The sequence below is a fragment of the Pan troglodytes genome, chromosome 3 (assembly GCF_028858775.2).
Source record: "Pan troglodytes isolate AG18354 chromosome 3, NHGRI_mPanTro3-v2.0_pri, whole genome shotgun sequence".
Classification (NCBI taxonomy): Eukaryota; Metazoa; Chordata; class Mammalia; order Primates; family Hominidae; genus Pan; species Pan troglodytes.
This window is the reverse complement of record NC_072401.2, coordinates 118,847,567-118,991,745: the sequence shown is the minus strand read 5'-3', so window position 1 is coordinate 118,991,745 and position 144,179 is coordinate 118,847,567. Positions and strand designations below refer to the sequence as shown.

General features: G+C 34.6%; 1 protein-coding gene and 1 long non-coding RNA gene across 2 annotated transcripts in view; one reads left to right on the top strand and one right to left on the bottom strand.

The window, feature by feature from the left end:
• LOC739661 (cytosolic 5'-nucleotidase 3A-like) overlaps positions 1-749 on the top strand; it is a 1,192-nt gene extending 443 nt beyond the window's left edge. Inside the window, 2 exon segments of the mRNA XM_054683349.2 lie at positions 1-115; positions 117-749. The exon segment at positions 1-115 is cut by the window's left edge and continues 443 nt beyond it. Of these exon segments, the coding sequence (XP_054539324.1) occupies positions 1-115; positions 117-569 (568 nt within the window). The 3' untranslated portion in view covers positions 570-749.
• Positions 750-34,773: 34,024 nt separating this feature from the next.
• Positions 34,774-135,675, bottom strand: LOC107974382 (uncharacterized). The gene is made up of 4 exons (XR_001717095.4): positions 135,377-135,675; positions 112,909-112,975; positions 109,213-109,296; positions 34,774-35,416 (listed from the first exon to the last, which is right to left on the bottom strand). It is a non-coding gene; the product is annotated as an uncharacterized LOC107974382 (long non-coding RNA).
• Between the last annotated feature and the right edge of the window lie 8,504 nt (positions 135,676-144,179).

The following is a 144,179-nucleotide window of genomic DNA, read 5'->3' as shown; positions in this document are numbered from 1 at the left end:
TATGGTGGAATGGTATACTAAATCACATGGTTTGCTTGTTCAACAAGCTTTACCAAAAGCTAAACTTAAAGAAATTGTGGCAGAATCTGACGTTATGCTCAAAGAAAGATATGAAGAATTTCTTTGATAAGCTCCAACAACATAGTATCCCCGTGTTCATATTTTCGGCTGGAATCAGCGATGTACTAGAGGAGGTTATTCGTCAAGCTGGTGTTTATCATCCAAATGTCAAAGTTGTGTCCAATTTTATGGATTTTGATGAAACTGGGGTGCTCAAAGGATTTAAAGGAGTTCTAATTCATATATTTAACAAACATGATGGTGCCTTGAGGAATACAGAATATTTCAATCAACTAAAAGACAATAGTAACATAATTCTTCTGGGAGACTCCCAAGGAGACTTAAGAATGGCAGATGGAGTGGCCAATGTTGAGCACATTCTGAAAATTGGATATCTAAATGACAGAGTGGATGAGCTTTTAGAAAAGTACATGGACTCTTATGATATTGTTTTAGTACAAGATGAATCATTAGAAGTAGCCAACTCTATTTTACAGAAGATTCTATAAACAAGCATTCTCCAAGAAGACCTCTCTCCTGTGGGTGCAATTGAACTGTTCATCTGTTCATCTTGCTGAGAGACTTATTTATAATATATCCTTACTCTTGAAGTGTTCCCTTTGTATAACTGAAGTATTTTCAGACATGGTTAATGCATCGACTGGAAGCTCCTTTTTCTCCACTTCTCTCAACACATTCCTCACCGTATCTTCTAACCCATTAAAAAAAAAATCTTAAAGCCAAAATTAGAAAAATAACTCCCTGCTTTTCCAAAGTGAATTTTGTAGTTTCATGTTATCATGCAGTTTTTGAGGAGTCTTTTACACTGGGAAAGTTTGTGGAAATTTTAAAATAAGTTTTATGAAATGGTGAAATAATATGCATGATTTTAAGTATTGCCATTTTTGTAATTTGGGTTATTATGCTGATGGTATCACCATCTCTTGAAATTGTGTTAGGTTTGGTTATTTTGTCTAAGGAAAAAATATTTACCGGAAAAGACTAGCACTTAGTGTTGGAAAAACCTGGTGGTGTTTACAACGTCACTAATCATTACAAAACATTCTATATTGAAGCACTGATAATAAATATGAAATGCAAAGCCTTTTTAATTCTATAAAAAAAGACAATTTTATCTTGACACAGAATTCAAATGAAATACTTTGTCATTTAAAATAGTCATAGTAATCACTGGCTTTTAAAATGTACTTTTTTATACCCTTGAAACGTAAATGACAAAGATTAGAAAAATACCAAATTTACTTCATGATTGACAGTTCTATGGTTCAGACTTCATGACTGACAGTTCTATGGTTCAGAGTCATGCATCACCAGTCCTACTTTTATTAATCTTATTCAATTCATCAGGGACCGAAAATGGAAGGAAAAAAAAAAACTAGCAAATGCCTAAGAATAGCCTATCTGGTTGATTATAACTAGAAATATATTGAGAGTTAGCATTATTTTCATTTTGGTTCTCAGTTGGCATACTTTTATTTGTACCAGTAGAATGAAATAATAGGGCTCCTGTGAAGCAGTATAGTCCCCTGACAAGAAGATGTGACATTTTGTCAAAGTAAAGGGAGAACTAAAAAGAAATGGAACGATCCCATGTAGAGTGACTAGGTTTAGCTCTTTATTTATTCTCGTTTTCTTAACATTTTTTTGGAAAGTTGGTATAGCTAAAATCTACATTTTTCAGTTATTTATTTATTTTTTTCTGACCATACTTGTAGTGAGTAGAGGTTAGTTCACTTCAACTTTAACCAACTTATTACCTCTGATATAGGAACCAAATGGTAAATCTTTTCCCTTTTTAATGTATCCCTAGTGTGATGGTGAATATTGTTAAACAATTTTATGAGTTGCAGATCACTTATTAATAACAAAAGATAATTTCAAAGTTCAAGATTAAAATGTTTTATTTTGGTGTTACACACACACACACACACACTCACACAGACACCATATTTTAAGCGTTTTTCTAAGTATACATTTTTAGATGGAGCCTTGCTCTGTCGCCCAGGCTGGAGTGCAGTGGTGTGATCTTGGCTCCCTGCAACCTCTGCCTCCCATGTTCAAGCAATTCTCCTGCCCCAGCCTTCTGAGTAGCTGGGATTACAGGCACCCGCCACCATGCCGGGCTAATTTTTGCAAGTATACATATTTTTATTGTGTACTAATACTCAATCAGGAGGAATTAAGTTTAGAAAAAACAAAACAAAATTAAAAAAAATTTATTGTATCTAGGGGAAATTTAGTCCCTGAAAAGAAAAGGGAGAATACAGCTGATTGTCACAATTCACCTCATTTGGGGTACCAATAGATAATGAGGTTATTGTTGCCATTGTTTCTTCTCAATCTCCAGTCTCCTTTTGGTTTTCTTCCTTCCTGCTAATTCTTTCTCCTTATCTTCTCTTTTACATTTTCTTTCTCTTCATCTTTCCTTTCCTAACCCCTTTCCCCTCTTCTTGCTTCTTTTCTTCCTTCTTCTGCCCTTTATCTTCCTCTTTCCCTGTCTCCCTCTGCTCCCAGTTGACTTTCTTTCCCTGCCACTTCCCTTTCCTTCTCCCTGCTGTTTTATCATTTCCATCATTCCTTCTTTTCCCAACCTCTCCCAATTGCTTCTTTCTTTATTTCTAAGAAGGGTAAAAGCATTCTAAGATTAGGACAATCTAATTAATGACACATTGGCTTTGATATTTTCTGTGAATCTACAGTACATGATTCTGACAACTGGCTTTGTGCCTTATTTTTTTTCTCTCCCTTAGAAATAAACGTTGCATGATTATTGCTATAAAATATCACAGACAGAGCACTGAGAGATGGAAATTAGAAAATAAAAAGAAATAGGCATACAGGTTGTCCCAATACCCAAATCTGTTCATGGTGTTTTCTACAATATTTTTTTTATTGTGTCCTTAAATATATATTTTGGCCCAAAATCTTTGCGTTTGAAATTATTTTATAAAGCTTGTCCCTTGTGTCTAGATGTGTTTTTCCCCCTTAGCTTCAGGCAACTGTTTGCTTCATTTTATGAGGCATAACAAAACTTTCTATTTCCTGCTTTTTTTCCTTGTAGATTTTTATGAGTTTATAAGTCTGATGTTTATTCTACTCTTGCTGAATCTTAATAAAGTTAACATTTTCTTACTAGTACACACACATATTCTCTAATCTTCCTCCATGGGCTAAAACAAATCCATTGTAAAGAACAGAAAACCTCTAAATCCCACAACACTTTTTTTTCAACAGTTGTTCTAAAATGATAGAATATGTGAAAATACGTATTAGAAACTTTAGAAGTTGCCTTATCTAAATTGTTAATACTAATATAAAAACAAAGCAATGGATTAAAAAGAGGATGGGACAAATTATTAGTGTGCAGAAATCACAAGCCTTAAACACAGATTTTGGAACTCGTCATTGGTACTCACCATCATTCAATTTTCAGTCACTTCTATTCTATTAAGTGTCAGGGTCTTGTCTTCAGCTGAATCTTAGAATGCTGATGATTGTGGTAGATTCAGTAGACTGGCCTATTCAAAATATGGTACAAGATCCTGCTGGTGTATCTTCCTTTAATATAGACACTGGGAAACTAAACGTTTCATGTTCCTGGCTTATAGCAGAGATTCTGGTTATAATTTTAGTTCTAAAATTCTGATTTACCCACATAGTTGGTTTTGAAGATGAGTTAAGTGGGGAACACACAGTAGTTCATGAGATCCATTTTGCCAGTTCAGATCTTGCAGCAAACTGGAGCTGACGGTTCTGATAGTAACCCTCTGATCTTGTCAGCACAGCTTGCCTATTCTGGGAGCTCAACCTTTGATAATGTCTTGATGAAATTCCCACTCCCTGGCCTTGAAAAAAGTTAGTTTCTTTGTAAGCAAAGTTCAGTAATGTTATCCTGGGAGTTAATTGTAGGGACAGAAGCTAGGGCATATTCTTCCAGTCCTTATAACAACTTTGTAGGCAGCTCATTCTTAAAATAACTTGAGATATTTTTCTCTCGGTAACTTAGATCCACTTGACATTGTTTGGTATTAGAATTTTTTGTAAGCTATCAATCTTCAAGATTTAGAATCTGGAAAATCAAGATGTTAATTGTGTTTCAATGAGTTAAAGATTATTTAACATTGAAAGGTGGAACACAGTAGTCTGTGGTATGCTGTGGCAAAAGTTACTGATTACTGAAATTCTCATTTGTGTTCATTTGACATAAAGTGCTTATTTAATGCATGAATTTGATAGAACAAGTGGCAGTTGCCAGAGGACAATAAATATTTCTGGGCAAAGTGTGTTTTTCTCATTGCACTGGAGTACTGAAGAAATAAAGCAATAGATTTAGAGTTAACTTGACTCAGGACATGTCAGAGAATGAGAATTTCTATGATTTATTTAAAAGCATTTTGTTGAAGCCTGATGGCTCATGTATCTTAAAGCAGATGTGTGACTTTGTTGATTCCTAAAGCAATTCATAGAAATGTAAAGTTTTTAAAATAAGGATTAAGGGATTGATTAGCAAAGACTGGAAAAGTTTGGGAAATTCTAAAAGCTCTGAACTCTAGAATGCTACTGTGTATCTCCAATGCTAGCAGAAACAGAATCCTCCCCGTCATATAAAGAAGGTCCTGTTTTCTATAGAGTTACTGTTACAGTCACACAAGAGGTCATTACCTTGCAAGAAAATTCCAATTGCCATGGCCCACCTTTCCCACAGTCATTATTTCTTGATCTATTACTAGATGCAGATTGTTGCATGCCCCATGAGGTTAATAAAAAATTAAACCCAGGAGACGAAGGATTACAATGCCAATAGAATTTCAAGATTTGATTAATGTGTATTAGGGATCCTGATCCTGGGAAATATGTATGGCAATTAAGTCTTGTGGTGCTAGATGAGGAAGGGAGAACATAAGTTAGGTGGGACTTACTTTTAATGAAATAGACTTACCAATGATTCTGGGTCCAATGTGAGAAGTTGAACATCTAGTAATATCATTTGTGTGGTTACTAAATAGAATCTTCGACTCAGTGATGGCTTACTGAGAATGAGTTGAAAAGACAAATCATTCTTAGATAGAATGGATATTAAAGCATTCAATAAATTAGACAGATAAATTTGGTGCAGTAGATCCATCAAGATCTGCTTGCACAACCATTTCCTAAATACGTCTACTAGGACAGTTCTCAAAGAAGACTTCCTTCACCAAGGCATTGAGAGCACATGAGAAAGGAAGCAATTGCACCCTTGAAAAAAGATAACAAAAAAGGGTGGTATCAATAAAGTTTGGGATGTCACTGTTGAAATAAGTTCCCTAAATTTAATATAGATATTAGAATGTTGGTGAAGAAAAATCCAGGCAATAGTATTTAATTTTTCTTTTAATAGAGACAGGGTCTCACTATTCACAAAGGCAATCATATTTAATTGGTAAAAGAAAAGCAGAAATAATTGCCTTTCAATGCAGCAGAGCAAAAGCAGTAATTAAAATGGCCAACCAAAATTGGAGTTCCTGGAGCATAAGTTGTTGGATCTTCTAAGGTCTTTTTTTCTGTATAACAACATATCTCTAAATCTTGTGAATCTAGCCTGATAGGAGTCACAGTGATGGAAAGTCTCTGCCTCTCACTTAATCCTCAACTTCAATCAGGTTATGAATCCCAAGTCCACTGGGAAGGACTTGAAATATTTCAGGAAGGCCCTAAAATAATCTCACAAGTACACACCATAACTCTTTTTCTTGATTGTTACTGTAAGCACCAGAGTCTTCTTCAGAAAACGAGTACTTACTTGGGAAAGGAAAATATGTAGAACTTTTTGGGAGAATAATATAGACACTGGCTTTAGTTAATAACAGTTCTTGGTAATTTAGGGGACCAACGAGGATCAATAGTATGAATTGGTTTGGGGGTTTAGGTGATAAATAAAGTTCTGCCTAAAATGATTTAAAAATTAGTATGACATTTATATGAATCCATTAATTTTTTAATTTTCCAAGCTCATGGGTATGGTGTTATTTTTCAGAAGTTGGTAGACTCATATATTTTTTTTTCTTTTGGCTTTCACATGCCTGGGACTAGGGTTATATGAGAAAGAATGTAATTCCCTGAATTAATACTCTGACAAAATTTAAACTATATTCAATAATACATGTTTTGGGAAAAGCAGAAATTAACGTCATGTCCAAAACTTGGAAGATGAAATGTTGATTTCTACTGTGTTCATATTTTACTTGTCTGTTTTCTTGGGATAGAACATGAAAAATGGCAACAATTTATTTTAGGTTTAATCAGGTGATGTTTCCTTGCTTGCTACTATCTCATATGTGTTCTTTGTATTAATGTAAATCAATATAACCTCTGTCATCTGGCACGTGGCAATAATATTTAATTTTTTTATACCAGTATACAGAAAGAATTAGAAAACTAAGGGCAGAAGTATAAATTCAGCATCTTTCTTTGACTCTTAGTCTTGATGCCCTATTTTGGTCTTCTGGGATATGGATTATCTCTCCATCTCATAGGATTTTACCACCGGTTTATGGCAGTGAAGACATCATGATGTCAGAATCTGGGGGTAGGAAGTAGCAGACTTAGAAAGACACATGCTAGAGCATAGGAGATAAGCCCCATAGAAATGTAAGGGTCTGTCAACTTAGTGAATGTTGTGAGTGCAGGGTTTTGCATATATTTGGAATATCCCCTAAATGTGTAAAAGTTTTTGTACCTCTCATTCATTTTTCAATTTTAGGAAGGATATAATAAAATTAATTGCGAGAACTCAAATGACTGGATCTTTTTTTCATGTTGCTTTAATACCTTGCTTTTCAGTGGGTGGCATAAAAATGGGTTTCTTATGTTGCTACTCTTTTCATTTTTACTGAAATTTTATTTACCTTATATTTATTTGTTTAGGTAATTTCTTACCAAGTGTTGATGAAGCTAATAGATTTACCAATAGTAGACCCTAACCAAAACTTCTGAATATTATTCTATAATTTTGGCAAATGTCCATTACTTTAGAAAATTGTTACTTCTATGATAAAAAACACATTCACTTTTAAAATCATGCTTTAAAAATCCACCATTAGCTGGCTTATTTACACAATTAATTGTATTAAAATAAAAAGATAGTTTGTCACTCTGTATAGTGTGATTCCTATATTTAAATATAATTGTTTAGTATAACAGTGCTTTTACATGTATCAGCTTTAATTTTCTTGTGGATTACAGACCTGTGAAGTTTACAGCATATATAAATATAATGTGTATTCTACAAAAGAAAAATAATGATGTTTCAAGAATTTCTGTTCAACATCCAGGTTATAAAACTTAGGTTGAGAGTCTCAAAATTAAGTATTTTATTACTTTAACAAATATTTTCATATTCTTATTAAGCAACCTCCCGTTTCTCACAATTTAGAAGTCCATAAAAAAAACTTGTGTATATGTAGTAAGCAGAAGTGATTAAAAGTTCATGATTTATTTTTCTGAAGTTGTGTGATAGGAAGAGTTGTTATTTTAAATAAAATTATTTTTATATTCAATATTTAGATAGGTAATAACTTTTTAGCTTGACTCTAAGTACATCATTAGGTGGAGCAAAAAATGATTTTGCTTTGCAGTAGACGATTGAAAATTAAGTGACTTTTTAATGCCATATTGATGACTATTTTTAAATGATCTAATCTTAGATTTTTATTGAAATACTCAGAAACTGCATACTCAATTAGATGGACCACTGACCTATTCTGGTTTGAAACCTTCTATACATTTTTTATTCTCACAGGTAATTTTGTTACTTCCTCTAGAGCTCTTTTTGTAGATACTCAGCAGTCATGGTCTCTATGAATGAAGTAAATCTAGACGAGTTGCCAGTACTCAGATTACTCACACATATTTGTGTAAAATATATTACACTGAAAACTTACTTATGCGATAAACGTTTTTCACCTATCAGGAAAACATATTAGAATAGAACCTAACACCAACACTGTGCTAGAATAGAACTTGACACTCACACTGTGCTGGAAAATATAAATAATCATCAAGATTCATATATGCTCCTGTAATGTCTTCATAGGGCCTCTTACAAAGTAGATGTTCAATAAGTATTTACTGAAAGTTTGTAAAAGCTCTCTTTGCAAATTATGGTCCCTTCCTTAATGCTTATGATCACCGCATGAATAAAGAAAACCACTGATGAATGTGATAATTTCTTGAGTCTTTCAAGCAGTTCCTTTCATGAAGTAAGCACACAGTGATTTCTTGTTGACAACAAATTGCAATAATATACACAACTTTCACTTATCTTTGTCTCAATGTCAACAGACTATTTCAGTTTGCTATATAATCCAATTACTTTTCTAAAATAGCCACATGAGCATCTCTTAAGCCTTTGCAGAATCTAAAGATAAAATGTGAAAATATACTAGCCTAAAATAGCAATCTTATATTTACAAAATGATGGCATATATTTATGCCATGCTGTCTCTTACATATATATGTACACAAACACATACAGATACATCTATGTGTTATAGAAGTGTGTGTTAGTAAGCACATACACATTCACAGATTCATATATATAAAATATATACACACTAGTTATAAAAATATGTTAATATTTTATTCCAAAAATTAGCAGCTCTCGGGTGAAATAATTTAATGATATAAGGATCAAAAGTATTTACACTGGCTTTCCTGTCATATGTAGCAATGCCTTAATAAGCATAAAATGTTATATATAACAAAATTTATATAGCAATATAGAGTATACATAAATTACATATTAAAATTACATATAAATGGACATAAAATATTAAGGCAGAAAAATATGAGTAAAAGAGGACACTAGAAAATAATATTGGCGTAAAAAGTCTCATGCCTGTAATCCCAACACTTTAGGAGACCAAGGCAGGTGGATCAGTTGAGGTCAGGAGTTCAAGACCAGCCTGGACAACATGTCAAAACCCCGTCTCCATAAAAATACAAAATTAGCTGGGTGTGGTGGTGGGCACCTGTAGTTCCAGCTACTTGGGAGGCTGAGGCAGGAGAATCGCTTGAACCTGGGAGGCAGAGGTTGCAGTGAGCCGAAATTGTGCCAGTGCACTCCAGCCTGGGCAACAGAACAAGACTGTCTCAAAATAAATAAATCATAAAAATATGAAATATATTAGTAATGTCATATACAGAATAAATGTTACATATACAGAATAAATGTAATATTATTTGCTTTCTATAAATTGAAAAGTTTAATCATGCATAATTATTAGTATGGAGTTGCAGATAAAAATGCTTATGTTAATGCAAAACTTTGGAAATAATGAGGATTTACACCAGTAAAATTAAAATGTACCATGAAATTTCTGTTTTTTTTGGTTTTAATTATTCAGAATTGGCTATGGAGAATACACAAATTTTGATAAATGTTCTTTTATAAAAGTATGTAAGTCTTGGTAAATATTGTGAGACAATAAACAGTTTGGTGAATTATTTTTTGGTTTTGGTTACCATATCAGAAAGTTGAAAATTATATATCATATGCTAAAAGAACTTTTACTGAGGCAGGTCTTAAGGGATTAAAACGGTTTAATTATGGTATTCCATCACTGGAATATTTGTTCTTTCCAAAACCTTCCCACAATGAGAAAACAAATGATCCCATCAATAAACCCAGTCTGTAAAGAACTCTTCAGTTGAGTATATATTTAAATCACATAAACAATGCAAGTGGACAATTATCTACACTTTCCATTGATCAATTTATACTTGAACGGTGAACAATCAAAATAAATTAGGCAAATATTCTAATAAATTAAAATATTTTACTCTGTTTACAATTGAATTTTGGTTCAGAGGAAATATTCCTGCCACCTAATACCTTTTGGCAAATTCCTCATTTTAGATAAATCTTGATGCTTAAATTTAAAACAAATAAATGGAAGGTGAAGGAGAACTTCACAACTTGATAATCTGTTTGAATTTTCTTTTGAACAACTAAAAACTACATTTTTCTCTGCATTTTTAAATTTTTTAAAAAGAAAATCCTTTCATATATGACAATATACCTGAAACTCTAGGACATTAAGAGAAATAAGCCAGTCGCAGAAGGACAAATACTGCAAGATTCTACTTATTAGAGATATCTAAAGTAGTCAAACTTATAGAAACAGAGGGTCGAATGCTGGTTATGAGGGGCCAGTGGAAGGGGGAAATGGAGAGGTGCTGATCAATGGGTCTAAAGATTCAGTTGTGCAAGATGAATAAGTTCCAGAGATCTGCTGTCCATCATTGTGTCCATAATTAACAATACGGTATTGTGTAACTAAAAAATGATTAAGAGGGTGATCTCATGTGTTTTACCACAATTAAAATAAAGTAAAATCATTTAAAAGTTTTAAAAATAAAAATAAATTTTAAAAAGGGAAAGCAGTGTGAAGTAAGCTGGTACATATAATGTTAAGAGTTTAAATAAAAGAAAATATTAATATCCTTAAATAGGATAGCTGTCTGTTGGTCAAGCTGCTTTTTATTTTTATTTTTATTTATTTATTTTATTTTTATTTTTTTGAGACAGAGTCTCGCTCCGTTGCCCAGGCTGGAGTGCAGTGGTGCATTCTCGGCTTACTGCAACCTCCACCTCCCGGGTTTAAGCGATTCTCGTGTCTTAACCTCCCAAGTAGCTGGGATTATAGACTCCCACCACTGCACCTGGCTAATTTTTGTATTTTTAGTAATGACAGGGTTTTACCATGTTGGCCAGGCTGGTCTCAAACTCCTAACCTCAACTGATTCGCCTACCTTGGCCTCCCAAAATCCTGGGATTACAGGCGTGAGCCACCAGGCTAGGCACAGCTGCTGTTTAAAACAAAATCTACATATGATCACTTTATCAAGAATAATTCATTTACATTAAGATGAACAAACTATTTTTTATGTTCCTTGTCTTTTGCAGCAACTTGGATGGAACTGGAGGTCATTATTCTAAGTGAAGTAACTCAGGAATCGAAATCCAAATATTGTATGTTCTCACTTAAAAATGGGAGGCAAGCTATGATGATTCAAAGTCATAAAAATGATATAGAGGTAAGCTATTATGATTCAAAGTCATAAAAATGATATAATGGATTTTGGGGACTGGAGGGGGAAGGGTGGGAGAGGGGTGAGGGGATTAAAGACTACATATTGAATACAGTATACACTGCTTCGGTGGCAGGTGCACCAAAATCTAAGAAATCACCATTAAAGAACTTATCCATGTAAGCAAAAACCACCTGTACCCCCAAAACTATTGAAATAAAAATAAATACTAAACATATATTTAAAATATTTCTTGTAATTTTAGATCATAAAATAAAAATATGTCCTAAGAAATGATTCTTTGAAAATGTCTGCATTCTATTCGCCTCTGCAAACTTATCTTAGTGAACAATTTCTTCCTCCTTTTCAAACTGCATCTTCCCTCCTTGTATACATAAACCCTTCTACCAGTGCGCCTGTTAATTTCTAATCACCATATATCATCAAAATATTTTTAAGTAACAGGAAAAAAACAAAGAAATAACTATATTACCTTAAATTAGTTTCTTTAGCTACACTCATATTCAAAATTTTTCAATTCTTTTAGACCAACTATATTTTACCTACAAGGAAAGCTTTATTTGCCTTTATATAAATACATTCTTTTTTTTTACACAGAGTCTATTTCCCATTGTTATGCCTCTTCTTTAAGACTCAACTCACAAGTCAACTTTTCTGAAAAACTTTTCTGAACTGCTCTAAGTAGATTCAAGTGGTTTTGCTTTAATATGTCTTGTTTTATTTTGCTCTTCTTCAAATAATACTTTTGTATGAGACTCCTGTCTGAACTTTAAAATGTACTGGCAGTGGGTTTTTAAAATCTTTGTGTCCACGGCATTTAGCAAGAAAGCTATTATATTGTAATCAATATAAACGTTTATTTTCAAAAATCCTTATTGGTAAGAAACTATAACAAAGAAGGAAAAGAAAATAGTGATGTGAGCTATAGTATTTTATTATGCAGTTGCATAACAGATAACACTGAAACACCATTTATCTGTAAATATTTTTTCTTTGCTGTCTCTGAAGGTATTCATTATGAGGCATAAGGTTTACAACATACAGAATTTTTTCTCATGAAGCCTATACTAGTTATAGTAATGATTTCCATCGATTCCCTATTTCCCTCTTATTTTCAGTCCATATTGAATACCATCCCTAGGTTATTTTACTTACAATGCCAATTTTATATGTTATTTTTCTGCTTTAAAACGTTAAATGTCTCATTTTCTGAGAGATGAAGTGTAAATTTTTATTTAAATCTTTTCAATCTTGAGCAACTTGTATTTCCTCCAGTCTTCATCAATTGCCTGTAGCAATCCTATATGCAAATTAAGGTCCTTACTTTCCCTGACCATTTTCTACACATTGCCATCCCTGAGGCTTAGCTTGTGCCATTTTTCCTACAGGAAACTATTCTTGATCACCAATAACCTACATAAGCCCTTTGATTTTCTACAGCACTTCTTGTTTGCACACTACTTTATCACTCATCATATAATTATGGAAGCAGTTTTCTTTCTAATTCCATGACTTATTTCTTGACTGTATTTCAAATAGATGGGAGAGAGAGATGCTTTTTATGCCCACCGACTTACTATATATTTTGTATAGTCAGTGTCAGTAAATATAAACGTTTTCCATAAGGATCTCCTTTACTGCCTCTTTATACTTTTATTCCAAAATTCTTCTTTCCATATGGAAGTTTGAGTGTGCACCATTAGATTTCGTCTAAAGTCAGGTTGAATTAGATCTCAACCATGGATTTAATTAGAACCTCTGCCACTTTCACTGTTTTGAAAAAAATGCGTGCAAGTCCTTTTGGGAGGAATTTGAAAAAAAGTTTAACATTGAGTGTGATTTAGAGAAGGTTCAAAATACAAGTGAATCATAAGAAGGTGTTTTTAAAGCATATCCTATAATTAGTGGGATCAGCAAGTGAAGAATCTGTAGGGCAAGCTGGCAGGCTGGAGAAGCAGGTAGGAGTTGACATGTAGTCTTGAGTCTGAAGGCTAAAAATTCAGGCAGAATTTCTATTTTGCAGTCGGGAGGCAGAATTATTCTTCTTTGAGAACCTTTCATTTTTTCCCTAATGGCTTTCAAGTGATTGGATGAGGCCCATTCACATTATAGAAGCTAATCTGCTTTTCGTAAATTCAACTGATTCTAAATATTAATGACATCTAAAAAATGCACCAACATTTAGACTAGCATTTGACCAAACAACTAGTGATCATAGACTACTCCAATTCACGCATAAAATTAACCATCACTAGTAGAAAATCAAGAAAAATTCTACAGAGAAGTTGACAACCTAGAAAGTCCTTAAAAGGATGGTTGAAATACGGGAGTAGGAGAATATGGGCAGGTATTTTATTCAAAATAAACAGCAGGAACAAAAATGTGGCAAACACCAAAATATCCAGTCACACAATGAAATTCCTTTGTGCTAATGCTTACAAAGCAATAGTACTCCTTTTCAAGACAAGCTGCCCAGGTAACTGGAAAAAGACAAGGCAAAATAATATACATAATAAAATCATACATACATATACATAATAAAATCATAAAGCCTTGAAAGTTGAAAATACATTGGTAATCATTTATTTAAAAATTTCACTTAGTGCTGAATTTCTAAATTATCCACATGTTATTTGGATATCTAGTTTCTTTTTTTTTTTTTTTTGAGACAGAGTCTCCCTCTGTTACCCGGGCTGGAGTGCAGTGGCGTGATCTCAGCTCACTGCAAGCTCCGCCTTCTGGGTTCATGTCATTCTCCTGCCTCAGCCTCCCGAGTAGCTGGGACTCCAGGCGCCAGCCACCACGCCCAGCTAATTTTTTTGTGTTTTTTTAGTAGAGACGGGGTTTCACCGTTTTAGCCAGGATGGTCTCGATCTCCTGATGTCATGATCCACCTGCCTCGGCCTCCAAAAGTGCTGGGATTACAGGTGTGAGCCACAGAGCCCGGCCTGTATATCTAGTTTCTTCTTATTTCCAGTTTAGACATATAGCTCTCTTGTGGGGCAAATAATTTGAGATTTGTATATGCTTTCCAGAACATTCTCCACTTCTCAGGGTGGCAATGTTGTGGTAATTGGAGCAGGACTCTGTGGTGAACATTTCTTGACTACAATCCAGGTTCTATCACTTATTAGTAGTGTGAGCATGTGTGCATTAGATACCCTGTGTCTCCAGCAATGGCGTGTGTGACATGGGGATAATAATTCCTACCTGCTGAGAATGTATTAGAAATATCTTATACAGTCCAGGCGAAGCCCTATCATCTTGCCTATATAATAATCTAGGTCAGCTATTATAAAAATATAACAAGGAACATTAATATGAACAATATAGCAATTATCCAAAAATAATAGTATAACAATAATACATTCACACAAAATGATGTTCACCCAGTGGGATTGGAAGATTAGATAGAGCTAATTTTGCTACCACAAGAAAAATCTTTTGCTAATTATTTCCTTAAGTATTTCCTTTTTGTCTCTAAAGAATTTTAATTCACTCAATTATTATTCACAAAGTAGTGTGTAAATTTTTATAATTCTGGTCACTAATTCAGGACACCCTACATTTGCTAATATCCTTCTTGGAATGTGTTGCCTAGAAATTAAAGTTTTCCAGATATGCTGATCAGAGCACAGCATTCAGAAGAACTCTATTTTCCTGAGAAAATACTTTTTTCTACTCATGTATCCTAAATTTGCTTTAGATATTTTTTACAGTAAATTGATGGTTCCATTGAATTTATAATCAACTTAAACTCACAGCTCTTTTTCAAATTATCAGTAGTTGCTGTGTGCTTAATGTATTCAAACCCAAACAGGAACTTTTTCTTCATCCATATGCAGTTCTACCATACTTATTACCTATTAGAGACCTTGGTTGTTGAATGTCCGTGTCCTTACCGATTTTGATTCTATTAACTTATTAAACTTTACTCCACTTGGTGGCAGTCACAGTTTGATAAATAAAAAACGTCTACATCTTTAGGCGTTTTAAACCTTTCCATGAGTACAGGGCCAAGTTTAAGTCCTTAAGAACACCATTACAGACATCCTCTCTAGACAGATACTGATATATTTACACCAATTCTGGGTCATGTTGTTAGAGTAGGTATGAATTTATCTAAATCTACTGCAATGTACTTCTCAACTATCTTTCTTGAACAGCAGAATATCCCGAAATGGTTTTTCAAGGTCTCTGACAAATAAGATTTCTAATTTAGAGAACCCCAAAGAAAGAAACTGTGTTAGTTTTACATGATTAGTTCTGAGTGAATTTGTATGTATTACCCATTGATATCCACTACCTTCAATGTTTTCACAATCATGTGGTTAAATATGGAATAGGCTTATAGAGTAGAAGGCAATATCTATAACAATTTAGGGAGTTAAACATTAATGGCTAATCATAAGAGGTTGCTAGATACTCAAGAAAACAATTGCTTTTTCTTTTTTTCTGAGTGACAACTAGCAACTAGCTTCATTTAAATTATGGACTTTGAATGGAAGTAATGTCTGCTCTTGAAGGACCAAGATTTTTGTCTGTTTGTTTGTTTGAGACAGGGGTCTTGCTGTGTTGCCCAGACTGGTCTTGAACTCTGGGGCTCAATGGATTCTCCTGCCTCAGCGTCCCAAATAGCTGGGATTACATGTGCACACCATAATGCTTGGCCAGAACCAATACTTTTAAGAAACAGATGTATCTCCTCCAAGTTCCCTCATACTCTATCTATTCTTAATGCAGAGAATTGCAATGTTTTAGGGAACAGCAGAGATTGAAGCTGTATGAACACTGTTTTCTGAATCAGGATTAGCTAAAAGCAGCTGGTTCTTCAGGAATACCTACTTTAAATTACTATGGGAAGGAGAATTAAACTTATTCTGTTTTCGTCTTCGTATATTTTTGGGTTTATTTAATTTAGCAGTTAAGCCAACCAAATTAACCCAGTTTGAATTCCTTCTGTAATTTACATACAAAAAAGACTTTTAGCTTGTACTTAAAGAGCTTTAATAATGAAAAAAAATTAAATAACACACTTAACCAATGCAGAACTCTTTAAGAAAATTCATCTTTGTTTAGCTGGAATGTTTCTCTGAAGAGACTTTATTAAATCCTGTCCTTTCACAGAATCACTATTTAAATCTTTGCATAATAAATAAGATTATTGTTTGCTTTCTGAATAATGTATGGGTGCCTCACCTTATAACTGCAAAATTAAGGCATCTCTATCTTCTAGGGGAAGCAATCCAGGAACTGTTTTTACATTACAATTATCAAGATTCAGATATGGCAATTGTGATTTTGTATCTCAAGGAAGCGACAATCCACTCAAAATAATCTGCAGCATACTCACTGGAATACCATGAAGCAGAAAAGGGCATATGCTAGCCATCTTTGGGCATTGTTTTGGGCAACTGTGAGGGAATAGCCAAAGTTTGGATATCACAGTAGTAGACACCATCTGGCTCCCTTCCACCCATCTGTCGCAGACACACCGGATAAACCACTCTATTTTTTTTTAATTCAAAGTGATACAAACCATTATTCATTATCTTTCTACTAAGAACATCTAAGAAGCTCTATCACTGTTAATCAAGAGAATCCCAAACCAAACTACCTTGCTAGGGGAAAAGTCTCTGAGGAAGGATGTGCTTCTTATTTGGTTGCCTAGCCTTTTAGCTGAATGACCAACTCATTAAACATGCCTCCCTTTCCTCATTAAGGGAAGATCCAAACACTATTACGTTTTCTTATAAATTGCGCTAAACTTTGTTATACTTTCTTTTCTTTTCTATATTACTCCTAATGTTACTCTCACATTTTCCCCTGACTTTCCGGCCCAAGATTACTGGCCATTTTTTCCTTCATACTTGAGAGGTTCAGGAGGCATCAAGATCACCTTCACTCCTGAAACCAATTGCAAGTTTGGGGGATCCCCAAGACCATTTGCAAGTCTGATAAATCATTAGAAAGATTTGCAGAACTCACTGAAAGCTGCTTTACTTGTGGTTATGGTTTATTACAAGAAAATACTCAGATTAAAATTAGCAGAGAAATAAATTCACAGGGAAGAGTTTCAAACATGAGTTGTTTTCTCCCAGCGGAGTTGTAAAAAGTGGTAACTTCTCCCAGCAATAATGTGTGACAGAGTTTTAATGGGTCGTGGTCAGGTAGATGTAATTGCCCAGGTGGCTGGCCTTAGTATCCAATACCTTTAGGGGTTGACCTGACCAAAGGTATAGCTTTGGTGGCCTAAAGACCCCATAATAAATCATAATGTTAGCCTAGACTATCTGGTGGGTCCAAAGTCCCCATGATATATCCTATTGTTATAGTAGTCCAAGGCCCCCAGTAAACAAAGACTCCAAGGGAAGACGTTTTAAGAATCACCTCCCAGAAGCAAAGGCCAAAAGCCAGAACTCTCTTTGGGTAAGGTTAATCCATTACTCACTCCACAATAATTTATATGGAACTTCTTCTGATATGATTTAATAACAGCACATAAGAAAATATTATAGAAGTACATTTCATCATTTAGTTATTAATTCAACAGGTAATTATTCAGCACTTTCTGTGTACCCTTTCTATTTTCCCTATAAGCTCTCTGTTCTATACCCTTCATGTCCTTTTGACCTCAGCTTTCCTCATGTTTTTTTTTTTTCTTGCCTTGTTGTCTTGGGTATAAAGTTTTCCATTGCCTTAAGTGAGAATACATCACCCATGATCATATTAGAAGGAAGTCTATCCCAGCTGTCAATGCCTAGCTCATGGAATTCTATTGGGTGTTAATTTGCCTGGCACATGACTGACACTGTTTCCAATCACCTATGCAGTGTAGCCTAATGCTCCCCTTCTTATCTGCTATTACTTCCCACCTCTTTCCTCCTCACCCAATCCAATTTCCACCACATTCACTTCCCAATACGCTTGAAACATTTTACAGATGCTGCTGCCTAAGGGATTTTTGCAGGAGCTATTCTCTCTTTTTGAAGTTTTATTTCACATATATCTGTTCTCCACCTTTTCTCAACTCTTTCATGCCTTTACTGGAAAGTCATCTTCTCCAGGAGGCCTATATAATGCTCTATCTGGAATTGAAAAACTCTTCTTTCAATCTTCCTATCTCTTTTCCCGGCCTTATTATTATTATTATTTATTATTATTTTTGAGACGGAGCCTCACTCTGTCGTCTAGGCTGGAGTGCAGTGGCAACATCTCGGCTCACTGCAAGCTCCGCCTTCCGGGTTCATGCCATTCTCCTGCCTCAGCTTCCCGAGTAGCTGGGACTACAGGCGCCCGCCACCACGCCCGGCTAATTTTTTGTATTTTTAGTAGAGACGGGGTCTCACGGTGTTAGCCAGGATGGTCTCCATCTCCTGACCTCGTGATCCGCCTGCCTCGGCCTCCCAAAGTGCTGGGATTACAGGCGTGAGCCACTGCGCCTAGCCTATTATTTTTTTTACTTAACATAAAATTCACCATGTAACATCCCATATAATTTAGTAATTATAATGTTTGTTAACTCCCTCTCCTTTCTAGTAGTAGATATCAAATGTCAGGATATATTGTATATTTTGTTCATCATTTGATCCTGAAAAGTTAAAATAAAACTTGATTAGACAGTAGGTGCTCAATAGGTATTTGTTCAATAAGCATATAAATAAATGGATAAAACAATGTATTTTCACATAAAATGTGCCACTCTTAAACAATATCTTTCTTCTTTTTATTCAATTGGATACTTTAAATGTGTGTCATCAAGTACATGTCTTTTCGTTCATCCCGTTTAGCCACGTTTTTGAACGTTTTAGTTTTCTGAACTGTACTTGAGGCAGAGCAATCTAACCCAGGCTTTGAAGTCAGCAAGATGTAGATTTGTATTTTAGTTTTTCCACTACCAGCTGAATGACCCAGTGCAGGTTAATAATTTCCTCTAAGACTCAATTTTATTAACTTTAAGTATATATACTATCTACTTCACAGACTTGTTGTGAAAGTGCCACACAATATTTTCATAATAAACTTGCTCTTTTTATTTTCTTTCCACTAGTATATTTTAGACACCGATTCCATTATTTAACTTCTTCCTCAATACCTCAGCTACATTTTTTCAACAAACTTAAATCTTGCTTTTAATCCCTGTCTCCAGATGATTACTACAGTTTCTCAACTTGACAATGTTGAGAATATTGAATAGAAAATATTAATGTTTTCCTCATAAGTCCATTTGGTTTTTAGTTGCCAACTCTTCTTTTTCAAATATTAATCTTATATTTCCCATCACGATTCTTTTCCCCTTTCAGAAAAAACAAAAAAAACAAATTTTCCAATTTTTATTGTTTTGATGTATTTTCATTTCCTCGTAATTACTCAAAGATTTATCATCATATTCAAACAATCCCATCTACAATTACTTATAGTCTCCTCAAATGACATTTTTCCCAGCCAGGAGACTTGACCTCATATAGAGCAGTGAGAAGCATTTTAATCATCATTTTTCTAGTCTTAGTTTTCCATTTACCCTTGCAAATTTTCCCTTTTTCCATTTATGGAAAACACAGAAACAATATGGTGTCATGTATTTTTGCAATGTTACCCATTAACTTAATACCATCAACTCCAGGCAGTGAACCTATCCATTTATTGTTAACTTTGTTCTCGTGTATTTAACAAAAACAAACTTTAAATTTTCAAAAATTGTTACAAGCCTCAGCTAATACTATTCTTACAATTCTGTGATACTCACTAACTTTCATATTGGTTTTTGTTTTATTTACATCTTATTACATGTTCTTGTTTTCATATCAATGTAAATATTCTTCCAGAATTTAATTTGCAGGAAGATCAGTGGCAAATGTAATAAATTTTTAAGATAAATCTTATTTTTCTTCCTCACAAATAACTACATAGCCAGAAATACTTTCTCTGAGAGCATTCAATTGCTTGAATAATTGTCCACTCTGAGATATGAATTAGCACATTCTTTCTACCCGAATTTTTAGAAGTCTGTCTTCCCAAAGTTGAGAATAAATTAATCATTATGCCCAGTCTTCAATTTCATGGCTATCAAAATTCTATGATGACAAAATTACTTTCTCTCTCAGTTGCCATTTCTTCCTCATCAAGTTATTCCTTCTTGTTTATCACTGTGAAGTCATTAGAAATGAATCAGTAAATAATTCTTCATTTTTATCACAAAAGCCGTTTTCTCATTGTTTTCCCATTAAAATGCATTGCTCATAATACTTTATTTCCAAACCAAAATAGTAGGTTATATGTAGTTATTCTTAAGTATTCAGTTATTTTCAAGCATTTTAAAATGATAAAAGTGTACCAGGGACCACCATAACTAATTTTAGATGTCTCTGGTGATAATGTTTAAAATTGGACATATTTCCTAAGCTTGGAAAAATAAAACTTTCAACAAAATGGGAATTTCCAACAAATATCTGGAGAGATAGGCTATCATAATAACTATAATAGCTTGCCTCTGAATCTGTATTAGGAAATTATTATGGATACATTCTTGATAGCCGAATTTTTAAATATATATTTCTTCAATAGTAACACTCTGTTTCTCTCTTTGAATCTTTCTTAAACCTTGAATTGACTATGGCAAAGAACGTTGTAACGGATGACGTAGTAAGATTGTGCTCACTTTCAATCAAAACACTCTTCCTCAGATTTCACTCTCTGGGTCCACAATTTCATATTCTTCTACACTTAATTTTCTATGGGCTTTATTTATTTCAAAGTACTTTTTCTATCGATGATTATATTCATGATGTTCTAAAATAAGCCTGTAATAATGATGTTTAATTTTATTTTTACTGAGATGTATTTGTGATCAAAACATTTGGAATTCACTCGTTTAGTTATTGCCATATTGGTGTGATTTCTCTGGGGAGTGTACAAAGAAAGTATTCCTAGTCAAAATTAATCACTCAGCCCTCTATCTACCTCTTGCCTTTATGTCACAATCATATTGGTTTTGCTGAGCTGCCTTGTAAAGTTAATTAGGTGTATGCATACCTTGTACTACATTGAAGTTTCAGCAAAATTTAAACCAGTGGAACACTCCCTTCTTGAAAATTTCTCTTCCTTCTCTTTTTTGTCATCACAGTCTCTTGATTTTCATTTTACTTTCATATGCCCTGTCTTCTTTATACACGTATCCCTTATGTTTTGTTTTCCTGTGATTTGCCTGTGTTCTGCTGCCCTCGTCATTATATGTACTCTTTCTTGGTGGTTTCATAAGCACTACAAGAGTTTCAAACACCTTTTAAATGCCACTGACCCTCAAATGATCTTTTTAATAAAATTTTCTCTTCCTCCTTTTCTCCCTGACTCTGTAAGTTAAACCACCACTGATTACCCAAGCCTTACAAGTGAGAGCCACAGCTAACCTTCTTGCTCTCAATGAATTCTATGTTCAATTTGCCATAAATTGTTACAGATTCTACACTCTGAATACCTCTTGCATTCATTTTCTTATCTAATTTCCAACTGACATCGTATTAATTCAAAATTCATCCATTTTTACCTGGATCACTGATATAACCTTCTAATGGATTTCATCCTTATTCTGTCATGTGAAGCAGATTTATGCTTTCCAATTTCAGCTGGGCCCTCAAAATTATTTGGCAATCCTTTTACTTGTCAGTCAAATGAATCTTGATTTTATAGCCCTGACCTATGTACTAGTATGAACATTGCTCTCTTTTTCACCCTGTCAAGTCATGATTTTTGGGAGTCTGACAATGACACTTTGCAAGTAACCACATGGGAATTTATAAGCTTCTTTCTCCATGCCAAATTGTCCCTGATTCTGCTGTCTTGCTCCTGCTACCATTTGCCCATGGCTGTGAGCAGCTTGTAAGAAGTCTCACCATTGTTCCATCCTAAAATGCTGACATCCCTAGTAAGTAAGTTGTTTTTAGATAATCTGAGAAATTCTCATCTTTGGGATATTGGAATGATTCTGATCTCGCTAGAGGCAGGGAGAAGGCCTTCTCCCAGTCTAATGCTATACTTCATTGTGCCAGCTCCAAAGCACAATATCCAACATCCCTCTAACAGAACCTTGAAAGTTTCTGACCCTCACTCCTTAACCAGAGGTGCGCTCATTCAATCATACTGCCACAAATGAAGTGGACTTCTATGAACTCTTTATTAGAGTTCATTCTTTATTAGATTACTCTTTATTATTTTTTCCCAATATTTTACCCTTCTAATTCTATTGCTTTAGAGAAAATCTCTTCTCTAACAGATATAAAATAAAACGTGGCCTTCATTTTAATGGAATCAGTAGATAGTGGGGAATGTAGAGAGAGATGGAAGGAGGAAGCATACTGTTAACGTTTGAACAGAAGTAGGGAGCAAAAATATTATTTGTCACCATTGTCTGAATTCATCTTCTTTGTGGGCTTTCCTTGGCTTGCACTATGAATGTGAAGTGTTCTATTCTAAGCCTACTTGTCCTTCTTTGATGTCTATTCATCTTTTTTTTCATAACTCTAAGTTGTTGCTATTGCTTTCAACTTCACAGAGAAAAACTAGTTTCTCATTTATGTATTCATTCAACAAGCATCCATTTAGAGCTAGAAATACCTTTTTCTTCAAGAAGTTTACAGTGTAATAGAGGAAACAAAACAAATATTAAGTGATTATGTCACTGTGGTCAAAATCCACATAGAACACAGGGGCTCAGTGAAGGGAGAGTGAAATTCTGTTAGAGATGGAAATCAAGGCTTCATAAAGAAATTGAAATTTCAGAAGTCTGCATTTATTCCTCCCACCAATATAAGATTGTTTTGAGAATTAAAGTTTGCAAAACATATGATGCCAGTTAGTAACATTTTAACCTTAAATGGTTTTATAAGTGTGTGTGTGTGTGTGTGTGAGAGAGAGAGAGAGAGAAAGAGAGAAAGAGAAAGAGAGAGAGAGAGAGGGAGAGATAATAAGAGACCATTTTTGACTTCCTGTTTAAAGGAAGAAATATGTTCTGTTATTATTTTTACCTCGTTGTGGATGAATCCGATAAATTATGTAAATATATAATTTGACTGAAATCTTACTAGTCTTTCCATTAGGGGATACTTTCAAGCTTTCTGTGTTTTCACTTTATTATTATTATTTAAAATTTCATAGAGTATATACTCATGAAAAAACTTTGAGAAGGATGAACAAGTTTTTTGTCAGCCTTTAAGGTTGTTTATAGTAGAGGAGAAAAGGACGAAATAATAGCTGGATGTGAAATAAATGAGTCCAAGTTTTATAAAATTGTAACATCATTATAAAAGCTTCTTTTAAATTCTATCTTAATAGAAAAGTGAATGGTAGTCCTCTTTCTCTGCTTTGGGGAAAATTGTAGCTCAGGTATATGTGTAAGGCCTTAAAACTCATTTTAATGGCATGGTCATGGCTGAGGGTTCTATCTAATGTTTTTCATTTACACTAGCAAGTACATGATTGGTAGCAGCTTAAAGAAGTATCACTTCAGACCTTTATAAGCAATAGAAAATAAAGTATTACCCTCAAAGGCCATCAACGTCTCTTACTGAAGTCATTAACCTTTAAAAGGAGAGACAATTTTAGATGTTTGTTTATTGTTTTTGGAATGTTGTACCAAACCTGCCTTGAGATCGCACTGCTGTAATGTTCTAATACATAGCATCTATTATCTTTTTGGGTAAAGGTGTATTAGTCTCAGTTTGGTTAGGAAACCAGATCTGCTCTAAGAATTGAGAAAAGAAAGTAATTAATGTAGAAGCTGAGGATATGGGAATGTGAGAAGGAGGTGGGGCGTGGGGTAATTAGTGAGTAGAGGGATGGTAATGTAGGTTCAGAGGGTCAAGAACCAGTCACTGCTGACATTAGCCTGAAGTACTGAACAAGAGGACTCCATTGTTGGCTGGGGAATTACTTCAAGTTCTAGTGTTCACAGAGAAACAGGGACATCAGGGAGATATTTGAAGCACTGGCTTGTGTCTATCATGACTTCCTGAGGGAACTATAACTTCTTCTAAATGTGCGCAAGTTCCTTTTATTGTTAAACTCTAACTTGGAATCATATATAAGAAAGGGTATTCTGGGAAACGTAGTTTCTGACTTCTCTGCACTCTAGAGGAGTCCTTAGAAGTGGGCACCAACAGTGCAAAGCAGACAACTGGACAACTAGTAATCCAGCAAGTGTGAACAATGTGTTGTATGCCAGACTTGATATTTGTTACTTCATACTTACTATTTTAATAAAGAGATGGTGAAATTAATTTTATAGTTAAAAAGTGAAAATTTTAACTATACAGTGTTTAAAAAGTGAAATTTTTAGCTACACTTTAAATTTGACATAGTTTCTCATTATATCCTAAATATTTTGAAATGAAATGGTTAATAAAGAATATTATGTTTTCTTCACCCTGCAAGAAATCAAACACAAACAAATAAGCCAAATATACTGAACAGCATGAGACTGAAAAATATTATTTCTCTAACAAAATTTTTGTGTTTTTTTAATTCTTGTTGACATGCTTAACTATATTAACCTTTCATTTAGTTAGTTTGATAATATGATGAAACTATATTGATTCTGCTTATCACTAAATATATTATAAGAACGCATGTATATGTGTTCTGCAAAATATGATCAAAGTATTATTATTTCCGAAAATCTTTTTATGAGCACATATATGTGTATGTGTATGTGTGTGTATGTGAATGTGTGTCTATATACAGTGACACATACATATGTGTATATAGACCCATGTATGTATGTATGTATAAATATATTTTTTGTATGAAGCTGATTATTCTTTTGTACGAATCACAAGCTAATTATAGCAATGGATTCTTTTATTTATAGCAGCTCAACTTGTTTAATAAACAGTTATTATATGCAGTCCTGAGCCAAGTCCAATGCCATAAACTAGTCAAAATACATTATTTTTAATACCCTCAGTATTCCCGCTGGTAGAGCAGTGATACTTTTCTTATAAAAATTCTGCCTTTGGGGCATCAAGCTTTTCCAGCTTTAAATAAGACAAAATTGATTTTGTTGCAACAGCCTCGATTTTTGTGTAGACCTATGTTAAGATACTTTTTTTAATTAAATGTCAAATCCAGCTTGGCACTGGAAACACAGTGCATGCTTGATGTTTGAGGAAAAGCTATCAGCTTGTCTCTCCCTGTCAAATTGCCAGCTGCCTTGTAGTGATTAGTTTAGGCTAAGGGATCACTGTTGGGCAGAACTTTGTATCACGAATGGCTCAATGCTGTGTGACTTGGAGGAAGATGTGAGACAACCTATTTGTCTTTGCGAGATTGAATTTTATACTTTTAATTATTTAAGGTTATTTTAGGTACTTTTCTTGTAGATGTAACAATAAATCAGAAATCCCATTCAGAGGAAGGCATAAAAAGGAAAGGTGAAATCCTTCTAAGTAGTAATTTCTATGAATCTTAGCATCTGGTGCTATAGTTGGAATAGAAGATTTATATTTGCCATAGCAATATTTTATATTACTCCTTTTTCACATCTTAAGAAATCCAAACCATAAAGTAATTGGTAGTCAAGACATTGGGACTCTGCCTCTGTTCCTTAGAACAACTTACTCCTTGTCATGATGTTTTTTGCAAGATTGTGCAATCCCTTAATAAATTACAAACCAGAAGCAATTATCCAGATAATTAAAGCCTCCCACTTTCCTCCAAATAAATAAACTAAAAGAAAAAGAGAGGAAACGTTGTTGGCATTTTTCCTACTCAAGGATCCAAAAAAGAAGTCACTGCAGCCACTAATAGTACAGCCATAAACAACGCAGGGTTGTTGTTGAAACGAACACTAGCAACATAAAGATGAGAGGAGAATTCATTCACCGAGGCAATTTCCAGCAGCAGTATTGAAGCTTTTCTTTGGTAGGAGCAGCCAAGCTGTGTCCAGGCCAGTGGTGGAGGACTACTGTTTTGTTAGTCTTTTTTTTTTCTAGACATTAACATAGGTGCACCAAGTTTCTTTTGATTAGGATTTGCTTTTTCTTTTTTTCATCATTGTGCTTTTAATCTTTCTATATCCTTACACATCTCTACTGAACAGAATACTATTGGATATTTTAAATCCCATCTGATAATATTTGATTTTCACTGACCCATTCAGTTCATTTACATTTAATGTAATTACTAGTATATTTGTGTTTTTCTTTATTATCTAATTTTGAGTTTTGTATTTGTTTTATTTGGTTCATGTTATTTCTTTTTTTTTGCCTCCTTGGAATTGATTCTTTTTACTCTTTCCATTATATTTTTCCTTCTATTTTGGAATATATTTATCTGCTTTAGAATGTTCTAAAGACTACAATGTAAATATTAAACTTACCTAATTCTAAGGTGAATGAATACCTTTATCCTGCTCCCAGAAAATATAAAGATGTGGACTCATTCATCTACGTAAATGTTATGCAATTATATCTTTTACTGTGTGATATACTCTAACTATTGTATATAGTCAGTATTTGTTTAGATTTACTCACATTTTTACACTTTTCTATGCTTTTCCTTTCTTCTGTCCTCACATGTCTTTTACATAAGACTAATTTTCTTCTCAGTCAAGTATAGTGATAGAATTTCTTTGCAAGAATCTGCTGGTGGTAAACAGCTAGATTTTGTTTATCTGAAAAAGGTCTTTATTTTTACATGTGCCACCCATAATACTTCTCTAAAAGTCTTTGTTTATTCCATCAATAACATTTATTGAAATCATAGCATAAGACAAAATGAAAGATTTTAGTTTATACCTTACTCCATATTCTCTTCCTATCCCAAGCCTCCTCCCTCACCATAAGAATACTGTGTAGACACCCCAGCCTGCATGTCTAAGTTCTGTTTACAAAATCGGTCTCCATTTTGAGGGGTGAGGACCGGGCAAGGCCAGAAAGGAGCTTTGTACAATGCTGGGCCCAGGGCAAGAATCCTGATTGCCTGGGTCAGAGGTTAGAGCTATTTCTTTTGTGATATCTCTTGAAAAATGTGTTTATAATATGGAGTTCTAGGTTCACAAGTTCTCCTCAGTCTTCAGGAGTCTATCAATACTGTCCGGAAGCTACCTCTCAGACTCATGTAACTAGCTTGAAGATAATCTGGTCCTTTTATCTGACAATTTTAAAGACCTTCCCTTTGTCTTTGACTTTCTGAAGTTTCACTGTGATGTGTCTAGTATGAACTTCTTTTTATTTATTTTATGTGAAGTTTATTGGGCTTTCTGTGTCTGAGAATTTGTGACATTCATTAGTTCTGCAATATTCTCAGCCATTGTTTCTTTAAATTTTACCTTTAATCCATTTTATCTTTTCAACAATTATGTATTTTTTGAGTGCTTAACATGTGCCAAGCACACTTCTAGGTACTAGGGATATGTATCTTATCAAAACAGTCAAAAAACATCTCTATTCTAGTGGTTCTAGAAAATGTGCATACAAAAAAAAGCAAAATCCATAGTATTTAAAAGATTGTTCGTAGTTATTACAAAAAAAATTAATGAAACAGGAAAAGAAGGCAGAGAGTGTCAGAGGCATAGTTACAATTTAAATAGTGTGTTCAGAGAAGGCCTCAATGAAAAAGTGATACTTGTGCAAATACATGGAGGAGGAAAGGGAGTGAGCCTCCTGTATATTTAGGAAAAAGAGATCTCAGGAACAGGGATTCACAAGTATAACAATCCTGATGTGAGAACAAGTCTGATATGTTCACAGATATGTAAGGAAGCTTAACAGGCTTGTGCAGGATAATATTTTCATTTCTTTAATCCTTCTAAGAGTATCAAATTAAGGTCGTCATACATAGGAGAAAACAATGGGGTTCTTCATTTTTAATTAAGAGGTACATTAAACACAACATACCCTATTGTTGTAATAAATATGTGCTGCGATTGCTGACAAATATGCTATGCACACTTAATGATTATGTTCATTTTGGTTGTATACATGAAAGTTTATTGGTTCATAATAGCTAGTGGTTTAACTATATGAACACAGAAAAATGTATTTTATTTCTCAATGATTTTGTATATTATTTGGTCTAATCTTAAAATAGAGGAAATTTAATTCTATCAAGTAGAAGTTCTTATTGTGTAAAAAATACATTTAACATTCAATTAACACAATTAGAAAACTATTTTGATCTCAGACTGCTGTGCTAGCAATGAGCAAGACTCCATGGGCGTGGGACCCTCCGAGCCAGGCCCGGGATATAATCTCCCAGTGTGCCGTTTGCTAAGACCATTGGAAAAGAGCAGTATTAGGGTGGGAGTGACCCAATTTTCCAGGTGCCAATAGCAAATACAGCAATAATTGTTATTTGTTTTGCAGTTGTTTGTGCCTCTCTTCCTCTTTTGCTGTCTTGCTTTGTCATTTGATGATTTTTGTAGTGATTTGCCTTAACTCTTCATTTTTTATGTTTCCTTTATATTTGTGTATCTATTATAGGTCTTTTTCTTTGTGGATAACTCAAGGTTTGCATAAAATACCTTGTAGTTATAATTATCTATTTTATGTTAACAACTTAACTTCAACTGCATATTAAAATTATACACTTTTACTTTCCCCCACCCACACTTTGTGCTTTTGTAGTCAATTTGCTTCTTTTTATATTGTGTATCCATTAACACATTTTTATCTTTTAATTATTATATTAGAATTAAAAGTAATTTCTAAACCATTAAAAAAACTATTTTGGAGGTAAATTTTGAGAATAATTTTTCTCCCTTGGGTAGAAATTCATACTCTTTTTTGAAATTTAGTTTTTATTTTTCAACCAAATCTAATGGCTAAGGTAACTTAGAAGCTGTATAGAATCTGCACAAAATCTCGCAAGGCTGTTCATAAGGAGTGTTTCATTGGCTTAATCATCTTAAATGGAGTTGATGCCAGTGAAAATCTTCTTAAATACTATAAAAGAACTGCATTGATGAAAAAAATATTTTGTTATCTTAAAAACTATCAGCTAAATTACATTTGCTTCTGATCATTTGTGCAAATAATTTATGAAATCTTTAGATAAATGAGATAAAAGAGGATCCTTCACGTTAAGACTATTTAATCAAATGGATACCCTGTTTTCTCACCTGGGGACATACTCTTCCTAGAATCATAAGCAATACAGGATGGAAGAACTTTCTGTTCTTATTGCTTTACTAAAGGCTTGGCTTTGCAAAGACACCACCTGGCCATCCCTGCTCATGCTACTAGAATTTTTTTGCAATTCTTTTACTGGCCTTTTCATTGACATATTCATGCTTAGGGATTTCATACTGCACCAGGACTTCTGTATAATGACAGTCCTCTAATAACTATCTATATTCAATATTTTTCTCCTCTTCCCAGGGCCTACATAAATAAGTGCTTATTGGTCATCTCGATTTTGGTGCTTCAAAGTTGTCTCAAATTTAGTCCATCAAATTTATTTTATTGAAAAAAAATCCCTTTTCTTTTCCTGTGTTATTTATTTCAGTGAATGGCATTACCAACTGCCATGAAACTTGACTGTAATATATCTTGAACCCTGTTTTATCTACCTATCCATATTTCCATGCATACATCTTTTTCAGAGAATCACTTTTTATTTCATTTTAATGGCTTTATTAAGATAGAATGAACATACCATAAAATTTACCCACTTAGAGTTTATAATCACTTTTATCATATTCACAGTTGTGTATCCATCACCACGATCAATTTAAACACTTTTATTACCCCAAAAATAAACCTCATAATACTGAAATGCCACTTACCAACCCCTCCTTTCACAACACCCCTAGATAACCACAAATCAAAGTTTTTTTCTCTATTGATTTATCAGTTCTGGACATTTCTTATAAATAGCATAAGACAATATTGGCCCTTTGTGACTAGCTTCTTTCACTTCAAATGTTTTCAATATTCATTCACATTGCAGCATATATCAGTACTTCATTCTTGTTTTATGGTCAAATAATTTATCATTGTATAGATATACCACATCTTGTTTATCCATTCATTGACTTATAGACATTTGGTTTACTTCTACCTTTTGACTATTATGAATAATGTTGCCAAAAGCATTTATGTACAAGTTTTTGGGTGGAGATATGTTTCATTTCTCTTGGGTGTATACCTAGGAGTGGAATTGTGAAATCATACAGTAGTTCTATGCCAAACCATTTGAGATACTGCCAGATAGTTTTCCAAAGCAACTGCAACATTTTACATTTCTACCAGCAATGCATGAGTGTTTTTCATTTCTCCACATCCTTCTAACACTTGCTATTTTTTATCTTTTAGATTATAGTCATCATAGTGACTGTGAAGTGTTTTCTCATTGTGTTTTTCATTTGCATTTGCACAATGACTAATGATGTTGAACACATTTTGCTGTGCTTGTCATTTGTACATCTACTTTGTAATAATTTTTATTCAGATCCTTTGCCCATTTAAAAAAATCATCTTTTTATTATTGAGTTGTAACAGTTCTTTATATATTCCAGAGGCAAGTACCTGCTACATAAACCAGCCTAAGATGGCCTCTTTTTATTGGCCCTGAGGATGTTTATTTCTTCACTTAGGCTGAGATTTGTTAACTTAAAAGCTCACTGGTGCCAAACTTAAAAGTTTTGCACATCAATTATTTTTTAAGTTGCCCAAACAAGCTGATTTTTAGCCATTTAGAGACTGCCTGCTTTGCATATCCCATAAAACCTTGCCTCACGTCTGCTAGCAATAGATAAGCCGGGCCCTATAAAAATACCAAGCTGTTGCTGCTTTTTGGAGCTCTCTAACCTAGAGTTTTCCTTCCTAGTGACCAGAAGTTCCCTTGCCTTTTTCCACTTCCGTGTAGGAACCATCACTTCTTAGTCAGCATAGCCCAATATAGTTGTGTGTGCTATTGCCGCCTCATGGCCATATATTTTTCCTTGATTAGCCACCCAAGTCCCTTCAAACCCTGATACTATCTTATCAGATATGTGATTTGCAAATTTTCCTCATTTATGTAGATTGTCTCTTTATTTTCTTGATAGTGTCCTTTGAAATACAAAATTTTTAATTTTGGTGATACCCAGTTTATCTTTTTGTTGTTGTTGATTGCGTTTTTGGTGTTATTTCTAATAAATCGTTGCCTGATCTAAGGTCACTAATATTTATATCTACGTTTTCTTCTAAGAGTTCTTCAGTTTTAGCTCTTACATTTAGGTCTTTATCCACTTTGAGTTAAATTTTGCCAATGGTGTAAGTTCAGCAAACTTCATTCTTTGCATGTGGATATCCAGTTGTCCCAGGGTCACTTGCTGAACAAAATAATTAGTATCTCTTATAGTAGTATCTTTTTATCTATTCTTATTGCAGTTGCTCTAGTTCATTTCACCATTTTTTTCTGAATTATGTGAACCAGTGCCCCGAATTAACTGATACTTGTTTCTTCGTTTATTTTCTGTTCTACAGCCAATGAATTTTCTCAAATAAGAATTTGATTGTGTCCTTCTCTTGTTTAAAACTTAAAAATTGTTTTATAATTTCAAATAAAGTATAAATATCTTAGCACAGCACACAAATGTTGACTTTTTTCTCACACTTGGCCTTTATGCTACAACTATATTTTTAGTTTTTTATTTTATATTTTTTATTTTTTAATATTTTTATATTTTTATTATATATTTTTAGTATGCCATGCTCACCCCTCTCAATTCTGTGCCTTTTCAGATGCTGCTTCTTCTTCCTATAAAACTCTCAGTGTCCTTTAGTTCTAGGTTACTCATTAAAGCTTTGAGAAAGTCTTCCTTAAGCAGTGTAAGACAGGGTTAGTTTTTCTCATAGATATAGAACTTTCACCTATCATGGTGGCTATGATAGTACACTGTAATCACCTGATGATTGTCTTTCTTCCTCTAGTTTGTAAATTCACCAAATTGAAAGACTGTCGTTTTCACTATGGTGTCTCCAGGGCTGAGTACAGTATTGGGTACAAAGTATACATTAAATTAATAATTACCATGTTGAATTACTTACTTACATTAACAAAATCAATAAGAAAATCTAACTTGAGTATTTTAGTCCAATTTTGAAAAGGCATGACAGTGAGTTACTGTAGGTATAGGAATATAGATTATTGAATGAAGAATAAGATTGCTACCCTTAAGCAGTTTATTGGCCACGCTAGATGTAAACCCATGAAATACAATAATCCATTTACATATACCCAAGAATGCATTAAAGAAAATCCTAAAGAAGTTCTCCAGAGAAGTTTACTTTTAAACTTCTTAGAAGCTCATTACTGGTCTGTCTTTTAAAATTCTAAATATGTTTGCTTTCTTGGGCATAGATTGTGTGATTTCCATGAAAATAAAATACAGCTCATTTAGTATGTAAAATAGACAAACTATACACAAAACACATTTACTTCAATTCTGCAAAGTTTTGCTATTTCCTTCATATCTAATTACCATTCTAAGTGGTGGAGATAAACAGTTTTTGCTCTTGCATAAGCTTAGATTCTTGGGAGGCAGCAAGTCATAGAATTAGATAATTTCAATGCAATAGGGTAATTGCGATGATTTCAGTTGTAGGCATAATAGTGGGGCCTGGGCTAGCTTAGACATCTATGAATCTATGATATATTTGGAAAAATGAAAGGCAAAATTATTATTTTCAGCAATTGCATAGTAATAAATGAATAAAACAAATTATGAATACAATGATTATAAGTTTTTTTTTATGGTTACTAACAGAGAAATGTCACATCTCAAAATAATCTCTCATAGTAGGTAAAACATAGCACCTCAAAAGCAGTAGTGGTAATGAAGGTCGTAGTAAATCTTCATTGCCATGTCCAATAATTAGATCTCATAATTCTTTACTGTGTGCATTAACATTAGGCAATATCTTACATTATAGACTGGCTTTTTTTTAAACTTTAGTTATTTTTCATCATAGAGTGGAAATTAACCAGAAATTGAATGATGGTGAAACCTTAATAGCTTTAGTAGTTTAAGGCTATTCAAGTAATTATACAGAAGAGGTCTCTGAAAAAAATTTATAGTTTACAAAATTGTAATAGTTTCAAGACATTAATTTCTTATGTGTCCTCCAATATTGCAAAGGCATTTTTACAAGCATGTATTTGTGGGAAATTCCAACAGAGCCTGGGTAATTTCCTTTTCTTTTAGTATCCTTGAACTTAGAACAATCAATTTAAGTTGGTTTTGGATTAATATTGAAGCTGTTACTTTCTGTGGAAAATTTACAACTATATTCTAACTATCCACCTTTAGAGGAATAATTCATTTAAAAAATAGCATAACCTTAGAGAGGCAGTAATGTAATATTTAGGGAAAAGGCATAAGTAATGTCATTCCCTATGCCTACGTGTAGGCCTTGGGACGGCAAACGTTTTCCTTCATTACAACCTCAACAACAGATTAAAATAAATAGTATTGCCACAGGAAGCAAAACTAATATGTAGGAACCTTACAAAATGCATCTTGCCAGCCAGCAGCAGTGCACATATAAAATGATGCTGAATCAATTGGATATCATCTTGATACTAGTACCCCACCAGAGAGCTAGTTGGAGAGCTAGTTGGCACACTGATATAGATTTCCCTGCCACAACCTATTACTGCTTTACACTTTTTCTTAGCCAAGTGACTATTTCCTGTCTCCAAAGACTACAGCTTGGGATTAACGGTATTTCTTTTATCATGTCACATTCTAAAGAGTGACTTAAATGAGGAAACTATTAGAAAGTTTAGATATTCATATAAAATCATGCTGCAGGAAGTTAATAAAAATATGATAAGGTGATAGCCCCATCAAGGCATTCCACAAACAATTTCAATACATTCAGGATGTTTCAGACAAAGAACAGAGATAGATACATAGATAGGCAGATATTTAGTAATATTTTATTCATAATTTTCAAACATTCTCATGGTGACACTTATTCCCATAGTCTAAAAAATAATTATTTTATAAAATAATAAAAATACAAACCACACTAGGGGAGAAAATACTCACAATCACCTATCCAATAAATGACTTGTATCAAGAATATATAAATAACTTCCAAAGTTCAATAATAAAAAGCCACCTAATATAAAATCAATGAATTATGTGCATATACATTTCATAACAGAAGATAAACAGACATCAATTAAGCATGTAAAAAGATGCTCAGTCATTAAATAAATGAAAATTTTGAATAATGAGATACTACTCCTCTTAGAATGTCTAAAATTTTAAAAAGACAAAGTATGCCAAGCGTGGGTAAACATGTAAAAATGTGTTAACTCTCATACACTACTGGTGAAAATACAAAATGCCAAAAACACTCAGGAAAATAGTTGGGCATTTGTGTAAAAAATTAAGTGGATATATACTATGTGACCTGTCATTCCACTCTTAAGTATTTACCTAAAAGAAATGAATACATATGTACATATAAAGATTTCTACATAAATATTCATAGCAGCTTTATTTATAACAGTCAAAAACAAATGAATGCATAAAAAATTTTAGTACATCTGTACAATGCAATATAAAGGCATAAACTATTCATGCATGAAAAATGAATGGATATCAAAATAACTAACTTATTTTATTATATACAATTTGAGAAAAAAATATAGTAACACAAAGATAATCACTGGTTGCCTGGAAATGGGGTGAGATTGGAGAGGAGGACAAGAAAAGGAGAAACGAAGATTACAAGAGGACATGAGGATATTTAGAGACTAGTAATGGATATATATATAAAAATATACATATATATGCATCTTAACTTTGATGAAGTGTCTATACATATCACTGGTCTATTTTATATTAGGTAGTTACATATATCTTATGTATATTTATTTGTATATGTATATGAATATATAATCTTGATTGTGTTGAGAATTTCAACAACTTAGCAAGTTGTGTGCTTTAAGTATGTGCTTTTTATTTTTTATCAGACATATAGTTCTACCTACATTTAGGCTAGTTAAATACTCTTTTCATAATTTTCAAAATGGTTTCTACATGATTTATTTTTAGTGGATATTTTGTCTTTATTTGTGGGCTCAATTATCCTTTGGTTAAAAAAAAAACTCCATGTGATAAACTCAAAAAATACATTATTCTTGCAGGAATTTTATTAGTGGTTTTGTTCCTCAGTAGTTTACCTTCAGAAACCTTGTAGGTCCTTGGAGTTTTCTTCCTCTCTCTAGAGCAGGGATTGTCAAAATTTTTCTACAAAGGGAAAGATTTGTATAAAGATAAATATTTTAGGCTTTTCAGGTCATGTAAGATCTTGATTCCTTTTCTTTTCTTCCGCTTCCTCTTCTCTTCCACATTTCTCTCTTCCTTCACAATCCTTTAAAAATATACAGACCATTCTTAGTTTCTTGGCGATCCAAAAGTAAGCCACAAGCTAGATTTGCCTTCCAGGGCATAGAGTTCTCACCCCTGTCCTTTAGGATCATGGCTCACACACTGACACATTTGGTGGAACCGTTTTTCCTGCTGCCACTCCCTGCTTACTTCATGTCACCACATGATGGTTCTCTGGGGTCATGGCTTGAGCCTTTTCTACCACTACCTTTTCTCCTGCACAGCAGCTGTCCCTAGATGACTGGTGAGCTCTGCTCATCCCTTTGTTCTCTGCTGTATTCGTTGGTTCTCACATTGCTATAAAGAAATGCCTGAGACTGGGTAATTTACAAAGAAAAGAGGTTTGACTGATTCACAGTTCTGCAGACTGTACAGGAAGTATGGCAGCATCTGCTTCTGGGGAGGCCTCAAGGAGCTTTTATTCATAGTGGAAAGCAAAATGGGAGCAGGAGTCTTACATGTCAGGAGAAGGAGTAAGAAAAAGAGTGAAGAGGTGCCACACACTTTTAAACAACCAGACCTCATGAGAACTCACTCACTATAGAGTACCAAGGGGGGATGGTGCTGAACCATTCATGAAAACTCCACCCTTATGAACTAATCACCTCTCTCCAGATCTTCCTTCCAACATTGGGGGTTACGGTTTTACATGAGATTTGGGTGGGAACACAGATTCAAACCATATTATCTGCCCAGTCAGTTCTTATCACAGTTCTGCTAGAAACTCACCAATGTGTAAACAGAACTGACTCTTAATTATGAACTAGTCTCTTAATTCTGAACTAGTCAAATCTTTAATGAAGCCCCTATTAAATGTTACATGAACAAGAGTTGCCTACCTTTGCAAACTCAAATACTGTCTTATACTGTATTTGCTTTCTAGTTGCCACTTAACTATACATTTCTAGATGTTTTCCAGACCTTGTGCTAAATCTGATTCTGTAGCTGTTATTGTCATGCAATTATCACACCCCACTTGGCATTTTACTTACCCCATACTTATCTTAGAGTTTGCCATTTATGACACTAAAGTTCATGTTTCATCTGAAGGTAGGAAAATCACTGTCTTCAGTTTTACACTTTTTTAATGTGAATTGACATAATAGAAGTACTTAGATGCTAAAAGTTTATTAACTTCTTTTTTTCAGTTTATCTAGATCCCCTTATCTCTCCAAGCAGGAGAGATAAAAGGTAAAAGGATGAAAACAATTCATGTAACAATCAATATAATTGGAGCTACCATTCCCTAAGACCCTCATATGCTATTGCTGAAATTTGAATATTATCCAAAAAACTTCCCCCTTGATGTTCTGGGTCTTCATTTGCTACTTGTTTCTTTTATTTTGGACCTCTTTCTCCTTTCCTTCCTACACACATATAATGTAGCAGGTATGCCATATGAAGCTGAGCCCCTGTTACTGAAGGCAGTGGATGTTTTACCTGGAGTCTCCACATGTTCTTGAAAATAGCAGATACAACAAATCTTGGATTGAGCAAAGAATACACATTTTACATAGCACATCACAATATCAGGATAACTTTTGTTACATTTATCATTCTACATAAATAAAAAAGATTAATAAGTGTTTATATTGCAGGCATACATGTCCTCAATATTAAAGCATAAAACCCTAATGGTCATGCACATATCTTTCTGTTGCTATGCTACCCTAGGCCAAAGTTTGTTTGAATTTTCTTACATTATAATTCTTCAATCCCAAATACAGTGAATCACCTGGATATAAAATGATACCATTGGGGCTATTTAAGTAAAATACACTATCGATCACTTCAATGCTAGTTCACTTACTTTCTCTTTAAAATAACTGAAGGAACATCACAAATGCCACATTTAATTTGACTATAATTTTTATTTCTGTGGTGAAGACCTGTCTTCTATAGTGAGTATCTATCAAAATTTAAGCTGGGTGTACGTTTCAAAGAATCCCTTTAGCATAAGGTCATGGAGGCAAATACCAATTACATGAAAACTGAACATGTTCATGTATAATAAATACTACTGCATAAAAAAGTACATGAAATTCTAAAGATATATCTAGGTTTTATTTAAAGGCGTTACCAATTTTCAGTGTAAAAGTGTCTGAACCGTATGTAAACATTATTACTCTTGATTAGAGATATGGTGATGAAATATTAGAAGAAAGAACAAACAGGCTAAAATGAAAGTATGCTGTTAATGAAACAAATTACTGAAGAAAGTAAGAAATTTGAAAATTTAAAAAAATGCTACAGAGACTAATAGATTTACATGCTTTTCTTATACCCACACATTCCTCCAATTCTATTAAATTTGAAAAATTGTTGTCAGATAACAGACAGGACATTCAAATATAGGCACAATATACCTATAATCTCTAACACTCATATTTATTTGTAATCAACTTCATATTTGGTACTTTTTCAGCAGTTTTATCATTAGACTCATTATATGTTTTTACATGTCAAATAGAGGTTTTGATTGTGCTTCAATGAAACTTACAGCTGTAAATAAAATAGAACACAAATATTCATGGCTGTATTGCTACATATGTGCTATATATTGTGTTTTTGTGTGTGTGATGTATATAAGTATATTCACACATATACATACACTATATATATATATATAAATATCCACGTTCTTTTTAGTATTCTCATATGAGTATAAATAGAAGTGAAGGTCACTTTTAATGTTTTCAGGTGGGAAAAATACATTCAAAATAGTTTTGAGTTGTCAATCTGCAATAATAGAAACTGAGAATGTAAAATGTATTACAATAAGAATTTTAAAATAGTGCTATCAAATTTTATGATTTGTTTGGAAGTTTTAGTGTTGTCATGTATTATACACATGGAAATTTAAATAGATTGGGAGCATTGAACTGGTTTTTGGCTTCTTGGTATAGTTTTCGAAAAAACAAACAAACAAACAAACTTTTTTCAAAGTCATAAGTTGTGTTTAGTGCCGATAGTGATGCTAGTTAGAGTAGAAAAGTAGAAACTTCAGTTTTGAAACTAAGATCTAAAGCTATCTGAGAATCTAATGGTTCAACTGAAAACTTGGTACTTTTGAAATTAATTACATTATCAGACTTTGTTAAAAGTAGAAAAAGAGTGAAGCATTAGTTCAAGAGGCAAAATAAAGCAACAAAAGACAACTTTGTATTATAGCTGGTGTGCCAATGATGATGATGATGATGATGATTTTTGTTTTTTTTTGGGGGGGGATGGAGTCTCTTTGGGTCACTCAGGCTGGAGTGCAGTGGCACAATCTCGGCTCATTGCACGCTCCACCTCCCGGGTTCATGCCATTCTCCTGCCTCACCCTCTGAGTAGCTGGGACTACAGGCGCCTGCCACCACGCCTGGCTAATATTTTGTATTTTTAGTAGAGATGGGGTTTCACCGTGTTAGCCAGGATGGTCTCAATCTCCTGACTTCATGATCCGCCTGCCTCGGCCTCCCAAAATGCTGGGGTCAAAGGCGTGAGCCACCATGCCCAGCCCTGATGATTATTTTTATTAATAAATATTTCAAGTATCAGATACAGATATAGCATTCACTGAATGCTATATATGTAGCATTCATTGAAACTCAACTTCTTGGCATTCTCATAAATATGTGTCTGATGTTTCTTTAGACAATAGTATAAAGATACCTAGATTTTGGCACTATGAGGGCTAAGTAGAAGATAACAGTTAAAAATTCCTTTATTGTTTTAGTGGTTTTCAAGACAGAAGAAGCCAAAAAAAATTAATTGTTTTGTAGATGTACTTCTTACATTGTAATCGATTTTAACTTAGTTTTAGATGGGATATAAAATTGGAGATATTAAATTACACACAGACTGTTTACTCAATCTTTCATATTAGATTTACAAATCAATCTGGAATGTGCTGACAGCATAAACTGCTACAGAAAAAGTTCTGTGTTCTCCTTGGGGCATGCATTTTTGTTTCTATGCAGTTATGCTATTTTCTGTTGAGGAAAAGGAATCCAGTGATTCCTCTTTATATTTGCCCTGAATAAATATCCAAACTACTAAAAAAACCAAGTGACATGGATGAACCTATGTAATCGAGGTTTCCTGTTTTTATTAATATAACTTACAAAAATAATAATATGTATATGTTTATACTGGTACTCAGAGTTATCATTGTGCTGTGTGATCAGAAAGATTTAGGGGTGAATTCCTACTTATCTAAATACTCTTAGGGGAGGATTTGAGCGCTGAGAAGAATCAGGAGTAAGTTATAAGTATTTATTTTTAAACAAGTTATATAAATATTTGCAAGCATTTTTCCGGTTCCTTTGATAGTGACTTGCAGTTCCTTCAGTGGATATATCCTCACCTGGAGTTGACAAGTTCTGCTCACTGACTGGCTAGGACAGATGTGTTCCTAGTTTCTACAGACAAATTTGCATTTTCTGTTAACATGTTCACCAAAGAAAGAAGTCAACTGGAAATGTTAAGTTCTATGTTGTTCTACTTCAAGAAATGAATAGTAAGAACAAATAATAATTTGCTTAAGTTAAATTGATGTACCACACTGGTAGTAATGATCAACAGGTTACTAATCCCTCACTTCTGATATTTAATTGATTTACTTTGTTGGAATTTTAATGGTAATCATGACAAATTTAATAAAACATACTAGAAATGCAATGATATAGACAAACATACAAGGATTTATATCTGTTGAAGTGTATGGTACTCAATGTTCCAGATCTTGTGTGAAAAAGTGCCACAGTGAAACAGCCAAAGAACTAACATAGATAACTCAATTTTTGTTTAAGGGGCCTCCTACAAGTAGACTAGGATAATTTTAGAGCACTGAGATAATTTGCAAAAACAATCATGTAGTTTCTGAAACCAACTCTGTGAATAAAAGAGAAGTATGTAAACACCTGACTACTTTTTGTTAAAAACTTATAGAAGCATTGTGACCTGACCAAGGGCAAAGAAATTCCAAACCTCCTTGGACCCTTGCTGGCATCCAGATGTCTGCGGTCATCAGTAACCTCTTGATCCCAACCTCCTCATCTTCCCTCCTCCTCAACATAAAAAGAGCCTGAAATCTGTGCTGACTTAATATGGTTCTTTAGGACATTAGTCTACCATGTTATTGGTTTGCCGGCTATCCGAAATAAAGTTGCCTTCCTTGCTCCAACTCCTTGTCTCTCAATTTATTGGCTGTTGTGTGGCAAGCAGAATGAGTGGTTGCACAACCTCAAGACACCTATTTTGTTCTCTCGGATCACACTGTTGATACATTTCTGATTCCTATAAGTTTTTTAATGCTTTGATTCCCTCCCCCAGCACAAGGCATCAGCTGATTTCATTTGTCAGTTCTTACACCTAGGCTTGATCTCTAAGTGTTAGTGTACTCTAAGTCTCAGTCCTAAACTTTCTTTCTCTTCTTCTCCATTTTTACTGTCTTCATAGATTATCTCCTCTAGTGACTTTGTTTAAATATAGCCTTTATGCTGATGACTCTCAAATTAACACGCAGCTCTCATCACTCCTATCAAACTCCAACTGCCTACTAGGATGTTTAAAAAACATCTTAAATTTTACTGACCAAAATAAAATCTTGATATTTATTCTTAACATCAAACATGTTTTTCTTGCAGTCTTCCATTTCTTGGTAAAATCATCACTATGCTTGCTCTTTGAAGTTATGTAAATATAATCTATCATTTTACCTCATTTTTATGACATCAATAACCTAAATTACATCTAGGCTTTCATCCATGTGCATTGTCAAATAAAAACAAATAGGGACTTAGGAAAGGAGATAATTTATTCAAAAGGATTATTGCATGATGGGGGAAAGGAGAGAGGACTATTTCTTTTTTTCTTTTTTTTTTTTTTTTTTTTTGAGACGTAGTCTCGCTCTGTCGCCCAGGATGGAGTGCAGTGGTGCGATCTCAGCTCACTGCAAGCTCCCCTTCCCAGGTTCACGCCATTCTCCTGCCTCAGCCTCCCGAGTAGCTGGGACTACAGGCACCCGCTACCGCGCCCGGCTAATTTTTTGTATTTTTAGTAGAGACGGGGTTTCACTGTGGTCTCGATCTCCTGACCTCGTGATCCGCCCGCATCGGCCTCCCAAAGTGCTGGGATTACAGGCGTGAGCCACCGCGCCCTGCCTAGGGGAGAGGACTATTTCAAATAGGAAGTTCACTCTGATTATGAGCTCTGCAAGCATCTGAAGTGTTAGGCAAAAGAGTTTTCTCTTTTATGGGGAGGAGTAAACAAGGCTAGGAAGAATGGTGTGTGGAGAAGTCGGAGGAAAGAGTGGCATAAGAGTGGGATAATAAGTCAGAGAATGTTTTATTCTGAAGCCAGCCAATTTTCAGGAAGGGTTGCATGTTGTATGTTGGCTCAGGCTGAAGGTGGGTCAAGGTTTAAAGGTCTAGGGGAAGGAAAACAAAAACAAAAGACAAAGTTTGGTTAGCAAGTATTTTGAACTGATTGATCAGTAAGGACAAGCGATTTAGTTAATTATTTAAGGGGCAAGGAAAGGGAATTTAGAGGGCATGTGTCTGGCCTTTTCACAGGTAAATAAGGATACTTCCTGTGAGTCTTATCAAAGTCTTAAGGGAAAGGGCATTTCATTGTAATAAGCCATTACCCAGAACACTAAAAGGTGGGAGAATTTCTTAAACATTTCTGTTTTGTAGGAACAGAGGACTCAGCTAAAATTCAACATGTGGCTATTGTCCTACATCTATTCTTCATTGATTGAACCGAATTATCTTTTACAGATTATTTATGTCATGATTAAAAGCTTTTCATTTTTTAAAGATTTCATTTACAATGAAATCCTGATTTCTTCCCATTATGTTTCAGACCTTCTCTGATTAGGAATCTATTTCTCTGAATTCATTTTATAATTGAACTCTCATGTTCATTATGCTGTAAGCCCCTGGTCTTGTATGCTCCTCAAAATATCTAGGTTATTTTCCAGTATTGGAACATTAGTGCTGCAAAAGCAGGGATCTATCCTCAGATAAGAAATTTGTCTGACACAGAAACAACAATATTTAAGTAAATTTCTCAGCTTCTACTTTTCTTGATGCATTTTGACAGATACTCAATTTTGAATTTGGTTCACTCACTGGTTTTAGAAGAATAACAAAGCCAGTTTTATTGTGGGAATTATGTGACTTCTATACCCTAGATTTGTTATTCCTACGAGTATCTTTAATTTTCTATTACTTTAAAAATGAATTACAAATTATATTATTCTATGCATGATCATAATAATGCCCCTAATTTTTATGTTGTGTCTATTAAGGATTTTTTGCCTGTTAATAATTCCAAAAGGCATATTTGCACTGCCCTCTGTCTATGCTGTCTCCCGCTCATGTTGTGGCAATGTTCGCAGTACAACAGTTTTCATCAGAGATTATCCTTCTTTTCACTTTCAAGGGTCGAAACAAAATATGTCATTTCCAGTCTGCAGTGTTTTGACTGAATTCCGAATGATACCAGAAAAAGGAAGATTTCTCTTTTCTCAGCTTCCTAAAAATGTCAGAATCTTAAATAGTCAAAAGCAATTCTGCCATAAACAAGTCTGCTGACTTTTGAAGGGATATACAATGTGGATATAATAATTAATGTTGGAATAACAATTCTTTCTTTCTGGTACATAACTCCATGTAATAGTGTAATTCAAAGTTTCTTTTCATTTAAAACTTCTGGATTATTGACGGTACATAAACATGGAATAAGAGAAGAAATATTGCATGCCAAAATTTTCTGGGACTGTATATAAAGCACTATCTACCTAAAGGTTGGTATCTTAAGAGCATAACTAAGAGTAAAACATTTAGGACCCCAAAAGGTTTGTCATACTCAGGTTTGATTTGACCCAATGTTGATGAAAGAGACCCAATCCAGTGAATGAATTTCAGCTGTAAGAGAATATAAAGTGAGGACAGATACCATGGCTCACATTTGTAATCCCAGCACTTTAGGAGGCCAAGGTGGGGGGATCACTTGAGAACAGGAGTTCAAGACCAGCCAGGGCAACATGGCAAAACCCATCTCTACAAAGACTATAAAAATTAGGTGGTTCAGGTGGCCTGTGCCTATGGTCCCAGATAATTGAGAGGCTGAGGTGGGAGGATCACTCGAGCCTAGAGGTGCAGGCTGCAGTGAGCCATGATTGCACCATTGCACTCCAGCCTGTAAGACAGAGCAAGATCTTACTTTAAAAAAAAAAAAAGAATGTAAAGTGGACAATGTTCAAATGAGAAAAGAAAGGATATCATGGCAATAAGCTAGGCCCCTTGAGCAGAATGCTAGCTGGCACTTATGTGTGTGGAGAAGACCATCCAGTATTCAAAGTCGAGGTTGGGAAGAATAGTTTGGATACCAGAGGTACAGCCAAGTGGTCAACATTTCAGCCATCAAGACAGTGGATAACTGTGGATCTAAACAGGAATCTTGATCAAACTTGCAGAGATTGAAGGAAAGGAGCACGAATTTCACAAAACAATTCTAGAAAGTGGCAAGTTGCAGCCTCTAGATAGATTTCTTACCTCGTCAGGGCTAGTGTAGAAACCAAGTGAGATTAATGTCACATTAAAGGGACCTAATGCCTGCAGCCAATTGAGGCTATAAAAATCTTTCTTGGTTCAATGGTCACATAACTCTGGAAAGCATCCTTATCAAGCTTGAGCAAATTGTAATTCTTAATTTATATTTTCATTCATATTTAATGCTGCAATTAAAGTTTATATAAATAAATTCTATATATGTGTACATGAGATTCCTGCTTGTGACCATTAATACATTTCTTTATATTTGTTATTTACTTAATCATTTTGCATAATTTTTCACCATGATAATGGTGAAATTCACCTCCAGTTTTCATGTTTATTTCCATTATGTCTTGTTAAGAATAAAGTTGAGTTTGTAATTACTGATTGCAAATTTTATCCTATGATCTGAACTCCGCCTGTGGACATGTTTCCTTCAGCTAGTAAAGTATTGACAATTTTAAGAGACTGTTCTTAGGCAGGTCATGCACTCTCCAGTTTTACAGTGTCCCCAACCATTCCCTTTTGTGTTAAATCAGCTTCTTCGTACATTTATAAAGCCTGCCTAACCTCAAACGTCATTCAAATTTTAAACTTTGCCTTTATAAACATGAATTGGTATGAAAGTTACGCACTACAAAGAAAAATGATTGTTGTGAGTATTTACTTCAGAAAATCAATTTTATGTAGCACTAAATGAAACATCTGACAAATTGCATGTCTTAAATAAAGTTGCAGTTAGTTTTTGAATTAAGTAGGAAGAAATTCTATACCTAAATAAAACTTGGTTAGATAAATGTTTGTCTCTACTCTATAGCCACATTGGCTAATTTTTCTTTCCCTGTTTGCTTTTGTGTGATCCAAGTAACCCATATTCATTTAGTAAATTTTGAAAGTATAGAATAAAATGGAGATGTAGAAAAAGTCACCCTTAATAACATCATATAGAAGTAACACTAAAATCATTGCCTATTTCTTTTGCATACTTTATACAACTTCTAAAATTGAGTTTATAAAACACTATATATATACATATATACTTATATATTTCATTGAAAATTGACATTTTTCAAAATATGAAAGGGTAATTGTGAATAATTATACATAATTACATTATTGAATATTTAAAACAGCTGTTTATTCCATATAGAATACCTTAACTTGTAATTCAAAGTAATTTAAGACATTATATTATTTATATGTAATGTATTATCTACACAGTGAGAGAGAAATAAATATATGATCATATAAATAATATTCATATATGAATTGCTATCTCAAGTAATTACCTAGAGTAGATGGATTTTAGTAGATAAGTCCAGTGACTATATTAGAAAATTATTTTTGCTTATTTATCTTTCTTTTTAAATTATGGCATCATGAGGACAGTTTAAAATTTAACTATTTAATTTCAGTAATTTAACATTCTATGACATTGATCACATGATGGCACAAAGATTTAAGTTCAAAGAAATAAGGGTAGACCTGGAATCAGACGTCAGTTCACTTTTGAACTATATTTTCACTACCAAAGACTTTATGTGTTTTATATTACATATTTAAAAATAGGTTTATTTTACTAGAAAATGTTTGACATTTAAATTCTGAGGGTTTACGATATCAACAATAAAACAAGGTTTGTGTAACCATGCAGTATACCATATCTTTCGTTGGCAGCTATCTGGATTGCAGGCAGAAACTCCTACAGAGATCTTGTCAAGACAACTATAATCTATTAATAATGATAAAACCATAAATAATTTTCTGGTCTGGAATAGTGGTCTCTAACATAGGGTAATGCTTTGATGGGGCACACAAAGAGACAATAGAACTGTTTCTTATACTTAATTTTCCCATAAGAATAAGAGAGGAATTAGGTTTCACTAACATTTCATTCACAGATAGAAATGTGCCCTATATATAGCTCATTGTCAGCTGACCATGTCCATACAGTGGCTTTTGCTTCTGGTGACTCAGCTGTGAACAGAGCACAATTATGATTGTCCGTGGCTTACCTCTCTCGTTTGTTTTCATCAGCATTTGACATGTCACAGTTTCTTTGTGCCAAAGTTAGTGGATTTATCAATTATTTTGTCTTAGTTACTTGTCTTTTACAAATTAGACAAGTAGATTAAATATTTCTGAACATGAACTGTGAATTGAAAAATGAAACTAGTAATGAAACTATGCAACCAAACACAATGACAGAGCTATCATTTTTAATTGTCTTCAATAACCGGAATATCAAAAAAAGATCAATCTGTTCACATGTATAAAGAAGTTGGTCAAAGATTTTAATGTTATATAGAATCTATATTTATATTTTGTTACAAATCAACCTCATTTTGAGACATATTTTTTCTGAGAAGTTTGTGAATTATACTGGCACATTCGTTTAAATTATACTCATACAAATGTTGGTAACATGTGCTTACAATTCTGATTTATGAACATTCATTTTGTGTTTCCTATCTATATAATGTCTGGAACTCCCTTTCTTGTGCTTCTGAATCTCCAGTGCCTGAAACAGTGTCTGGAATGTAATAGAAACTCAGTGAATATTTATTAAAGAAATGAATAAGTGTTATACATAAGAACAAAAATTATGAGTATTTTCCCTAACAATATAAATCTTAAAGAGAAATGAGCATATATATACATAAAATCATCACTGCACCATCAATGCATATTCTACTAATGTTATGTAAAACTGACAAAATTAGCCTCACAGCTTGGAGAATTATATCTAGACATAATTAACCAGACATGCCATTTGAATGTATCCAATCTAACTACACTTGGATTTCTATCCTGGTAGAATACTTCTAGATTCCATAACTTAATTGTTGTGAAGCCAGGCCATTAGAGGAGCTGGAAAAGAGGAACATAGCCGTAGAATTAGAATGACACACGATTAGTGAGAAGATGAGATGATGAAAGCTTCCTCTTAGGGGAGATGGAATGAGAAGGTTTGGCCACAGTGTGGGGAAATGTTAAAAACAAGTAGACCCCGTCTCTACTGGAAATACAAAAAATTAGCCTGGCGTGGTGGCGGGCACCTGTATTCCCCAGCTACTCGGGAGGCTGAGGCAGGAGAATGGCTGAACCCGGGAGGCAGAGCTTGCAGTGAGCGGAGATGGCGCCACTGCACTCCAGCCTGGGTGACAGAGCGAGACTCCGTCTCAAAAAACAAACAAACAAACAAACAAAAAACAAGTAGAGCAGGTTTGATTTGATCCACTGAGGAAAGAAGGGGACCTCGAGTGCCCACTCCGGCCAAACATTGTTCTAGACACTCAGTACCCTCTGCATATGAGAGCCACATTTTCCTTGATCAGTAAGAACAAGACAGAAATTCTGCTCCTGAGACTGATTTAATTATTTAAATTCCTTTTACTTCTCTCTAATTTTCCAAAAGCAATTTTCCACCTCTACTTTTATTTCTAGTTCCTATTTTTCCTGTAATGCTAACAGAAACTTTCTTTATAGAAAACTTGTTGATTATACCCACTGACCTTTTCCTTTTATTGTTTTCAACGACAGTATAATATATTATGTTCATTTGTTTCTAAAAAAAAGCATGTCTTGGTATTAAAAGCATATCATATTCATTTGTAACATACAAAATGAGAGCCTGTTTCATTTCTTAGGAATTTTAGTTGTAGCTTCACATTTATAAGCCAAATTCAATTTTTACTTTATAAAGGCACTCAAATTTCAAAGAGCTTAGCAAATCAAGAATAACATTAGGATACCACACACTGCATTCCTATAGAAAAATCTAATGCCTGGAGCCAGTTTTTCTCTCCTTGAAAAACACTGATTAAAGTTGACAAATTTTTAGTTCCAAAGAATAAAGTAAAATGTCGTTTGGTATATGTCAACCAATTAAAAGTGAACTGTAAGCTCATTTATTCATAAACAATACAGTTTTGTCATCCTAGCTCCTAATGTCATATTGGCAGATAAAAGAAGCATGGTTGGCCTGGCACAGTGGCTCACACCTGTAATCCCAGCACTTTGGGAGGCATAGGCGGGCAGATCACAAGATCAGGATTCCAAGACCAGCCTGGCCAATATGGTGAAACACTGTCTCTACTAAAAACACACACACACACACACACAAAATTAGCTGGGCGTGGTGGCGGGTGCCTGTAGTCTCAGGTACTCGGGAGGTTGAGGCAGGAGAACAGCTTGAACCCAGGAGGCGGAGGTTGCAGTGAGCTGAGATAGCACCACTGCACTCTAGCCTGGGCGACACCGCCAGACTCTGTCTCAAAAAAAAAAAAAAAGAGAGAAGCATGGTTTCTGTACTCAATCTGTCAGGAGAGGAGTGGTGGATGATAAATAAGCAGGTATAGTGCATTATTATTTACAAATGAGGTATCAAGACTTTTCTCAGGTGAGGACAATTGTTTTCCTCTTTTAAGAATTGAGCTCACATCAATCCACTTCAACAAATATGAGTGCCTTGATATATATGAAGCTCCAGGAAAGACATGAAGATATAAAGAAAAAAACTGATGAACACTGACCCTAAGGAGGTTGCTGAACAGTGCATACCTATTTAAAACGGTTATCTGAGCTCTGCGATTTGCCATAAAATGTTAAATTTAGCTTTTAACTTACCGTGCATTCTAATAAGAACCAAATTTTTATCTTTTTAAGGTAAGTTACCCAGATAAAAAAAAGATTTTCTTTTCAAATAGAAGGAATTGTATTTAGAATTGACTTTTTTAGAAAAGTGTTTTCTCATGTTGCTAACAAGGAAATAAAATTACTATAAATTCAATAATTCTTAAAATAAATGTGTGTTTATTATTCAGAGGATAATTGCTATATACTTGAGGTATATCTATCTATAAGACACATTTAGTTACACTATGACACTGTCATGCATGTCTGGTTATAATGGCACTTTGTTTAGAAAGCCTGTTGCCTAAACTAGAAGACATCACCATGTATGAATTATCTAGCGGTGTTGGAAAAATTCAGAGTTAAATTTGTATAAAGCTTTAAATCTGCAAAAGATATGTGTGTATGCATAATATATACTTGCATTTACATATGAGATATGCATATATATATCTGTGTGTATATATTTATATATATTTGTGTACATATATATATATATATATAGTTTTATTTTATGTAAAGATAGATTCTTGCTTTCTCACCCAGGCTGGAGTGCAGTGATGTCCTCCTAGCTCACTGTAGTCTTGAACTCCTGGACTCAAGCGATCCTCTCACTTCAGCCTCCTGAGAAGCTGTGGCTACAGGAATGCCTCACCATGTCCAGTAATATTTTTATTTTTTATAGAGACAGAGTCTCACTATGTTGCCCAGGCTGGTCTCAAAATCATGGCCTCAAGTGATCGTGTCCCACCTTAGCCTTCACAGTTGTTGGGATTACAGGCGTGAGCCACTGTACCTGGTCTTACATTTCTATTTTATATGAGACTGTGTATGTGAAAATAATTTTAATTTTAAAATTTAATTTTAACACTGTGACACCAATAAAATGGATATCATTTTACTGATGTAGAAATCAAGACTTAGAATGTTTTGGAAACTTCCAAATATCCCATGTCTGTGAGAGGCAGAGCAGACTGACTCCGATGTTATTTGTTAACCATTATTTAAATTATTAAGTTATTACTTTCTTATGCTGAATTTATACCCATATATCTTGAAAAAGTCTTTAAACATCAATTATTTGTATTTCTAAGTAATGTTTTAATATTCGTGTTCATAATGGTGAATTCACATTTATTGGCTTCATTGTATTTGAGGATTGAGGAGGGTGGCCCCTAGTTTTTGAACTGAGCAAAAGAAGAAACTAACACATCAATCTTTGCATATATGTACTTTGCATTTTATGACGACAGAAGAAACCATAACTGGGCACTAAGAGGTGTTCTATGCTTTCTCAACCTACCTTCAAGCCATGAGATTCTGTATACTGACTTGATACTGTGAATTATGCTGGTAATGTTGAAATGGCAAATTTTAAATTTTAGTTTGAGGAGTTTAGTTGTCATTGGCTTAAAACAGATATTGTTCCTGAACCATAGCCTATTTTTTTTAACAGAGACTCTAGGCACTTCTGGGCTGAATGGAAGATATATGGATAATCACTGTGAATTTAATGTACTTCCATTCATCCTGAATTTCAAATGAACCTTTAACCACTTAGTATGTTGTGTTGTCATCTCTTCAACTTTGCAATAACCCTTAAGTTGTGAGTTTATTCTTTAATACATTTAACAGATTGTAAAATGAAAAGATTATCTGGAACACTTAGACAGCATCCAGCAGCCTGAGAGAAAACAATGCCTTCCTGCCAGAAAAAAATAGAAATAGCAAATGGATTTCCTCAGGAACGTATTTCTAAAAGTCTGATTGATTTCATGTTTGAGTACTCCTACTTGCCACGGGCTGAGAAGAGCCTAGAAAGGACTCACTCAGAGGAATTAATGGTAAAACCAACAGAGTGAAATACTAGAGAAAAATCCCAATTTAATAGTTTGGAAAATTGCAGGTTTTTTTGTAAAATGTATTTGTAATTTAAAAACCCAATAGGTTAAAAACAAAACAGAACAACACGTGTTCCTCTGTGGGCATGCTGCTTATACGTTGTTTGTTTGAATGTTTGGAGTAAAATATTGGAAATAAACCTTGCTTTTGTTTCCAGAAGAAAATCTGCAGGTAGAGGAAAATGGTATTCTTTTGTGGAGTATTCGTGAATCTAAGTCAGACCTTGTTTTTCGCTCCAATGTTAATTCCATCTGCTCACAATACTGTTGTCTCCCCATTCACAGTGCTCTGTTTTCCAGCAGGAAAGCCTTCTCTGATACAACACTGTAAATTCCTTCCTGATCTGGAAGGCCCACTCCAGAAGCACACGCTCTATGAGGATATTTCTGGAGTACCACATTAAGGATAATGACTTTATCACTATGGGAGAGCTTCTTTTTATGTGAATAATTCTCACTTTATCAAGGTGAAATCATTTAATTTAAAAATGCACACTTATTTTTCCAGTTCCGAAGGATATCACTGCTTTTGCATTATAACACTAAAGAGAATCAAATGAATATATTAACAGTTAAATGCGATGAAATAAAAGATCACCCCTGGCTAGGGAATACTATTTGGGCATGTTGTTTTGGCTATTTTTAATTAGAATTTTGTTATAACTAATATTCACTGATTTATTTTCTTGTGCCAGATCCTGAAAATTATTTTCACACAATACCCATCTGATAAGCTCACTATGAAAATGAATAAATGGAGGCTAAGCCAAAATCCTTTTCTCGTAGGGTGGTTAGTCTCATAATCCCAAATCTACAGTGATGTTGAGTAACTAGAACTCTCATAAATTGCTGATGGATGTATAAAATGGCATAATCACTTGTAAAATAGTTTAGTTTTATCTACTAAGTCAGAATATATTCATACCTTCTGAACCAGAAATACTATACCTAGAGATAAACTCAAGTGATATGAATTCACACATCCAACAAGGGACATATGTTTACTATTAAAATCAGTGCTATGAGAAGATAAGCTGAACAGGCTCTGTGTTCCAGTCTGGCTTCAGCTTTTTTGAACATTTATTTTTAAGATCCCTTTCTGAGAGTGTCAGTGAATAAAATCACAGTGATACCTCAAAATTGTGGGCTCAATGTGGTTGGAGCATTTAGCATGGGGCTTATATATTTATTTAAGGAATGAAAGTTTGCAAATATTGGAAACCATAAATCAGATCAAGATCTTTAAAAGACAAGCAAGCAGAGTGTGTGATCTAATATCTTTTCCAAAGTTATGTGATAAAGCATCTATCTGAGCTTGCATGAGATTAACTAATATTGTTTAGGAGAAATGTCTTGAATAATCAGTGATCAAATTTTTTGCTTTAATAAAATTATTTACTAAAACTGACTTTCTGTAGTCCAGTGTAATGGAGTCCACCCTCACATTAAGTTTCACTATGAAAACTAATTTTTGAGAATGTAATTTTTTGGAAAATGACTTAACACTGTGGGTAACAGAACCAAAATTTTATTTCAATGAGGCTTTGATAATTCATTCAATGTATACTTTGTTTTACCTGGCTGTTTATTGAGCTGCAACAAAAAATGGAAATGTACCCAATCTTTCCCTCTCTTTTCCTTCCTAAGAGCCCATGTATGCTGAAAATGTATTATTTTTAAAATTTATGACAGTGTCTCTTGATGCACAGGTGAGATACATACTTGAAGTACTTCCTCTATTTAAGAGAAGTACTTAAATAAATGTGCACAGTATATCCTTTGATCTGATAAACCCAATATGAGTAATATTTCATGACTTTAGATGAGAAAGCTAAGATACAGTCCCCCTCTCTTCCTCTGGAGAGTGTTTTATGTTACTTTTAAAGCCTAGAAACATTGTATTCATTTTTCCTCCATGATTTGAGGACAAATATGACTGGCGAGGAAGATAGAACCAAGATAGTCATGTACACATGTGCATACACATACACACATATACACATACCTCAGGTATAGAGTCCTTACGATGTGAATCTATTGACATTTTCAATAATGTGGGGAAATAATTTCCTTGTATATTTTACTAGTTTGATTTCACTTGTAAAAATTACTTTTCAACCAAAAAGATATAACTGATAACATTTTGATTACCAGTTATGGGGTTTCACAAGTAACTGACTCTAAAATATTGAATTTCCTGAATTCTGTTAGAATATAACAGGTGAGGAATGTAGAATATTTATTTAGTTACTAACAAATGGTTAAATGATTTCCGTTTTTACTGTGGACATTAGATCATGTGCCTACCAACGCTCCAACATTAGGGGAAATGAGTCAAAAAGTTAGAATGCTGGAATCTCTACAATTAAAGAGAAAAGCTTGTGTAGTCCAGCAAAGATAGAAATAAAAGGCATCCAAACTGGAAAAGAACATGTCAAAGTATACCTGTTTGCTAATGATATGATCCTATATCTAGAAAAACCTAGACTCCACCAAAAAATTCTTAGAGTTGATAAATCAATTCAGTAAGGTTTCAGGATGCAAAATCAGCATACAAAAATCAGTAGCCTTTTAGTACACCAATAATGATCTAGCTGAGAGAGAAATCAAGAAGGCAATCTCATTTACAATAGCTAACAATAAAATAAAATAAAATAAATAGCTACGAATACATTTAATCAAGGACGTGAAAGATCTCTACAAGGAAAACCACAAAACACTGATGAAACAAATTGAAGATAATACAAACCAAAGGAAAAATATTCCATGCTCATGGATTTGAAGAATTAAGATAGTTGAAATGACTATACTGCCCAAATCAATCTACAGATTCAATGTAATCTCTATCAAAATAATTACATCATTTTTCACAGATTTAGTAAAACAATTATAAAATTCATATAGTACCAAAAAAAAAAAGCCATAAGAGCCAAAACATTCATGAGCAAAAGTACAATGCTGGAGGCATCACATTAACTGACTTCAAATTACATTGCAAGGCTATTGTAACCAACAGTACGATACTGGTATAAGATCAGACACATAGATTAATGGAACAGAATAGAGAATGCAGAAATAAACTGCTTATTTACAACCAACTGATTTTTCACAATGACAAGAAGAACATGCATTGGAGAAAAACACCCTCTTCAACAAATAATGCTGGGAAAATTGAATAGTCATGTGCAGAAGAATGAAACCAAACCCCTATCTTTTACCATATAAAAAAAAAAATTAACTCAAGATGGATTAAGGACTTACATGTAGGACTGAAAACTATAAACACTTTTGAAGAAAACCTAGGGAAAACTCTTCTGGACATTGGTCTAGGCAAAGAATTTATGACTAAAGACCTCAAAAGCATAGACAACTAAAACAAAAATAGACCAGTGAAACTACATTAAAAAGCTTCTGCAAAGCAATGAAATAAAATAACAGAGTGAAGGGACAACCTTTCAAATGAGAGAAAATATTTGCAAATCATTCATATGATAAGAGTATACAAGAAGCTTAATATTCTTTTTTTTTTTTTTTTTTTTTTTTTGAGACGTAGTCTCGCTCTGTCGCCCAGGCTGGAGTGCAGTGGCGCGATCTCGGCTCACTGCAAGCTCCGCCTCCCGGGTTCACGCCATTCTCCTGCCTCAGCCTCCCGAGTAGCTGGGACTACAGGCGCCCGCTACCACGCCCGGCTAATTTTTTGTGTTTTTAGTAGAGACGGGGTTTCACCGTGTTAGCCAGGATGGTCTCGATCTCCTGACCTCGTGATCCGCCCGCCTCGGCCTCCCAAAGTGCTGGGATTACAGGCATGAGCCACCGCGCCCGGCCAAGAAGCTTAATATTCTTATGTGTGAATTTGATCCTGTCATTATGATGTTATCTGGTTATTTTGCTCATTAGTTGACACAGTTTCTTCCTAGCATCGATGGTCTTCACAATTTGGCATGTTTTTGCAATGGCTGGTAGCAGTTGTTCCTTTCCATGTTGAGTGCTTCCTTCAGGAGCTCTTGTAAGGCAGGCCTGGTGGTGACAAAATCTCTTGGCATTTGCTTGTCTGTAAAGGATTTTATTTCTTCTTCAGTTATGAAGCTTAGTTTGGCTGGATATGAAATTGTGGGTTGAAAATTCTTTTCTTTAAGAATGTTGAATATTGGCCCCCACTCTCTTCTGACTTGTAGAGTTTGTGCTGAGAGATCTGCTGTTAGTCTGATGGGCTTCCCTTTGTGGGTAACCCAAAGACACAGACTAGCAAATTGGATAAAGAGTCAGGACCCATCAGTGTGCTGTATTCAGGAGACCCATCTCACATGCAGAGACACACATAAACTCAAAATAAAGGGATGGAGGAAGATCTACCAAGCAAATAGAAAACAACAACAAAAAAAGCAGAGGTTGCAATCCTAGTCTCTGATAAAACAGACTTAAACCAACAAAGACCAAAAGCGACAAAGAAGGTCATTACATAATGGGTAAAGGGATCAATTCAAAAAGAGAGCTAATTATCCTAAATATATATGCACCCAATACAGGAGCACCCAGATTCATAAAGCAAGTCCCTAGAGATATACAAAGAGACTTAGACTCCCACACAATAATAATGGGAGACTTTAACACCCCACTGTCAACATTAGACAAATCAATGAGACAGAAAGTTAACAGAGATACCCAGGACTTGAACTCAGCTCTGTACCAAGTGGACTTAATAGACATCTACAGAACTCTCCACCCCAAATCAACAGAATATACATTCTTCTCAGCACCACATCACACTTACTTCAAAATTGACCACATAGTTGGAAGTAAAGCACTCCTCAACAAATGTAAAAGAACAGACTGTCTCTCAGACCACAGTGCAATCAAATTAGAACTCAGGATTAAGAAACTCACTCAAAACCACACAACTACATGGAAACTAAACAACCTGCTTTTGAATGACTACTGGGTAAATAATGAAATGAAGACAGAAATAAAGATGTTCTTTGAAACCAATGAGAACAAAGACACAACATACCAGAATCTCTGGGACACATTCAAAGTAGTGTGTAGAGGGAAATTTATAGCACTAAATGCCCACAAGAGAAAGCAGGAAAGATCTAAAATTGACACCCTAACAACACAATTAAAAGAACTAGAGAAGCAAGAGTAAACACATTCAAAAGCTAGCAGAACGCAAGAAATAACTAAGATCAGAGCAGAATTGAAGGAGATAGAGACACAAAAAACCCTTCAAAAAAATCAATGAATCCAGGAGCTGTTTCTTTTTAAAAGATCAACAAAATTGACAGACCGCTAGCAAGACTAATAAAGAAGAAAAGAGAGAAGAATCAAATAGATGCAATAAAAAATGATAAAGAGGATATCACCACCGATCCCACAGAAATACAAACTACCATCAGAGAACACTATAAACACCTCTACGCAAATAAACTAGAAAATCTGGAAGAAACACATAAATTCCTGGACACATACACCCTCCCAAGACTAAATCAGGAAGAAGATGATTCCCTGAATAGACTAATAACAGGCTCTGAAATTGAGGCAATAATTAATAGCCTACCAACCAAAAAAGTCAAAGACCAGACAAATTCACAGTTGAATTCTACCAGAGGTACAAAGTGGAACTGGTACCATTCCCTCTGAAACTATTCCAATCAGTAGAAAAAGAGGGAATCCTCCCTAACTCATATTATGAGGCCAGCATCATCCTGATATCAAAGCCCGGCAGAGACACAACAAGAAAAGAGAATTTTAGGCCAATATCCCTGATGAACTTCGATGCAAAAATCCTCAACAAAATACTGGCAAACCGAATCCAGCAGCACATCAAAAAGCTTATCCACCACGATCAAGTTGGCTTCATCCCTGGGATGCAAGGCTGGTTCAACATACACAAATCAATAGACGTAATCCATCCTATAAACAGAACCAAAGACAAAAACCACATGATTATCTCAATAGATGCAGAAAATGCCTCCAAAAAAATTCAACAGCCCTTCATGCTAAAACTCTCAATAAACTAGGTATTGGTGGGACATATCTCAAAATAATAAGAGCTTTTTATGACAAACCCACAGCCAATATCATACTGTGGACAAAAACTAGAAGCATTCCCTTTGAAAACTGGCACAAGACAGGGATGCCCTCTCTCACCATTCCTATTCAACATAGTGTTGGAAGTTCTGGCCAGGGAAATCAGGCAGGAGAAAGAAATAAAGTGCATTCAATTACGAAAAGAGGAAGTCAAATTGTCCCTGTTTGCAGATGACATGATCGTATATTTAGAAACCCCCATTGTCTCAGCCCAAAATCTCCTTAAGCTGATAAGCAACTTCAACAAAGTCTCAGGATACAAAATTAATGTGCAAAAATCACAAACATTCCCATACAATAACAGACAAACAGAGAGCCAAATCATGAGTGAACTCCCATTCACAATTGCTTCAAAGAGAATAAAATACCTCGGAATCCAACTTACAAGGGATGTGAAGGACCTCTTCAAGGAGAACTACAAACCACTGCTCACTGAAATAAAAGAGGACACACACAAATGGAGGAACTTTCCATGATCATGGGTAGGAAGAATCAATATCATGAAAATGGTCATCCTGTCCAAGGTAATTTATAGATTTAATGCCATCACCATCAAGCTACCAATGACCTTCTTCACAGAATTGGAGAAAAGTACTTTAAAGTTCGTATGGAACCAAAAAAGAGCCTGCATTGCCAAGACAATCCTAAGCCAAAAGAACAAAGGTGGAGGCATCACGCTACCTGACTTCAAACTATACTACAAGGCTACAGTAACCAAAACAGCATGGTACTGTTATAGAGATATAGACCAATGGAACAGAGATATAGACCAATGGAACAAAACCGAGATATAGACCAATGGAACAAAATAGAGGCCTTAGAAATAACACCACACATCTACAACTGTCTGATCTTTGACAAATCTGACAAAAACAAGAAATGGGAAAATGATTCCTTATTTAATAAATGGTGCTGGGAAAACTGTCTAGCCATATGAAACTGGATCCCTTCCTTACACCTTTTACAAAAATTAATTCAAGATGGATTCAAGGCTTAAATGTTAGACCTAAAACCATAAAAACCCTGGAAGAAAACCTAGGCAATACCATTCAGGACATAGGCATGGGCAAGGACTTCATGTGTAAAACACCAAAAGCAATGGCAACAAAAGGCAAAATTGACAAATGGGATCTAATTCAACTAAAGAGCTTCTGCACAGCAAAAGAAACTACCATCAGGGTGAACAGGCAACCTACAGAATGGGAGAAATTTTTTCCAATCTACCCATCTGACAACGGGCTGATATCCAGAATCTACAAAAAACTTAAACAAATTTACAAGAAAAAATCAAACAACCCCATCAAAAAGTGGGCAAAGGATTTGAACAGACACTTCTCAAAAGAAGACATTTATGCAGCCAACAGCTACATGAAAAAATGCTCATCATCATTGGCCATCAGAGATATGCCAATCGAATCCACAATGAGATACCATCTCACACCAGTTAGAATGGTGATCATTAAAAAGTCGGGAAACAGCAGGTGCTGGAGAGGATGTGGAGAAATAGGAACATGTTTACACTGTTGGTAGGAGTGTAAACTAGTTCAACCATTGTGGAAGACAGTGTGGTGATTCCTCAAGGATCTAGAACTCGAAATGCCATTTGACCCAGTGATCCCATTACTGGGTATATACCCAAAGGATTATAAATCATGCTACTATAAAGACGCATGCACACATATGTTTATTGCGGCACTATTCACAATAGCAAAGACTTGGAACCAACCCAAATGTCCATCAATGATAGCCTGGATTAAGAAAATGTGACACATATACACCATGGAATACTATGCAGCCATAAAAAACGATGAGTTCATGTCCTTTGTAGTGACATGGATGAAGCTGGAAACCATCATTCTCAGCAACCTATCACAAGGACTGAAAACCAAACACCATATATTCTCACTCATAGGTGGGAATTGAACGATGAGAACACTTGGACATAGGATGGGGAACATCACACACCAGGGCCTGTCGTGAGGTGAGGGGAGGGGGGAGGGATAGCATTAGGAGAAATACCTAATGTAAATGATGAGTTAATGGGTGCAGCACACCAACATGGCACATGTATACATATGTAACAAACCTGCACATTGTGCACATGTACCCTAGAACTTAAAGTATTAAAAAAAAAGAGTATACAAGAAGCTCCAACAGCTCAAAAAGAAAAAAATAAAAACAAATATCTCTCATTAAAATGTGAGCAAAAAACATGAATAAACATTTTTAAAAAGAAGACATAGAAATGGCCAGTAGGTACGTGAAAAAATTCTCCACAGCACTAATCATCAGGGACATGGAAATCAAAACTACAATGAGATATCATTTTACTCCAGTTAGAATAACTATCAATAAAAAGACAAAATAATATTGTCAAGGATGTGGAGAAAAGGGAACTCTTATACACTGTTGGTGGTATGTATTTAATACAGCCTTCTCAAAGAACTAAAAATATAACTACTCTTCAATCTAGTGTACTACTGGATATTTACCCAAAGGAAAATAAAGTAATATATCAAAAATACACCTGCACTTATATGTTTATTGTAGCACAATAGCAAAGATATGAATGAATCTAAACATTCATCAGTGGATGATTGCATTAAAAATGCAGTACATATACACAATGAGTTGCTATTCAGTCATAAAAAACAATTAAACCATTTCTTTCTGAAGCAACATGAATGGAACTGGAGGCCATTATCTAAAATGAATCAAGTCAGGTACAGACAGCCAAACATCAAATGTCTTCATGCATAAGTGGGTGCTAATAAATGAGTTTACAGGGACATAGAGAGTGAAATGATAGATAATCAAGACTTGCGTGAGGGGGTAGAAGGGGGTCGGATTATGGGAAATTGGTTAATGGGTATAATTCATGTGGTTTTGGTGATGGATATCCTAAAAGCTCAAACTTGACCACTATGCAATCTACGCATGTAACAAAATTGCACAGGTATCCAACAAATTTGTATAAAAAAAGCAAGATTTTATTGAAAGTGTCTTCTGAAAGAATAAAAAGAAATGTCTTAATCTATTTGTGTTGCTATAGCAAAATACCACAGACTGAATAATTTATAAACAATAAAATTTTATTTTCTCAAAGTTCTGGAGTCTGGGAAGTCTAGCATCAAAGTGTCAGCAGGTGTGATGTTTCATGAGGGCCCCTTATCTTCTTCCAGAATGGTACCTTGTTTCTGTGGCCTTCACAGGGGATGAACATTGTGTCCTTACATGGGACAAGGTGGAAAGGCAATAGGGCTGAAGGACAAAAAAGCCTAATGCTGCATAAAGCCTTTTTCATAAGGGCCTTAATGTCATTCACAAGGGACCAGACCCCATGATTTAATCACCTCCTGAAAACCCCACCTTTTAATACTGTTGCTTTGGAGATTAAGTTTCCATGTGAATTGTGGAGCGGGCACAAACATTCAAACCATGACAGAAAAGAAAAAGAAAAGTGTTGACAAGACTTATCCTGCTTTTGGTCTACAATCCAAATTTACTAAGAGTCTGATAATTTGGATACTTGAATAGTCAGACAAGCTTAATTCCCTACAGTGGGCTGGTGACAAGATTAATTGGGAGACTTAGTAGGAGAAAGTACAAGGGACTAAGAAATATATGACTCCACTGATGTCACCCAAGATAATTATCCTAAGATAATGTAGTTTGATAAAGTAGATAACTATTCACATTGCAGAAAGGCAACCAAAATATGGAATTAGGACAAGGATATAAATATCCATGTTTTTACCAATCTAATCACTACTTCAAATTGTTCTAGGGGCAGACCACTTTGAAAAGATCCAGGTGAATATACAGCACACAGAAGATCAATGCCATTGACTAAGAGAGAAAAGTATCCAATGCTAGTTCTAGGCTCACAGATTATGATTAAATATAATCTCTGGTTTTGATTACTAGACTGTGGAATTGGCCAGATATAAATAGGGATAGAGCCAGCTGCAACTTTAAATAAGATATATTTATTTAAAAACATAAGCCTGCTCACTGACAACTTTTGATTGCTTAATTGAGCACATCCTAAGCTCCTAAATTTGCACTAACAGAAAGTGGGATGATAGAAAAATATGGCCCCACTAGGATGGCCTCGCCAATGTTGATTTTGGTCATTCCCATGAAATAAAATTGACAAAAGTTTTCCTCAATGTTGGAAGATAGGGATCATTAAGACAATGAATGAAGAAGTTCCTCACCAAAATTAGAACCAATGCTACCAAATTGGTCATTCAAGGAATTCTATTCGATTTCTTAAGCAGAAATTGCTTGAGGCTTTTTACCGGGAGGAGATGATATGTGATGTTCATCAGTCATTACTGTGTGTTGTTTCCCATTTTTCTCATGATGGAAGGAAAAACTTTATTGAATAGTATTAAAGTACATTAGAATTGAGTAACTTATTTATCTCGTTTGCTAGGGTATCAAGAGTTCAATGCAGAACTAATGGAACTGCCATCAACCAGAAATGCTGGACTCAGATCTCAGTGCAATAAATTTATGTCTGGGAGGTAGCCAAGATGTTTCAAGGGGGAGGGTTATTACATGTGTTTAGGAAGCAGGATACAGATGGAAATTAGGCAAAGATGTGAAGCATACTCGACACCCTTGCTTGCTGTCCTGGCATGCTTTATTCTTTCCCTCTTCCTAACAACTCCTATTTTCATTGAAGATATATTTGCTTTGAGAGAGGTTGGCCTGGCTTTTGGCTCCAGAGTTTGTACAGATCATTTGCTTTACTATTATAAGCGTTGCTAAAACTTCCATAGACCTGGAGGAGCCTTTGAAAGCTTCTTTTTGCCTTACTGGAATTCTTTGTATTTTGGCCCTTTCATTTCTTGTAATCCTTTCAAATATAACCTAATGAAAGCCAGCTACTCATGTAAATGTTACTTTTTAGAACTATAGAAAAATCATTTGGTGAGGGAGATCAGATTTATTGTTAAAATAAGAAGGTGATATTTTATATACATATTATGTCTACTGAATGACCACATATGATCAAAAGGCAACTATAAAAAGCACTACTCTATTTTGATTAAATTATTTCCAAGCATCTTTCCTTAAGGGGAACTCGAAAACTAAATTCAGGGCACAAACAAATATTTAAACAACTTGATCCTTTAAAAATTCAAATAATGTATCTTGTGAAAAACAATTCTCAGAGATATTGTTTTATAAACAATTTCTTGTCACATTCTTTTCAGCACTGTCCTAGGATTTTATAAAAATAGCAATATAATATAGGATTTATATGATATATAAAAATAAAATAGAAATATTTTTGTAATATGCTCCCGGAAGGAGAATTTTTAAATTATTATTTATTGAGCTGACATTGGTTGAACTTAGTTTACAATAAAACATGGTGGTGGATATATTACCTGAACCTTGCAAAGGATTTGAGTTTTAGGGATGTTTTAATTTTTTTATTGAATGATAAAATATTTCTTTTTCTGATCTCCTATAAATCAGAATATACCCTGTGATTTCTTGATGCTTTCTAGCCAGGCTTCTGTTTAATTGTTCAGTTTTACTTCAGGGATATATATCCAGTGATTTCTCCTGTGAATGATAATAACACCAGTTAAAAGCATCCATGGGGCCCATTCTCATCTCTTTTAGCACCTCCCAAGGTAATGATTAGAGCCTAGAGCCCACAGTGACTTCAAAAGTCACTGTGTGCTTGGATCCTCTCAGTAGGGTGCTCAAGACACACTGAGCATTTGGTCCTTCAGTTCCTATTACAACTGCTCTGAATTTCAATTGGCAGAAGATGAAACACTAATGTTTACCTAGATTATATTTAAGTAGGTACTCTGTGATGTACTTGAAAGAAAACTGCCAAAATAAAACTTCTGGGGAAAGACTTTTTTCTACTATTCACATACATGAGATCTGGGTAGGTAGCATGAAGATTGTTAACATAGTGAGCCCAGTTTTCTTTCTTTTTCACAGAAAGGACAGCAGATTAACATAAAAACATGCCCAATGAGAAGCCTGGTATGAATTCATACAGAGTGTGAAAGCAAGTGATTTTACCAAATGAACAATGCCCACCATAAGACACAGCTTCAAGCACAGTGGGCAGGAGTTGATTGGCTGCAACCACATCTTGCTCTTTTGTTCACTGGTCCTATCCCAACTGTATTGCCACAGATTATGTTCAGAATAGAGAAGAGAACACAAGCAATCCTGGGGGAATTGATGGCTGTGGAGCACATTCTCTTATTCTGATCTTTTTCTGGCCTCATAAATATAATCAGGAAAGAGGTTAAGTTACCTGTCCAAGGTCACAAAGGGAGTAAATGGCAGACTGTAATTTGAATGCTGGCAGACTTTCCTCATGATGCATTAACTATTATGCTCTACATATTATGTTATAATGCTTCTCATTGAAATTTCATCACATATGAAAATCTTTTAGTATAGCAACAGCAAAGTATAGATGAAAACAGTTTTCCTGTCAAGGAAAAAGATCCTTAATAAGGTACTATTGTTCCCTTGGTGTTTGCATTTTGCTATCGGATGAACATTGCAATGGTGAGGAATAAGTAATTATTTACTTATAGGAAGGGTATCAAAGTTCATAGTTTTGCTGTGTGGACCAAAACTGAATTTTCTGACTTTTACAGATAAAAATCTCATGTTTTGCATTTCAATTATCTGGTTTTTATATGTAATCTTCTAAAACATAAACATCAAAAGTTAGTTTCTGCTGCAAATCGTGATGGCTTTCTAAATTAAAATTCTATTTTGTTATCAAATGTTTCTTTGAATTTGAGACTATTACTTCGAGTTCTTATGTCTCTTAAAATCATAATAATTAGTGATAAAGTCATGGTTTGAAGTCTGCAGTATGAATTTCAGAAGTTCGAAATGATTCAAAGAATAAAGAATATATAAAATTTGGAATACCAAATTGTTTTATTATCATGTCACTGCAGACAATGAACTACAAAAAGCTTCTCCCATCTTGAGTAATTAATAAAATAATACAGCTGTTAAAGACACAATGTGGTCACCAGACAGTGCTGCCTGCATTTTCCAGAGGAGCCAAATAATTGTGTGTGGAATTTGATCATGGAAAGTTCTCTTGATTTAAAGAAAGTGCCACAATATCGTTCCATGACATGAATTTCCTCTTTCTTAAGTGCTCCGCATGTGTCACTCCATTCCTTTTGAGGCTCTGCTGTGCTGTCTTTTCTTTTGTTTCCCAAGCTGTTACTCAGTTCTTGGATCTGTCAGTTGGATTGTGTGTTATGTGAGGTTAATTAAAATCAATAATAAATTATAAATTGAGGTGCAAAAATCAGGGCAGCAATGAATGAGAAAAACGTCAAACTAGTTGAAAACAGTCTACAGCACACCTAAAAAAATGGGAAAATATCAAAGATTAGAGCAGCGCCTTGTGGGAAGTATTAAAATTTTATAAAGATGAGCTCTACTATTTGGGTCTAACTATAGTCATGAATATAAAATTCAGAAATCATTTTTATAAACACAGACAAAGTGCTACTAGGTTATTGAAATCATGTTAGGGAGCATATAAATTTAAAACAAATAATAATAGTATAACTCTTCAACTGACAAGTGTTGTTTATCTCAATATTTGTTTAACAAGGCATTCATGGTAAAAACATTGAATTTTATATCTTTCCCTTGGATTTCACATGTCTTTCATCTATCCTTTCAAAACAAAATAAACATACTTATTTTATGGAAGTAAGATGTTTGATTTAAGTTGTTTCAGTGGCTTAAAAAATGAAATCTACATAGCAGTATGTCAATGTTTTTGAAACTTATATGTTTATTATTTTATAATAAACAGTTATTGTAGGATTCTTCTATGAGTTCAGGTCAAAGGCTATGGTTAAAAATAATTATATAAATTCAGTGATTCAGTGCTGAGCTTCTCACTATGGTGGTTACAAGCCAGAAGTCAAATTAATCAAAAAGAAATAAAATTTAGAATTCAGTTCTTCAAACACAGTAACCATATGTTGAGTGCCAAATAGTACCATATGGCTAGCGGCTAATGTATTGAAGAGTGCAGATGCAGAACATGTCCATCATGGCAGAGGGTTCTATGAGACAGTGAGCTTAATTAATTCATAGTAGTTATACATGACTTTGGTAAATATTATGTTAAATCAAAGTATTTATCTTATATAATTACATATTTTAACAGCACGGATATATTCTGATAAATGTGTTTGCAGTCCTTAGCCCTGCAAAATGTAAGATGCCAAAAATTAGGGTTTCTCATAAATGTTTCAGTTTTGACCAGAGTAGTGTAGATGTATTTATACTTTCCTATTAAAGTAATTCAAAAATATTCTGAAATTTTTATTCTAACCACATTAGTAAAATTCAGGAGAGAACAGTCAAGCAATGACCATATGTTCTTGAGTACATATTGTGTTAAGAATGTAACATCGTATTCTCTGTGATTGCAAAAACACAGCATAGGACAGGACAAAGTCTTTAGCCTCAAACAACATGTAATCTAATTATAGATATGACATATATTCAAAAGTGTATATGGAAAATGTTTAATTGTAGGACATTTTATGAGAGAGATAATAGGGTTTGAAAACCAAGGAAGCCTTTGTGGAAAACAGAATTTCAGGTGAATCTTGATAATAGCAAGATAATAAAAACAATCTATGACAAATTTTCCAGAATGGCACATTGAATATTCAACATTTTGAGAGATCTAATTTTAAAAATTGAAGGCAAAATTCAAATTCATCCAGTCTAATTATTCTCAGCTCTGTCAGACACAATATTTTTATTTTTATTTTTAACTACTTTTTTTAAACAATACATATGTTTAAACAAATATTTTTAATGCCCCCTGATGAAGACAGTCTTAACATCCTCCACAGCTTGATGAAAGTTTAAATAGGCTTCTTCCTGACTCTAGGCCCCTGACCTCTCTTTTCCTAGAGCATTTACTTAAAAAAAAAAAGTGTAATCACAAATTTTTTCTCTGTCCTTTTAAAATGCAGAATTTTACAACTGAGGAGTGTTTTGCTTGTTTTAAACTTAGGGGTGTCTTTCTCAAGAACCTGGGCACTATCCCTCTGAAAGGTAAACATAGACCTCTTATTTCCCAGTTTCTGTGGGAAGGTAGAAGCCTAACTTCAATAAACGACAACTGGCACACACAGATGGCCTAATTACATTGACCGACCTGTCCTCTGATATCCTCCAGTACTTTTTGACTAGCTGACAAAACTACTGGAGTACTTAAAAAAGAGTTGAGTGCAATCTCTCTATTACAACAGTGTTCAATAAAATCTTCCTTGTCCAGTGCAATTTTACTTAGAGACCCCATATTAGTCTCTTCTTGCTGCTGTAACAAATTACCACAAACTTCGTGGCCTAAAACAACACAGATTTATGATCTTACAGTTCTTTCATTCAGAAGCTGAAAATGGGTCTCACTGGCCTAAGTCTAGGGATCAGCCATGCTGCATTATTTTTGGAGGTTCTATGGGACAATCTTTTTCCTGGCCTTTTCCAAATATTAGAGGTTGCTGGCATTCCTTGGTTTTGGACCCTTTATCTTTAAAGCAAGCATCTGCATCCGTCTCATCTGTATGTCCATCATCACATCTTCTGTAATTCTGACTCTCCTGCTTTCCTCTTTCACTTATTAGGGTTGTTGTAATAATACTGGGCCCAATTGGCTAATCCAGAATAATCTCTTCTGAAAATCCTTAACTCAGTTACATCTGCAAAGTTCCTTTTGCCACATTAGGTAACATGATCACATGCTGTAGACATTAGGATATGGACATCTTTTTTTGGAGGAGGGGTAGCATGACTCTGCCTACCACATGCCCTTAAATATTCTGACCTGAAATTAAGATAAGATAATTTAATATACCTACAAACATAATTTTTATCAAGATAATTCTATGACTTTGATATAAAGAAAAAGTAATGTTTAGTAAATAATATGTATGTACACATGATCTCTGACTTAATAATGTTACCACTTAAAATTTTTTGAACTTATGATGGTGCAAAAGTGATATGTACTCAGTAGAAATGACACTTCAAGTACTCTTGCAACCATCCTGCTTTTCACTTTCAGTAAAGTATCCAATACATTGCATGAGATATTCAACATTTTATTATAAAATAAGGTTTACATTACATAACTTTGTCCAACTGTAGGCTAATGCAAGTGTTCGGAGCACATTTAAAATAGGCTAGACTAAACTACAATGTTTGGTAGGTGAGGTGTATTATATGCATTTTTTGATTTACAATATTTTCAACTTACAATGGGTTTATTGAAACATAACCCTATTGTAAGGCAAGGGACATATCTATTTTAATATGTAAATGATTGGGCAAGAAAGCTTAAGAACAAAGTAGCCAAATGGTTCTGTCGACTTGTAATAAATAAATACGAAGATAAGTAAAGGAAACAAAAAGCATATTGTTTTAATTTTTTTACATTTGTAATTTACAGTAAAGGTTAAGTAGATATATTCACATACACAAACGTATACATACAGACAAAAAATCTCATGAATGGGAAAACTAGAAATACAGACTCAACATGTGGTATTACATTAGTAACTTAAATGCCATAAACGTCTTTTCCAGCATTAATGGAATTCTACAAAATGGTGAACAATCCTCAGGAAAAAATAACAGTACAACAATACCTCAATAGTCAAGGTAGCTTCATTTCTGGAAAACTTATTATACACTAAAACCATACAAAACTCTTTTTATGTATGTGTAAAATGAAATAATATTTTAGTCCCAGATAATTAAAACCAGTTTTTTATCTACATAAATGCATGGCCAGAACGTCAGAATTCATGTGCGATATATAGTAATAGTTCACTGTGCAATATGTTGTAAGATGATGTGAATCTCTGGTGTCTATGCTTTCAACACCAGCAGCATACCTCCCGTGACAAACACACACAGGCTCTCAAGTGCGCCGAAACAATTCCTGAAGGCAATACTTCCCACCTCTGAGAGTCAGCAACCTTTCCAACTTTCTCATTTATAGAGGAAGCCACTGCAATTATCATTAGTCAACTGATAAGTGACATTTGGAGATTTAATATAGAGGCCATATTTAGTGTTGGAGATACATTAAAGAACCAAATTTACCAAAAATTTCTTTATCAAGGAGATTTGTTTTGTTTTTGATTTTGGTTTTCTTTGTGTGTGTGTGTGTGTGTGTGTGTGTGTGTGTATGTGAAAGAGTGACAACAAATAATTTATGATATAGAAAAGCAAATTGTGTAATATATTAGAAATTGATGTTTTTACTACAATGCATTCATTAAATAATATTTATTATGTGCTTATTATAAGACAGACACAAAAGAATGCTTGAGAGAAGGCAATGACATGTAAAGCGTGCTAAAATGTTTGTAATTCATTTTCTTCTGCAGGGGAGCAATGAGACTTCTGAGCATGGGAATGAAATAATCTGATTTGCATTTTAAGAAAATCACTCTGTCTACTCTGCAGAGAATGGAGACTTGGTGGGAGATTGCAGAAATTATGGAAGGGGGATAGTTAAGGATAGAGTAGATAAGAAATCATAGTGATAAATGAATTATCACTTGGCAGCAGAGATATATCAGAGTATGGCAATGGAGACAGATAGGAATAAATGATCTTAACATATAGAGGCAGAATTGTTAAGATTCATTGAAGGATTATATATCTGAGGGCATGGAAGGAGGCATTTTCAGGATTGACTTGGTTTCTTCATTGAGTGATTCATTGACATTTATTGATACAGAGTTGGAGGGGCTTTAATCTGTGGGAAAATTCTTGAATATTATTTTATTTGCCAGGATTTCAGAGTTGAAGCCCACATATTTACATTTCTTTGAAGAATGCAATTTGAGTACCCATATTAAATTAAATTTATGCATGATGTAAATAAAAGCCTGTAGTTAGAGAACAGAAGGGATTGATGTTCCATCACTATTTATAACAATAGAAACAAGTTTTTATTTTGTCTCAGCTTTTCCCTAGAAAGTTCCCGGAAAATTTGTGACAGAGAATAACACTGAAAATCTCAGTTCCAACAACATTTAGTACCTCTTATTTTATTCTTCAAAGTCCAGAAAATAAAAAAGCAAATAAATGAGAAATAATGATGGTTTTGAGTTGTGTTTTTTAAAAAGAGTGAGTTTTTTGCACAAATTATAAATCTAGTCAGCATCCTCACATTTTTTTTAGATTATTCCTATGCACTGCTAAGTTTAAATACAGCTAGAAGTCAATAACATAATTTCTTTGATTGAACAAAATATTCTGATGACAGAAAAGAGTGAACACACTCAAGTTACAGAGAACTTATGATAGCACATTTTTATAACCTTCAAGACAGATGACGTTACAAAAGCTTAGTCTATTAAATGAAACACAAAGGACCCAACATTAAACAGGAAGTGTTGTTACTCCAAGAATTAAATCTTATTAGTTTGCATATAACTTCCTTGTGATTGTTCACAATCATACGTTCAAATATTGGCAATAACAAGAAACTATCAGTTAACAAAACTAATAGGTTGCACTATGGTACTACCTAATTTTGGTCTTACCTCGCTCCTACTCACACAAGTAGAATGCATTACTCTCCAACTGTGTATCAGGTCCTATTTTGGATTTGAGGAACAATTCTGCCTCTGGTTAAATGGATTCTAAAGATCTCCATATCCACAGTTCATTTTTAAAAATACATTTCCCTGGCCGGGCACAGTTGCTCACGCCTGTAATCCCAGCACTTTGGGAAGCCGAGGCGGGCAGATGATCTGAGGTCAGAAGTTTGAGACCAGCCTGGCCAACCTGGTGAAAGCCTGTCACTAGTAAAAATACAAAAATTAGCCGGGTGTGGTGGTGGTCGCCTGTAATCCCAGCTACTCAGGAGGCTGAGACAGGAGAATCACTTGAACCCCGGAAGCGGAGGTTGCAGTGAGTCGAGACGGTGCCACTGCACTCCAGCCTGGGCAACAAAGAGCAAGGCTCTGTCTCAAAAAAATAAAATAAATAAGTACATTTCCCCTATTACCAAATTGATTTTATTTTAGATTTATTTATTTATTTATTTATTTATTTATTTATTTATTTATTTATTTTGCCAACAGCTCCCTAAGAAATATAACCAATGGCATGACCCAACCCAAAGCACACGCTTTTCTTTGTCCCTGTTTTATCTTCATAAATTGACTCCATAGCATAGAAAGGAATGTAAAGAGTGTAGCTTTCTTGGTGAAGCCTAGAACATCAAGCAGATTTAAAGTGATGAACTTTACCTTGGGCACTGGACTAGTCTCCATTTAAATTATACTTTCTCAGGATTTACATCTCTTACTGTGTGAATCCCCTTAACTTTTATATTCCCCACAACTCCTTTGTAAAAATCTCCATAGTAGAAACAAACGATCTGTTCTGTGTAAACAATGGCAAGTTATCTACATTCAGTCCTGTCGGAAGCAATTTTTTATTACTGCTTATGTATTTATGTGACTAATGTCTGTTAAATACAAAAAAGCTATTAGATCCAGAAACAAAAATTGAATTAATGATTGACTATAAAATCTGCAGTAATAGTTTATAAATGTAAATGTGTGCATACAAAAAAATAAAAGCATTGAAAAATAATGTTGCAAAACTGTTAAAATTAGTTTGGAAAATTAGTTTTAGTCATAAAATTTACTTACTTAAAAACCTGGAACACCTTTCTAATGAGGTATAGATCCCACCTCATAGCCTTATTTAGGGTATAACACTTAATAATTTTTTTTTTTTTGAGGCAGGGTCTCGCTCTGTCTTGCCCAGGCTGGAGTACAGTGGTATGAAGTTGGCTCACTGCAGCCTCCACCTCCCGAGTTCAAGTGATTCTCCTGTCTCAGCCTCCCAAATAGCTGGGACTACAGGCGCTCACCACCACACCTGGCTAATTTTGAATTTTTAGTAGAGACGGGGTTTTATCATGTTAGCCAGGCTGGTCTCAAACTCCTGACCTCAGGTGATCCACTGCCTCGGCCTCACAAAGTGCTGGGATTATAGGCATGAGCCATGGCACCCAGCAACACTTAATAACTTTTATAGCCTTTTAAAATAACATATTTATAATAACGCAATTTAAAATACATTTTAGTTTATTTAGCTATAATAATGTCCACAATATGTCTAAAATAGATGGAATTCATTTTATATAACAGGTTTTCCATTCATGCTGAAAAATTTTATAGTATACATAGAAATAGCAGAAGTTAGTTTTGCTCATTTCAAAACTTGAATTTCAATATAAGGAGTTTATATGTTTGTGTTTGTTTGTTAATATTTTTTAAGAGATTACAGTCTCTAAAACAATTTTGTTAATGTTATTATTTTTCTTTTTGATGTAACAATCAACAGCTACCATAATGAATATGTATTCCTTATTTTATATTTCATCGGTCTGTTTATCCTTTTTTATTATGATCTAGCTGTACAAAATATCTGAATGGCCCATTCTTAGTAGGAAATATATGTTGTCCATTGTATTCCTCAAATTAGCATTTCTATCAACAAATTTATTGCGGTAACCAAATGGGGATGGAATAGATATGTTTCTGAATGTGCGAATGTGCTGCCCAGAGAATGGTCTCACTCTTGGCCAAATGTCTTGTAAAGTGCCGTATTGATTTTGTTATAAGAAACATTTCACATTCTGAAAAGAAATCAATAGGAAGCCTAAATAATTTAGATACTATCTCTCAAATCGATATTAACGTATATTACTTTCCATTAGCTATTTGATGTGACAGTTTTAACTCTACATTTTGTGATTTCATTATTTATATAGTTGCTTGTAAATATTAGAAAGAGTTCTCCTCCACACATTATTTTTAAACCATAACTAGTTAAATTGACTTTGGTTCTGACATGTAAAATAATTAAAATAATAACTTTTTCCATTTTTTGACTTGTATTTTAATACATCTCTTTCAAAATAAGAGAATGATATATCTATATATGTATAATTTCAAATACTTTAGTACCTTAAAGAAAATTTAGAGTTCAGTAACATTTGTAAAGGAAAGACAAATGAGAAGAAACCCAATTAATTACAATCGTAGCTAATTTACTTTAAAATGACCAAAATGCATTTTATTGTTTATTTATATTTAGTATTTAACAAGCATGATAATTAACTGTGATTATCAAATATTCGTTCCATTAAGCAAAACAGAGTGCAATTGAGTTAGTTCATACTTGTTTAGTTAAGCAAAACAGAATGCAATGGTTAGTGCAGAAATTTACAGTCACTTGGGATTCGACTATTTTAAATATTTTAGTCTTAGATAACTCATTATTTAAGGGTTAGTTTTGTAGATCAATTCCTTGTAATTGCTAAGCTATATTAACACATAGCTTTACAAATATATGTAATTTTCTCAAATATGCATATTTAACATGTTTAGATAATTAAGACAAACTTATCAGGTCATACAATTTTAATATAAATCCCTGTCTAAGGATTAACTTTTAGAAGAGGTTAATAGTGTCAGTTTACACATGAATAAATAAAAATTGATAAAAAGAAAAATCAATATTGATGTTTGTTTTTATAATATATTCCTTTTTGTGAGTAATTAAGTAACATGGAATGGGGGCATGAAATTCCCCCATATCTAGATGTGAGTCATAACAGTACTCTATAAGCTCGGACAAGTCCTTTAGTTTTAGAAACCATGTTTTCTATTCTATAAGTGTTGTTAATAGTATTACTTTCCTCAGAGGGTCATTGTGGAGATTTAATAAAATAATTCGACATTAAGTTCTTAGAATATAATCTGGTAAATGGCAAATTATTATTTTTAAATTATTTCACTTTTTAAAGGAAAACCTCTAATTATTTTTCACAATTTCAGAAATTGGTATTTGTATTATAATTATCTACCATAGCTTTTCTTTATTTTTTTGCTTTGAGACGAAGTCTCGCTCTGTCGCCCAGGCTGGAGTGCAGTGGCGCGATCTCGGCTCACTGCAAGCTCCGCCTTCCGGGTTCACGCCATTCTCCTGCCTCAGCTTCCCGAGTAGCTGGGACTACAGGCGCCCGCTACCACGCCCGGCTAATTTTTTTTATTTTTAGTAGAGACGGGGTTTCACTGTGTTAGCCCGGATGGTCTCGATCTCCTGACCTCGTGATCCGCCCGCCTCGGCCTCCCAAAGTGCTGGGATTACAGGCGTGAGCCACCGTGCCCAGCCTATCTACCATAGCTTTCAAATTGGCTATTCATCACCAGATGATAAGCTTTCTTCTGAGCAATGATTTTCAAACAGGATGACAGAAATTTAAGGGTAGAATCTTTATAAAGATGATAATATAAAAATCAAAACTACTTGTCAACATAATTGTTTGTATTATACACTTGTATCATATCAATGATTTGGGATGGAGTTGCGGGGCAGTTGGGCTGAAGGTGGATTAACTGAGCCCAATTTCCCCTCATCTTTGTTACCCAGATTCCTGGGAAAGATAAATTACTCTGGACACAAGGACCCCTTGCATAAAGCGGCTGCTTCAACTGCTCTAATCACAGCACTTTCACTGACTACAACTATAGACATAGTAACTATTTGGGCACACCAGAATAAACTAACAGGCACCCTCCACTTCCTGTGAGTCTTTTCTTGCCCTTAGACAAAACATATCTGATAATATGTTAACGTGTGTATGTGTGCAGAGTAGATAGATAGCTACTAATAGATGACAAGCATAAGTGAATTTAAAATTTTGTAACTTCCGAAGTGTTTATTTCTTAATTTTTAAATTGAAGCTAAAAATATCTGTTAGCTTAATCTGATTTTGCCTCAATAAGCATGTTTTGTGTGTGTGTGTGTGTGTGTATGTGTGTTTTCCTTTTCTGTGAATCACAAATGTTTCTGAAAACTAAATTAATTTTTAAAATATATATTTTCAGCATTTACTCACCAAATCTGTAACTTTAAAGTTTTAAGTGTAAAGGGCCAAATTTTGTTTTGAACTCTGAGAAGCCAGATATACTCTGAGCCTAAATGATTATGGAACAAAAATATATGAGTCAAAGATGGCTACAGTAATTGATGGATGAGAATAATAATTAGTAGCAAGAAATGGGAAACTGCATGGGAATATTTAAAAAGAAAAACAAGAAGCAAATCATGAACAATATTTAATAAACCAGGACAAAAACACAGAAAATATATGAGCACTGCAGTATGCCCACGTATCATTCTTCTAGTCTGTATCTCTTTCAGTGCCTCTAAAGGAAATGACTTTAGTAGTAAAAAACTCACATTTTTTCTTATGTTTAGGCTGTTAAAAATATCAGTTTGGGATCACACTTTTGACAGTCTTTACTCATATCTATATTTTATCACAAATAATTTCTGGACTATATGATGTTTGTTAATAATCTTGTCCCAATCATCATACCTTATATGTAGTTGTACACTATGTTTTTAAATAATGAATTAAAATGGATTATCTGAGTATTTTATTGAGACCAGGAGGCTTCTATATAGGAATTCATAGATACACATATATTTTATTAGTAAATGCTAAAACAACAAAAACAGAATATGGCACTTGCTGTGTGATTACTCTAGTATGATTACGGGTTGGCTGGGAGATGAGAGGCTTTAGGTGCCAAACTTCTGCTAAGGATGAAGCCTCTCTAAAGCTTCTGCTATAAGGAGAGATATGTGTTCTAATCATTTCACATTGAGAGAAATCCTCACTCGAGCTGACACTTCAATACCTTTCAGTTAATTCTGTTGATTAGAACATTTCCTCACCAAGAGCCAGAATTTACCTTTCTAGAACTCTTATCAAGTAACTCTAATCAAATTCTCCAACTAAATCATATGTATTTTGTAGGAATTATAAGAACAAAATATAATTTAGATATTTGGAAATGTATAAAATTATGAAATATAAATGTCACTCAATTTTTATTTAGAGATAACTAGATAATCACTGTTAAAATTTTGATGAATTTTTTCAGATTTTTATACAGATGAGAATATACACACATATACACGTAAATATATGTATTTTTAAACTTTAATATTATAAAAGTAAACATTTCCTGTTTTATGTTTTGCTAATATGTTTTTAAGAATTGTGTAATTATCAGTAACATTGATACAAAATAATTTCCACAGTTCATTTTCAATTTCCATTTCTGCTCATGCTGTTTCAGGACATGGCATTGCAGATAACTTTTGCTTAACAATTAGTTTTTTTCAGAATAAGATATTGCTTCATTACACTTTAAACTCTACAACAGAAGTACTTATTATACAACAGTTATTTCTTCAGGAAACTAGGAACATATAATTCAATAGCATTTTGAATTTGACTTAAGGATAGCATCTAGTCTAATAAATAGATTGAAAGGAACAAATAGAATAAGAGATACAGGTTTGGGAGTTGGCAATAAAAAGATAAAATACAGAAATTATATTGGTACTATGAGTTATAATCATTATTGTCTACCTTATGCACTTCCTGTAAATTTTGTGAAATAATAAATTTAATCTATGATAAATAACTGGTGGTGGTAACCTTCGTCTAAGTAAATTAAAACATTCAGCACTTGTATTCTTTAGGATACTTTGGAAACAATCAATGAGATAATCATTATTTGTACACATCTAAATGTGTACTCCTAGATGAAAGTAGCTCCTGCTGAAACTATTTTTAAGCAGAAGAGGAATTAAACATTTCTGGACATCAAATACATTTATAAATATTACTAAAAGGTAGTTTAATCCTTTTAGTAAAACATTGTTTACCTGAAAAACAGTAGAAGGTTAGAATATATTCCTGCCAATCATACCGCTGGCTAAAAAAGCTTAATGATTAGAGGAACCAACTTCCAAGTCTCAATAGCATATATCACAAAATATAAATGAATCGCATATCTAATGGATGAAATATTACTGAATGCAAAGAAAAATCAAATATTTTTCCACAAATATTTATTGGGTGTCATTACGTTTACACAATTATAATGTGTATTGGGTGGAATGAAAGGAGAGATTCATTTATTTACTAAATACACCCAATATACACACTTACATATATCCATAAAACTGACTTCAATGGGCTTATAAATTGCTCACCATAGAAGAAAAAACATACTTCCAAAAATATATTAAAGAATAGTTTTTCTGTTGATTTTCTTGAATTTTCTATGGAGAAAATGTTGCTTTGAGCAAATTTACGATAGCTTGAACATTTTATTTTTGTATATTTATTCCTCTTGTTTTCTTCATATCATAAGATATACATCTCAGTATGATTTTGAATAATATACTGGTTCTGATAAGAATGTTAACAATGCTTTTTTCTGATATTCCAAATCACTTTTTTAAAATTATAATCCATTCAGTATGTCAGTTCATCTTTCAAGTTTGTAAATTTATGTCATTTTTATTAGTTCTAAAACTTAAAGTTTGTTTTCTAAGAATTCCAATTTTATTTTCATGAAAATCATTTTCTAGTAAAGTACTCTTCTAATTCTTCCATTGAATCTGTCGTAATGTAACTACCTATTTTGGTTGTTTGACTAGGTCTCCACGTTTTAAGCCACTGAGTCCACCTTGTTTCTATCATAATCTTTGTCTGCTAGTAAAGATTTACCTCAAATCCTGTTCAGGTTAGTCTGTTTAGGTTTTGGGGCAGTGGTGGCTTGGATGATATTGAAAGGAGAGATTATTATTTTCCTGACTTTTGGAGACAATGGGCTTCAATAAACTCTATCCAAGGCTGCAAGTTTGGAATGATAACTTCTTATCTGTGTTCTAAAGAGTTTAGTTGGTTCAATCCTTAGAGGCAGTTTCTGACCTGGCCTCTTAGCTTCAAGTTTCACTGCAGAAGGGTTCTTTTTTCCCCCGAGCTGGTAAGTCCTGGAATTCCCTCCAGCTTTACACCCTGGAGGTCTGTACAGGTACTCTAACCTCAGTAAGTGCATAAGACAGCCTAGCTGCATAGCCATAGCAACTATAACAAATCTTTCTTATGGCAATTCAATTACATTATTATTTAGAAACAGTGTAAGGTGACAAGATTTCCATTTATTTAGACTGACAGTGAATCTTGGTTGGTAATCTCATTGCACATCAAGTTTTGCTTGAGAAAGCCACAGAAGGAAAAAGAAAAGCTATAATTATTGGCACATAGATGAACAAATTTGCACTTCAATTTGCCATGCTCGATATAAACTATGAATAAATGTGAAAGGATTCTGCTTCCTGGGGAAACAATAAACTTTTTCAAGAAAGATATTTACTTGAAAACACTTAAACAAACAGAACTGAGATTTATGTGGGTCTGCTAGGACTCAGAAATTCTGCAGAAGTATTATGAGGCAGGATTAAAGAAAATGAAGTAACAAAAGACTCAAAGTAAAGAAATTTATCTGGCTTACCTAAAATGAATGATTTTTTCTTTTTTTTATAACTCTATTATTATGAATAACTTTGAACTATTGATGTCAAAAGAATCTTAGAATATAAGCACTAGATACATAGTGATATGACAGAAGAAAAGTTAAATATGTGACTGTTAGAAGAGATAATTTCTTTGTCTAGCACTGCGGTCTTTTTACTGCTTTAAAAGCTGGTCTATTTTACTGTTCTATTTTTCCTGTCTTTAAAATAGCGCCTGGTATTGACGTTATTTTAGTCTAAAACATTGTGGTCAATAAGTAAATCAATAGTCAAGATCAAAGCTAATCTTCTTTTTAATGAAAAGTACATTTAGATAAATGTTTTTCTTCCATTTATACATCAGACTATTATAAAGTAGTGGGGTTTTATATTGGTTTCATAAGTTCTATACCAAACATGCTGATTTTATTCCATTCACTTAAATATCTACCTTAACATTTTTCACAAAAATAATAAAATCAGGGAACAAAATTGATTACCCTTCGTATTGCAGACACTTTTCTAAGTGCATAACATATACTTATTCAAACAGCTCTGTGAAGTAGATGCTACCATTATCTTTTCATTGCAGATATGGAAACTTAGACGCAAAGAGATTAAGCAACATACACAAGTTCACATGGTTAGAAATGGCAGAATTGATATTTATTTTGATTTTTATTTTAAGTTCCTATTGCCTAGTTGTATTAAGCCCAGCATTCATTAGCTATTCTTCCTGATGCTCTCCCTCTTCCCCACCTCCATTATGCAGCCGTAAAAAGGAACAAGATCATGTCTTTTGCAAGGACATGGATGGAGCTGGAGGCCATTATCCTCAACAAACAAACACAGGATGCTGTAGATGCGGCAAGGAAGACAGCTATAGCCATGGCTCCAAAGTACTTATGAGATCAGACTCACAATTAACATGTGAACAAATAGGTAAGATAATGACAATGATAAGTTCATAGAGGGAATACTACAGAAGATATAATAGAGAACTATTTGAAGGTATCTAAATGGCAGAGGGGAATTCTCACTGAAGCTGTTTTTTTTTTTTTTTGGATGAGGTGACATTTAATCTAATATCTAAGTAACAATAGGAAGACAGTCTTTTCAAATGACTTGGAAAAGCATTGCAAGCAGAAAGGAAAATGTATACTAATAACATTTTTAAATGCCTGACATATTCGAAGAATAATAAAAAAATAAACTGATGTGGTTAATACTAACGAGTGAGGAGTCTTAATGAGTGAGGCAAGATGCTATATCATGCAAGGTCTTGAAGACAGCAGTCAAGACTGTGGAACATCCTCTAATTCAATAATGAGCCATTGGAGGGTTTTAAGCAAGATCTTACATTAACCTGATTTACACTTTCGGAAGATGACATGTGATCATAATCCAAAACTCGGCTTATTACAGGAGACAAGCTTGTAGCCTAATGAGTCAAGTGGGTTTGATGTACACAAAGGGCTGTGATAAACTGGAGGGCACATTCTCTTTCTAAAGACATTCAAATTAATTTAAGTAAAACATCTCCCAGCTAGATATGGCCTTCACATATCCAGTTTGTGAAACTTCTCTAGGTGTTGTTTAGAAAATAGGTTGTGTAGGAGGCTATTTCAATAATGTAGGCAGAAGATGATGCAATCTTGGTAGATCGTTGGCAGTGGAGATAGTAAGTGTGAGTATTTTAGTTACAGTTTGAAGTTGGAACCAATAAAACTTAGACAAGATGTGGAGAGAAGGTAGAGGAAAATAATGTAATTAAGCTTAACTCCAAGGCTTTTGGACTGAGTATCTGGCTGATGATATCATTTTCTAAGATTGAAGATAATGGGAAAGAAACAGGCTTTGAAGATTATTTCATTTTGGAGATGTTGTATTTGAGGTAACAATCAAATTTCCAAGATGACATTTCAAGCAGTTCAAGACATAGATGTGTCTAGAAGTCAGAGGAGATGCCAGTGCTAGACTATACCTTGCGAATATACCTTTGGAAATATTGTCTATGCAATGGTACCAGATGAGCTCTTCTGAAGAGATACAACTGATATCAAGAACTCCAGCACTGACAGGAAATGTAGAGGAGGTGTGTGCAGAAAGGGAGACTGGAAAGGAGAAGCCAGGGATTAGGAAAAACAAAGAAACAAACAAACAGTAAAATCAGAGGTAAGAAATCAAGAAAAGAAAATATTTTAAGAATAAGGAGCAGTCAAACTTAATAAAAGATTCGGATAATCTCCTATAGTGAACACCAAGAAGTACCAATGGATTTGGCAACATAGTGGTTTTTGGTAATTTTGACAATAGAAGTTACAGTTGAGTGGAGAGGACCCAAGTTAGAATGGTGTGTTCTGAAGAGTGAAAAGACGAGGATATACAGATATACAGATAGAGGATATACAGATAGAAACTACACCCATCTCTTTAAGAAATTTTATTCTGAGGAGGAGGAGAGAAATGAGGAATCATTGGAAGGGTATTTATGGTCAAAGAGAAGTTTTATTTGTCTTTGATATTACAAAATAATACTGAAATTGTGTTCTTATAGAATAATATCAGAACATTAGAATACTGGACAAGGAAAAAATTTTACATAACAAGGATTGACATTGTTAAGGTGAGAGGGAATGTATAAGGAGTACACAGAACAGAAATTATTTTGAGAGCTGTAGGGATATTTCTGCTTGTGTAACGAGAAAAAATAAACGTTTACATATTTACTTATAATGATATATTTGGTGGTGGAAGATGAGGGAGTCTGTTTAAATTGCTTCCGTTATCTCAGTGTGGTATAAAGACATGCTCATCAAATGAGGTAGGTAGAGGGCACTGGATAGTTTAGAAGAGGAGACTTTGTGAAATCACCCTTCTAGTGTGTGGGGAAGTAGATTTGCTTGGGAAGTGTAGTAGGATTGTCATGAAGCATTCTTTTGAGCATTCTGGTAATAAATTCAAGTGAGACATGTCCACATGGTTTTATGGTTTTCTCTACCATTTTAGATGGCCCTGTGTGCAAAATAAAAAGCAGATTCATGGGTTGACCTGACATATTAGTTTCCTAGGGATGCCATAACAAAGGACCACAAACTATGAGATATGAATCAACATAAATTTATTGTCTCTCAGTTCTGGGGGCCAGAAGTGAAAAATCAAGGTGGAAGTAGTGCCATGCTCCCTCTGAAAACTTTAGGGGCATCCTATTCTTTTTAGCAACTGTTGCTGATTTAAAGCTTGCAGCTGCATAAATCCAGTGTCTACCTTTGCAGTCATATAGCATTGTCCCTGCATGTCTCTGTCTTCACATGGCCGTCTTCTTATAAGGGCACCAGTTATATTGGACTGGGGCCCACTCCACTCCAATGTGACCTCATTTTAAATTATTACACTTGCAATTAATCTATTTCCAAATAAGTTCGTACTCTGAGGTTCAGAAGTCTAGGACTTCAAAACATCTTTTTTGAGGGGAAGACAATTCAGCCCATAACTTCAGAGTTGGTGTTTTTGCCAGGTAAGACTGAAGGAGAAAGAAAAAGTTAAGCATTTTCTTGTAATGCCAAGAAAGTCAGGTATGTTTTTAGAACACCCTTTCCTCACTTACACAATGAGAACTTTAGCCTCAATGATCTTTTGTGTACATTCCAACCTTAATATTATATGATGTGTCCTTCTGAATTCTAAACTTAAACTTTATTTTTAGTGTTAGTGATACATCTTACTTAGCATTTTAGATAGTATGAGAAGTTTTAAAGGTTTTCTTCTTGATCTACTTAGACAACACAAAATAAAACGAACATGTAGATTTAACTATTTTAGGAAGATTTCAAAAATAAAGGTGATCACAGAGTTCTAAAATATTTAGTCTACACATATAAATTCACAGCTATTCATCATATTATTAATGTTACACCATGTAGAATTAAGAAATCCTGAGATGAAATAAAACAAGTGGCTGAATTTGAGGTCTGTGGGCTAACTGCAGCTTACCATAAGACTGACACTACTAAGCTTATCTTTACATGAAACAAAAAATAATATCTTGCAGCTCATTGATGGATGCAATTAGTGGCTCTTTAAGAATGTCACTCAATTACTATATAGAACTAAAATAGTTTATTACTATAATTTTTATGATTTCAACATCTATAGAGTAAGAAAACAAAATGTTACAGCTCAAAAAGCACATCAAATGCTGAGATGGCACTTATTTTTCAAAGGCTGTACCTTGCTTCTAGTTCTGCTTTAATTTTAAATTATCTAGCTTGCTGAATATCTTCATTCTGCAGGATTTTATTAAGCCTTTTGGATTAACATATTGCCTTTCATCTCAGGAAAAAATGCATATGTGCTTTTTCATACATCTATTATTCAAATGACAATGCTATTTGGTTTACTACATTGCGTACAACTTATATTTCAAAATATTATAAAATATTTTCACTGAAATGTAACTGAAAATTAAAAAAGCAAGGTAAGTGCTTTTTCTGTCCCACAATAAAGTGAAATTGGCATTTTCTACAGGATAAGAAAGATTCATTTTATTCTTCAAGCCCTCTAGTAATCTTTAAGACCAAATACCTTAACAGATGGAATTAAAATGCTTACATATAATTACTAAACCTTTCAAAATGAAAATTATGCCTCTGTTTTAATTTTTAAAATATGATTATTGTAAAGATAATACAAACACATGAGAAAAATGCAGAATCTAAATGGTTTCTATGTCTTGTATGACTGTTATAACCTAGGTCAATCTTTATTCCCCTTTTTTCTATTTAAATGACTAAAGAAAGCTTCAAATATGTATTTTGAAACAAAGAAGTACACTACTGTAGCACTGATTCTTGCATTTCATTGTTTCTTTGGCTGCCCTAGAGACCAGTCTGCATGAAACTCGTAAGTTTTATTTGACTTTTTATTATGTGATACATTTGTGAAGTGCAGGTTGCTACCTCTGCTCATCAACTCACAGATATTTATTGTCATATTTATGCAAACCTTTAAAAATATAACTAAAAGGGAATACACATTTTTATTATATATGTACTTTTATTATTACATATGAATAATATATAAAAATAATGGATTAGTATTATTATTGTAAGCTGTTTATTACATGTGTATAATAAATAAACACTGTTGTAATTAGCATAATTAAGATACTTTTTTGAAAGTATTATTGTATATAAGAATATTTAATATAGGGTTCTTATTAAGAGCTTACATCCTAGTTGAGGAGAAAGCAATAAACTGCTATAAAACTATGATTTTAGTCTCAGACACAGAGCTAAATTCAGATCCTGATTTTCGTCATTTGCTGTCAGTGAGACACTGGGTTTTGTATTTTTCAGGAGAAATCCAAATTAAATTAGCTCAAACATAAAGGAAATTATGAATTCAAACACTTCTTAGGGGTAAGATTTATTTCATTAACTACTCAATCTAGGAGCTCAAAAAAGTTAAGCAAAGTTCTATTTCATGACATTTGTATTAGTTCTGATGGACTTCCTTCTGCATGTGGTTTTCTCTTCAATGTCCAGAAAAATGGTCACTAGCAGTTTTAACATATAGTGTATGTACATGTAAGATAAAAATGTTGAGCTATCTCTCACTATCCTCATTTCATATCTGAGAGAAGAGTCTGGTTAGCCTCATGGCGGGGGTGGGGGGGTCACATGACTTCCCATGTGGCAGGAGGGCATTGATATTCATGATGGAGTGCCTAGTGGAATCAGAGAGGGGATATCACTAGAGGAAACACAGTTGTTGTTAATGAACAAAAGGACATGGTATGAAAGAAATGATGAGAATTTAAAAATAACAGAAGTCCAACTACATGCTTCAATTTTAGCTTTTTAGCTTTTTTTTTTTTTTTTTTTTTTTGAGACAGAGTCTTACTCTGTTGTCCAGGCTGGAGTGCAGTGGCAGGATCTCAGCTTACTGCAACCTCCACCTCCCAGGTCCAAGCAATTCTCCTGCCTCAGTCTCCCGAGTAGCTGCAACTATAGGAGTGCACCAACACACCCAGCTAATTTTTTCTATTTTTATTAGAGACAGGGTTTCACCATGTTGGCCAGGCTAGTCTTGAACTCCCGACATCAAGTGATCATCCACCTCGGCCTCCTAAAGTGCCAGGATTACAGGCATGAGCCAACATGCCTGGTCTAGCTTTATAACTTTAAAATATCAGTAATAATATGTACTTGAGTAACATAAATGTATGTGAAGTGTTAACTCACTACATGGGACATAGTTAATGCTCATTAATGACATATATAATGTATATTATTATATAAAATAATAGCATATTATAGTTATTATATTTATTTTATACAGAATATATTGTTTATAATACATTATTTCAATTATTGTTAGATTATAATTGTTACATCATAATAATTGTTAATATATTTTAAAAGTGACTATTAATACTGACTTAGCGCATATAAATGTGTACCAAGCACTTGTGATTGGCGATGGAGAAATAAAAGTAAATCACAGTTCTTTTCTTTGCAACATTAGATTAATTGGATATATTTTTCTATTTGTGTACACATACATATATCCTTAAGCACGGGGGAAGGGAGACAGATAAACAGGCACTTAACAAGAGGACATTATGCAAGATGCTGTATTTGACCTATAACAGGTATACGGAAATTCAGAAAGAGACTTTGATTCTAAAATTCTAGACCAAGGACATCTTCAAAGTGAAGATAATTAAGTGGAACTTCAACCACACACAGGAGTTTTTTTAGGTAGAGATAGTGGGAAGGAGATATCAGCATGAGTAATGGCTAGAGGTATGAATAGGCGTGGCATATTTAGGAAACTAAGAGCATGTATTAGTTTTCTGTTGCTTCATGGAGTAATCACCACAAATTTATTTCATTCTATTTTATTTTAGAGATAGGGTCTTGCTATATTGCCCAGGCTGGCTTCAAATTCCTGGGCACAACTGATCCTCCTGCCTCAGCCTCCCAAGTAGCTTGGATTAAAGGCATGGACAGTCAACTTGGCTCACTACAACTTTAGCAGCTTAAAGCAAGATACATTTTAAAAAAATGTTTATTCTCATGTTTCCATGGGCCAGGTATCTGGGCATGGTTTAACTAGCCCCTCAAGTCATGATCTCCCAAGGCTAGAATCAACAGGCCAAGACTGACAATAACTGAATTTTTGCTAAGAGATTTGAACAATTATTTTCTAGAAACTGACTATCACTGAGAATGTTTAAGCAGGTAAAATCCTTAAGTAAGAGGACCTAACACTACCTTTTGAGATGCACTCTCATCTGGAGGCTGGACTGAGGAAGAGTCCATTTCCAAGCTTATTTGGGTTGTTGAAGGAATTTATTTTCTGTGGCTGTTTGACTGTGGCCCCCATTTTCTTGCTGGTTATTGGCCAGGAGCTACTGTCCACTCCTTGACACGGCCCACATTCCTTGCCAAGTGGCCTTTTTTGTTGGCCCTCTCACAATATGGCAGCTTCCTTCTTCAGAGCCAAAAGGGAGAGTCTCTCTCCAGTCTGGTGGATGGAACCTTCTATAATGTAACATAACAATTAAGGTGACTTCACATCACTTTTGCCATGTAACACAATCCAATGAAATCTCAGACATCCCATCATAGTTGCTATATCTTGTTGGTTAAAAGCAACTCACAGATTTACCCTCACTCAATAAGAGGCAATTATATGAAAGCATGGATCATTTGAAATAATCTTGAAATATGTTCACTGCAGAGCAATTCAACTATAAAGTTTGAGAAGAATTGGTTATGAGACTAGAGAAAAAACAAACAGAAGCCATATTATGGAAGGTCTTGCATTTTTACTAAGAGATTCAAACATTATTTTCTAGGAAACTGAGTATCCCTGAGAATGTTTAAGCAGGGAAAGTGACATAGCTGTATCTCTGTTTGGGAAAGATGACACTGCAGAGAAAATGAAGAATGAATTGGAGCAGGGATAAAGGAGAGGCAGAGAGAGAAAGTAAAAAGCAGGGGTCCATACAGCATATACTGAGCCTAAATATCACAAAATCTTCATATTTAATAAATAATATTTCCTTTAGATGTTTATATTTTATATTAAAGTAGAATATTACTGATATATTGAAAACATTTTACTTAATAAGGACAAAGTTTAGAATTATTTGAACATTCTGACTCTGCATGGGTTCCCTTTGGCTCTGAATATCAGCAGTACACATATTGAATCCATTTGTATTTCCTGTCTTTAAACTTGGGAAATTATTTTGCAACTGAAGATACTTTACCTTCGAAATTCAGGATTAAACACAAATATTGTACATGAATTGCCACATTTCTCCTTTAATTCAGGTAACATTTCATTTTCCCTTCAAAGGCTAATGTTCTTTTGTTTTGCATATGCTGTGAGGCCTAATGCTGACAGCAAAGTTGAATACTAAAACCATCTGTCAGGACCCAGGGGATTTTGCCATTATTCACTGCTTCCTCATGGTGTAAGGTCAATAATACAACAAGATATATTTCAATAAATATGCAGTGAGAAGATAAATTGTCTCAAAGTAGCAACTACCAGCTGTCAATACAATTAATGACAAAAGAGCAGAGAAGTGGCCTTGAGGGAATACAGACCCATTTGGGAATTCATTTCCTTGCATTCTGAGCTTTATTCTGCAGAATGTCTTTTAGCAGAAAAGAAACATGTGTTAAAAGCAGAATCTTTTAAAAGTATTGTCATTTCACACAAGATCTCTCAAACACCATTGTTACAGAATCTATGTATGTTTTGTTATTGACTGATAGAATTACAGAATGGGATATATATATTATATATATATATATTTCTACAAATAGAAAAATAACTCGTTGTGTTAAAAGGAAGAAAGAAAAGAAAAATGTCTTCAACCATCTGTGGTACTTGCTACAGGTATAGTATACTGTCATTGGAGAATTGACTGCTGAGATAATTAATTCTGGATGGACTAAGTTAAGTTTAATGGCTTTCAAGAGTAAGGAAGCAGGGTGAAACTTATGTCACAAGCCACATTATATATACAGGTTTTGTCCAGAGATGCAAAAATATATTGCATTATTTCAAGGTAGATTCACATTTCTAAGAAGAAATAATGAAAAAAAATCTAAGGTTAAACAATTATACACCTTGTCAATCTTAAATATTAACAATGTAATGATGTCTTAATCCCTTTTTTAAACTTTTCCTTAAGTATAATTAGTATTCATGGTGCAATCCCACATATTTTCCCTTCTTAGGAAAAATTGTAAGCAAATACTTTGTTTTTCTCCATTCTTTTTTACAAATAATAGTTCATTTGTCTTCAGTGACTAACACTTTAGAAAGAATGAACATACCTCAGTAAGGTATTTAGAAGTCGCATGGTACATCTGACTACAAATGTGATTTGTTTAGTCATTAATAGGAATAATTTTAGGGTCTCCTGAAATTATACTTTGTCTAGGCCACTATTCCCTAAGTTTTGGTTTCATAATGACAAATAAAAATTAAAACAAAAGGCTTAATTTTCCCTATTGAAAATAAGGGAAGAGGCCAGGTGCAGTGGCTCATGCCTGCAATCCCAGCACTTTGGGAGGCTGAGGCGGGTGGATCATGAGGTCAGGAGTTCAAGACCAGCCTGGCCAATAAGGTAATACCCTGTCTCTACTAAAAATACAAAAATTAGCCGGGCATGGTGGTGTGCACCTGTAGTCCCAGCTGCTTGCAAGGCTGAGGCAGGAGAATCACTTGAACCCAGGAGGCGGACATTGCAGTGAGCCAAGATCACGCCATTGCACTCCAGCCTTGGTGACAGAGCAAGACTCCATCTAAAAAAAAAGAAAAGAATGAAAGAAAGAAAAAGAAAATAAGGGAAGACTCCAGGTATGGTGGCTCATGCCTGTAATCCCAGTATTTCAGGAGGCTGAGGCGGGCAGATCACTTGAGGTCAGGAGTTTGAGACAAGCCTGGCCAACATGGTGAAACTCCATCTCTACTAAAAATACAAAAATTAGCTGGGCAATGGTGGCAGGCACCTGTAATCCCAGCTATTTAGGAGGCTGAGGCAGGAGAATCGCTTGAACCAGGGAGGTGGAGGTTGCAGTGAGCAGAGATCACACCATTGCACTCCAGCCTGGGCGGCAAGAGCGAACTCCATCTCAAAAAAAAAAAAAAAAAAAAAAAAAAGAAAATTTACTTAAACAACTTGTAATTACAAGTACTTTCTTCTCTTCTTTGAAAATGACGTATGTCTTTTGACAGCGTTGTGACCTAGGAATATCTTTCTCAAGGTCATGGGAGCCATGTCTTTAAAATATAAACATCAGAAAGATAGCACCCTCCTCTCCCTATTTCTGTGGCAAGATAGGAGTCTAACTTCAGTGTGCACCTTGCTTCAGATTATAAAACTACATTCTTTCATAAAAATGTGAGAAGTTTGTTTTTCTTTGGAATAAAGTCAATTAGCTAACACAGATGGCGATTCCAATTGCCATATAAAGTTATGAGCTGTGTGTAACAAAAAGTGGTGTTGAGTCATCTTACTTGAGGATTAGTTATTAATTTTGGAAACATATATGTAAAGAGTTGTTTCTACTTAACTATATAAAAGTCTGAGATTTCTCGTTCCAATATTTTAGCAGAGATATTGTACCTTATCTTGCTTATGATACAAATCACATGCTCTTTAATTCTTATTAAATAATGCAACTGTCTTTTGTCTGTACTACCTTTGTGGAGAGGTCTTTGAAGCGGGGATAATTTGTTTTAACTGTATTTGACTCAACAGATTCTTCCTTTTTACAAGCTGAATGCATTAAACAGAAGGGTTGTTTACAAGTGGGATGTCTTTGCTTGCAATTCACTGAATATGTCATGAAAATTTGCACTTTGTTGTTTGCTGGTCCATTCCTGCCAGAACATCTGTTTTGAATATTCTAGTCACATAAATGATAGTGCTTGCTAAAAAACTGTAAAGAAAATAATGTCAATCTTTACTACTAATCAAAGTTACTACATATTGTGGATTCTGTAAAAAAATATCTCTTATATTTTCCATGTGTATTGTAGCTTATCTGAAGGTTTTCATGATATTTGTTAGTTTCATAATTTCAACGCGTTCAAACATAGACTTTAGAAGAAACTATATGGTCATATTCTGCGAATGTGAGGTAAATGAGGGTATTCACAGCAAATCTTACTCTCTTGTATGACACGTATATTGTTAAAATGTCCTCCTGGAATACCATGTAATGGTTGAACATCCTTTGGTTCTGCTGAAAATAATGTGCTGTTTTTAATTGAGTAGGTAAAATGACGTAATGTTTAAAAACAGGGCTTCTGGAGTCAGATTTTCTAACTCAAAATCCTAGCTCTATTCTATGTTTACCTGCGTGAATACTGATGAATTGCTTAGCCTCTAGGCTTCTTCTTCTTCATTAATGAAACAGAAATATGTCTTAAGTCAAGCTCCTTATATAGAGACTGTCTTGTGGGTATTTGCTTGGAGCTTTATTGGGGACTACTCAGAAGAACAATACCTATAAGGAAGTGAAGGAAGCAGAGTTGTAGGGTCTTTCTTAGGTGGAGCATTAACTTCTGTGAGGCAATCTCTTTGGCTTCAGATCAAGTTCCAACGGTGACAGACTCAGGTGAAGTCTTTAATAGGTAATACTTCCAGCAGCTGGGGAAATAAATGCTTTGGTCCAGGAAAGGGACAGAAAGCAGATCCATCCAGACAGCTTAATGCAGAATCGACTACTAAAAGATATTAGTACCTATTACATTTGTTTTTTCTTTTCTTTTTTATTTATTTGTATTTTTCATTTTTTGTTTTTCAGAGACAGCATCTCACTCTGTCACCCAGGCTGGAGTGCAATGGCACAGTCATGGCTCACAGCAGCCTCAAACACCTGGGCTCAAGCTATCTGCCTCTCTTAGCCTCCTGAATAGCTGGGACTACAGGGACACACCACCATGACCTGCCAATTGAAAAAAAAAAAAAATTGTAGAGACAGGGGTCTCACTATGTTGCTCAGGCTGGTGTCCAACTCCTGGCCTTAAGTGATCTTTCCACTTCATCTTCCCAAAGTACTGAGATTACAGATATGAGCTACCTTACCCAACCTACATTTGTTGTTTTAAGATTTAAAAGAACTCATCAATGTAAGTCCTTAGAATAGCAGCTCATCCACAGAAAATGTACTGAAAATGTTAGCTTGTATTAAAAACTAAATAATTTTCTAGTTCTAGGTTACTTATTTAGGTTGAAATATACTGTTAGCTGATGAGATCTTCTAATATACAGTGCTCTTTCTAGCAAATTTTCTCTGAGAATAACTTTTTGGTTAAATAAAAAATTCATCCAAACCATCACTGGCATCATTTGTATGAACATTTTTATACTCTACAGGAATTTTTCAGGTTCTGACCAAAATTGTTGCAGAAATTTTCAAATTCTGATAAAAATTAATTAAATAGGATAGAATGGAACAAAATATTAATGTTGATGTTCCTGTATTAATAATAATTTACTATGTTGATATTTGCCCTTTCCATAAAGGTGGGATTACAGTGCAGATTTTATTAGTTGAGAAAACACTATTTATTGCTTTATTCTCCATCAATAGAGTCAATATGAGAGGCATTATACTCATTTTAATTTCTCTTTTGAAATTGCCCATACGGTCACTTTCCCAGGCATAAACATGCAAAATCTAAGGTCAATATTCAATAAGACTTAATTTCAGACATAAAGTAAAATTTCTTATCCTAATTACAACAGTAATTTTCATTGTGCTTAACAAATATTTTTATTATATAGGTTAATATCAAATACATTCACTAGAATCTAAATTTGATACAATGTTATCTTTACATCCATATTAAATGGAAGGTAGCATAGTGTGATGATGCTGAGTCTTATGAATTTGGTTTAAAATTCTTACTTTGCCAGTGAGCCGAGATCATGCCATTGCACTCCAGCCTGGGTAACAGGGCAAGACTCCGTCTCAAAACAACAACAACAGCAACAACAGCAACAACAACAAAAAACAAAACAAAAACAACAGCAACAGAAAAACTTCTTACTTTGCTACTTATGTAGTATATGAGATCTTGAGCAATTAAACCTCTCTATGTCCAAATTTCCTCATCTATGAAAAGGATATAAATCAGAAGTGTGGCTGGAAGTAGGGAGAAATACATAAATGAAGCACAGAGAATTAATAGGGCAATGAAATTACTGTATAATCCTTCTGTATTGATGAACACATGTTGTTGTACATTTGTCCAAAACCATAGTGTGTACAACACCATAAATGAACCCTAATGTAAACTATGGACTTTGGGTAATTATATATCAATGTAGTTTCATCAAGTATAACAAATGCACCACTCTGGAGGGGGATGTTAATAATGGGGGAGGCTAAGCATGTGTAGGGGCAGAGGACATATATGGAATCTTTGTACCTTTCTCTCTCAATTTTGCTTGAACATAAAACTACTCTTTAAAAAAGTCTTTTTAGAAAGGGCATGAAATACCCTTTATTTTATTTTATTGGGAAGATTTATTTTATTGGGAAGATACTATGAGGTGGTGAACTTAAATAAATCAATCAAAATGGTATATTTAATATAGAGTTTCATAAGTAGTAATTGGTTTTATTAATAGATATTATGGTGACCTAAGCCCTGAAGGGAATTTTAAGAGGAATGTTAGAAATTTTTTTTAGTAAGGAAAATATTATTAAACTAACTGTTTATTCTCTGAAAGTGACTGTTTTGAAGAGAAAGACATTCATCCAAAGATATACATATTGAGTTATTAAGATATTATAATACTTAGTTAAAGTCATAATTACTATTAAAGTGGCTTGTCCTCTGAGGGCTAGGTTTTACCTAGAGGAAATAAATCCAATTTGAGACTGGGCAAACTTTAAGATAATTGCACAAGTTTCTTACTTAAAAAAAAAAAATTGTCTTTTCCTGCATGTTCCTGAGGTAGAAGAAATTCCCCCATACTAACTAGTCTTAACCAGCCTATCAAATACCTCACATTTATAACAATATCAATATATAGTAAGGGCTAACTCTATAAAAATCACTTAAGAAATATGGTATCAATTTCAAAACTATGACATAATGTAAACATATTTGAAGATAATCTGAACCGTGTTTAGTTCCTTTGAAGTGATTTTTCCAGGCCATTGTTAAATTCACTTTAGATTGTTTACTTCCTTTTGTTCATGGAGACTTCCGTAACAGCCCTTCAAAAAAGATTTTGGTTAAAATTCCTTTTTAGAAAAATCGCAAGCATAAGTATTAACAAACGATGACAGCCCCACCCAGAGCCTTGGAAAAAGGTGGGTCAAGTGAGAATGCTGGAAGTCGAAACTTTATTAGCTTTTTACTACACTCTCTGCCTATTTATTTTCCTCCTTACCCAGCCTAAAATCCATAGTCAATAATTATTATAATTGCCTTATAAATATCCCTTTTCTTTTCTCTTGCTTCATAATATTAATTTGGCCAAGCCATAACCTTGGTATATTTAGTTCTATCTGCTCCCACCGAGATGAACAGGTCTGAAGAAAACCACATTAGCATACTGATTAGTCTCACTTTAAAGTCATAATTTTGTGATTTAAGTTAGCCCTTAGTACTGCCTGGAATCACACAGTATTTTCCTAGTTCATTGACTACCTTCCTCTCCTAGACAGCAATTTCATACATTCTCTTTCCTCCTCAACCCTGTAGTACCTCACGTCTTCACTCACAGCTGACCTAGCTTTCTCCTTTATTAAGAATACAGAAAACATTAGACGAGCTCCAAAAATATTCAGTGACTTACCAGCATCTGTACCCATACTTCTACCTTTCCTCCCTGTTACCATGGGAAACTTGTTCCTAGGCAAAGTGTAATGGCCCCATGTGGGAATAGCGTTCCATCTTTTTTTTAAACCTATTCAAGGTCCAAACTCCAACAATTGCCCCTTAATTCTATAATATCAGCTTTTACTGTATCTGCAGTTTATGACTCAGATACTGACTTCGTCCTAGATTCCAGACACTCATTTCCAGCTATCTACTCAAAGTCCCTGCTTGGAAGAGTAATAGCCATTTAAATTTTATCACCATTTTCCCTCCTCAAAATTTCTACCTAATGCAATATCCCCATCTCTGTTAGGGCAACACCATTTTTCTAAAAGCTCAAGGCTAAATGCTGAAAGTTGGCTGAGAGTGTCTTTCTCTTCCAAAGCATACCCAGTCATTTAGGACATCTTACTGGCCTCATCTTCAAACCGTACTCAGAATTAAACTGATTACCACCATCTTCACTGCTATAATCCTAGTTTACACATCTCTCTCTTGGATTCATGCAATAGTCTGCTCATACCTCCCTTTTCTAACTTCTGCCTATTTTATTTTATTTGTACAAGTGAGTCAGTTTGGTGGCACATGCCTGTAGTCCCAGCTACTTGAGAGGATGAGGCAGGAGGATCCCTTGAGTTGAAAAGTTCCAGTCTAGCCCGGGCAGCAAAGTGAGACTCCCATCTCATTAAAAATAATGAAATAAAATAATGTAAAAATCAGGTCATGCTATTTCACTGCTTAAAATGCTCTACTGTCCGCCTATTTTTTCAAGACAGAAAATAATTAAAAAAAAACATAACCCAAACAATTATCTACAAGAGCCTAGACAATATGAACCCAATACCTTTCAGAGATATGCCCTATTTTCCCCCTTATTCTATCTCATCCCCTCAGGCTTTGTTCTCTGTGTCAGATACCTTCTATTTCGAGGCCTTTGCACTTGCTATTTGTTTTTTTGTCTGAAAATATTTTCCTTCAGATATTCATTCCCTTGTTTTCTTTATCTTTTTTGCTCAAATATAACCTTCTCTGACAATTTTCTTTAAAATCCTACAGTCAGACTTTTCTTCTCCCCTTTCCCAGGTTGGTATTCCTCCATAACAAGCTTATCACCATGTAAGATGCCATATATTATTATTACTATTGTTTCTTTATTGTCTGTCTCCACTCATTCTATTATAAATTCCATGCAGGCAGACATTTCTGTCTGTTTCCTTCATTGCAGTTTCTACAGCATTTAGAATTTTGTTTGGAGAATATCTGACACCCAGTAGTTTTTAAATGAGTGAATGAATAAAGATTAAGTGAATCTGAATATGACACTTTACATATGAAAAGAAGTTTAAAAGGCTAACTTAATGACTGAAAGAAAAATGTTAGCAAAGATAGATGAAAAAATACAAGTTAGATGCTTACTGCATACCAACACCAAATTTAATCCTAGATGGATTAAAGAGCTTACTGTTTTTAAAAATTTTAAAAGCTAGACAAAATTAAAAAGATATTGTCTATCACATTTCTGACTGGCTCAGGATCTTCTACACATAAAAACAAAAGAAGAAATTTGAAATTAAAAAAATATTTTAAAGCCATGGAAAATATAATGTAGAAAAATATCGATAGACATGACTACCTCTGGATATCCATAAAGAACTTAACCAAAATTTAAAACTAAACTTTTAAAACAAATAAGATAGATGAGTTTTTAACAATCTTAAGGGAAATACTAAAAGAAGAAACAAAGTGAATGAATATAGGAGATTAATAGAAAATTCAGAAACCGGTATTTATGACTCCTGAAAGAAGGGTGTGGGCTGAATGTTAACTTTTGCCATTGTTCTAGGAAAACACATTTGCCACATCATTAATAGCCTGTTTTGCTGTACATTTCTGTAGTGAGTTGAATGTTGCCTCCCCAGCTCAGGCCCTGAAACTGATAGGTCTAACTTTATAAATCTGTGAATGTGACCTTATTTGCAAAAACTTATCTGCAGATATAATTAACGTAAGGATCCTAAAGTGAGATAATCCTGGATTAGTGCGGGCCTAAAATCCAGTGATAAGTGTCATAAAGAGAAATGAGATTTGAAAGGACACACAGAGGAGAAAATGAGGTGAAGATGGAAGTAGAAACTGAATTTATGCAAAACACAAGCCAAGGAACAGCTCAAGCCACTAGAAGCTGGGAGAGGCAAGAAGGGATTCCTCACTAGAGCTTTCAGAGGGAGCATGGCCCTGTTGACACCTTGATTTCAGACATCAGGCCTCCAGAACTAAAAGAAAATAAATTTATGTTGATTTAAGCCACCCAATTTGTAGTTATTTCTTATGGTGAACATAGGAAACAAATACGTCATCCCAGACCTCACTGGATCAGAAAACAAAACAAAGCATATTCATACACATACACACAGGCACACACACACATACACAGAAACATACACTTTTTATAATCTGAAGTGAAAAATGGGACTAAATTGTTTCAACTAGAATTACAGTTTTTCAAGAGAATTTGATTATTTTTTGGTATGTTTGCTGGTAACATACCGAAAAATATGTATTGCCAGACAATTTTCCTTGGGTCTTTTATGTTTCTACACATTTTGTGTGTAAGCCATTTCAACTACCTTTTCAAAGATAGTTGAATACTCAGCAGCTTTGAAAAGTAGAGATAATGCCACCTGCTAGAAGAAAGAACAAGCATGTTTACTGCTCATTATGAAATATTGGGTTCCTAAGCTCAGAGTTCCTTCTCTATAATTAACCTCCTGTGTGTGCAAGTGTCATCTGTCATCTGGACCTCTTCATGTGGCCCTGTGGTACCTGAGGCTTGTGACAACAGCACAAATAGTGATGCTGCTACTGCAATTGCCATGAGTAGTGAATTGTCCATCTGTGATCCAGGAGTCTCATACCTTCTACCAGAATCCATAAAACTGTGGCAGGCTGACTGGTTAGCATACAAGTAGTATAAAATCTCAACAATTTGCGCTGTTTTTCAGATAGTCTCCACTGTGTGTATGATTGTCAAGCATGCAACTCTGGCTTTTGTCTGTCACCTGAGTTCATAGCCAACACTTGTAACAGCCAGCTGGGCATCATTCTCCAGTGTGCTCATGACATCTCATATTGAATATGTTCCAAAATTGAACTTAAATTTTTGCTTTCAACTCCTTTTTATCCTATTTTTGAAACCTCAGTTAATATGATCATCATTTTCACAACTTGAATAGTACATCACTCTTCCTTCTTCTGCTCCAATAAAATCAGCTAATATTTCCTGTCAATTTTACTCTCAAAATTGCTTGCACATACTCCTGTCTGCATATTTTCTCTACTTTTGTGTTAGTCTGAGTCATTTGAGAAAAATATGTGAAGACGGGGTTAAACATGCAAGAATTTGTTTAGGAGAAAAACCCATGTGAGAGAAAATGGGAAGAGATCCAGAGCAACTGGGAGAGCCATTGGACCACGATGTAAGATTGTTCTTGAATGAAAGAGAAAAGAAATAAAGATTGAATGGGAACTCCTGAAAATACCATGGAGTCTGAGGGATGTTGAGCAAGCCATGGGGGATTCTCAAGGCTAAACCAACTCTCAGAGGATATTCATGTCTCTTAGAAATGATCCTGTCTTTGTATTCCTGCTTTGAAGTGAATATTTCTGAAGGCAGTCCAGGAGAAACATAGATAAAGATTGGTATAAACCCCGTAATGGTGTCCTAGGTTAATCACTTTTCCCTTGTATAGAGATCTATGAAAATACTTTCTCTCAGTTGCCACAGTACTCATGCAAATTCTTATGTCTTAATAATAGTAATAATATTTGGCATTATTTAGAAATTCCCTGGGTTAACTTGTCCTGAACTTTATTGCTAGAATTATGCTCCTGGAGTACAAATCTGACCATTTGGAAGGAACTATCAAAATTTTCTTATTCCCTAATTCTATCCCTTATTGTCCCATACCTTTAAAAGAATATGCCTACTTCATCATTCTAAGCAAGAATATCCTGAGCTCTGCTTCCAAACTCAGTGAGTTAATTAGACGTAGCAATAAAATTTTGGTACTTTTTCCTGATGTTTGGTGAATTAAGCAAAACTTGGTAAGTATTAGGGTTAGGGTTAGGCGTTTTCATGGGCGATTTCCTCTGCCTGGCATTAAAAATTTCTTTGTTAGGGCCCCAAGCTCTTCTCCCCTTATTTTCTTCTCCATTTCTCTCAGGCTTTTTTCTTTCGATGTTAAAATCTCTGCAATGGAATGCCTGACAACTTAATTAGATCTGCAGACAGTCCTGATGACAAATCTGGTACTCCTTGGAGTGATGGAACTCACATTTACAGGGCTTGGGACTTGAAAATACATAGGATTACTCATACATTCTCATGGTTTCTGCCAATAATCAAATATTCATTAATAAAAATGTATACTTTTCATGAATTTTATGTGGGTCATACTTATAGATTTTGCTCACATTTATTAAAGTTGATAGATAGATAGATAATATATATAATAGCACTGTATATTTGCAGATTTTTTGTTTTTTTCTTTTAGAATTTTCCTTTTTCTCTGGTATTTAATTTTATACGTTCTGTTTTATCAAAATCTTAATTGCCCTAATTCACTATCTATAGAATTAAAAAATAAATGCAATGGTATTCTGTGTTTTCAAATTTTGGTTATAATTTTGTTAAAAATTAAATTAAATGTAAAGGTAAATAAAATTAGTTGTTTTATTTATATTTTCAAAACAGTATTTTTGCCAAAATATTCAAAATCACATCTTAAAGTTAAAATATATAAATTCCAACTAAATAACCATATAAAATTAAATAAATAATTTTAAAATCATTGTTTTATTTAATTTTTGACATTTCAATTAAACCTTATTAAATATTTTCCTAAAATTTAACTTTTTAATTTAATAAGCATTATTTTGCTAAAGTAAAAATTGGTACTATACTTTATTATGGGTAAATGTATGTGTCAACATGACTGGGTCATGAGGTACCCAAATATTTGATGAAACATTATTCTGAGTGTTTCCGTGAGGGTATTTCTGAATGAGGTTAATACAGGAAACAGTAAACTGTAAAACAGACAGCTCTCCCTAAGGTGGGTAGTCCTCAATCAATCAATTGCAGGCCTGAATAGAACAAAAAGGCTGACTTTCTTCTGAGCAGGAGAGACTCCTTTTTGCCTAAGCTCCTTTGAACTGGGCCATCAGCTTTTTCTTGCCCTGAGACTCAACTGCAACATTGGCTCATCCTGGGTTTTCAGCCTGCTGGCCTTTAGACCGAAACTCCACCATTGGCTTTCCTCTGTCTCCAGGTTGCCCACTCACCCTGCAGGCCTTGTGAATTGTCAGTAATATGGTTTGACTGTGTCACCACCCAAATCTCATCTTGAATTCCCAGGTGTTGTGGGAGGGACCGGGTGGGAGGTAATTGAGTCACGGAGGTGGGACTTTCCCATGCTATTCTTGTGATAGTGAATAAGTCTCATGAGATCTGATGACTTATAAGGAGGAGTTTCCTCTCACAAGCGCTCTCTCTCTCTCTCTTTGCCTGCTGCCATTCATGTAAGATGTGATTTGCTCCTCCTTGCCTTCCACCATGATTGTGAGGCCTCCCCAGCCATGTGGAACCGCAAGTCCATTAAATCTCTTTTTCTTCCCAGTCTTGGGTATATCTTTATCAGTGGTGTGAAAATGGACCAATACAGTCATGCTGTATAATTATGTGAGCCAATTCCTTATAATACATCTCTTTATATATAAACATATATTTACATGTATAAATGTGTAAATATTTATATTTATAGTATAAACTATAAGTATATTTAATACTATATGTAATACTATAAATATAAATACACATTTAATATTTAATACTATATTATATTTAGTATACTATACTATAGTATATTTAATACTATAACTATAAATACACATTTATACATATAAATATATAATATATATTTATTATATATTTTACAATAAATATATATTATATATTATACTATTAAATTACAAATTATAATATTAAACCATTGTTTTATTTAATTTTTGACATTTTAATTAAATCTTATTAAATATTTTCCAAAAAATTTAACTTTATAATTTAATAAACATTATTTTGCCAAAGTAAAATTGGTATTATACTTTATAATTTATAATATAATATATATTATATATTACATTATTAAATATATAATATATATTGTATATTTACATATAACATATATAACTAATAAACATGTTAGTCATAATCCATGCATATTATGTCTAAATTATTGTATATATTCACATACATAGACACACATTTAATAATACAATGAATTTGTTATTACTGGGCCCATTTCCTCAGTCACTGCATGCCATTATGCCTACTATGCTATGAGTAATATGAGTACTTCTGGTTTACTAATTGAAGCACCAACAAAAATGAGAAAGCAGATGCTGGAAACTACTGAGAAACTATACTTAATTATGGAAGAATCAATTACATCCTTTCTATCTGAGAGAAAGAATTTGGCAAATTAATTAATTTGTCTTTTATCTGAGTGCTTCCATTATGTAATTCCTTTCTGCAATGAAAAATATTATTTGTCTTTAACACTGACATCAGCACCACCTGCAAATCTTCATGACACTCAGATGTACCTGTGTTTTTTTTATGAAGACTTAGAACAAGATATATGGAAAAACATTCCTTTGGACTTTAACAATGTAAATCGCAAGAGTCGGCATGCAGATTTTATGTGAATGTTGGCTTGTGAGCCCCAAGTGACTTAGCTGTGTGTGTGCATGAGTTTATATGCTCATGATTTCTGAAGCCCTTAAAAATGATAAGTATAAATCAGACCTCCCTCTTGCCTGGCTGTCAAAATTGTAATGATAGAATTAGCCAATACATTTACCAGCTTGTGTTGGAGTTTAATGTTAACTTTAGTGTTAAACTGTATATTTTTCCCATAGAAGAAAAAGTAGACCTATTTGGGGTAGACACAGGTAATCTTTGTGCTTCAATAGTGAGCAACATACATGATTTATATCATGTGTTTACCACAATGTAATGATGTATACTCACATGTTAAAGTGATAATTACTCAATGAGTTTGTGATAAGGACTATATAGTAAAGCCGTAAGGTTCAAAACACAATTTAATTTATATGGCATGAATCACTGCTATGACTGAGAAGGTGAGTTATGATGAAGGTTAACTTTCACTAAATACATATATTAATCTGAAAAAGGGGAATTTCCCAAAATAACAGGATTCCCTGTTTATGTAAAAATGGCCATATGTTATGAGAATGAATATTTAAGAACATATCTGAACAATGAATATGAGTTAGTCAGGGTTGAAGTCTTACATTTGAGCTGTATTGCCACATCGTTTGTATTTGGGTCAAAAAAAATCGATGAGATCCTGAGTTAGAAATTATGGAGTGCATATCAATGAGAAGAGGGTCCAGAATAATATTAGTATTTCATAATCAAACAAACAAAACTGAGGTGCACTGGCCAGAAAACAGTTTGAATAGGATAATTAAAGCAGTTATTACAGAGTTTCTACTGCAAAGAAATTACTATATGTAATTACTATATATAATTGAATCATGACACATGTTTTCATATCTCTGTACCCTTCTAAAGTATTATTGTGCTCTGGAGTTTGGCAGTGCCAGCAAATATTTAACCATACCACTAGGACAAAAAGGGATTCAAATGGGTTAATAAAACCTTTATTATTAACTTGGTAATCTTAGAATAATTTTTTCTGAGACAGAATCATCTTCAAATATCAACAAATAAGTACATTGGATAAAAGAAACCCTAGAACTACATCAATAATTTGGAAATGATGAGTCAAATATAACACATTTAATATGTATAAATGTAGAGTCTGATGCTAGGGTTTAAGAAAGATCTACAAAATCTAAGAGGGGACAATGGCTCAATAGCATTGCATATGATTTAGATATTTAAATTTCTAATAAACTCAGTGTGAATCAACAGTAACAGATGGCTGGCAAATATGCTAATAGAATTTCAAAGTACTTTAATAGAAGTGTTACCTCTAGAATGAAGGCGATAATGTGTTTAGTTTTTAGAGTTTTAGACCAGCACATTAAAGGTATAGTGACAAAGTAGAAAACATTTAGAGGACAATTTTATAGGAATAATGAAAGTACACAAAACCTAAGGATATTTACCTTGTAAAAGACAAAACTCACAGTTGTCTTTTACTATGTGAAAAAATATCTGGAAAAACTGGGTTAGAATTGCTCTGTAGGTCCTTCATTCTTTTTAGATATGTTGGTCAAGAAAGAAAACTTTGAGTAAGTGGCATTTTATCAGAGATGTGAAGGAGGTGATGGATAGGGCAGAATAAAGAAATAGGAGAAATAAATCTGATATGAGGGAACAGAAACTGTACCGTCTTGAGGTCAGAATGAGAAAAATACTAAGATCATAGACCCATATATATGTGTCACATACAACATGTTTGCATATGCATACACTGATACATTTATCCATATATGCTCTTTAAAAAAATCATTTCACCAAAAAGCAATCTAGAGACTTCTGTTAGGGAGGCATATTCAAAGCAGAAAAAAGATGACAGGAAACATTTTAGCAATGAAATCTCTTCAAACTAATCAGCGCTGCTTTCCTAAAGGGTGGTTCAGTGAAGGCAGTTAACCTTTTAAATTGTTTTTCCAGATTGTATCATTGAAAATGAATAATACTACATTATTTAACTGAAAGTAAGAGTTGTAATGACTGTTTTAAACTTTTTTCACATACATTTAGGCAAAATGATTTTGATTCAAGTTCATTTTGTATATGAAACAGAAAGACAAAATAATAAATGCAGTAAGGAGTTGACTCTTTAAAGAAAGGTTTTTTTCAGTTATCTGCAAATATTCTCCCAAGTTAATGGTAAATGTGCTTATCATTGACTGCTAAATTAACCCTGTTGTTAATATTGTCTTGCTTTCTTTGCTCCCAGAATATTACTTCAGAATAATTTTTTTGTGCGTGAGTTGCAATCATATTTCTTATAGTCCAAAATTGCTCTTTTATTGATTATAATTTCCTGAGGAGAGTCTTAAAGATTATGTCAGATCCCATCTCATGTGTGAGTATTGCACTTAATTTGATAAAATTTAAAAAGTTAAAGTTTATTAGATGTGATAATAGAAAGCAATTGTGTATACTAAAACAAACACTCAAACAAAAAAAAAAAAGCTTTTCTCCATAAAATACAAATAAATCCTTAAAGTCATATGACCTTTTACAAGGCATATTTATATATATTTTAATTTAATCTTTAGATAAATAATTTAGTAGGATAAGTATTATGTATATTATTTTGAAAATTAGGGAACCAATTGATAAACTCAACAACTTTAAGTCAGTAGAAAAGTAAGAATTTCCAGCTCAGCATTGTATAAACTTTAGTTGACCAGTTTCCAAAAATATTTTGCTAAAAATCTCAATAAACTGATCAATTAAGAACAAAGAATGACCTCAGCAAACCAGATGAATTTATAATAACATATATCAATTTCTACAGCATTCAATATTGTAAACTTTTGTATTTTTTAAAGCTATGTCTCTTTGGATTTTCAGACCCTGGATTCTAGTCATTTTCTTTTAATCTTTAATTTCACTTCCTTTTCCTGTTTCATCTTTTTATGCTTCGACACTCCATGTTCACCATGGTCTTTTCTTGTTTCTCTTTGCAGTCTACATACTTCCATTTCAGGATTTCAAATTTCTGTTTCCACAATTCACCTGGCTTACAAAGGTCCAGCCTTTTTTCTGAGCAGAATATATCATCTTGAATGTAGGCATAGCTGTGGAGGACAGGAATAAGAGATGCCTGGAAATGTTTACAAAAGCAACTTGTTGAAATGCAGGAAGAGAAGTAAACTAAAGTAAAAAGCAGCTTTGCCATCAAGAACAAAATATTTAAAATCTAAGGATTTGTGGTGAAACTGATTGACCTCTTCTGAGACCTCATTAACATATTTTTAAAATTCAAGCATAAATAGCTGAGAAAATTAACATGACGTTATTCACAGTTGGAGAAGAAGAGAGAAACTGAAGAAAGCCTGTCAAGACCAAAGGGCATGAGGATACAAGTTCTGTGGTAACATGGAACTGTCTATTTAATTCACTGATCTAATGCTGACACTTACAGACATGCTAGCACACAGTAGTTGCTTAATAAATATTTATATAAATGATATATAAATAAAAGACTAGAAAGAAGGACTCTTACTGATAGTGCATATTATGGAGATTCTCAAAGACTTTTTCATTAACTTCTATTTTCTTCAAAATATAGTCAGTTTTCAAAATGACTAGTTTGGGAATGAACTTGTCCAGTGTGTTATTTCTTCCTTCCTCTAATTGAACATAACCATCTAGTTCTGTGATGACCTCAAAAACAAAATTGAATCTGGCACGGGTAAATCTGAAAAAGAGAATTGAATGATAAATAACATGTGCTTTTACTTCTTGAGTGGATCAGGTTAGTATTGATTTTCTTCGTGTTTAAAATAAAATGTTTTATGCCTCTTCGGGTTTATACTTTCCAGTTCATTAATTGTTGATGGAATACACTAAATACCAACCATAATTTTATTAGAGCATAGATCTCCTGTTATTGATGGCAATTCTGAGATTATCAGAAAAAAAATGAAGTGTTTAGAAAAGACCAGTTAATAGTTATACCTAAGGGCTATTCAGGTGCAATTTTTTACAAGCTTGCTTTGACAACTAAATGTTTTTGTTTTTTTATATTGTACTTGTTATTAACTAAAATTATGACTTTGGCTTTTTTGAGACAAAAACATTTTGCTTTAGTGTAGTGCTATAATTGGCCTAGTTACAACACATGCGTGTTCTTTAGCTTGGAAAAATGAAGAACCTAGTAATTCCACTTGTTATTTTTTATTTTATTTTATTTTTTATTTTTTAGACAAAGTCTCGCTCTGTCACCTGGGCTGTAGTGCAGTGGTGCGATCTCGGCTCACTGCAGCCTCCCAGGTTCAAGCGATTCTCCTGCCTCAGCCTCCTGAATAGCTGGGATTACAGGTGTGCACCACCACACCTGGCTAATTTTTGTATTTTTAGTAGAGACAGGGTTTCACTATGTTGGTCAGGCTGGTCTTTAACTCCTGACCTCAGGTGATCTGCCTGTCTTGGCCTCCCAAAGTGCTGAAATTACAGGTATGAGCTACAGTGCCCAGCCCACTTGGTTTTATCCAAAGGCAAAAAGACATGTTCCTCAGAGGACACTGAATGCTAATAGAAGAAAAAAATTCATTTTGGTTTGATTGTTTTGTTAAATAACTGCCTCAAGTCTATATTGTGCACAAAGCTAGGGTTTCAGCTTCAGAAAACTATCATTAGGTAAAAAAAAAATACACCTTTTTTTTTTGTGTAATTTTATATTTCCTGAAAACAGAGCCACAGGCAAGCAACTATAACATTCCAAATTACTAAAAGCACATATTTTCATTTTAAACAAACATTTTTTGAGAAAAATCTTTGGATTTTAATGGTTTTCCAGTTTTTGAAGTGTGAGGCAAAGTAGGAAATGTAAGAAGCCATGTTTGCTCTTTTCTGCTTGTACCCCTGACTCCATGACAATGTGCAGCTCTCCAGAGCTTTGAAGACAAAACAGAATAGAGCACATGATTCCTCACATCTTTTCCCTGAGTCTCTCTATTCATTTGAAGATAATTGACCCATGTCATTGTCTTTTCCTACACATAAGATGTCTGACGGGATTGGTTATGCTTCTATAATGCATAGCCAGATGTATTCGTACACCTATACTTTGACGTACTTCTGCTTCAGTGTAACTTCTGAGCAAGTGTGATGTGATTTTACACATGCTGAGCCCCCACCACCTGTATATGAAGAGTGGGCTGAAATACTGTGCTGGAGTAGTCTTATAGAAATGCTCCTGGGCTATAGGACTTGGTCTGTAGTCCTCAGTAAGTCTTCTGAATAAAACCAACTTTAATTCTTTAAAAGCTTTTCAAAATTTCTTCCCTAGTTGGCAGAAGTTTTGTAGGAGGAGGACTTTAAACTAGATGGTAACCAAGGTATATGCTGAAGGAAAAAGAGGGAAGACATTAGAAAAAAAAAGTTCACTACTGTAGTTCTTTAAGCCACTAGAAATATAGTAATAATAATCTTAAATTCTACAAATCCCTGGGCTATGGGCTTGCACGAAGGGTGGGGTTAATCTCCACTCCCTGTACAGAACAGCCATGTTCATGCAGGGGAGTGTGGACAAGCCATAGAGATGTTTGTTTTGGGCTGAAGGAAGAGGTTATGCCCTGAAGTCACATTGGTGGTTGCCATGGGATGGGCATTTTCTGAGGACCTCAGTTTCTTTGCAACCTGCAGATAGGGACAGTGTTTAACTAAACTGAAGGCCAGATGCCCCGCAATATTGAAAGGAGGTATAACACTCACCGCCAGGGTCTGCGGCTTCATTGTTGAAGTCAGCGAGACCAAGAACCCACCGGAAGGAAACAATTCTGGACACAATAAGAAAGCAGATTGCATTCCTGCTCACTCAGGATGAGGAGCTGGTGCAGCCCTTTCCCCACTCACTGCCATGGAGACCTTACTGCATTCCACCACAAGCTCTCCAAGGTACACTGTCAGGGCCATGCTTCTGCTCATCATCAGGGTATCTGGGGATGATTTTACTCTTACTTCTAAGTGCTTCCTACTAGACTGCAAAACCAAACAAAACACCCTACTGCCAGATAAGCTTCCTGAGACCTCCACCCTTCCATCCCTGGCAGAAGATAGTGACTCAGGTCACATGCCCAATATATTGCCACAACAATCAGCATTCGAGAAGCCCCATTCAAAAGTTACCTAAAACCAAGGAACTCATACAGAGCATTGACCTTCTGAAAACACCCACAAACAAAGACAAACTATCATAAATAACATACATTACAGTCACACCCTTAAGGGAGAAAATAATAGAAAAATTTAAAATCTCATCCAAATAAAAACAAATTCAAAAATAAGAAGTGACAGCATCTCCAGATGAGAAGGACTCAGAGTAAGAACTCCAGTTGTACAATAAGACAGAGTGTTTCAGCAACCCTAAAGGATGACACTGTTGCTATAGAATAGCAACGCATGCTAACCAAAATGAAAACTCTGAAATGAGAGATAAATAATTTAAAATATGAATTGTAAGGAGGCTAGTAGAGATCCAAGAGAAAGTTAAAAACCAACACATAGAAATCAGAAAAACAATTCAGGATATGAAAGATGAGACAGATTTTATACACACACACATATGTATATGTGTTTGTGTATGCTTGTGTATTTTAAAAAATCAAATAGAATGTCTAGAAATAAAAAAATACTGAAGGAATTTGAAAATACAGTTGAAAACTTTAAATAGAGACTAAGTTGGGCATGGTGGCTCATGCCTGTAATTGTAGCACTTTGGGAGGCCAAGGCAGAAGGATTGTTTGAGTCTAGGATTTTGAAACTAGCCTGGGCAAGATATTGAGATCTCATCTCTACAAAAATATTTTAAAAATTAGCTGGGCCCAGTGGAATTCCTGTAGTCCCAGCTAGTCAGGATGCTAAAGAAAAGATTGCTTGAACCTGGCTATTTTTTTTTTTAATTACAGAGATGCAATTTCACTATGTTGCCCAGGCTGGTCTTGAACTCCTGAGCTCAAGCAATACTCCTGCTTCAATCTCCAAAAGTATTGGGATTACAGATGTGAGTCACTACAGCCAGAACAAAAAAAATCTTAAAATCAGAAAGAGAGGAGTCAAGTCACCTATAAAGGAAATTCCATCAGACTAACAGCAGACTTCTCAGCAGAAACCTTATGAGCCAGAATATATTAAAGACCTATTTTCAGGCTTCTTAAAGAAAAGAAAAATGCCAGCCAAAATTTTTATATCTTTCCAAAGTAAACTTCATAAATGAAGGAGAAATAGAGTATTTAACATACAAGAAAATGCTAAGGGAATTTGATGAGCTAGAAAATGAAACCATTTTGCTTCAGTGAAGATAAAATTCTTAAAATATATAAAAGTTAGAAAATGAAACCGAAAGCACTGCCAAAAAAACTTAGCATTAAGTTCATGATTATAAAATTGAGGTTATGGCATCAGATCAAACCAAGGGTGTAGTCTCAAGACCCTTTGTTAAGACCTCTAAAGGATTTAAGTGGCCTTACTTGTCCAAAATATAGAAAGCTGGTCTGGAAAACAAGAATGTGGCTTTTTATCAAATGAAGTGGTCTATTATCTGATACATAGAAAGCCCACAAAAACTTTTTAAAAGAGTTATATAAGTAAATGGGACCCAGCTTGCAATAAAGAGACTGAGAAAATTGAATAAAAGCCTCTGAACCTTCCATTTTCTATGGACAGCAAACAGATTGAGAAATAGACTCAGCTTTTGTTGCAGAAAAGTGAGAACATCTCAGAGGAGGAGCCTGGAGTCTAGAGGATAAAGTTAAGATCTGAGAAGACAAGAGGATGGATGAGGGAGTCACTGTAATTATACAGTAGAGAATAGTGAGCTGGAAACCACCTCCAGGAAGATAACTAGACCTTATCCCCAGGGAAGAGATCCTGGCAGCATTTGTCTAGGAGAATTTCATTATAGCAATGAACCAATGACTGCTTTGTGTCTCTCACTTACTTCCTCTGCAGTTATGTTGTTCCTCTCTCACCACTGTATGTTAGGAGTGTGTGTTTGTAGGGGGATAAATACAGATAACTTGCCTTACTCATAGGAGTCACCAGAGAAACATCATCTGCACACAGATTGATATAGACCATGGGATCCTACACTTCAAGTTTGATAGTGTAATTCAGAAAGATTTTTGAGGGTTCTGAGGTGGAAGTAAGCACATATTTTTTTTGGAGGAGAAATGTGAACAATTGTGACCAGGAGTATTAGGATCTCAATACTTGAAGTCCTTTCATTAACAGATCGAATCTATTTATCCACCTCTTGAACTTGGATTAGCCATATGACTTGCTTTGGCCAAAGTTAGGTAGTCTTATGTAAGCAGGGGCTTAAAAAGTGCTTGGAGATTTACACTTTGTGGCTTTTGAAGTCCTCCTTCCACTTTGTGAACAACCTGGTCTAGGCTCCTGCAAGAAAAGATTGCCCAAGATGTGGCCTTCCCACAGTAATCAGCCTCATGAAAACCTGGCAGTGAACTAGTGGACTGCAGGCACGAGTAACCTCAGGAGAACCTTAACAGTGGAACCAATCAAACTGAGCCCATATTTTCATCTACAATATCAAGACCTTAAAAATGGTATGTTTTGAGCAAAGATGTTTTGGAGTGGTTTGTTAATCAGCGAAAGCTAACTAATTCAGCACTACCCTGTGTTTCAAATTGCCAACATTTGGCTATGTTTTCTTCCAAAATTTTTTCTGCAAAAGAAACAAAACATGACAAATTAATCTAACGCAAGAATCCTTTTTTCTTCTCTACCAAGAAGTAACCACTATCAAGAATTTGCTTTGAATTACTTCCACCCACATTACATATTTAAGCTTTTACAAATACAAAATATTGTTTTATAGTTTTAAAAATTTACAAAAATGATATACAGTACACTTTTTTAGTAAAGAAAATGAATATGCTTTGAAATTATAGTCATTCATTACTTATTTTTTTGAACATTAAAAGGCAGTAATTCACAAACACATACAATGGTTGGTAGAAATCTGAGAAACAAAAATACGTGAAAAAATGTTCTCCTTGAACCACTACAATGATAGAGCAGCTAGAATCATCCTTTTTAAAAATATTACTCTTCTAATTAAAATTCTGTGTTTTTTAAATTTTACATAGAATAAAGATTAAAGTCCTTACAGTGACCTAGGAGGCTCTTTGTCATCTTTCCTCTTCTTTTTACCTCTCTCACTTCAACTTCTACTATTTTTATTCTTCCTTACTCAAACAATAAATAATGGAAGCTTGCGCATAAATTGTCTAGCCCCCACCATTGAAATGGGCAGTTCTGGGAGGCATTCTGTACATGTCTTAAAATCTGGTGGAACCACATCCACATTGTTCACAGCAGTGACCTCAGTGATCTGTCTTTTAAAATAATCTTTGCTTCCCTCCCTAGCTCACTCTACCTGCTCCATCATTCACGCTTCCTTGAATTCTCTCCCATATAAATCTAATTTTCTTGTACAAGGTATCTATCTTGTCTTTGTCAATTTCATAGGTGAGACTATTGCAGATTCTATAATCAAGCCAGGAACAGGAATATATAATTAAGACTCACCAGACAATAAGGAGAGGCTATTTCTATTTCATGGAGTGACTTAGTAAGATATGAGAGCTCAGGGAACTTGGAATTACCTGAATCCTCCCAAAGCCCTCACTGAAATTTTTCATCTGACACCCTCCTACTCAATCCCTGAATTTGAATGCATCCTTCACTCTTTTTTTTCTCTAGCATCCCCTGTCAGATCTGCGGTAAAAATATATGCAGAATCTGACCATTTCTCATTGTCTTTATGGCAGACACCCTCATCAAAAACAAACAAACATAATTATCTCGCCCTTGGAATATTGCAATATAATCCTATCTATTTTTTTTAAAACCATGTCTCTATATAGACTGTGTTTAACATGACAGCAAGAATGACCAAACATAATTCAGATAATTTCAAACATCATTCTTACTCTTAATGATCTACAAAGTTTTTCCATCTTCATTAAAAATCAAATTCTTTACAGTCATTCCCCCTTTTATTTCACCTACATAATACTGATCCTGCTATCCCTCCAGCTTATTTTTTTATGCCTTACCTTCTGCTCACTAGGCTATAGATACACATAATATGCCAGACATATTTCCTTCTCAGCAACATTGTGCTCACAGTTTCCTCTATATAGAATGTTCTTCCCTCAATTTGCTGTGTGGCTTCATCCCTAACTCCCTTCAGCTTTCTGCTCCATCTTATCAAAGGGACATGAAAATGTTCTGCTCAGATTTTCTGCGCTGGGAAGTGTAATTGATGATCCCTACTGGTTCCATTACCTTATTTGGGTCAAGGTTATGTTTCCTGTGGACTGCTCTGAGGCAATGACTGATGATGGTGGGGGTTGAAAGGCTGGTCCACTCCTGAAGAAGAAAAAAACTCCTTAAACAGGTGACTTTGGCTCAGGGACTTCCTGTCTGCCTGTATGAAAATTTTAAAGAATTGCATTGCAGTGTAAGATTCCACCTATTCAATTTTCTAACTTGGCCCTCTCCTTCATAGGTGGTCTCAAAGCTCTCTCCACCTTCTCGGACTCTGCCTCTTTATCCTTCACAGGTATTTCCCCCAATAAGTCCCTTACTCATGTAATCCCAACTTGGTGTGTGCTTTCGGAGGGAGGTGTGGGCATTCTCCAGACATCTTCAGTAAAACATTACCCCATCATTATCCAGTTTATTTAGCCTCGCTTCAGTTTTCTTTTCCTATCAGCAGAGATGTTAATTTTCGATTTATCCCTACCCCCTGCCTATAGAATGCAATATCTTTGAAGACAGAGGATTTATCTATTTTTTTATTTCTATAGCATAATATTTGTACTAGTGGCTTTCAAGTAGTTGGCTATAAATATCCACAGAATGAATAAGCACATGATAAAAGAGATCTAAAACAGCTGCAGATTCTGCCTATGTTGCAATACAATAATGGCAACGTCAGGTTCCATGTTGCTAAACAGTCCTGTTGCTAAATAATAGAAAAATAATTCTAATAATATCATAAAAACCTTTGGCTATCTGATAATGGCTGAGGTAATAACTTAAAACTTTGGACTGTTAAATTATTTTTAAACTCTCCTACACAGCTAGAATAGCCTACTCATTCTCCCCCAAACCCCCAGCATTTTTGATACCTATTAAAATGGTGTAAATAGTAATCACCAACTCCGTCAAAATTGATTTTAATTTGCACTTCATTCCAAGTGACCACAGAGATGTCAATGTTTCTTCAGTCTGTGCCACGGAATGCCAACATCCTTTTCTAATGCTAATGAATTCTTTACTGACTTCAAATTCCATCAGATAAATTGACCAATTTCAAGTACTCCCCTGACCTTCAACCTTTTTTTTTTTTTTTTTTCTTAAAGTGCTAGATGCCTGAAACCACTGCTGAAGTAAATTACTATAGTGGTCATTCTTCCCACTATAAGTCAATAGACTCCACTCTCACAAGTTTTTATTCATTTATTTTGAGACAGAGTCTCATTCTGTCGCCCAGGCTGGAGTGCAGTGGCAGGATCTTGGCTCACTGCAAACTCCGCCTCCCGGGTTCAATAGATTCTTCTACCTCAGTCTCCAGAGTAGCTTGGATTAAAGGAGTGAGCCACCACGCCCAGCTAATTTTTGTATTTTTAGTAGAGACGGGGTTTTGTCATGTTGGCCAGACTGGTCTCTAACTCCCGACCTCAAGTGATCCGCCCTCCTCGGCCTCCCAAAGTGCTAGATTGCAGGCGTGAGCCATCGCGCCCGTCACACGCTCACAAGTTTAAACGGGAAGGATTTCTTAAGATATTAATAAGCTTCCAGGAACAACTCTCAGACAACATCACAGAACTAGGTGGTTAAGCAACTAATACTGTGGATCCCACTGCTTCAGTCACAATTAGGAAAGAAACACCATCATTGCTAACCTCATACATTCACTGCTTGGCTCCTGCATGCGCCAGCAATTTGGGTTCCCTATTCCTGCTGGTTTTCTGACATGGCTTACCTATGAGTCAGAGTTTCATGCAGGTGCACGAAATTGGCAGAACCTAAATGAGATCTCTGTAAGCTAGTGGAAAAGGTAGTTGGGAATATTTTCTCAACATTTCTCAAAATATTTTCCACTAGAAAATATTTTCAATTTGGGAAAATGAGATTCACAATTAGGGAGTTACTGAAATATACAAACGATCCTTGATAGTTTTTGGACAGCTGTTAATGATAGATTTATGCTAAAATTAATATCTAATATATAATGGTATAATAGCACTTATAAAGAGCTTACTATATGCAAGCTTGTTTTATGTACTCTACATCTAGCAATTCATTTTATCATTATATCTCTCCTGTGTAATTGATGTCATTATTTATCCTACATTACAGATGAAACGTAAGCATGGAGATGTTAAGGAATTTGTCCAAGGTCACAGTGATTGCATGGGGCAGAGCTGAGATTCAGATGCAGGTAGTGGCTCTGAAAGTCCGGACTCTCACTTTTCACCAATATAAAATATGTGTACATTAACAACATTAGCAAAACAATTTGGAATAGGCAAGAGAAATAAAAAGAAATTGAGTAGAATATATGAATAAGAAAGTTACAGAAAATAAAACTATGATGGCTAATAAAAATGAAGTATTATTATCATGGAAGGAACTATGATATAACCAATTAATATTTCTTTGGGCCCAACACCCTCACATATTATCAACATAAATCCTATTAATATTAAAGAAACTGCCTTAGACATAAATTTCTCAAAAGTTCATTCACTGATTCTTTAAATACATATTTCATATTCACTTCAAGTAGTACGGACTACTGTCCCAATAGTTACAGCAGCACTTAACTGTAATTTATTTTATTTTATTTTATTTTATTTTTTAGTGTGTTAACATCAGAACAGGTGCCCTGTGGGACATATCCTCAATGGTGCACACTCAGCCATTCAATAAAAATTGTTAAATAAAATACTTGTTAAATGTAATCAAAATGTCTGCTATTGAATCTTCAAGAATTATTAAAAGATTCTGAGCACTCTCTCCCCTTAGAAATTTCTCATATATGATTTAAAAATAAGTAAACTAACATTATTTCTTCTCTACAGTAGAACATGTTCTAATTGCCTTACTATAGTTTTCCTCCTGTAACATATATTGGCATTTTATTAAACCAATAGAGGGTAAAATTCTTTCAAAGAGATTAAAAAAAATCTACAAATTGTAATGATCCTTAATCAAAGCAGGAGATAATGAAATTTTGTTAGACAGAAATTTATTCACCCCATGGATTAAAATAACAAGATGAAAGGGGAAAAAAAAGGAAAAGGAAAAAGATTCAAAGGGCTCTGAATTTAAGATAGAAAAAAGCTGTCATTAGAAGATTAAATCTACCTTTGAAATAAAAGTCACTTAAAAATCAGCCTCAATTAGGTTAAATTGCACTTGATGTGATTACCTTTCTCTAAAAACTTCTGATATTAGCTTCTCTATTTGATTTGACAATGATATGTTTTGCATATGAATATATTCATGTGTTAAGCTGTCTGGATTAATTTAAATTTAATTTAACTTGGTTAACACTAATAGTCTGTTTTGACAAATTGAAAAAAAACTTTAAAAGAATTAAAGAGAGTAAAAGCTCATGAAAATTTTATACCCATGAGAAATATATTTTATTGGCTGGAAGATGGTATTAAAATTTAGCAGGTAAAATAGTTCCTATAGACACTTTTATTGTAATATATATGAGAAATAAGCAAGGATGAAAATTTAGGACAAAAGACCAATTGCAACAATACTGTACATCAGTGGTCCTCAACCTTTTTGGCACCAAGGACAGGATTCATGGAAGACAATTTTTCCAGGGACTGGGTGGGGGGAGTGGGGGGCAGTGGGGGGGTGATTTGGGGTGATTCAAGCAGATTACATTTATTGTGCACTTTATTTCTATTATCATTACATTGTAATATATAATAAAATAATTATACAACTCACCATAGTGCAGAATCTGTGGGATCCCTGAGCTTGCTTTCCTGCAACTAGATGGTCTCATCTTGGGGTGCTGGGAGACAGTGACAGATTATCAGGCTTTCAGTTCTCATAAGGAGCATGCAACTTAGAGCCCTTGTGTGCACAAATCACAACAGAGTTCACTCTCCTATAAGAATCTAATGCTATAGCTGATCTGACTCGAGGTGGAGCTCAGGTGTAATGCAAGCAATGAGGAGCAGCTGTAAATACGGAAGCTTCCTCGCTCACCCTCCACTCACCTCCTGATGCGCAACCCAGTTCCTAACAGGCCATGGACCGATAGCCTGGGGGTTGGGGACCCCTGCTGTATATTATAAGGAGAACTATCTTTAGATTTTAAAACAATGCCTGTCTGCATTTGAGATGAAATTCTATGCATTTGATTCTTTGGGGGAACCCAGTCAAATTTCCTCTGAATCAATTGATAAAAAAGAGCAAGAGGTCCAGCAAAAACTATTGGAAATGATGATATTGTAATATGCATGGATATAAACTGCAGGGAGACCGTGTTCCCACACTGAAGCCCAGAATGAAGCTAATTACACACAAGCCACTGCCAAATGGGTTGGTGCTTGCTCTCACGGAGTTCCTCTTCCAACGAGTAGATCTGACTATGCTGCTCTCTGAGCAACTTCTCTCAAGAAAAGGAGAGACAGGATGGGGGAGATTCACTTACTCCAAGAATTTTCATCTAGACTTTCTAATGATGTAAGCCTCTTTCCACTTCCAATCTATGTGGAGGAGTATGTTAGGATACATCGAGGTTCGGAGTAGGCCCTTACCAGGAGGGTGAAAAAAGTGTTGTTCTCCAATATTGATGTCTGGCATATACTGAGACTATTGGAAATAATGAATTGACTGGTTCAGTAGTGTGTATTTGCCTGATTTTTAAAAAAATCTATTAAATTCCTCTGCTGGAGATGTGGATAATATACCAACACAGGAAAACTGGAAGCAGAATTAAGAGACTATCATGCTAAACTAGAGACTGAGTGTGGGGTCAGAGGAAGAAAAGAATATCACCACGAATGCTGCTTACTCCTAGTGCTTCTTATATGTTTCAAAATAGCTAGAAAATAAGAATTGAAATGTTATCAACATAAAGAAAAGATAAATGTTTGAGGTGACGAATATCCCAATTATCCTGATTTAATTATTGCACATTGTATATAGGTATCAAAATACCACATGTACTCTAAAAATATGTACGACCATTGTCTTTACATATTAAGACAATTAAGTCTTTGCTGTGACCTGTGTTGAAAGTAGACTTATTCCTACATAGTAATTTCCCTTTGATTTCACTTATTTTTTTTGGGCAAACAGAATTTTTAAAAATTAGAAAATAACTAAAGCACAATTTCATGGTTAGTACAAATACAAATTGTGTGTGTGTGTGTGTGTGAGAGAGAGAGAGACAGAGAGAGAGTGAGAAATCCTTATTCTATTTCTGAAATATTAACTAAATTCAAAGCCTTTTTTGTTTAACAGATAGGTTCTCACACTGTCATTCAGATTGAAGTGCAGTGGCACAATTATAGATCATTGTAACCTAGAAGTCCTGGGCTCAAGGGTTCCTCCCACCTCAGCTCCCAAGTAGGTAGGACCACAGCTGTACACCACCATGCCTAGCTAATTATATTATTTTTTATAGAGATTGGGTCTCACCCTGTTGCCCAGGCTGGTTTCAAACTCCCAGACTCAATCGATTCTCTCAGTTTAACCTCCCAACATGTTGGGGTTACAGGCATGAGCCAATGTGCCCAGCCTGAAGACATTTTAAATACACGAGCTTAGTTAAATTTCTTTCACAGTCATTTATATCAGGTGTTGACTTTGATTTAGATTTTTAAGAAAATGGGAAATGGTATATACTTTGTATTTTCTTTGCCTTGTTTGTGTTGTATGTATGTGTTTGCAAGAGCTTTGGGGATGGAGTATGTTTGGGAGTTTAATGAGAGCTTTTTGAATTGGTATATGCAAAGGAAAGCTTAAAAATTTCCTTCAGTAGGCCGGGTGCGGCGGCTCACGCCTGTAATCCCAGCACTTTGGGAGGCCGAGGCGGGCGGATCACGAGGTCAGGAGATCGAGACCATCCTGGCTAACATGGCGAAACCCTGTCTCTACTAAAAATACAAAAAATTAGCCGGGCGTAGTGGCGGGCGCCTGTAGTCCCAGCTACTCGGGAGGCTGAGGCAGGAGAATGGCGTGAACCCGAGAGGTGGAGCTTGCAGTGAGCAGAGATCGCGCCACTGCACTCCAGCCTGGGCGACAGAGCGAGACTCTGACTAAAAAAAAAAAATTGCTTCAGTATAGTTTTATGGATAATTTATTGTACAGGGTACATTTTGTAACCTTAAAAAAATAAGCACATTAAGATATGCAGCAATGATTAGATATGATATTATCCCTATATGCCAATTTTTACTTTACTTATATTTCGTATCTACCATTTTACTTTTCAGATAAATGATAGTAGGATTTGGAGCTTGATGGATTACTCTGCTGCTGTTTCAACCTTAAAGAGGTAGGTGGTTAGTGAATTCTATGTCTACTTTTTAAATGAGTTGCTTTCAATGAAGCTCATCAGCAACACTTTCTGAATATAAGAGGCATTGCTTACTTTTAAGCTTAAGTGGGCACCTTGCTATATATTGCTTTTTAAAGTTCAAAGTAATAAATTTTCAAATAATCATGTAAACCACATAATAGTTTAAATTACTATAATCTGACAATATATTTTATAAGCTCATAATTTTGTTAATATAGTGATCTGAACCAAAAAAACACAGCTGTTCAATTTATACTACTGGCCAACTTCTGGGCGATTAAACATACCAGCAAACCATAAAACTGCAGAAATTAAATTTAAATAATGCTATGGTCTAGAATTGATGATAAATTTATGCAATTCAGCCGAGTGTAACTACAATTGAATTGACAGTTACTTCAGCTGCCTGCATTTTCATCATTTACACCATATTTGAAATACCACAAGGCAGAAGATAGATTTTAGCTCAGGTAATTGGTATCAGTGGGAAAGTGAAAATTGTTTCATGAGGTCCAGGAACTAGTTACATAGTGAAAATTCTAATTAAAATAGAAGAAATATTCATTAAGCTATTATTGGTGAATAACACAGACATAAAAATCTTAACTAGATACTATTTTAATGTTATTTTTAATCCTTTTATTCAGGTCCCTAAAACAAATACAACAAGTAAATCAAATGTCATCCAATAGGCTAGTGAGCTTAAAAGCCTTATTATTTAGACTATTTGTTGTCTCTGAACAAAGCTAGATTTTGAGTCTTGAAAAAATCATTTTGACCCTTCAATGCCTGATTCTAGGCTTTTATGGGAAATGTTTTGATCCATCCAACTCTGAGAAACAGGGTCCTAAGACTGAAACAAATAGACTTTGTCATGTCCTATTCAGAAACGGGGCCACTTTTCATGGTTCCTAACAGCCTTCATGCTATACTTGGCAAGCCCAGTCTCTTTCTATTCTCCATCTAGTATCTGCACTAATGCTTTTAGTATAAAAACCTTGACAACATTTGGTCCCTATTTAAAACATTGCATACTCTAAACCATGGCCTCCCAATCCTGCAACATCTGTCTCTGGTGTTCCACTTAGTCTTTATTACATTCTGATTTCCCTCATTCTCATTGCAGTCTGCCACACTAGCACTTTTATTTCTTTGAAACAATACACACATTCCTGCCTCCAATGTTTTAACACTTGCTGCTCACTTTGCCTGAAGCACTCATTTTGCCAGGTACTAGAGCTCACATGCTCATTTTCTTCAGCTCTCTGATCACATGTCATATGTGAGAGGTTTTCTTTTATTACTCTGTATAACTGATGCATTAGCCTCTTCCATTCTTAAATTACTTACCCAGTTCTATTCTTTTTTACATGACTATAATTAACAGACATTTCAGTTTATCATTTTTCTCTTCCCTCTGGAATATAATTTGCACATGTCCAGAACTTTGCTTTTGTGTTCACACTTGTATCCACTGTACATGTTTGATACATGAATACTTACTAAATATTTCTAAAAAGAAGAAAATAATTTAGTGAATAAGTAAATAAAATGGTAATGAGTTAATTCTCTATAGTTCATGCAAGTGGTACTGGCATTTGAAATAAACCTAAGAAAATTCTTATAACCCATATTAATGACAATAATCTTCACATGCCAAAATTAAATCTGTTCCATAAAGAATGAAAACTGCTTTGTTTCTTTTTACAGTTAACTTTTAAAATTTATTATTATTATTATTATTGGCTAGGAAAGGGGTTTAGTGATGCTTATTCATTTGTTCTGAATTACTTATGACAACTAGACTAGGTCTAGAAACTCTAATCTGAAATCCTCATCCCTATGTGGTTCTGGGTTAGAGTTGATGAAAACAGGAATATATATATATATATGGTTTAAATGGTGGAAATTAACAGGAAGCCATTACTCTTAGATGGTCATGATAGACTGTGTGGTTAAGTGTCAACTTGATTGGGTTGAAGGATGCAAAGTATTGTTTCTGGGTGTATTTAGGTGTTTCTGGGTGTTGCCAGAAGAGATTAACATTTGAGTCAGTGGACTGGGAGAGGAAGATCTACCCTCAGGAAGACCCACCCACCATGTAGGTGGGCACCATCCAATCAGCTGCCAGCGCAGCTAGAAAAAGCAGGCAGAAGAAGGTGGAAGAAGCTGACTTGCTGAGGCTTCTGGCCTTCATCTTTCTCCCATGCCGAATGTTTCCTGCCCTTGAACATCAGACTCCAAGTTCTATGGTTTTTGATCTCTTACACTTACACCAGCAGTTTTCCAGGGACTCTCAGGCCTTCAGCCACAGAGCGAAGGCTGCACTGTCAGCTTCCCTACTTTTGAAGTTTTGGGACATGGAATGAACTACTACGGGCTTCCTTGTCCTCAACTTACAGACGGCCTGTCATGGGATTTCACCGTATGATCGTGTGAGTCAATTCTCCTGAATAAACTCCCTTTCATATATACATGTATCACATTAATTCTGTCCCTCTAGAGAACCCTAATACATGGACAGACAGGGGAAAGACAAATGCAGATGCACCCAGAGAGCTAGAGCTTCTAGTTAATCTTCCCAATGACAGACTCCACCATCCAATAGCAACTCAAGCCTACCATCTCATATTTGCCTAGTTTCCTCAGAAGGGGCTGCCTTATCAGATCTCACTATAAAAACACATTTAGCTGATGTGCCAGGCTCCCGGATGTTTATAACTTCTGAGATTTTTCTGTGAGCTCTGAAACACCCACTCACATCATTGCTTGAAGCTATTAGGGTTAATGACCTTTCTCTAATCTGGCTCTCCACTTTGAAGCTTTTCCTAACTTTGCCACATTTGTGTAAGCTTTTATTAATACAATAAACCCTTTTGTTCCTGTACTCTTAGTGGCTTTATTTTGATTACTGAATTCCGACTAATAAACCATTTCTCATGGCTGAATATGTGTCATCTTCCATTGTACTTCTCCATAGTGTTTGATCTTCATTGCTATACATAAATATAACCTCATGAAAACAAATTATAATATACATATTTTTATGTGTGTCTGTATGTCTGGGGGATGTGCATGTGTGCCTGTGGGTTTTGTGTGTGTGGATGTATTTTGAAACTTAAAAAAAATCTTTTAAAGAAGCCTAAAATTATCACAATATTTTAAAGTAAAATTCTTTTCCAATCTTCACACTATTAGAAGAGCCTTCACAATTGTTTTATGACCCTAAAATGGTTGCAAACAGTATTTTATGTATTTAATGAAGTAAAGATGCATAATTATTGGATCCAGTCAAATTGTTGTCAGAGCATGTGGTTCAAATTTGCTGAACTCTCATGGTAAATAAATATGCCTTACTGAATGAAAACACACAAAGATGGATCACTTAAGTGCAGAACACACTTGCTATTTAAATAAACCTTTATACCTTTAAAGTCATTTCTACCAGATCAATGAGATAGTTTTCAGATTTCACTGGAAAAAGTAGGGTAAATGAAAGATTTTTCCCCATTGTAAAAACACATGCTACTAATGGTCACAGGAGTGGGATTGTGGATTTGGTCTTTTTTTTCACTCTATTGCTCTACCTGAGAACACGTATAGTACAATGGAATGTGCCACGTTGGAAATACCAGCAATGTGTAGTCATATTATTCTATTCTACTTGTTGCTTCAATTTTTATGATTTTCTCTTCCTTTAGTTTTTGGAGAGCAAATTAAGAGAATATCGACTTTTTTTGTGACTAGTCTACTAAGAAAGTATAAAATTTATCTATGCCTTCATGTGCACACATACATCTTCTCTTCATAAACATATATCCCAGCACAATGTTGTTTCACTTTCTTTTGATTTAATTACTTGTCCATTTTAAAATATTGGCTATTACTTCGTACATTTTTATAAAATATACTAGTAAATAAATAAAAGATTATCACTTATGTCTTCACTAAATTTACAATCCTCTACTGGGGGAATACGAACAACTAAATGTATCATTAAGGTGAACTGCGGAAAATGCTTTTAAGAGAGAAATATAGTGAGTGTGCAGGTAATTGTGTGGATTAAAAATTATTGATGGAAATGTTATTTCAACTAAAATCTAACTGAATGTTAGAAGTGACTCAGATTAAATGGAGAAGGAGAAAAAATATTTCAGTCATAAAACCTGAATGAATTTTGAGGGATCTGAAATCCCAATATCACTGGAGCATGGATTGAGAGTGGAGATTGGCAGGCATCAAGGGAGATAAGAGCTCAAAGAGAAGAAAGAATGGATTAAAAGTTGATTTGGATGGAATTTTAGACTTCATCCCAAAGGCAATGATGAGACATATAGAAATGACAAGTAAACATTAACAATTACTTTCAAGAAGGTCATCTGGCTGTTGAGTTGAAAATGGGAAACTCAGGTTAGGAAGAAGGGACAAGCCTAGAGCCAGGGAAACCAGTTAGAGAGCAACAGATGACTTAAGCTTTGATAGTCAGGAAAGAAATAATAAACTGTATCTGAAATAAACAAAAGATGATATATAGATTTTGGTAGTTAATTGCTCACAAGGAAGAAGAAGTCAACTCCACCTCCCAGATATCAGGAGTAAACAAGTGGTCTGAAATGCAGCATTCCATGCAATGTGGAACTTGGGAGGCAGAGCAGCTTTCTGTGGCTGTAGGTTTGAGAGCTAGTTCAGTCTGCAACCATTAAGTAAGTATCTAAGTATCTGTTTGTATGGAATTATAGTTGTCCTATAGGCAAGTAAAGACAAAGACAGAGATGGTGTTATCTGGGGGGAAGTATAGGGTTAGTCGGGCTTTAAAATTTTAATGTAATTTGATTTTTATGTGACAGGGATTTGATTATGATTAAGTGTATATTGGCAGGAACAGGAGAATGGAAACCTATCCAAAACTTGCCTCAAAGATTATTAAAGAATTGTAAATATTTCTAAGGGTGTTCAAAATGCAAAAGTGGGACTGGGCGTAGTGGCTTACACCTGTAATTCTAGCACTTTGGGAGGCCAAGGCAGGAGGATTACTTGAACTCATGAGTTCAAGACCACCCTAGGCAACATGGCGAAACCCCATCTCTACAAAAAATACAAAACTTAGCTAGGCATAGTGGTGTGCGCCTGTAGTCCTAGCTACTTGGGAGGATCATTTGAACCTATGAGGTTGAGGCTGCAGTGAGCTGTGGCACCAGGGCACTGCAGCCTGGGCAACAGAGTGAGAATCCATCTGCAAAAAGAAAAAAAAAAAAAAAAAAGCAAAAAAGCAAAATTGAGCTAGACTCGGTCTGTATTAATTTGATTCAGTATTAACACATTTGAGAAATGTGAAGGTTTGAAGAAGAAAAATCAAATGCTTGTAAATTATTAAATTATTTTAAAATCGATAAATACATTTAACATATTCTTTCAACAGGGTAAAATTAGTGCTGTTTTCTTCCTAATTCACAAACATCACGTATAAGTGTGTGTGTGTATGTGTATGCACATGTATACAGTCATGCACCACATAATAACTTATATGGACCACATGTAACACAGTAGACAAATAAAATTAGAATGGAGTTGTCCTATACAGGTGTACCATTTTAAAATATTTTGTAGCATATTTTACTTGTCTATGTTTAGATATGTTTAGATACAAAAATACCATTGTGATGCAAGTGCCTAAAGTATTCATTACAGTAACATGCTTTAAAGGTTTGTAGCCTATGGACAGTAGGCATACCATATAACCTAGGTGTTTAGTAGGCTACACCATCTAGGTTTGTGTAAGTACATTTGATGATGTTTGCAGAATGAGGAAATTGCTTAACGACAAATTTCTCAGAGTGCACCGTCTTTGTTAAGCAATGCATTACTGTCCATTCTCACACATACATTTTTCTTCTTCAGTAAAGTTTTGTACTGTATAAACAACTCATTAAGGATCACAACACTACTGTGAAAATAGAAATAGAATTTCTTATGTGTTTTTTGTTATAATAAGATGATTTTTGACATTGGCTTTTTAATGGCAGTGCCAATAAGTGTTAATAATTGGATTATTTCCCAGGCTCCTCTGGTTTAATATGCATCTAACATCTTCCAACCTCATCTTAGAAATAAATTCTAATTCTTACCAAAGCAGTCAATCAGCAAAACACAGGTACTTTTCACTGATACCAGTTCCATACTCATCACTGTAAGCTATAGTATAGATAAGGCTTATTTGATAGTGAAAGTATCATAACTCTGGTGATGCTAATGATCTAAATGAGTGAGTAGAAAATCAAAAGAAATGCCAAAGTTATCCTTTCCTTGAATGACAGGAGACTTGGAAACAACAGACTCACATTATAGACTGAAGAGGAAGGAGGACAGGGTAAGGGTGAGGTATATGTGTCATCTTACATTAGGAAAATGCTTTTCTACAATTGAAAATAATATTCATCAATTATAAATTCTAACTAGTTTATTACCTTAGAACTGCTTGCTGGAAAGCTGCCACAGATATTTTTAGAGTGGGTCATTACATCATTGCAGAGAATTGTTTTCTAGCACGTGTCCCAAAGAATTTTGGTAGGGAAAAATGAGAAGTCAATAAAGTAAATATGCAATTAGGTGTTTTGTTTTCACAGGGTTGAGTAGGTTTTATTTCCCTTTAATGTCAGGTTTAAATTTTAAGCCTTGTTTAAATATTCATACAATGACTTCAGAGTTAGAGAATTAATGCCAGTGGTCTGTATTGCTTTGTTTTACTCTGCATATTTAGAGAAAAGGTCCAACTTGTCCTTTACTTACATCAGAATAAAAATCAATCACAGCCTACTTGTTATCAAAATACCACAAACTATGAAATAAAAATATATTTATAGTAGGAAAACAGAAGTGGAGGGCTATGATCATCTTATTTAGAATACATCAAACTTTATTCCATGTGCATATATTGCACTTTTCAGCATGTACCAATTAGTGAACATTATTCTGCTGATTTTTATATGTTAATATGCTATGAAAATTCTGCAAGCTATATGAAATTTTATAATTCTTTAAAAACTGCAAATAGAAAATACAGGCAAAAGCCTATTCCTTTTTGGAATGAAAAGTGCTTAATGAATTTGTGGAGAGTTTTGTCTATAGAACAGAAAACATGCACTGACAGAATTTAGAGAAAATTGTCATAAATAGCTTATTTCCTTTCATATAAAAAATTATGGCTTTGTACATAACATCAAAGGAAATGGGTGGAGAATCTGTATTTGAATCTGTCTCAAAAGTTTGTTAGAGGTGGATCATCTGATTTCTTTGGAAACATTATAGCTAATTTACTGAATGTTGATTTCATCAATTTGATTTTGAACAGTTCCTGAGAGACTGTTAAAATGATCATTGATATTATACAGACCATTTTCTCAGGCAGATTTTCTTCCATCTTATCTTCAAAAGGTATAGAGAAATTTAGGTTTCTAGCTACCTCAAAGAATACAAGGAATCAGGTTTTGTAGGTCTGAATCAACATTTGGAGCCTGAATAAGAGTAGAAGACTACAATTATGTGGTTCAATGTGTGAGTGTTAATTTTTAAAAGTAGTGTAAATTTTTTTCCGCTATATGTCAAAAAAAATTGAGCCATCATAGGAACTAAATTGCATGATATTGACAAGAGCAAAGAACACTATGCAGTATTTACCTCTGACAAGAAACATAATATTAATGCCCTAATATACCTTTCTCATAGATCCCTTTCTACTGAAGGCACCAGTTCGTGGGTGTCATTTGGGAGCAGTCATGGTTGGTATTTCTTCTGGCAGTTCCCCTATTTAATAGGTACTGAAGTAAGAAGTAAGTCCACTTGTAAATACAAGTGCAAAAGAACAGAAATAAGTTCCTGCATTCAATTTTGGTAACTCTCAATATGTATTAGTTTTCTAAGGGTAATGGCCTCCAGCTCCATCCATGTCCCTGCAAAGGACATGATCTTGTTCTTTTTTTACGGCTAGATAGCATTCCATGGTGTATACATATCCCATTTTTTTTTTACCCAATCTATCATTGATGACCATCTAGGCAGACTCCATATCTTTGCTATTGCGAATAGTGCTGCAATGAACATATGCATGCATATGTTTTTTTTAATAGAACAATTTATATTTTTTTCGGTATACACCAGTAATGGGATTGTTTGGTGGAATGGTATTTCTGTCTTTAAGTCTTTGAGGAATTGCAACACTTTTCCACAGTGGTTGAATTAATTTGCACTCCCACCAACAGTGTATAAGTGTGTCTTTTTCTCTGTAACCTTGCCAGCATCTGTTATTTTTTCACTTTTTAATAATAGCCATTCTGACTGGTTTTGATTTGAATTTCCTTAATGATCAGTAAGGTTGATCTATCTATCTATCTATCTATCCATCTATCTATACATGTATATACATACACACACACACACACACATATATGCTTATGTGTCTTCTTTTGAAAAGTGACAATTCACGTTCTTTGCCCACTTTTTAATGGGGTTGTTTGTTTTTACTTGTAAATTTGTTTAAGTTTCTTATAGATGCTGGATATTAGACCTTTGTTAGATGCATAGTTTGAAAAAATTGTCTCTCATTCTGCAGGTGGTCTGTTCATTCTATTGATAGTTTCTTTTGCTGTCCAGAAGCTCTTTAGTTTAATTAGATCCATTTGTCAATTTTTGCTTTGGTTACAACTGGTTTTGTCATCTTTGTCATGAAGTTTTGCCTGTGCCTATGTCCTAAATGGTATTGCCTAGGTTTTCTTCCAGGGTTTTTATACTTTGGGGTTTTACATTTAAGTCTTTAATTCATCTTCAGTTAATTTTTGTATATGGTGTCAGGAAGGGGTCCAGTTTCAATCTTCTGCATATGGCTAGTTAGTTATCCCAGCACCATTTATTGAATAGGAAATCTTTTCCCCCATTGCTTGTTTTGGTCAGGTTTTTTGAAGATCAGATGGTTGTAGGTATGTGGTCTTATTTCTAGATTCTTCATTCTGTTCCATTGGTGTATGTGTTCATTTTTGTACCAGTACCATGCTACTTGAGTTGTCCGGCTCTGCAGTACAGTTCGAAGTTGGGTAGTGTGATGCCTCCAGCTTTGTTCTTTCTGCTTAGGATTACCTTGCCTAATTGGGCTCTTTTTTTGATTCCATTTGAGTTTTAAAATACTTTCTTTCTAGTTCTGTGAAGCATGTCAATGGTAATTTAATAGGCATAGATTTCTGAATCTATAAATTATTTGGGCAGTATGGCTATTTTAACAATATTGATTCTTCCTATCTATGTACATGGAATGATTTTCGTTTGTTTGTATCATTTCTGATTCCTTTGAGTAGTGGTTTGAAGTTCTTCTTGTAGAGATCTTTCACCTCCCTAGTTAGTTGCATTCCTAGGTTTGTGTGTGTGTGTGTATGACAATTATGAAAGGGAGTACATTTCTGATTTGGCTCTTGGCTTTACTGTTGTTGGAGTATAGCAATGCTAATAATTTGTGTACCTTGATTTTGTATCCTGAGACTGCTGAAGTTGTTTCTCAGCTTAAGAAGCTTTTAGGCCGAGACTGTGTGGTTTTCTAGATATGAGATCATATCACTTGCAAACAAGGATAGTTTGGCTTCCTCTCTTCCAATTTGGATACGCTTTATCTTTTCCTCTTGCCTGATTGCTCTGGCCAGAACTTCCAATATTATGTGGAATAGCAGTGATGAGAGAGGGCATCCTGGTATTGTGCCAATTTTCAAGAGGAACGCTTCCAGATTTTACCCTCTCAGTATGATGTTGGCTGTGGGTTTGTCATATATAGATCTTATTATGTTGAGGTACGTTCCTTCAACACCTAGTTTATTGAGAGTTTTAAACATAAATGGATGTTGAATTTTATTGAAAACCTTTTCTGCCTCTAGTGAGATAATCATGTTGTTTTCGATTTAGTTTTGTTTATGTGATACATTTATTGGTTTGCATGTTTTGAACCAGTCTTGCATCCTGGAAATGAAACCTATTTGATTGTGGTGCAAAACCTTTTGGTGTGCTGCTGGATTTGGTTTTCAGTATTTTGTTGAAGATGTTTGCATCAGAGTTTATCAAGGATATTGGCCTGAAGTTTTCTTTTTTCTTTCTTTATTTTTTTTTATTATTTTTTATTTTTTGCTTCTGCCAGGTTTTGGTGTCAGGAGGATAGGATGATACTGGCCTCATAGAATGAGTTAGGCTGAAGTCCGTCATCCTCAATTCTTTGGAATAGTTTCAGTAGGAATGCTACCAGCCCTTCCTTGTACATCTGGTAAAGTTCAGCTGTGAATCCATCTGGTTCGGGGCTTTTTTGGTTGATAGACTATTTATTACTGTTTCAATTCCAGAACTTGTTATTAGTCTGTTTGGGGATTCAATTTCTTCCTGGTTCATTCTTGTGAGGCTGTATGTGTTTACACATTTATCCATTTCTTCTAGATTTTCTAGTTTATGTGCATAGAGGTGTTCATAATATTATCTGATGGTTATTTGTATTTCTGTATTGTTAATAATATCCCCCTTGTCATTTCTGCTTGTGTTTATTTGAATCTGCTCCATTTTATTCTTTATTAGTCTACCTAATGGTCTAATTACTTTATTAATGTTTTCAAAGAATAAGCTGCTGGATTGATTGCGCTTTTGAATTTTCTTTTTTTGTCTCTTCTTCAGATCAGATTTGCTTTTGGTTATTTTTTGTCTTCTGTTCAGTTTGGGGTTTGTTTGCTCTTGTTGCTCTAGTTATTTTAGTTGTGATGTTATGTTGTTAACTTGAGTTTCTAATATTTTGATGTGGGTATTTAGTGATATATATTTTCCTCTCAACTCTGCCTTAATTGTGTCCCAGAGATTCTGGTATGTATATGTTTATTCTTATTGGTTTCAAAGAACTTCTTGATTTCTGCCTTAATTTTATTATTGACCCAAAAGCCATTTAGGAGCAGGTTATTTCATTTCCATGTAAGAGTATGATTTTGAGTGAATTTCTGACTCTTGAGTTCAAATTTGATTGTGCTTTGGTCTGATAAACTGTTTCTTATTATTTCAGTTATTTTGCATTTGCTGAGGAGTGTTTTACTTTGTATGAGAGATCAATTTTAGAGTATGTGCCATGTGACAATAAGAAGAATGAATATTCTGTTGTATTTGGGTGGAGAGGTCTATAAATATCTATCAGGTCCATTTGATCCCATTCACGTCCTGAATATCTTTGTTGATTTTCTGTCTCAATGATCTGGATAATATTGTCAGTGGAGTGTTAATATCTCCCACTGTTATTGTGTGGGAGTCCATGTCTCTTTGAAGGTTTCTAAATACTTGCTTTATGAATCTGTGTGCTCTTGTGTTGGGTGCATTATATTTAGGGTAATTAGATCTTGTTGAATTGAACCTTTTACCATTAAGTAATGACTTTCTTTGTCTTTTATGATGTTGGTTTAAAGTCTGTTTTGTCAGAAACTAGGATTGCAACCCCTGCTTTTCTCTGTTTTCCATTTGTTTGGTAGATTTTCCTCCATCGCTTTATTTTGAGCTTCTGTGTGGCACTGCATGTAAGTTGGGTATCTTGAAGTCAGCATATCAATGGGTCTTGCTTCTTTATCCAGCTTGCCACTGTGTGTCTTTTATTTGGGACGTTTAGCCCATTTATATGTAAGATTAGTAACGATATGTGTAGATTAGATCCTGTAATCATGATTTTGGCTTGTTATTTTGCAGACTTAATTATGTGGTTTCTTTATAGTATCACTAGTCTGTGTTCTTAAGGTTTTTTTTTTTTTGTAGTGGCTAGTAACAGTCTTTCCTTTTTACATTTAGTGCTTCCTTCGGGAGCTCTTGTAAGGCAGGTCTGTGGTAATAAATTCCCTCAGCATTTGCCTCACACCCTTTTAAAAGAGCCATAATCCCACTCATGATGGCTTTGCCTTCATGACTTAATCATCTCCTAAGTGCCCCACATTTTAATACAATTATACTAGTGAGTGAATTTCAACATAAGAATTTTAAGGGACACATTCAGACCATAGCACTTCCTTCCCCAGCTGTGAATTAGATGTGTTTCTAAAATGTAATATGATACATGGATGGGAGAATATGAAATCTTTATTTTTAATTATCTTAGAATAAAGAGAAATTAAAAAGTGGATAATTTTGCATTCTCTATATGGCTAACAGAAGCTGTGAGATAATGAGTGTCTATCATTGTACTTGCTTATCTTGACATGAGTATAGTTGCTTAGTGACACAGCTCAATATATTTACTTGTTGGTTTTATTGAAACTTATAAACCTAAAATTGGTATTTAGAAATAGCATTCACTCAACAGAAAAAGGTACATTCAGCAAACATCTTTTAATAGACTGTTAAAGACAAAACAAGGAAGATATATAACAGAGGGAAAGTATGTCTCTCTGGTTGTATCAGGGAAGAGTGTACGTAAGCAATCACAGTTTGGGCAAATATATTTTCAAACAGAAAACAGTAAGCAGAAAGGCCTTGACTCAAATCACCATGGTTGCTAGGTTACTGGTCATTTGTACAATTGCTCTCAAATCAATTTATTGCCCTTCCTCTGCTTTACTCTGAATTGCATGGGGCTAACCTCTGCAAAATATCCCAAGTTCCCTTGTTTACTAGCTATAGCAAACAGGAGGCATAGGGAGGTACTGGGGTTGGAGAAGCAAAAAAGCCAGCACATATCTTCCCCCATTTTTTGTTCTGTCTGTATCCCTGGTAGAGGCTATGTTTCTTGTCTGTTTCCAGTTCTCATTACAATCCTTCTCTGTTTTAACAGTTCCCTCCTGCCTCCTGGTGGCTCAGACTCCTGGTATCTGATAAGTCAGGGGATAGTAATGGTCTCTTTCTCTTGCCAAACTCTGGATTGTCTCACCGTGTCTCATTTTTTGCTCTTTCAGCTCTTCTAATAACCTTGCTACAGTTCTTTGTAACAAATTTCTGACAATGAAATTTATGATCTGGACTTTTTCTCCCTGACTGGACCCTATTGATACAGTTTATCTGAGTAAATAAGCAGAATAAAAGTCATAAAATAATAACCTATTGTTAAGGAAAGGGAGAAAATGGTGGATACGAGGCAGGACTAACTTGCAGCTCCCACTCAGAAAGACAGAGCCACACGTGGAGACTCACATTGTTAACTTTTGCTCTGAGATCTACCACAGCAACAAACCAGGAAAGCTGAGATAATCCACACACCCTTGGAAGAGGATTGCTGCTGCAGGTGCCATGGGACAGCCAAGGAACTGTGACTTGGCTTTCTTTGCTGAAAGGCTTGTACCCTGGGGCACATCTGACAAAGGAGGAATATCCAGAATCTACAAGGAACTCAAACAAACAACAACAACAACAACAACAAAAAACACATAATCCCATCAAAAATTGGGCTAATGACATGAATTGACAATTCTAAAAGAACATATGCAAATGGCCAACAAACATATGAAAAAATGCTCAACATCACTAATTGTCAGGAAAATGCAAATCAAAACCACATGATACCACCTTACTCCTGCAAGAATGGCCATAATCAAAAAATAAAAACAAAATAGATGTTGGTGTGGATATCATGAAAAGGAAACACTTTTGCACTGTTGGTGGGAATGTAAACTAGTACAACTGCCATAGGAAACAGTGTGGAAATTTCTTAAATAACAAAAATTACATCTACCATTTGATCCAGCAATCCCGCTCCTGGCTATGTACCCAGAGGAAAAGAAGTCATGCGAAAAACATACTTGCACATGCATGTTTATAGCAGCACAATTTGCAATTGCAAAATTATGGAGTAAGCCCAAATGCCCATCAATAAATGAGTGGATAAAGAAAATGTGGGGGGTGTGTGTGTGTGTGTGTGTATAAAATGCATGTGTGTATATACATATATACACATTATATATATGTGTGTGGGTATACATATATATATATGTATACACACACACTATGGAATACTATTCAGCCATACAAAGGAATGAAATAATGGCATTTGCAGCAAACTGGATTGAATTGGAGATGATTATTCTAAGTGAAGTAACTCAGGAATCAAAAACCAAACATGGTATGTTCTCACTCACAAGTGAGAGCTTAGCTACGAGGATGCATAAGAATGGTATAATGGACTTTGGGAACCTCGGGGGAAAGGGTGGTAGGGGTTAGGGTTTGAGTGATAAAAGACTACACATTGGGTACAATGTACACTGCTTGAGTGATGGGTGCTCCTAAATCTCAGAAATCACCACTAAATAACTTATTCATGTGCAAAAAATATAGATTAAAAATGATTTAAGAGGAAAAAAACACTCTACGGTCAAGTGCCAAATAACCACATTTCAGTCAATAATAAACAGCATTTATGATGATGGACCCATAAAATTATGATACGTTAGTTTTACTGTACCCTTTCTATGTTTAAATACACAAATACTTAGCATTGGGTTGCAACTGCCTACAATATTCAGTACAGTAACATGCTGTACAGGTTTGTAGCCTAGAAGCAATAGACTATACTCTATAGCCTAGGTGTGTGGTAGGCTATGCTATCTAGATTTGTGTAAATATGATGTTCACAAAACAACAAAATTGCCTAATGCTGCATTTCTCAGTATGTATACTGCAGAAAGGTTAATATTAACATTTACAGTTTCCACTTATATAGTATATACCTTCTGTCCTCTCAAAAGTTGTACTGAAATAACTCTCCTACTCCACATATAAGAATACTCATTTTCTCATATCTTTCAAAACATTGGTTTTTGCTAGTCTTCACTAATATGGAAGTATTCTTCAGCCAAACAAAACAAAACCACCTGTTATTTGCATTTTCTTTATTACTGGAGAAGCTGTACATGTTTTGCTACATTTATATTCCTTCTTGGAACGGTTTGAGTCTTCTGCTAATTTTCTACTGAATAGTCTTATTTTCTTAGGAATTTAGTAGTATAATTCTAGTTAAAAGTAAAGAATATTTTCATTTTCCTTTTTTTTTAAAGAATAACCTATTGTTTTTAGGTGTTTATGGAAATTCCAGATATTACAATTCATTAAATATGTCTGGAAATCAGAAGAGAGGCCAGCATGGGAGTTCAAAGGAAGTAAATGAAGTCATCTAGAGGCAGAAGATAGAGGAGAAAAATGGCTGAGGATGAATTTTTAAGGTAAGCATGTTAAGGTATGAGCAGACAGAGATAATTGGTAAGAAAAACAGATGAGGAGAGCATAGGAGAGAAAAATGATGAAAAAACAATAGTATTAACCAAAGATTTTAGAAAGTGGAGACAAACCTTGAAAATTTTCAACTGGGCTCTGAATTTGGAAGGTAATTTTTATTGTTGGCAAAGAGGTGGAAATGGGGGAAGGAAATATAGAGAGATGTACTAAAGTTGAGAAGCAGAAACTGCTAAATAAATTGTTAAATAAAAAGTGTTGAGGTCTGAAAAACCGTGATATATTTTTTTATTCCACTTAGAATTTCTTAATATGGGGGGCATAATATTTGATGAGGCCAATTGTAGCAATAATCCAAGTTGGAGCGACTCCTAGAAGGACAAAAAGAAAGACTGGTTGATGGTTCTGGTGATGGTATACCAAAAGACCAGCCATGAATCCAGAAACTAGGAGAATGGCAGGCCAGGGAGGAGTTGCTAATGCGGAATAACTAGTTGGTCCAATGATATGGGTATCATTGGGGTATAGAATAAAAGGTGTTTTATCATCTAAAAGACGAATGTGAGCGATGTTCATGACTGACAAGAGGTAATGGGGAAGGAGCAGGCACCACTGAAGATGGCTGCAAGAAAAATACTGTCTTTTGGGAACAAGGAGATGTATAAAACCAACTGTGTAGAAGATGAGGATGAAGGAGAGTTTATTTATGATGGAATGGGGATCCAGTAACCATAATGGTATGGATTGTAAGAAACATCAGTAGGGGAATGACAAATTCATGGGCTGAATGTGCAAAGTAGTATAGAAAGAAGAGAGTATGACAATGGTTATAGTCATGATTACATTTCATCTCCTAATTTCTAGTTCTGAACTACCCACAGTTACTCAGTATATTCAAGGGCTGTCTCTATGACCTCTAATTAATACGGAGGCTTGGGGTATTTTATTCCATTTAAGAGTTTCTATATTCATTTCGTTATCCTATCGCTATTCCTTAAATTTCTATACACTTGAAGTGCATGTATATATTTGTATGTGTGCTTATATCAACCTTCCTCAGCCATTCTACAGGACTATAAAGATAATTTAGTACTCCTTTGTGAATTAGGCACTCAAAGTTAACAGCAAAATTTAGGGAGACAATGTCAAAAAGAGCTTTTCTCTGTCAACTTTTTTTTTCTGTAGTTGACTAAAGAATTGTTTTCTTATATACCTACATATGTGCATAAAGAAACACATGAAAGGAAGTGAACATATTTTAATTATGAACTTTGGAGCTCTATTTAATGGTGTAATTTAAGAAAAATAAAACTAATTATAATTCAAGATTATCTCCTGAACATCTTGGTACTTTCTAACTTGTGATGCCAAGTTGGTGATCCTCTTACACATCTTTTAACCAGACTTGTCTTCTTTTGGCTAAAATCTAGTGTTTTCAGAGAAGACCAACTCTTCAAACCAAAATGGGTGTAATCAGGAAAAATTGCAAGTAAAAACGTTATGAACCCTTTTAAAAATAATCTGAAAAATATTTTGATTTATAGACTTGTATTATTTTAAACTAACATTTCCTTCCACTGACAAATATAAGTGATATTTGGCAGAGTTTCAGAGGACCACCAAAGCTTAAATTAAACATTTGGAGAATATTGTCTCTACTCATGCATGTGATTCCTAAACACTGTTCAGTAATTAATCTGAACTGCTTCCAAAAATAAAAAAAAAGCAATGTATAAAACAAAATAAAATCCTACTCTTCTACAGTTCTACTTCAGTGAGTTCTAGGAAGAAAAATCAAGCCCAAAGTTTAGTTGTGAACATACAGGTATCATTTATCCAAGTGTATATTATCTATGCAATTGACTAAGAAGCCTGGGCACAAAAGCACAGGTGTTATTAGGTTGAAACAACTCTCTGTGTACCCTTTTCCAGGAATTCCATGTACCTCCTAGGCATGAGTGTGAGCTAACTAGGAAATTAGATCAGTTCTACTCTAAACAAAAATAAGAGCTCCTGAAACTATGCACAAGTTTATTTGAGTAAAAGGAAGTCAAATTATTCTGCTAAGTTCTTTTACATCTTGTGTTAGGGAAAGAAAATAGTAAAGCTACAGATATAAAATAAGAAAGACCTTAAGATCCCAAGAGAGATACATTTTAGCAGTTCTTGCTTTTATTTTTGTGTATCCTAAGACAGATATATTTTAGTGGTTCTTACTTTTATTTTGTTTATCCTAAGAGAGATACGTTTGTAGATCCTAAGGGAGAGATATTTTGTCAGTTTTTACTTGTTACTTTTTCTAACTATACTGTTTTCTTAATATTTATATTAGACAAATTTATTTTGGATATAAAGAGGTCTGTTTGTTCACAATGTGGAAAAATAATAGAAAATAAAGAAAAGAAGGGTAAGAAAAAGGAAAAAGCATTAATACTTTGTGGATTAGATAATGTGGTATGCACTTTGGTAAATATTTTAATCGCAATTTTCTGAAATTTTTACTGATTCCACTATAATTTTCAATAGGAAAATGTTCTCATTGAATTTATTTTAGATGCCAACTATCTGAAACAGTGTAATGATCTTTAAAATTTCCTTTTTGGAGGCTGTAGGGAATAGCATCAATGTTTCCAGAATGCTAAATTTTTTTTTTAATTTTGAAAAAATAGTAGGAAGTTTTGGAAGAGGAATATAAATACCATACAATATAATCTTCCTATCAGTTCTTGATTTCCTTCTATATTCTAGATTATTGTCCATTAGCTATATGTTTTCTATGCCTGACATGAAAAACTACCGCAAAGTTGGTAGCTTAAAACAACAGAACTTCATTCTCCAATAGTTCTGATGGCCAGATACCCAAAATCCAGGTGTTGGGAGAGCTGTACTCCCTATAGAGGCTCTAGAGGTAAATTGTTTCTATACCTGTTCTGGCTTTTGGTGGTTAGTGACTTCCTTCACTTTTGGCCACATCACTCCAATTTCTGCTGCTGTCTTCACATCACCGAACCTGTTTCTGTCTCCTCCTCCGTATGTCTCTTATAAGGACCTTTGTTGCTCTTCTAGGCAATCCAGGATGATTTCCTCATCTCAAGATCCTTCAGCTAATTATAATGACAAAGACTCTTTTTCTAAATAAGGTAATATTCATGGGTTCTTGGATTAAGGCGTGAACATATCTTTTGGAGGGCTACCAGTCAGCCCACTACATCTACCATCTGTAATATCAATCTGTGAAAAGAACTTAGTACTTTCTAAAATGACTTGCTTAAGGTGTGATGCCAAACTCTATTTCACTGAGCCAAAATCTGATTCCACATATTTTCCCCATAATTCCAGTTCTCCCATTTGAGGTCCATCTTATGTCCATTTTCTGTTGCTATCACAGATTGGGTAATTTATAAAAAATAGAGGTGTATTTATTTCATTGTTCTAGTGACTGGGAAGTCCGAGAGTGTGGCACTGGTATCAGGTGAGGGCCTTTCTACTGTGTCATAACATGGCAGAAAGCATTCACATGGTGAGAGGGTAAGAGTATATACATGTCAGTCAGGTCTCTCTTCCTGTTTTATACAGCCACCAGTTCCAGGAAGCCCCACACTGATGACCGTATCTAATCCTAATTACCTCCCAAAGATCCCACCTCCAATCAACATGTGATTTGGAGATTAAATTTCTACTTTAAAAAATTTGAAATTTGGGAGAGACATTCAATTCACAGCAAAGCCCCATTAAATAAATGTACTATCTTCCCACAATATAATCTTCTAAATATTTGAAAATTGGTATTTTTCTTGATATTTTCATTAATTTTTCAATACTCCTGAATTCCATTTTCTGTATCTTCATTTCTGTTTTTTTTTTTTTTTTTATTTTACTCCTAATGAGTCACTCTGCCTCCTTCAAGATTAACTTGAGGCTTACTAATAGGTAGAATGAGTGTCTTGCCATCATCACATTAATCACAAAATGCCAGTGTATAATATAATAATACATTTCCTCTTGCAGTGCACTATTCCATTTCTATATTAATAGAAACATCAGGGATAGATTATATGCAGTTTCCCGTAGGCAGATGAAATTGAAAGGGTTTTTCTTTAACTTACTGCTATTTCTTCTATTTGTATTAAATTTCTTGAGTAATTTATGGCAGGTGTCATTCCTACTCTCTCAAGAGTTAGTAAAACCCAACAGAACTATTCATTTTATTCTCTAAAAATTGCATTGAGTGATCCCAGAGGCAGTGTGGAGTTACAGATAAAGTATCATTAGACAAAATCTATTGGCTGACAAACCACTGCAGAAGAAAGAACATACAAGCATACATAGGAAAATTGGTTTCTAATGGAGTGACAAATGATGAAGTGTGTTTATATAAATTTAAAGGAGATAATTTATTGGTAATTAATAAAACTATTTGTTGAAATATGTGATTATGTTAATGTTTATATTATTCCATTTGAAATTGTCCTTCTTTTAGTCATTTAATTTCAATCTATACTAAGTGTAAATCATAATTTAGGTTTCACAAATATCAAATGTGTCAAATTATTCTTACCATAAATATATTAAAGATAATTTTAGATTTCATTCAGATTATCTGCATTATTCTGTTCTGTTCTCACACAGCTAATAAAAACATACCTAAGACTGGATAATTTATAAAGGAAAGAGATTTAATTGACTCACAGTTCCACATGGTTGGGGAGGCCTCACAATCATGGTGGAAGAGCAGAGGACATCTTATATGACGGCAGGAAAGAGAGAACTTGTGCTGGAGAACTCCCCTTTACAAAACCATCTCGTGAGACTTATTCACTATCATGAAAACAGCATGGAAAAGACCCACCCCATGATTTGATTACCTCCCACTGGGTCCCTCCCACGACACATGGGAATTTGAGAGCTACATTTCAAGATGACATTTGGGTGGGAACACGGCCAAACTGTATAATTATCTTAGAGCTGAATCATTAATGTATTACCAGTAATCTAGTTTCCCACATATTTTGTTTTTTTATGTTAAAATATAGGCAACGAATTATCTCAAATATATTAAAATGTCCCTTCTCTTAGTTTCAATAGAATTGTGATGTATACAATACAATGAAAATAACCACATATACGCAACATCATCAGTTTTATTTCCCAAGCTGCTTCTTCCTCCAACGCACATTTTCTGTTAATATCAAGGCTTTGTCCATTTGAGGCAATTAATGGATTTTTAAATGAAACGAATGGATGACACTGATATTGGTTACTAAGAAATTTGGTTTGATAGACTGTACTATTAATGGAGATGTTAAATATTGAAATAAACATCGAAAAGAGGATAATGAGTCAAAGACATTATAATTTTGTTATTCATATAAATAAGTTCCAAAACCGTATTTCTGAGGAGCAGGCAGCTTTCCTACAAGAAGATCCTATACTACACCCTTTCTACCCCTGCCTTCCCAGGTTTTTGCAGTCTTCTGCATTGAATCAAGGGGGGAAAGGCATGAAGAGTCAGAGAGTGGAGGCTTTTATGGGATAGTACTAGAAGTAGGACTTGACACTTTTACTCATTTCTCTTTGACTAGCATTCAGTCACACATTCACACCAATGGCCAGGGAGCCTGAGACACAAAATAAACTGGGTTTAAAGAAGAGCTACCAAGTCTGTCATACTGGGGAAGATGCTTTATGGGAAAATCATTTTTTAATAGTTTATTGGTTTTCAGGAAGTAATATAATTCAGATAATAAAAGTTTATTACTCAGAAATCAGGTCTAGTTAGATGATTTGTGGGACAAGGTACAAAATGAAAACGCGAGGCCCCTTGTTCAAAACAGAGAAACAGTGCCACTTAATGTAATAAAATATAAAGGCTTTTACTTCAAAAATTCTTGTTATACTTTCAAACGTAAGAGTGAATAACAGTGATACATAGTTTTAGTAACATATACTGTATCAAAAGAACAATCTTGCTTGGAAAAAAATTACTAGACAAATATATAAAATGGCTTTTACAAGCCATTTAAACAGCAACCCAAACAGGCAAGATTTTAGGAACCATAATCCTGAAATTAGCTCGAATTCACCTCAGATTTTTCCTAGAATACATTATAAAAATTGTATTTAAGGAAGATTGTACCGTATCAGAAAACCGAAGCATCAGAAGCGATAGAGAACAAAAGGAACAGTTCAGGGCTGCCCAGTTCAGAAGCTAGGACAAGAGAGGCAAAAATCCAGAGATAAAGAATTTTCAGGTCATGAAAATGACACATATTCCAAGAAACAAATCAGAAGACAAATCAGCCTCCCAAAACTGGGAGGCTGAATTGTTGAGCAGAGATTTTAGCAGCTATGTTATCCTAAATGGAGAATGAGTGAATTTCAAGCTTTACCATGGAGGAAAGACTTTAGGAAATACCTCAAGACTTCAGTTGAGACAATGGAAGGACTATGCCTTATGAATGAAGGTCACTCCACAGGAGTAAAGGTTGTGTTCTACTGTGGTATATTACACAGTATCATATTTACACCATGTGTGATCAACTCTATGGAGAAAGTCACATGGCCTCCAGGCAACAGCCAATGAGGAACTGAATCTCTCATCCAAAAGCCCAAAAGGACCTGAATTCTGCTACAATCACATGAATAAGCATGGAAGTGTATCCTTCCCCAGGTAATCCTTGGGAGGACTGCTGCCCTGCTGACACATGGAATTCAGCATGTGACACTTTGAAGCAGAAAGTCCAGCTTAATCATTCCCAGATTTCTGGCCTATATAGACTGTGAGATAATAAATGTTTTGTTAAAACCAGTAAGTTTGGGAGTAATTTGGTACTTGCAATAGATACCTAAAGTGGCTATAGTATGCATGAGAAACAGAAACAGATTATCCTTAACCAAGCCTCAAACCCAGTAGTCCAAGAATGAAACTGATCTGCTGGCACTTGATCTGCTAAAAATAACAGAGACTAGAGACTCCATAATTTTTAATATGCAGCCTGGCATCTGTTCAAAATTTTTGAGACATGACAAAAACAGGCAAAAATGAGTGAAAAAGAAGGTGAAAAAAAAGCAGAGCTGATAAAAGAGACCAAGTGTTGATTCAGAATTCAGAGGGATTAAACAATGACTTTTAAATAATCAATATGGGTCATATAAAGTATGCAGTTTGTCTGCAAAGCATGTAATAAAATTTAAAGTACAACTTTAAGTTCTAAATGCACAATTTAGAAAGGAAGAAAAGTTGCAAAACATTGATTTAAGCTTTCAGTTCAAGAAGCTTGTTGGATAAAAAGCAAATTAATCTCAAAGGAATAGTAAAGATAAGAGAAAAAGCAATGAAATAGGGAATATAAATTAGATCCAGAAATTCATTCTTTGAAAATTTTGATTAAAATTATAACTTGTTAACGTCTTATCAGAAAAAATAGAGATAATGTAAGTTATCAATATCAGAATAAATAACAAAACATCAACCTAAATCTCACAGATAAAAATAAATTATGACGAATTTATAGTAATAAAGTTAAAATTTTCACAATAATGGATGAGTTCTCAAAATATATAACTCACCACAATTAGCATTAGAATAAATAGATAATCTGAATGGTCTCACTAAAGAAATTGAATCTAAAATTAAATACCTACACACAAACACTTATCTTTACACACTTTTGAACTCAGATGATTCAAAGGGAAGTCTTCCAAATGTCTAAGAAAGGAATTATACCAATTTTACACAAATTCTTCCAAAGATTAAGACTGGAAGAACCTCCACATCATTTTCTTATTCTATAATAACCTTGATACCAAAACTAAAAAGAAAAAATAAATTACAAGACAATATCTCTCATAAATATATATATAAGCCTATAAAAATATTCCCAAATCGAAGTTATATATAACAACCAACATTAATAGACAATTATATAGTAAGTTTTATTTCATGAATGTAAGGTTAGTTTACTGTTGAAAAATCAATAAAGTCATCATGTTAACAGATTAAAAAACAAAACCCACATGATAATTTTAAGGCATAAACAAAGCCTTAAATACAATATGAATAAAATTCAATACCTGTCCATGATCAAAATTCTTAGCAAACTCTATAAATATAAAAAGAAATTAATCTGATAAACTATACAAAGCCCACATAAAACCTACAGCTAACATTATATTTAATGGTGAAATAGTTAATAGCTTCCCTTTAAGGATGGGAACAAAACACAGATATACACCACCATTGCTGCTAATGAACTCCAAATGTTCTTGCCACTAAAATAGGGCATGAGAAATAGAATAAAACATATAAATATTGAAGAGGGAAAAGGAAAATATTTAGGAAATTGAATAGTATTATAAGCAATCTATTAGAATTAATGAATAAATTGAAAAAGATCATGGGGCACAGGTTACCAAATGGATTTCTATACTAGTGACAATTAGAAATTGGAAAACAAAATAAAAATCTTATTTACAATACTATGTGAATAAAATATTCCTTAGGGATAACTAACAAAAGATGTACTGGATATCTATAAATTTAAGGTATTATTGAGACACTGAATGAGACAAATAAATCAAAGTGTATAAAGTATTTATTGATTGGAAAATTAAAAACTTTTAGGATACTAATCTCCCAAATGCTTCTATAGATTTAATACAATTACTATCAAGATCCTTCTTTATGAAAATTTAAATGTTGATTCTAATATGTATATAAAAATGAAAATGACCCAGGATAGACAAGTTAATCTTGAGGAAGAAGGAGAAAAGCTTTAGGGTATACCTTGATATGAAGGGCTTAGCGATTAAGACAGTGTGGTATTGATTCAAGGACAAATTGATGTATGGAACAGAATCCAGAGTCAGACCAGACATACACAGTGACCTGATTAATGAACAAGCTTCACTGCTGTTTAACAGGCAAAAAGATAATCTTCACAATAAATTGTGCTGGGTATATGACACATCTACTGGGAAAAAAAATGAATTTTGACTCATTTACTGGAAACTTAGGTTTAAGGGGCCCCAATTTAATCATAATGACAAAAAAAACGACAAATTAAAGAGAAAAAGTATTCTTTTTTAGAATACATTTTTCCAGTCTTAGAAGGACTAGATAAAATGTTTGCTAATAACAAAGAACTAGAAAGTAGAGGCAGTCAAACTAAAGGCCTGAGGCATTCGCATTTACTCAGATTCTACAACCTAGAGGTACATCTTAGTTACCTGAAAAGTGTTTTAAAAACACATATTCTTTTCTTTGGGGACTATATCTTTTATTTAATTTTAACTTTCATTTTAGATGTGGGGTATACATGTGCAGATTTGTTACCTGAGAATATTAGATGATGCTGAGGTTTGGAGTATGGATCCTGGCACCTTGGTAGTGAGCATAGTACCTGATAGGTAGTTTCTTAACTCATCCCCCCCTCCAATCCCTCCACCCTCAAGTAGTCTGCATTGTCTGTTGTCCCCATATTTATATGATATGCACATCCCATGTGTGCTCAATGCTTAGCTCCCACAAGGCTGGAACTGAAGGCCAGAATCCTGAACAAATTAACGCAGGAACAGAAAACCAAAAGTACATATTCTTAATTCCTAAATAGGAAGGCCCCAACTCAGTAGCCGTAGTACAAGAAGTTGGGCATCTGAGTTCTTAAATGTTCTAAAAGTGCTCTAGTATCCTTCTTTGGCATAAAGTTTTAGATAAAAATCATAGTACGAGGCAAGGAATGTCTAGTCATTCTATGAGATTTCCTTGGGCCATATTCTACACTCCTAACTGGGGGAGTCAAGAAGGAATCAAAAACTGGATTCAAAAACCTACTGCCTCAAGAAAGTACTGCATACACTGATATGACTGAAAGTATACATTTTCTGAAAAATAATATATCCCAATGTGTCAAAAGTCATAACCTATGACTCAAAAATTTATTAAATTATAGTACTTAACCATGGCTAACATTATATACATATATATATATATATATATACACATACATACATATATATATATATATATTCCATGTACTCATGGTCTTTTTGACAGTCCATAGTACAGTCTCTGCTATATCTTAAGTGCTGAATCCATGTGAGTTATTATAATATGTACTTTATTGAAGCAAAATGTTTCTAGATATAAATAGTAGGAGAAACAGACTATTAGACATATTACCAAAATATTATCAGTGTGTTCTTGGGAAATATGATTCCTGAATTCATACTTTGTTTTATAGCTTATGTTTATTTTTATTTATCCAGTTTTCTAATAAAACACTTATATGACTTCTAGAAACAGAAGAAACTGCTAAAAGAAAATTAGAAAATTACAAGTTTCATGAAAAATCTTATTTGGTAAATATATTAAAATACCATACACACAAGAAGAAAAAGAACTATGTAAGTTGTTCCTCTGTGAAAAAACAAAAATGACTTTTGAGTTCTTCACTTTCCATTTTTCAGAAACACCGGACTTTCACAGCAAAAATAACTTTTGACTGGCTTATTTATAACATGGTAGTCACAGCTGTGTAACATATTTTCTAGGCCATTCTTATAAATCACCTCAAACTTATTGGGGTAGGCTGAATAATGACCCCCAAAGAATAATGTATACCCCAAAGAAGTCCACATTCTAATCCCTGGAACCTTTGAATATGTTACCTTACATGAAAAAAATAAGGGCCTGGTCATCTAATGTATGCAGCACATCTATTATTTAAAATCATGAATATATGTAACCAAATAGCTCTAAATACAGTTTAGTTTCATCCTTTTAATCTACTATTATTGGAAGATGAAACTGGCATAAAGGATAAGTTCACCTTAAGATAAACTATTGTAAGTTGCTGTTTTCTCCCTGGCAGGCTGCCGCTATTGCATTTCTGACAAACAGTGGGTATCATATGTTTAATGAATTTTCTTATGGCAATCTAACACCTTTTCATTCACTGCTTTCATTAGGGACTGGCAGTTGATCATAGCTTTGGTATAGCAAAAGAATCATATCCAGTAAGATGGCCAACTAAATGCAGACAGGTGGAACAGCTCCTACCTGAAGACTGACACGACTGGCATGCTCCTAACATGCTCCTAACAGATCTTCTCCAGAGTGAACAGAGGGAGGACATGGAAGCTGGGCAGAAGGAGGAGAACGTTGGGAACCCTACGTGGAGATAAACTGCACCCGGACTCATTCCTGACCACCAATGGCTCTGGAGGAATGGGTGAGTTGAAATGGCAAACAGCAATCCGCCCTCACCACAGGCCTCTGGACCACCAGCAGGAGACCCCTCAACCATCACAGGCATTCGAATTGGCAGGGAGAGCTGTTTAGAGAAGTGGTAGGGGCAGTAAGCCAGCTGATGTGGATCCCAGAGGGTTTGGTGCAGGAGCATCTGTAGCAGAGTAAGGCCAGAGATGGCCATCCTGCTAGGCTTGACTTGCTCCCATAGGAAACATTAGCCCTAGAGGAACTGCTGGATCTGAACACTACAGGGTGGTCTTGTCCAACAGATAGGGCCAGTCTGATCTGAGCGCTCCCTGGTCTGCTGGCCTCTCCCACAGCCCCACCATGACCATGCCTGCTTGCAGGTCAGCCCCGAGTGGTCTGGGGGCCTGTGTCATAGTTTCTGCACTGGTAGACTGTGCGGAACTGGCAGAGAGCTCCAGTGGGGCAGCACCTATGTCGAGGCCCCAGCCCACATGCTCCCTCCCTATACTGCAGCTTCCCGCCTGGGCTCAGGGCAATTCCCCAGATTGCTCTGTTGGTGTATGTCTGTGCAGGCAGGTTTTGCTTTCCTAGCACTGACAGCACATTGGAGTCCAGTCTGCCTCCCCTTCCTTTCCAGAATGCCACTGCAGACAGAGCCTTGGAGGGCACAGAGCCAGCAAGCCCCACACCTACAAGCACCCCACCCTTGTACTAACACTATGCAGAGAACAGTGGATCCTCCTCTGCCCTGAGCCATCACTCCTGCTTGAAGGGAACAAAGAAGTTACCCAGACCTGGGCCTGCCATTGCCTGGTCCCTGAGCCAACACTACCTTCAGCACAACTGTTCACACAGTCTCCAGCAGGGGTCCCCAGCCACCCCCACCTTCCCCACCAACCAAGCTGCAAGGGAGGCAGGCACTGCAGAATCCACTAGCACTCTGCCACAGCTGCCACTACTGCTATTGCTGGAATGTGAGGATGGATCCTGCTGTCACTGCACTGTGAAAGGCTTTGGCTGACACCATCCATTGGAGTGTAGTGACTGGGGGTCTGGGAGCACCTCGGATTCCCCGAGCTCAGTAGATTCCTAACCTTGAGAAGCCAGAGAGCAAAGTTGGGGCCCAATATATGTCCCCCAGTTAGAAAACACAGTTCAGGATTTGGGAGCACAGTGTTGGTCCCCTAAAATCTTCCGGAAATGAAGCCAGTCAACTGAATCCATGTTATACCACAATCAAACCCTCAAGGGAATCAAATAAGATAAAAGCAAACAAACAAAAAAAATCAAAAGGTCAGCAATGTCAAAGACTGAAGGAAGACAAGCCCACAAAGACGAGAAAGAATCAGCACAAAATCCCTGACACTCACAAAGTCAGAGGACCTTTTTTCCTGCAAACAGCTGAATCATTTCTCCAACAGGAGTTCTGAACTGGGCTGAGCTGCTGAAATAACAGAAATAGAATTCAGACTAAGGATAGGAAAAAAGATAATTGAGCTAAAGATGTATATTAAGACTCATTCCAAGGAAGCTAAAAATCACATTAAAACAATGCAGGAACAGACAGACAAAACAGGCAGTGTAGAAAAAAAATGGAACCAATCAACCTGATAAAGCTGAAAAATGCACTATAAATTTCATAAGGTACTCACAAGTATTAGTAGCAGAATAGACCAAGTGGAGGAAAGAATCTCAGAGCTTGATGGCTGCCTTTCTGAAATAAGACAGTCAGACAAGAACAGAGAAAAAAGAAGGAAAATAAATGAACAAAACCTCAGAGAAATAGGGTATTATGTAAAGACACCAAATGTATGACTCATTGATCTCTCTGAAAGAGATGGGGAGAATGGAAGCAACTTGAAAAACGTATTTCAGGATATCATCCATAAGAACCTCCCCAACATAGCTAGAAAGGCCACCAATCAAATTCAGAATATATTCCCAACACAGAAGCACACAGATTCATAAAGCAAGTTCTTAGAGACCTTCAAAGAGACTTAGACTCCCACATAATATTGGCAGGAGACTTCAACACTCCACTGACAGCATTAGATAAACCATTGAGGCAGAAAATTAACAAAAACATTCAAGACCTAAACTCAGCATTGGTTCAAATAGATCTGATAGACATCTACAGAACCCTGCACCAGAAAACAATAGAATATACATTCTTCTCATCACCATATGGCACATACTATATAATCGATCACATAATCACAAGTAAAACACTCCTCAGCAAATGCAAAAGAACTTAAATCATAGCAAGCACTATCT